Source organism: Rhinatrema bivittatum, chromosome 3, assembly GCF_901001135.1.
Source record: "Rhinatrema bivittatum chromosome 3, aRhiBiv1.1, whole genome shotgun sequence".
NCBI classification, from domain to species: Eukaryota; Metazoa; Chordata; class Amphibia; order Gymnophiona; family Rhinatrematidae; genus Rhinatrema; species Rhinatrema bivittatum.
Window position 1 is genome coordinate 289796776 of NC_042617.1, and position 144179 is coordinate 289940954.

Sequence of the window (144179 nt, forward strand, 5' to 3'; positions counted from 1 at the left end):
GCGTTGCACAGGCCGAAGGGCATTACTAAGTACTCGAAATGACCATCTCGAGTGTTGAAGGCTGTTTTCCATTCATCGCCACTGCGAATGCGAACTAAGTTGTAGGCCCCCTTCAGGTCAAGTTTCGAGAATATTTTGGCACCTTGAAGCCGGTCGAACAGCTCTGAGATTAAAGGCAGGGGATATCGGTCTTTGATCGTGATCTCATTCAGATCTCAATAGTCGATACAAGGACGCAAGGTCTTTTTTCCCCACGAAGAAGAAACCTGCGCCGGCTGGAGACTTTGATGGTCTAATGAATCCCTTCTGTAAATTCTCCTCGATGTACTCAGACATAGCCTTGTTCTCTATGGCAGAGAGAGGATAGACACATCCTGTAGGAGGTTCAGTGTTAGGTTTCAGCCTTATGGCACAGTTGTACGATCTGTGTGGAGGAAGGATGTCAGCATCTTCTTTAGAGAACACATCACTTAATGATGCCTATTGAGGCGGCAGTCCTGGCATCACTGGAGTTGTAGGTATGCAGAGGACAGGAGAAACCTCCTTAAGGCACTTGCCATGACAACCTGGGCCCCAGCGGGAGAGTTCCAAGGTGGCCCAGTCGAATTGAGGCTGGTGCAACTGCAACCAGGGTAACCCTAGAACGATAGGGTGCAGAGCCTTCTCCAGCACAAAGAAGGAAATTGATTCTCTATGGAGGGCTCCGGTGCGAAGGGTTACCGGTCCAGTACACCAGGTCACGTCACCCAGCAAAGGCTCTCCATGGATGGAGGATAAGAGCAGTGGAACTTCCAGAGTGATGAGGGGAATCCTCAAGTGTTCCACTAGGTGTTGAAGTATAAAGTTGCCTCCTGCCCCTGAATCCACCAGGGCAAGAGTTTGAACTTCGGACGGTCCGAGATCAGGGAGACTGGGAGAGAGAACGGAGGAGTGGTCATGGTAAGGCCTAAGAACAGTCCTCCCCCACGACTTAGGCCCATCCGTTTCCCAGATGAATTGGGCATGTTGGGACATTGTGACCAGTCTGTCCACAGAACATACACAGGCCATGTCTCTTCCGAAGTCTTCTCTCTTTTGAAGTCAAGTGACTGCGACCAAGTTGCATTGGTTCTTCTCCACTGGCAACAGATATTGATGGGACTGTCTGGAGTGCAGGTTTAGCACGAACCTCCTTCTGAACCGGTCTAGTGGTAGGCTTGAGTTCTTTCACCTTATCATGGAGCCGGTGGTCAATTCTAGTAGCCAAAGCCAGTAGTTCATCCAGTGAATCAGGTGTCTCACAAGCGGCCAGCTCGTCTTTCAAGCGAGTATCCAGACCTCTGAAGAAGAGGGTTTTCAGGCAATTGGAATCCCAGTATAGTTCCATAGCAAGAGTCTTAAACTCTATTGCAAAATCAGCCAGTGGTTGGTTGCCTTGCTTCAGGTCCACCAGGGTAGAACCAGCAACAGTCACTCGAGCAGGATCATCAAAGACGGACTTAAACAAATCCAAAACTTCGTCAGTATCCTGCAAAATTGGATCCTTACGTTCCCACAGCATTGAGGCCCAAGACAAGGCCCAACCATCAAGATAAGATAGAATGTATATGGTCTTGGCGTAGGCTGTGGGGAAGTGAGAAGGCTGTAATGCAAAATGCATGCAGCACTGATTTAGGAAACCTCTAGTCCTTTGAATCTCTCCAGAGAAACGAACGGGAGCAGCCAGAGGTACAGTTGTCTTTATAGTTCTTCAGGTAACTGATCTTCACTACTGGAAGTAACGCCTTGATTCTTCTGTGCATGAAGCTGGTGAAACGCAAAAGTGAGTTTCTCCAATGCGTCTTGTTGTTCAGCAATGCGCAAGGCCAGGCCCAGAATGGCCTGCAGAGCATTGAGCTGTGCCGGATCCATGGAGTTAGCAATCTGTTATGTTTTGTAAGGTTTGGGTGGACCCTTGGACACTGTGGCAGCTGACTATGCCCACGGGGGGGGGGGGGGGGGGGGGGAAGTCCCGTGAGGGGCCACAGGTCAAGCTCAGCTCTGGACAAACAAAGATTATATCTTTTATTAGACAGTTTGTGAAGCCACCAGAAGTGGCGGTAGTGAGTAGAAGATGGAGCCCGGCTGGGCTAGTATTCCTCAGGGCGCTGGAACAGCGGCTTCTCCGGTAGCAGTGCTGTAGGAAGAAGAACTGAGAAAATGAGTACACTGAGACATTCACAGAGTCCCCAGTGTGGAGAAGCCCCAAGATAGGGAGAGCTGGCCCTCGAGGAGCAAGTACCAGATCCCTGGGTGCAGAGACTCATTGGCAAGTACTCACACAGCAGTTCTCCATAGAAGATGGCACTGAAACTGGAACAGAGGCAGGCCCTCGAGGAGCGAGTACCTGGTTCCAGGGGAACAGCTCTGAGGAGTAGATGGTAGTAGTACTCACAGATGGTGACTGTAGCGAATTCTTCCAAGTAGAAGAGGAGATGGACACAGGCAGCGAGTCAGGGAACATGGGCCCTCGAGGAGCGAGTACCGGTTCCTGATAGTGACCTGAAAAAAGCAGAGAGGCCCCCAAGGAGCGGGTACCCCGTTAATAGCAAAGAGTCCAAATAGAAGTTGGAGGCAGAGTAGCTGGGTACGGAGAACGAATCCCATCCGTAGGAAATCCTTTGCTAACTCAAAGGCTAGCAATAAACAACAGGCTTAAATATCTGGGCAGCGTGACGTCATCACAGGGGGACTCCCCTGAGGTTCGTGCCATAGAGGAAATAAGAATGAGGGCCGTGTGGCGCGTGAGCCCTAAGGTACCTGAGGAGCATGGCGGGAGGCAGCGCCCAAGCCGGTCCGGGGACGCAGGAGAGGACGGCAGGCAGACGCCGTGGCAGCCAGTCGTCCACAAGGAGCAGGAGGTGTCGCGGAAAAAGATAGGTAGGCGGAGTGAAGCTGTTAGGCAGCGACGGTTGCAACACTCTGGAAGAATGGCATCATCTCTTAGAAGGAGCTACCCACCCTTTCACCATTTTCATTGATCACAAGAATCTTCTATACCTACAGACTGCCAAATGGCTCATTCTCCGCCAGACTAGGTGGTCCTTGCTTGATTTGACTTTTGTCTCACCTATCAACCAGTGAGAAGAATACTAGAGCTGATGCTCTCTCTAGGCCTTTTGTCCTGACCGACACAGTGGGGGGACTCCGATACATCATTGATCCAGCTAAAGTGGTCGCCACCATGGTCTCGTCCTCAGTCATGGTCCCTCCAGGAAAAATAGTGGCCCTAAAACATCTCTGAGGGAGAGCTTTTAAGTGGGCCCATGACTCAAAATTAGCTGTCCACTAAGACATGAGCAAGACCATGGAGATCAAACGCCACTACTGTTGACCCAACTTGAGCATAGCCATATGACAGTGCATAGCTTCCTGCAATAACTGTGCCCAAAATAAGACCTCCCATCAATGAACCTGAGGCCTCTTTAGCCACTGCCCATAGTAGGGAAACTCTGGATGCATGTTGCCATGGATTTTATCAACAATCTACCTTCCTCTACTGGATAGACTGTGGTCTGGGAGGTTGTGGCTTACTTTGTACCTCTCAAGGCGCTGCCCACTGCCCTGTCCCTTCCTCATCACTTCTTCCACCATCCATGGATCTTCCAAAAAGCATTCACGACATCATAAGAACAATCACCACTCAACTCACCTACACCCTCTCCTCCCCTTCCCCCTTCCTCACCCACCTGCCCTCCATTCCACTCACCAACCCATCTCCCCCATAATATGCCCAATCTCCCACCCTCCCCTTTCCATCCCACACTCTCCTACACTGATCCTATGTAACTCAATTAATGCAGAATGCCAATCCTCCACATACCTAAATGGACATAAGAGAATCCCTCCTCCCAGTGTTATTCTTTATCTACTTTATTTGCCGGTTACATTTTCTTTATATACCTTATCTGCCTGTTAAATTTCTCTCCCCCTGTTTTCCCCTCCCAGCTGTGCTCGAGTAACCTCTTAAAATAAGGAGCCTATTTACACACGCTTGGTGCATTTTAAAACATATGCACATAAGTTTACTCACTATTAAAATTCTAGCATATCCTTGCTCGCGTGTCGAGTGGTAAATCACCTGGACCAGATGGTATACACCCCAGGGTTCTGAAGGAACTAAAAAATGAAATTTCAGATCTATTAGTAAAACTTGATGGATGGCCCCTTATTTCCCCTCCCAGTTACCAGACCCTGTTATAATGTATCCTTCTCAACTCATTCTATGTAAACCAATGTGATAACATGCGTTGAATGTCGGTATATAAAAACAAATAAATAGGTGAGGTGGCGTGAGGGAGTGAGGAGAAGGTCCGCTTCTTCTATGGATGCTGTGCCGGTGAGAGAGACCTGAGTGGGGAGCCTATGGAGGCGAAAGGCTGTGGTTGCCCTGCAGTGACGTCAGCTGGACGTCTCCAACCCTCTGACTACAAAAGCGGCGGAGGAGCGGCGCAGAACCGTGAGGTGACATGAGGGAGTGAAGAGAAGGTCCGCTTCTTCTGTGGATACTGTGCCAGTGAGAGAGACCTGAGTGGGGAGTCTACGGAGGCAAAAGGCTGTGGTCGCCCTGCAGTGACGTCAGCTGGACGTCTCCAACCCTCTGACTACAAAAGCGACAGAGGAGTGGCGCCCTGCTGCCGCTGGGGCCACACCTAAGCCGCACACGCCGAAGGGGCACGCGGCTTGGACCTGCTTAGACCGGTGTAGCCGGGAGCTGGCAAGTCCCCTTACATGACTGGATCATGACCTCCTCCCCGATTCAACATTTGAGTATAGGACCTATGAACCACCATGTGGTTAGGATGGTGGTCCCGCCAAAAGAGGACAGTTTGGGAGCAGTTTCTTATGCCTCCCTAAGTCCTGGCGAAGGCCCAAAGTCTCCCCTCCAGCCAGCCGGAACATCGCTTTTGGAAACATCTGGAAACCCGGTAGGACAGATCCAAGAGGACATCAGCCTGATTAATCACGCTGAAGCCCTTAGGACTCATAGTACTATCACTTCAGTAATTGAAGAGTTTAAACCTCCGGGCAATGTGGGTAGTTCTTCTCCTGGAGTTGTTCAGGGGAATTTTACCCTAGAAGATTTAGGGAGAATGATAATGAAGTTGGATGGGAATATTATTAAGATGAATGACTCTTTATTATCTTTAATTAAGGAAAATAAGATGTCTATTGAAATACAAGAAAATAAATTAGAGAAATGTGAAAAAGATCTGTTGGGGGTCACTAATAAATTGCAGTTAATTTAAAATTCTGAAAATGCTTTTATTAGGGACAGTTTGACCATCCATAAGGATTTAGAGAATATGGAAAATTTAATTAGAGTTAAAAATCTAAGAATTATAAATTTTCCAGTAATACGGCTTCTCTCACCCTAGGAATTATTTAAGAAATTTCTAAAGGAAAACCTGTTATATGAGGAGGATGAAATCCCTAAACTTTCCAAAATTTATTACCTACCTAAGAAAGCCTCTAGTAATACTAGTGGTCAAGTGGTTAGGGAAGAGCCTTCCTCACCAGGTATATCGACTTTCTTAGAAGAGTCGGTAGACCTAATAAATAACAGAGCAACCTTAATAATATCCTGTATTGCAGAACAGGATAAAGAGAAGCTGTTTAAAAAATATTTTGCAGTTAAAGACATATTATTTTGTGGACATCGAGTCCAAATCTTTCCTGATGTGGCTAGATCCACTCAGGCAAGGAGGAGGACTTTTTTGACCTTAAAATCAAGAGTGTTAGCACTAGGTGCTACATTTTTTCTGAAATTTCCTTGTTTGTGTCTATTAAATTATAAAGGAAAGAAATATGTTTTTTTAGATCCATTACAGTTGGAAACTTTCTTGTTAGACAAAAGTCAAACTTCACTATCAGAGACGGTCGCCCGTATGACATAGTGAGGGCAAAGGTAGCGCTGGCGCCATTTTGAAGATTGGCAATACGGCCCGCGTGCAGGAGGTCGCTCCCGGACCCCCCCTGGACTTTTGGCAAGTCTTGTGGGGGTCAGGAGGCCCCCCCAAGCTGGCCAAAAGTACCTGGGGGTCCAGCGGGGGTCCGGGGGCGATCTCCTGGACGCGTGACATCGGGAACCAGGAACCAAAATGGCGCCGGCGCTACCTTTGCCCTGTCACATGATAAGGGCAAAGGGCCACCGGCGCCATTTCTCTCAACGCAGTCGTGGCCAGAGAGAGGGAGATCGCGTCAGGATCCCCCCCCCACTGGACCCCAGGTATTTTAAAACATTTTGGGGGGGTTCGGGAGGGTGGGGGATTTGTTTTAAAGGTTCGGGGTGGGTTTTAGGGGTTTTTTGGTGTGCCGGTTTTCCCACGCCCTATTTAACGATACAATACAAATGCCCCTGACGATAAATCGGGGGCATTTGTATTGTATCGTGAACTCTAACGATTTTGGACGATTTTAAAATTATCTGACGATAATTTAATTGTTCAAAAACGATTCACATCCCTATGTTTCTATGGCTTATCATTATTGGTGGATGGAAAGTGTTCCACTCGATATTGACTGGAATTCCTTGAAACATTGTAACAGGTTGATTTTAAAAGCATTGCTCATGCAAAAATGCCAACATATACATGTATGTGGGCTGCCTGTGAGCAACGTCGATTTTAAAAAGCTGCAAAATACACATGTAAAACATAAGAGGACAGAAAAGGGGCGGGGAATGGGTATTCTGAGGCAGGGCGGGGCCAAGACTTATGCGCATAACTCCGAATTTTAAAAATGAAATCCGCAACGCATGTATGCTAGATATCTGAATAACTTCACTGCCTGGAACACTTTCCATCCACCAATAATGATAAGCCATAGAAAATTTGGGAAATTTGGTGTTAGACATTTGTATAAGGGAGGCTAGCCAGTGACTCAGTTTGGCAGTGATAAGAATTACCTAAAGGATAGTATAACGTCCCAATGTGTTTTAGAAATCAGGTCTGAGGTTTGAGATTGAACTAAACATATGTATTAACATATGTACACTTGTATGTGTGAAGCCTGAATACCTCTGAACCCTGGCAGCTTTGTAGTGCCATCTCCAAAAACCTGACAACAAATATCAAAGATCACAACTGACTGTTGTATAGTATGTTAATCTACACATAGTTGTAAAAATCATACACACAGGAAACTGTCGTCAGTTTAATTAATTAAGTTTCCTGTGTGTATGGTTTTTCAACTATCTGTAGATCTCCAAAGACCTGGCATGCAAGACAAATAGAACTTAAATAGCATAAAACACAAAAAAAAAAATCCTGACAACTGAAATCACAGTAGTGGATAAACAACTGAAATCACAGTAGTGGATAAATAAAATATTTAGTCCTGAAATCAAAGGATAGTACAACGTGTCTTCTCAGGCTACATCTGTTGATCTTCAGCTTTGGCAGTAGGGAGGTTTAGTCCTGGCGCTTCACTAGGAATGGAAGGTCTTGGCTCACATGGTTTTGATGCTGAAAATGGTGTTGTTAGTTCAGTTTGTTTTCATCCTGGAGGAGGCAAAATTGGTGGAGCTGTTACCTGGATGTTTTCAGGTTCTTTCACAAGGTGGTCCATGGAATGTTGGTATCCACAATGTCATCATCAGTGGATGTATGCCTGGGCACAGAATGAGGTCCACATTGTACAGGGAACCACAAACTATGGTCTGCAGAACTCTTTTATCCAACTCACCATACTTTTCCTTCTGGCAGCAAAATCCAGCCTGCGGGAGCGTTTTTTTCTACATGTGACCACAGAAATGCTGGCAGAGTTTCCCAGGCTCCAGAAGCAGAAGAAGACGCATGACAATGGTGCCTGAAAATCTGGCCAACCAGACTTGTGAAGATCAAGAGAGAAGCTGGAAGAAAGGTCAGGACCCACCATCAGTAGAGGAATAAGCCAAATCCACGGAGATCAAGAAAGCTGCTGGCAGGGAAGCTAGGGCCCATCAGGTGTAGAAGATCCAACCAAGCCTGTGGAGATCAAGAAAGCTGCTGGCAGGGATACTAGTCAAGCAGCCAGCTGAACCCAGAGAGATGGAGAAAGTGTTATGGCTAACGTCAGTCTCGAGCAAGCACTCGAGGCTTGACATACTAAGGCTCTCTAGGTGGAAGAGTAGTGAGGTGTGCCCTTACAGTGGTGAAGACGGTCCAGGTCCTGGCCACTCCGCTGACCTACATGCCCTGGGAGACCACATTATTATGGTGGTTTCTGAACAGTCCTCCGACTGTTCCCAGCCCTTTTGGACCTGCCACAGGGAGCAGAGGAGGCGGCAGGCTGGACGGAGGTCAGGTTGGCACAGGACTGAAGCAGAGAAAGCAAGGCCTTGGAACTTGGAGCACAGAGGAGTTCAGGACGAAGACAGGAACAAGAGGTATGAGCAGGACCCTCAGGCGCCCTACCAATCCATTACCAATGGGCGGCCCCAATGGACAGTTGCGGACCACACTGTCTCCTTCGCGCCCTACACAGCCAAGAGGCTGGTCGCGGACCATGAGAAAAGCGGGAGAAGCTCGGGAAGTCACTCAGCACAGGGTAGTAAAAACCCCTTGGGTCCTCCAGAGTTGGAACTAGGAATCAGAAGCAAGAGTCTAGGAACTCGGAACAGAAGCAGGAACTCTCGGAGGCATGGGTCCCACATCCTGGAGCATCAGGACTGGAACATCAGGAACAAGCAGGAACATCAGGACTGGAACATCAGGAACAAGCAGGAATATCAGGGCTGGAACATCAGGAGCAAGCAGGAACATCAGGACTGGAACAAGCAGGAACATCAGGAAGTCCAAGGGAGACACAGCCTAGGTAGACTAGCGCCATTGCCGAAGCCAGGACTGAGTGAAAAGGAAGTCCTTTTATAGGACAGGAACAAGCAACTCCCTGGGAGGAGTTCAGATGGGCCACACCTGGCTGGCCCTATAACTGGAGAGAAGAGCTGCAGGCCGACCCCTAGGGAGAAGGGCATGGCCCAAACCAGGAAGTCCAGGCGAAGACTGAAGCAGGCCTCAGGCAGGCCCCAAGGACATCGAAGGCCTCCCAGGCCATGGAGCAAAAGCTGGGCAACCAGATCAGACGAGACCCCGGCTTCGGAGGGGCCTCCAGAGAAAGGTGAGAGGCCTCCCGTAGCTCCAACTACGGGAGGAATCGTAACAGAAAGCCACTGGTGGGGAGAGAATAGGGGCAGAGTTAGGTTGGAAATAAACACCTAAATGCATTCATGGGAGGGTTCCCACTATCGCTGGGAGGGGTGTTGCGTGATAGTGGGCCTCTTCCCTGAAAAAACATCATAGCTGTATGTGTTACAAAATCAGAAGGTGGACCCCTGTTCCGAGGTAGAGTTGGTGCTACCCAAACGGCAGAGAACCAATTAGGTCTCTACCATCGAAGGGCAAGGCTCAATGAGATGAGTGTTGAAGGAAGACTTCACCCTGGAAGCTCGTGATCCCCCCAGGAGGAGCCTGTAGGGATCCGGCCGCTGTGACTTAAGGAACTCCCTAAAGACTAATGGACGTCTGGACGCAGGCGCCTCCTGCAGGTTGTGGATTCCAGACGGCTGGCGCCTCCAGCTGGTCATAGGTAGTCTGGGAGTAGAAGTCGAAGGAGAATCCAAAGATGGTCCAAGGGTTGAAGTCCAGAGAGCGGACCAAAGCCAGTCCAGGAGCAGACGGGAGAGAGGTCCGAAGCCAGTCCAGGAGCAACACAGGAGAAGGGTCCGAAGCCAATCCGAAGTCAACGCCAGGAACTCACCACAGCCAGTCCGAAGGTCAGGAGCCAAAGAGTCAATCCAACGAGGAAGGAGGAGCAGAAGTGGGACGAAGAACCAAGCGAGACCAGGAACATGGGAACCGGAAACCAGGCACGAGCCTCAATACCAAGGCAAGGTCTGAGGAGCCCCTTTAAATCCTATCTTCAGCCGCGCGTGCAGCTCTAAGGCAGCCAGGAAGGGGGAGGAGTCACAGCAGCCAATGGGGCCCTGCGGCCGGCCTAGCAGCGGTCATGGCCGCGAGGAGGTCCCCTGCTCCTGCAGGAGCCTCCACTGCAACCTGACGCCACGGGTGAGTATTTGGTCCTGGCCGCGGACTGCTGCGGCCAGTGGCCATGACAATTGGCCCTGGTTGCGGCTTGCCGCGGCCAGCGGCCATAAAAGTATGGCATGGTGTTTTATCTTGTGGCAAAACACTGCCACAACCTTAAGGAACCGCCATCACCTTAAAGGGCCAAATCCTTAAACAAAATTGTGGTCAAAAATAGAAAAAGTGTAGCAGGGGTCAAGGATGACCCCTGTTCACCCCGGGGCTGCCACTTGAAGCTGCCCAATACCCAAAAGTAAAAAAAGAAAGTAGCTTGCATGATGATAGTTCCCCCCCCCAAACCTGTCTTCAACAAATAAAGTCCCTCCCCACCCTCTTTCCTTTGACATCATAGTAGCCAAAGTGTTGCGTCGGAGGTGGACCCTTGGGCTGAGGTGGGGTTGACGCAGCCCATAGGTAAGGACCTACGGGTCCCCACCATCAGCAGGTGGAGTGGGCTGAAGCTAGAGGTCGCTGGAGCTTCACCTATACCAGCCCTCGTTCCCCTCAGGTTGAGCCTTTGGGTGCCGGGGCTGGCAGGACTTAGATGGGCCTTGAGGTTAGTTAGAGATGAGAAGTGATTCAGCCCAGAGACAGTAGCCGGTAGATGGCATCGTCCTACCCTGGACTGGATTTGGTACTGGAACTCAGGTGCCAAAGGAACAGCGAGTAACTGGAGGCGCTCAAGCAAAGAAAGGCCTAAGCCTTGTAAGTCCACGTCCAGAGGATAGGCGAGAGGAGGCGTCACTGACAGGCTAGGATCAGAGCCGGCGGCAAGTGGAAGTCGTGGCAAGCAACATAGAACTCTGGACACAGGAAGGTCTGTAGCGTAGTCGTTCAAGGCAATGGTCAGGGCACGGAGAAGGCAGGCGTAGTCAATCAAGGCAATGGTCAGGGCAAGGAGAAGGCAGGCGTAGTCAGACGTGGCAGAGGTCAGGGCACGGAGAAGTAGAAGAGTGGTCAGGCGTAGCGGAGGTCCGGGGCTGGAGAGAAGCTGAAGAGTAGTCGGGTGTAGCGGAGATCTGGAGCTGAGAGAAGCTGAAGAGTGGTCGGGTGTAGCAGAAGTCAAATCCAAAGGGTCAGTCCATCACATACACGAAACAGAACAAGGAAGACAGGAACCGGGAACCACAGGAATCAGGAACACAACGAAAAGACGATTCTAGGATCAGCAACGAGTACTGGAAGTACGAGGAGACCTGTTGCAAAGGCAACGCTATGGAGGGAGGCCTGAGCTTTTACACGCTGAAGAGTCTGACATTAGCATCCGGGTCTGCGGCCAGGTTCCCACCGTGGGCCCTTTAAAGGAACAAATGATGCACGCGCCTAGGAAGGGGCACGGCGGCGTCTCTCCTCAGGCCACGCGGAGAGGCCCAACGAACAGGAACATCTTTTTTTATATATGTATACATTTTCAATTACATATCAAGCCAATACACTTGATTTGAAATTCTGTGGTACAAGAAAATAATTTCTGTATATCAATATACTTTATAAGGTAAATTTAAATCTAAATTACTACATCCAAGTCCTCAAATACGGCAAACATCAAGATCAAACTTACAGGAAATAGTAAACTAGATACAAATATTAGGTAATACTGACTATATAAAGGACATATTTGTATAATGGGTGGCCCTTCATATTGCCTTAGATGGTATATCAAGCAATGGGGTAGAAGCGACTTTATTCATCAGGAAAGTGGACAGTTGGTAAGACCGAAAAAAAACATACGTAGCATTATGGAGCTTTACTATACATTTACAGGGGAACTTCAGTATAAAGAAACCTCCCAGTTCCAAAACGTTTGGTTTCAAAAGCAAAAATTGTTTCCTCCTCTTTTGGGTTTGCTTTGAAAAATCTGGGAACACAGAAACTCTCTTATTCAGGAATTGCTCAGATCTATGGCAAAAAAACATCCTCAATATCCAATCCTTGTCAGACTCTAATAAAAAGTAAACTGGTAATGTAGCTGATTTTAACACATCCTTCTAAGTTGTTTCTAGTAATGCTGTTAAATCCAATGGAGAACTAACAATAAGGGATATTACATCAACATCATTCATTTCACCGGATTCCTTTTTCGTAAACACAGGAATAGAATATATCCGAGAAACAGGTGGTATTGTTTTCTCCAGAATCTTCAAACTTTCCATTAGGTATTTTCTCCACATTTCTAATGGGGATACAGTTGGATCCTTAGGGAAATGAATGAAATGCAAGTTTTTCGCTCTGTGTTGATTTTCTAAGTTTCTAATTTATATGCCAGTACTTGATTTTCCTTCATAAGGTTCTGTTGTAAGTTCATCAGTTTTCCTGTTTCAGCTTGATTGAGATCACATAATTCCCTTGTTTTTACTATTTCTCCTTGCACACTTTTAATCCGAGTATCTGCCATGGAAAAGGAATTTGATACAGATTTAAATTGGGTAATCAAGTTTGAATTCATGACTTGAATAGCGTCCCAAAATGCGTCCATAGTGATAGAAGCAGGTCTTACCATTTCCTTCGGCTGACCGACATCACTAGGAAACAGTGGCTCTTCCTCTTGCTTTCTTTCACCATCGGCAAAAGAGACCTCCTCTTTTCCTGGTTCCAGGTCTGAGGCTCCAAACAGAGACACCAAGACTGGCGGCACCGCAGCGTCTCCATGTTCTTTCTCTGCCAACTCTCCCTCGGGCTGGTTAAGACGTGTGGGGGGACGTGTGGGGGGACGCTGCTCCACCGGGGATAATGTGATGGACAGCTCAGGGAGCGAATCGGCTTCCTCTGCCTGCCGGTTCAGCGAGCCTTCTCCCAGTTGCAGTCCTTCGCGACGAACATGAAAGTCCATAGGACTCCGAGTCTCAGACGATGGTGATTATGAAGGTAAAGCCCTTTTCTTCCTACCAGAGTGGGGCATATTGAGGCAAAAAATGGCTGGAGTCCAAACAGTCGTCTCACGCTCGGCGAGTCAGTTCGGCCATCTTGGTTTCCCGAATCCGGCGAACAGGGACATCTTGGCTGGCAATACTGGGTGGCGTGGCAGGATCAGAGGCACTGGAGGGGACCCGAGGTCAGAGCTGGCGGCCCACTGCCACCAGAAAAGAGGAGCCAGGAGCTGGAGTCTGTGTGAAAAAGTGAGAGGGTCGTGCTGCGGGGCTGCCGCGGGCGGCACATGTAACACATAGTCCCCACCACCGCCCCTCCCCAATGTTCAAAACCAATCATTGGGGGTATAGTGCCCTCCATACCTTCACCTTCCCCATCCCCTAAATGTAGGAAATATTGGTTTACAGTGGGACCCTCTCCGTGGGCCCCTACCGGATCTTCTCAGCTGTGGTCTCACTCTGGGTAATTCCCATTGCTTAGGACTGTACTACTACATCTCCAATTCTGTGGACATTAATTTATCCTTCTTTCACAATAAAGTCTCTACTTCTAGCTGTGTCCCACGCCACTGAGACTGCGCCTGCCGACGGTGAGGCTCACAGGGCTCCTCCCTGTGGGTGGAGACACCTCTCATCTCAGCCCAGGGTTCACATTCTAACATAAACATAACAGAAATATTCAACCTCACCATCTGCCTGAGGCCGATGCAGAGTGATTATCTGGTGCTTGAAACCCAGGTACTCAGTAAACTTCAAGACCTGCATAATCTAAAAGGGGAGACCATTATTTGATTTCACAACATTTGGGATCTTGTAGGAGGAGAAGATTTTGTCTAACTGGGGTGTTACAGCATTAGCTGCTGTGGCGGTGACAAATTTCACTTTGGGAAAACATGAGTTGTTATGCTGATCCATAACAAGGAACTACTGCCCTGAAGGACACACTGACCTCTGACCATGGGTGGAATGGCAGAGAAGAGACGTGAGCTGGAGCAACGGGGTTTGCAGGTATTGCCACTGGACAGTAACGGGAGCACTTTGAAGCAGAGCTCTGTTTGGCAATCCATTCCTGGGAACCAGGCCTTTTCCCTGAGCAACTGTTTTGTTTTCACGATACCTTCATGGGCTAATCAGTTATCTGAATCCAATGGGAATGAATTTTGAGCCTCATGACAGGATCTGAGCCTTGCAGAACCAGGCTATCCTCTATGGCAGTGAGTTCTTCATGGATTCATGAGAAAGGAAGAAGAGTTTCACATGCTTCCAGCATTCAACCTTGTGCCTGAGCATGGATATATTTACCCTCTTTTATTGTCTCGAGAATTATTTGTGAGCAGGTGGGGCTTTGGCAGAAGGAAAATGACATGGGCTTCTGCTTCAGCACTTTCAGACAGCGTGACAAATTGTTGCTGCTAGTTGGTGCCTGGAGAAGTAATCAATAGGATTCTTGCTGCCAGGAAGATGACAGATGACTTGCTAGTTGTAGGTTTTCAATTTAGTGGTGGTGTGTTTGTGGGAAGGCGGGAGGGATTGTGTTGGGGCCTTTGTCCTCCCCTCACAAAAATACCACCACTATTAATGATGGTGGTGTCTTTGCTGTGGGGAAGGGGGAGAGGTGTCGCATTGGGGCCTCATAATGCAAACTGTGGGGCATTATTGAAGGAATATGCATTGTGAAAAATGATCGCTTTATTCTTGTTTGGAGTAGGTTGGGTGGCAATAAAGGCAGTGTGGGGGGCTTCATCCTTGACATTTGCCCAGGACCCCAGGACCACTAAGACCACCCCTGCACACACACTATAATGCATGAATGCACAGATAGTCACTATTGTCTGAAAAAGTAGTGCTGACTATTGACTAACTCTGCTGCTGTGTGCCACAGAGTCAGTACAACACAGTCACACAGCACACCGCCACAGTGCACGCACTGAAAGCTCATGGTCACTGTGGAAATGAATGGAAATATTCTTTAGCAGGTTTATTTCATTTAATTACCCAATGAAACAGCTTGTTTCACTGCACTTTTTTCATTTCAAAATGCATCCATAGATCCCACTGGCTATCCTCCAGAACCTCCCTTCTGTACCTTCTTGGCATTGCAAACCACATGTACAACAACAGCCATTTTTCCCCAGCACTCTCTAAAATACCATCTATGGGACACATGAGATCCATTACCTATGCACCACACAGGCACGTTACCAAGCAGTCCTCATGGCCACCAATAACAATGGCAGTCCTATTCCTCCCTCCTGGGCATGCACCGCTACAGACGTATCCTTGATGTAAGAGGATAATGCATTGCCTAGGAGACTGGTCCCAGCTACAGAATCACTTCTTATCATTCTTGAAGATTTTAGTATCATTGCCAAAAAGACAAACCCTTTCCGATAATCATTCTACAATGTTGCTCATGAAAATGTTGAAAAGAACCAGTCCAAGGTCTGAACCCTGAGGCACACCACTAGTAACGCCCTCTTCCTCCCAATCAGTCACTTTAGGATCCATATTAAGCACACTCAATTTATTTATAAATCACCTATGCAGAACCATGTCAAAGTGGCCCATTTTGAAAGACTTTTGTATTTACAATTCCCCTTTTTCTGGCTTTTTTTGTCACATGGTTGCGATATATTGATTACTTTTTCATGGTGTGGTCTGGCACAAATATTCAATTTTACATGTGTTTAGATTTATTGAATTCTCATGACCTAACCTTCGTTTTCAAGCTCAAATGCATCCTTCCACTATTCCTTTTTTAGTCATTTTTATTACCTTACACTCTGTCTTCTCTGTCTCTTTGTTTCGAAAACCAATTGATCAAAACACGCTTCTTCACTTCACCAGTCATCATCCCAAGACCCTTCGGGAGAATATGCCGGTAGGGTAGTTTTATCGCCTCAGGAGACTTTGTTCCTCATAGGCCAATTTTTTGATTCAAGTTCGCTCCATGCTAGCACGTTTCCAATTGCAGGGTTATCCATATAAACTTCTTAAACAGGCCCTGGCACGGGCTCTCTACAGTAACCGTGATCTCCTCTTTTTACCACAACGTCGTCCCCCGTCTGCTGAATTGACGTGCATCCTGCTCTTTTCCCCTAGGGTAGGCCATGTTTGTACAATCATTTGGCAGTATTGGCTTATCCTCTCACCTCATTTGCTGTTTCATGACCCCACCCCATTTTGTATTTACTCGTGGCCGCAAACTCAAAGATATACTTGTTTCCTCCGAGCTACTATCTACACAATCTGTAGTTGCCAATTTTTCAGGTCATGTCCCGTGTGGGTCTTGTGCTGCTTGCCCTTTTTTCTCTGAATATCCAGCATTTTATCCATCCGTTCTCTGGCCTGCCCCTTCCGTTTTGGCGCTCTTCTAACTGCAACACTACTGCAACACTACTAATTTATGTTATATCATGTCCTTGCCCATTACTATACGTCAGAAAGACTACGCTAGCCTTGAAGACTTGCATCTTCGAGCATGTGAACTGTATTCGCAATTTTCACGAGGAAGCTCCATTGGTCTCACAGTGGTCTGACTTTTATCATCAGCTTCAGGACCTGCGTTTCTTTGCAATTGAGGTCCCCACCCCTCACACTTGGGGAGGCGACTTCAACACATGATTATTGAAACGTGAACAGTGCTGGATTTTTTACCTCAATACATCTCATCCCGCTGGTCTCAACTGTGACATTCAGTGGTCTGTGTTCTTTTAGGCTTTTATTCTAGGTTGCTTTAGGTCCCCTTTCCATCCCTCTTTTCCTCCCTTTTTTTCTCCCCTCTTCCCCTCCCCATTTCCTCTTTGCTCTCCCTTTTTTCTCGCTTCTTCCTGTTTCCTTTCGTCCTCAGGGTTTTCCTTCATTCTCTTTGTCCTCTTTCTTCTCTCTTTCTTCCTTCCCCTCCTCTCTTTCTCGGGTCTTTCCCCCTTTTCTTTCTAGTTCTTTCCCTTCTCTCTGTTTCTTTTCTTTCCTTCCCTGTTCTCTATTCTCTTTTTTTCCTTCCCCTCCCCCTCTTCTCCCTCCCATCTCCTTCCTTTCCCTCCCTCCTCCTCCTCCCTCTTTCCCCCCCCTCCTTCCCCCTCCTTTGCCTTCTAACTTTTCTTTCTGAATTTATCTCGTTGTGTCTTTTACTTCCTTGATATTAGGCAGTTAATAGTCCTTACTGTGTTCATTTATTATCATTCATTTTGTCAAATTACATCATGAGTCCTGGACTCCAGACTTTCGCGCGGGCTGACATTCCCCGCCCCTTATTTAAATGTGGGCTCGCCGCCGCTGGGACGGCCCAGCGGAGACACCATCGTTCCAGCGTTTCAGGCAAGTCCTCTGTCATTCTACTGCCTTCTTCCTGAGAGTTCCCGCACCATATATAAATTCTCTCTACCTGCTTTTTTGCTTCCAAATTTTGGAGTTCCTTCCTGTGAATGTTTTTGATCAGTAAGCTGTTTAAACTTAGAAACCGGGTGGGAACCTGTGTAAGCATTATTTTGTTGCACCTGGAAGGTGTGTTTCCATATATTCAGGTCCTGCCCTGCGGGACCCTTCTCTATTTTCACTTAGTTTACCCTGCCTGTGTGTTTTCTTTTAGAATATCCGGATATGACTATAGACTTGAGTGTTAAGCATCCTTGACACACACAGCAGGTTTCTCTCATGGCAAGCCTTGTCTGGTATGGTTGCTCCCTTTTTCTTTCCCTTTCTTCCTTCCCCTGCCCATATAGCATTGCAAAGAAACCCTTACATACAAGAGATGAGAGTCCTGATCCAAACAGACCATCTAGTGGTGTTGCTCTATGTCAACAAGCAAGGAGGTACGGAATCATGGGCGCTTTGTCCTTTTCTCACTTACATCATCACATCCTCCCTCTTATAAAAATGGGTTTCTCCTATTTCTCTCTCTCTCTCTCCCTCTCTTTTAGCTTTTACCCTTTGGATAACCCTCCGCAAGGCGTCCTTTTCTCAACTTTGGTGTTTTCCTCTGATAGGTATCGTTCCCCATTACGTGGCTTTTACCTTGTCCCCTCCCCCCTTCCCCCTTTTTTCACTGAGGGCCGGATTTTAAAAGCCCTGCGCGCGTAAATCTGGCCGGATTTACGCGCGCAGGGCACTCGCGCGCCGGCGCGCCTATTTTGCATAGGCCGCCGGCGCGTGCACAGCCCCAGGACGTGCGTAAGTCCAGGGGCTTCGTAAAAGGGGTGGGGAGGGGGCGTGTCTGGGGGCGTGCCTGGGGTCAGGGGGCAGTTTGGGGCGGGTCCGGGTGCGTGGCGCCAGCCCGGGGGCGTGGCCGAGGCCTCCGGACCAGCCCCCGGGTTGGGTGATGGCGCGCCAGCAGCTCGCTGGCACGTGCAGATTTACACCTGCTTCCGGCAGGCGTAAATCTGCCAACAAAGGTAGGGGGGTTTAGATAGGGCCGGGGGAGTGGGTTAGGTAGGGGAAGGGAGGGGAAGGGGAGGGGAGGCGGAGGGAACAGGCAGCGCGCGCCGGGCTCGGCAGGTGCAGGTTGCACAAATGTGCACCCCCTTGCGTGCGCCGACCCCGGATTTTATAAGATACGCGTGGCTACGCATGTATCTTATAAAATCCAGCGTACTTTTGTTCGCGCGCGCGTAATTTTATAAAATCTACCCCTTAGTTTACCTTGCCTGTGTGTTTTCTTTTAGAATGATGAATCCCGCGAAAAAGGGGGCAGGGGGGCCAGCCTGCGAAAGGCCACAGCCGTTCGCACCATGGTGGTGCGATTTCGCCGGCTGCAGTGGGGCCAGCTGCAGCCTTTCACAGCGAATAGCGACATCATAAAAGGTATAGCTATTCGCCGCACTACTGCCGGCGATAATGTTCCTCACATTATCGCCGGCAGGGGTGCCACAGCCAACTCCTCCCCTTCCCCGCCCCAACTCCTCCCCTCCTCCTAATTTGCATTATATCGCATGCGAAAAGGCCCTTTTCGCATGCGATATGGCCTTATCACGTGCATTAGGGCCTTATTGCGTGCGGTAAGGCCCTAACGCATGTGATAATGCTTTGAAAAATAACCCCCTTAGTTAGCTCCTCTCAAGCACACTTTTCTGAAAATTGATTGAAGTTTTCATCACTTCCAGTCTTATTTCTGTTCATTTTATGTAGTCCTGCTCCTGGCCCATCCACAGTAAACACCAAACAGAATATTTTGCTTTTTCCTTATCAATCTCTACCTATTCCTCTCTTTCACGTCAGAGCCTCACAATGCCACTTTTGTACTTCCATCTATTACTAACATATCTATTAAAAAGTCTTGTCCCCTATTTTACTATGGAATCTTCCATGTTTTCTTCCGTTTGAATTTTTACATTCCTGACAACTTTCCCAGTTTCTCTTAGCTTTTCCAGATATTGTCGCCCGTCTTCCTCTTTCTATGATGTCTTATAGCTTATGAATGCTAACCTTTTCTCCCTTTCCTTTTCAGCTACTTCTTTAGGAAACCATAGTGGTCTCTTTTTCCTCTTTCCTTATTTACTTTCCTAACAAAAATATTAGTTGCCCTTATAATAACTCCTTTTAGTTTTGCTCACTGCTCTTCTGCTTTCCTTAGATTTTCCCATCCAGCGGAACTGGATTTTCCCATCCAGTGGAACTTAATTGACATTCAGTGGCATGCAACTCCAGAGTGTTTGCTAAGGAACAAGGTGCATTTAAATTCAATAATTCGTGAATCAAAAAACTGTTTTCTAAATCAGCTTCTAAGCCCGATTGGTAGCCAATGTAGACTGCATATAACTGCGTAATAAGCTTTGTACAAGTTACTCCTGACAACATGCAGGCAGCAGCATGCTGGGTCATTTGCAAGGCCTTTAAGGTTTTTTTTGAGACAGACCCACATACAGACTATTACAATCATCTAACTGCCCATACAACAAGGCCTGTAACAAATCACCAGGCAACAGACTTTTTATTGGCTTCAACAGTTTCAGTTTAAAATAATCTACCTTGATTACTTGTTTTATATGATCATTTAAAGAGAGAGCTGAATCCAATAAGACCCTCAAGTTTTGGACTACACACAGTATCGGAAATTGCAAAGCTCCATAATCTATAGTAGGCACATAACCAGCTCTTTTCTTTTCTAGCCACATAATAGAGGTTTTAGAAACATTAAGCATAAGCATATGTTCTCTCAACCATGTCTCTAGTGATTGCAAACAGGTTTCAAATAAAACTTTATAGTCATGTTACCCCAATGGGTGGGAATAGAAAATTGTAAATCATCAGCGTAGTTAAGGAAAAAAACACCTAACTTGCACAAAACTTCGTACAATGGATGCAAATATATGTTAAACCGGACAGACGCTAATATTGAGCCCTGTGGGACACCAGATCTAATTTGAATCCAGCCTGATGAGTCAGAACCCATTCGGACCCTCTGTTGTCTGAGTTAGATATGACTGAAACCATGATATAAGTGTCCCGTCCGTGCCTAATTGAGAGAGCCTAGACAGTGATATCCTGTGATCTACAGTGTCAAAGACTGCACTGAGATCTAGTTGAACCAAGACCCCAGTGCAGCCCTTATCCATTTCATGCAAAAGAAAATCTGTCAAAAAAAATGAGCAGACTCAGTTCCAGGTTTCTTCGGAAACCATATTATGAGCTGTCCAACACTGAATAATCATCCATGAATTCCACAAGCTGATTAAAAACACATTTTTCCACTACTTTACTCACAGTTGCCAAATTTGATACTGGACAAAAATTAAACACAACATCAGATGATACAGTCATGTCTTTAGGGACCGGTCTAACAATTGCTTGTTTAAGAGATAGTGGCACGGTTCCCTCATTAAGAGATTGATTGACATTTGCATGAAGAAAAGAAAATGAGATCTCCTTTATTGATCTAATTAAACCAAAAGGGCATGGGTCTAAGGGGGAACTGACCAACTTCAGTCCCCTTATTACTGTCGTGATTTCTTTAAGCAAGACATGATTAAACCCCTGCCATCTTATGCTACTCACAGTTTCATCTTGCTGGAAAGTAATATCGACCTTTATTTTCAACTGTGTATGAATCACATCAATCTTATTCTTAAAGAACTCAGCTAGAGAAGTACATGAAGGGAAAGAAGAAATTTGAGACTTAGGCTTGGTTACTAATCTCTCGACTGTGGCAAACAATTCCCTTGCACAGTTCAGCAATGTAATAAATTCTACTTGAGAATAATATATTCCTGATGAGCCTCTTGACATCGCAGTGTGCCTGATATTGTTGCTTTACATCTTCACGGCCGGTGGCTCACCACCATCTTTCAAGCTTACGCACCTCCTGCCGCGGTATGCCGAGCTCCTGCAAGAACCAACTAGTTTGACGACAATTGCATCGTCTTTTAAGGTCTCTCCATGGAGCCAACTGATCATATACTGTAGTAAGCGGGGGGGTTCCACATCAGTAGATGAACTAGTCTCCAAATCAGTTTCACCAAATCCATTTCACCAATCCAAGGTGGTCACCAATTCACCCCTTACAATTGAACGGAAGAAGAAACCATCTTTACCTGCTCTCTCCAGACTCCAGCAGTTCTCCTCCTCTCCATCCCTCTCTCCCTTGCCAGCAATGGTGCAAACAGTTGGCAGGAAGGATGACACTTGCTGAAGCTCCCGGTGTCTCATCACTGCCACAGAGACTACTGGCCCATTCTCCTCCATGTCCTTGACAGAGATTGAGTGCCAGAATGACCCGCACTGTCCTCCTTGGGGGCGATGGGATCATCCTTGCACCCTGCTCTGTTCCAGCAGAAGGAACCTACTGCACTTCCTACTCTCCTCTCTTCTGTGTGGGAGTGAAACCCCGGGTCAGCCTGTGCACCCTGCTCTTCTCCGGCAGAAGAAATCTAGTACACCAGCTGCTCTTCTCCTGGGGGGGGGGGGGGAGCGGTAGAGGAAGGTGGCTGCACAGAACAGGTTGACCTGTGCTACCTGCTTTCTGAGCATAGCTTCCTCCTTGTTGGGCTTTTGCACTGGGGCAGATGAGTCCTGGCACCAGCACTCCTTCAAGGCTTTGCACTCTGGGCAGCTGCCTTGCTTTAGTTACAGCCCTAGCTAGTACACACATATATGACCCCTCCCCAACAGGCAGATTATTGTATATGACACAGTGCAAAAGACTGGATAGTCCCACTACTGGACTGATCTTTTTTATATATTATATATTGCTATTAAAAGGAGTGGAAAATGTGTAATGTTTTAACTTCCTTAAAATGCAAACCCGTGAAGCCTTAGGACTGATAGGAATTAATGTAACTTGGCTCGCCAAAGGTTTGATACTGTTGGGGTTTAATAGTTTAGTGCAGGGCTGGCCAATCTCAGTCCTCAAAAGCCACAAATTGTATGTACTGCCTCCATTGTATGTACATATATCTTATGCACACTCAATGTGGATATCCTGAAAACCAGGTCTGTTTGTGGCTCTTGAGAACTAGAGTTGGCCAACCCTGGTTTAGTACTTAGGTCTGCGCCTCCTTCTCTTGTAGCCTCTCCTCATGTTGGCTTCTCTCAGCAGCTCATTACACTAGAGCTGAGATCCTGAACCCGGTCTGTGGGGATCCCCCGTTCAGTCTGGTTTTTAGGACAGCCGTAATGACTAAGCCTGAAAATATACTGAAACGTATTTGTATTAACTCTTCGAGGCTGGAATGTTCCCAGGCTAGCTTTACACTATCTCTTTTTTTTTTTCAGGGCCTGGATCCTTTGTCCAGTGTGTGTGTGTGTGTGTGTGTGTGGGGGGGGGTGAGATTACTCCCATGGCCCCGAGTGCTAAGGGTGACCTTTTGTGTCCTATGTTCTTTGTCCCCAAGGAGAGGCATTTGTATGCCCCAGAGTGTGCTGAAGGTGCCAAATAAAGTCATTGTCGCCACTGTATTAGTGTCCAAATAAATCTTTATTGTGGCAAATCTGTGAAAAATGGCACAACAACTGATCCACAGCACCACAGTCTCCTCCTAAATCTGTGCAGGAATGTCTAATGTTAGGGCCAAGGCAACTGCTACTCTCCAAGGCTTGGAAAAATAGAGTTCCCAGGTGGGTAGGGGTCCTTTAGATGGGCAGACCCCTACCCCCTCCAGCTGACAAGCATACAAAGTTACTGTCTCTGCACAGAGAGAGAAACTCTCTCTCCCCAGGGGTTGTGGAAGCACCGAATGGCTGTCTTCAATAGTGTTAGGCTTTGCTTTTACTCACAGTTAGTTGATTTCTCAAGCTTCTTTATTTAGGATGCAGTCATTTTATCTTTTCAGCTGTTGATTCTCGATGGGAAGATCCCCTAAAGCAGGGCTCTGTGTCAAGACAGGTAGGAAGGGCAGTCAGATCTTTCTCCTGGATCTTGAAAACCAAATCTTCCCAAAAACTGAAGATAACCCCAGAGTTTATCCTTTCAGCAAGTTTCTGGCACCCCCTTCCTCGAGGAGAGCACGGAGGGCAGCTCTTCCCTAACCTGCACAGCCCCCAGATCCAGAGTTCCCCGTTCCCTGGACCCAGGAAGCGAACAGGCTCCAGTAAGGCTCCTGCACGTAAAAGGTTAAATCCAAAAAATGTACCCAGAGCAGACATTCCAGACCAGCCAGTGAGTGGACTGGAAAGGGGAAAAAACCCTCCCAACCCTGGTCAGGACCACCAAACAGGGCTTGCTTGGCTCTTCTGACTGCGCCTGAAAAAAAACAAAACAAAAGCTAAGCTCCTATCTGCCTCCTTAATTTGTGCAGACCTAAAGGGAACCGCTTCACCGCTAGCTTTACCTTGGGACTGCTGCTATATATCCTACCCAGGGGGAGGGCCATTCCAGACTCCGCAGAAGGAGGAGGCTGCATATGAATGGAACCTCCCCACCAAACCATCCTACACTGAGTAGCTAAACTTATTAACACCCAGGGCTTACTAGTAGCGTGACCGTAGGGTCTGATACATATATATGCATACAACGGAGGCAGTACATGCAAATATATCTCCTGGATGTCCATTGAGGATATCCTTAAAACTAGACTGATCATTGGATGCCCAAGAACTGGGTTGAGTACCCACTGATGTATATGATCATACACTGAAAGTAAGCCAGAACGGCCCAGTGACTTTGTTCCTGAAGGAAGGCTTTAATGGGGATCCTAGTTTTATCCATGCACTCCGCCTTTCGGTATCTATAGTGCTAATTTAAAAATTATGGGATAGATATTCAAAAGCCCTTTAGGAAAGTAACTGGAAAGTTATCCGTCTAAATCGCTTAGCAATTTAGTAATATTTGGTGACCTATGTAGATAAATTCTAGCCGGATAACTCTTTATCCGGCTAGAATTTAGCCAGATATTTCGGGGGCATTCCTGGGGTGGGCAGTAGGCATTCCGGGAGGAACGGAGTTAGCCGGTCAGATAGTTAGCCAGTACACCTAACTGGCTAACTCTGGCCGCACTGTAGGAAGGTCTAAAGTTAGCTCCGGTGGAGCGCACTGTTACCCTGCATTTGGACACGCTAGCTTTACCCCTTATTCAGTAAGGGGTAATAGCGCGTCGAAAACGAGCGTCCAGCCCCCCCCGAGACTAATAGCGCCCGCAACGTGCAAATGCATATTGATGGCCTTATTAGTCATTCCCACGCAATACAGTAAGTAAAATGTACAGCCAAGCCGCACATTTTACTTTAAGAAATTAGGCCTACCCAAAGGTAGGCGTTAATTTCTGCCGGCGCTAGGAAAGTGCACAGAAAAGCTGCTTTTCTGGGCCGGTATGGCTTACTTTTCTGTGCACCCTCCAACTTAATATCATGGCGATATTAAGTCGGAGGTCACAAAAGTTAAAAAAAAATAAAAAATAAAAAAATAATAATTTAAAATCAGCCCGCGGCTCGCGGGTTGAAAACCAGACGCTCAATTTTGCCGGCGTCCGGTTTCCGAACCCGTGGCTGTCAACGAGTTTGAGAACCGAAGCCGGCAAAATTGAGCGTCGGCTGTCAAACTCGCTGACAGCCACCGCTTCCATCAAAAAAGAGGCGCTAGGGTCGCGCTAGTGTCCCTAGCGCCTCTTTTTACCGCGGGCCCTAATTTAAATATTTTGTTTTACTGTATCGCGCACACAGGCCATTGGCCTGTGCGCGCGCCGGTAGAGCGGGTGCTCGCCTGCTCTCCCACGAACTTTACTATAGCGGCCTGTTTGTTAGCTGGATAGGTGTATCTGGCCAACTTAACTAGCCACTCAGCGGCTGAATATGGACCCCCAATATTTTCAATTTTTAGTCCTTCTTTCAAAATGGTACTGAAGGCAGCTTACAGAATTAGTAGTATTCAGGTACAAAAAGTCCCTTCCTCAAAAAGCTTAAAATCTAAGGGGTTACTTTTTAACTGCCTTCCTAAATTAGACGATAACAACTGCATGCACAATGCCTTGCAAAAATCTTCATACCCTGGTACATTTTTCACATTCTTCTAAAAAATACACATCAAATGCATTAAAACGGGAATTTATTTCAGTGATCTAAACAACATACTTTACACTTTTATCATGAAAGAACAATTATAGAAATCAGAGGCGTAACCATGGGAGGGGGCCTGTGCCCCTCACTTTTGTCTCAGGCCCACACCCCTAACAGCAGGGTCATGTCCCATCTGAGTCAGCCTCTTAAAGGGGATGGAGTTAGAGGTTCTGGAAGCTTTGGAATCTCTATCAGTGGATGATCTCCTGGGCCTTGAATGGGAAACACCACTGCCCTTAGTCTAGTCATGTAAAAGCCTGAGGCCATCAAAGTCTTTGTTTATTTTTGGCAGGTAATTATTTATTCCCCCCCTTCTCCGCCCTTTCAAACGGGCCAATACAGTAAAAACGCGCACAGGCCACTCTCCTGTGCGAGCGATTCAGTATCTTAATTTATTTAAATTAGGCCCGGCGGTAAAAAGATGCACTAGGGACACTAGCGCGTCCCTAGCGCCTCTTTTTTTACGGAAGCGGCGGCTGTCAGCGGGTTTGACAGCCGGCGCTCAATTTTGCGGGCGTCGGTTCTCGAGCCCGCTGACAGCCACGGGCTCGGAAACCGGACATCGGCAAAATTGAGCGTCCGGTTTTCTACCCGACAGCCGCGGGCCCATTTTAAATTTTTTTTTTTCAAATTTCTTACTTTTTTAAACTTTTGGGACCTCCGACTTAATATTGCCATGATATTAAGTCGGAGGGTGCACAGAAAAGCAGTTTTTACTGCTTTTCTGTGCACTTTCCCGGTGCCGGCAGAAACTAGCGCCTACCTTTGGGTAGGCGCTAGTTTCTGAAAGCAAAATGTGCGGCTTAGCTGCACATTTTGCTTACTGAATCGCGCGGGAATACCTAAAAGGGCCATCAACATGCATTTGCATGTTGCGGGCGCTATTAGGTTTGGGGGGGTTGGACGTGTGTTTTGAACGCGCTATTTCCCCTTACTGAACCCCCCGAACCTAATAGCGCCCGCAACATTTAAAGGAACTTAGACACATTCCTACTCCCATAGCAACCTAAAACTTAACTAGGAACTGATCAAAATTGAGATGAAGGCAGCAGTCCAGCAGCAAGAGGGGGGCTTCCCAGTCTTTTGCATCGAGTATCACATGTATGATTTTTTACCCACCGGTGAGAAGTTGTACATGTGCATGCGATGCAAAGAGCTCCTGGCTCTCAGAGAACGAGTCCGATCTCTGGAGGCTAGAGTGGCAGACCTGGAGGAGCTGAGGGAGACAGAGAGGTATATAGATGAGACCTTCAGGGACATAGTAGTCCAGTCCCAACTTCAGACTGGCAGCCCTGGTGCTGCCTTGGAGGAAGAAGGTCTCATAATGGGAGAGCACCAACCAGGTGTAGCAGGAAAGGATCCTGTAGCAAGGACCTGCTCTCTAGGTGATGCATTGTCCTTTCGCACTGAGGATATCTCCCCAAGGCCTACTGCCCAGGAGGGAAGGGTTAGGTCGGCCGTCATAGTTGGTGATTCGATTATTAGGAATGTAGATAGCTGGGTGGCGGGTGGGCGTGAGGATCGCCTGGTAACATGCCTACCTGGTGCGAAGGTGGCGGACCTCACGCGTCACCTAGATAGGATTTTAGACAGTGCTGGGGAGGAGCCGGCTGTCGTGGTACACGTGGGCACCAACGAATTAGGAAAATGTGGGAGGGAGGTTCTGGAAGCCAAATTTAGGCTCTTAGGTAGAAAGATTAAATCCAGAACCTCCAGGGTAGCATTCTCTGAAATGCTCCCTGTTCCACGCGCAGGTCACCAGAGGCAGGCAGAGCTCCGGAGTCTCAATGCGTGGATGAGACGATGGTGCAAGGAAGAGGGATTCAGTTTTCTTAGGAACTGGGGAACCTTTTGGGGAAGGGGGAGTCTCTTCCGAAGGGATGGGCTCCACCTTAACCATGGTGGAACCAGACTGCTGGCGCTAACCTTTAAAAAGGAGATAGAGCAGCTTTTAAACTAGAACAAAGGGGAAAGCCGACAGTCGCTCAGCAGCGCATGGTTCGGAGAGATGTATCTTTAAAGGATACTAATGATGCATTAGAATTAGGGCATCCCGACAGTGAGGTTCCAATAATTAGAAAAGTAGTCCAAGTGCCTGTAACTAAAAACTCACCTGAGCTAAAAAATTCTAACTTATCCCTATCAATTAAAAAGCAGAATGAAAATACAAACAAAAAACAAACTTTGAAATGTTTGTATGCTAATGCCAGAAGTCTAAGAAGTAAGATGGGAGAATTAGAATGTATAGCAGTGAATGATGACATAGACTTAATTGGCATCTCAGAGACATGGTGGAAAGAGGATAACCAATGGACAGTGCTATACCGGGGTACAAATTATATCGCAATGACAGAGAGGAGCAGTCGGGAGGAGGTGTGGCGCTTTATGTCCGGGATGGCATAGAGTCCAACAGGATAAACATCCTGCATGAGACTAAATACAAAATTGAATCTTTATGGGTAGAAATCCCTTGTGTACCAGGGAAGACTACAGTGATAGGAGTATACTACCGTCCACCTGGTCAAGATGGTGAGATGGACAGTGAAATGCTAAGAGAAATTAGGGAAGCTAACCAAATTGGTAGTGCAGTAATAATGGGAGAGTTCAATTACCCCAATATAGACTGGGTAAATGTATCATCGGGTCACGCTAGAGAGATAACGTTCCTGGATGGAATAAATGATAGCTTTATGGAGCAATTGGTTCAGGAACAGACGAGAGAGGGAGCAATTTTAGATCTAATTCTCAGTGGAGCACAGGACTTGGTGAGAGAGGTAACGGTGGTGGGGCCGCTTGGCAATAGTGATCATAATATGAGCAAATTTGATTTAATGACTGGAAAAGGAACAGTGTGCAAATCCAAGGCTCTCGTGCTAAACTTTCAAAAGGGAAACTTTGATAAAATGAGAAAAATTGTTAGAAAAAAACTGAAAGGAGCAGCTACAAAAGTAAAAAATGTCCAAGAGGCGTGGTCATTGTTAAAAAATACCATTCTAGAAGCACAGTCCAGATGTATTCCACACATTAAGAAAGGTGGAAAGAAGGCAAAACGAATACCGGCATGGTTAAAAGGGGAGGTGAAAGAAGCTATTTTAGCCAAAAGATCTTCATTCAAAAATTGGAAGAAGGATCCAACAGAAGAAAATAGGATAAAGCATAAACATTGGCAAGTTAAATGTAAGACATTGATAAGACAGGCTAAGAGAGAATTTGAAAAGAAGTTGGCTGTAGAGGCAAAAACTCACAGTAAAAACTTTTTAAAATATATCCGAAGCAGAAAGCCTGTGAGGGAGTCAGTTGGACCGTTAGTTGATCGAGGGGTTAAAGGGGCACTTAGAGAAGATAAGGCCATCGTGGAAAGATTAAATGATTTCTTTGCTTCAGTGTTTACTGAAGAGGATGTTGGGGAGGTACCCGTAATGGAGAAGGTTTTCATGGGTAATGATTCAGATGGACTGAATCAAATCACGGTGAACCTAGAAGATGTGGTAGGCCTGATTGACAAACTGAAGAGTAGTAAATCACCTGGACCGGATGGTATACACCCCCAGAGTTCTGAAGGAACTAAAAAATGAAATTTCAGACCTATTAGTAAAAATTTGTAACTTATCATTAAAATCATCCATTGTACCTGAAGACTGGAGGATAGCAAATGTAACCCCAATATTTAAAAAGGGCTCCAGGGGCGATCCGGGAAACTACAGACCGGTTAGCCTGACTTCAGTGCCAGGAAAAATAGTGGAAAGTGTTCTAAACATCAAAATCACAGAACACATAGAAAGACATGGTTTAATGGAACAAAGTCAGAATGGCTTTACCCAGGGCAAGTCTTGCCTCACAAATCTGCTTCACTTTTTTGAAGGAGTTAATAAACATGTGGATAAAGGTGAACCGGTAGATATAGTATACTTGGATTTTCAGAAGGCGTTTGACAAAGTTCCTCATGAGAGGCTTCTAGGAAAAGTAAAAAGTCATGGGATAGGTGGGCGATGTCCTTTCGTGGATTGCAAACTGGCTAAAAGACAGGAAACAGAGAGTAGGATTAAATGGGCAATTTTCTCAGTGGAAGGGAGTGGACAGTGGAGTGCCTCAGGGATCTGTATTGGGACCCTTACTGTTCAATATATTTATAAATGATCTGGAAAGAAATACGACGAGTGAGATAATCAATTTGCAGATGACACAAAATTGTTCAGAGTAGTTAAATCACAAGCAGATTGTGATAAATTGCAGGAAGACCTTGTGAGACTGGAAAATTGGGCATCCAAATGGCAGATGAAATTTAATATGGATAAGTGCAAGGTGATGCATATAGGGAAAAATAACCCATGCTATAATTACACGATGTTGGGTTCCATATTAGGTGCTACAACCCAAGAAAGAGATCTAGGTGTCATAGTGGATAACACATTGAAATCGTCGGTTCAGTGTGCTGCGGCAGTCAAAAAAGCAAACAGAATGTTGGGAATTATTAGAAAAGGAATGATGAATAAAACGGAAAATGTCATAATGCCTCTGTATCGCTCCATGGTGAGACCGCACCTTGAATACTGTGTACAATTCTGGTCGCCGCATCTCAAAAAAGATATAATTGCGATGGAGAAGGTACAGAGAAGGGCTACCAAAATGATAAGGGGAATGGAACAACTCCCCTATGAGGAAAGACTAAAGAGGTTAGGACTTTTCAGCTTGGAGAAGAGACGACTGAGGGGGGATATGATAGAGGTGTTTAAAATCATGAGAGGTCTAGAACGGGTAGATGTGAATCGGTTATTTACTCTTTCGGATAGTAGAAAGACTAGGGGACACTCCATGAAGTTAGCATGGGGCACATTTAAAACTAATCGGAGAAAGTTCTTTTTTACTCAACGCACAATTAAACTCTGGAATTTGTTGCCAGAGAATGTGGTTCGTGCAGTTAGTATAGCTGTGTTTAAAAAAGGATTGGATAAGTTCTTGGAGGAGAAGTCCATTACCTGCTATTAAGTTCACTTAGAGAATAGCCACTGCCATTAGCAATGGTTACATGGAATAGACTTAGTTTTTGGGTACTTGCCAGGTTCTTATGGCCTGGATTGGCCACTGTTGGAAACAGGATGCTGGGCTTGATGGACCCTTGGTCTGACCCAGTATGGCATTTTCTTATGTTCTTAACATGCAACATGGACGTGCTATTTCCCCTTACTGAATAAGGGGTAAAGCTAGCGAGACCAAAACGCGCGTCCAAATACCGGCTAACAGTGCGCTCTGTCGGAGCGCACTGTACTGTATCGGCCCGAGAGTTCAGAAATGCTTGGGCTGGGAGGAAGCCTATTTATAGGAAGCAGATGGTTGTGAAACAAGGGCCGCTTGCTGGGGACAAACCACAGTAACAACATGATGTATTACCCGGAAGGGAAGAAAGGAGTTTAAATACAACAGTAACACGAAGTGTTGCCTAGAAGTGAAGAGGCATAGTCTGCCATATGAAGAAACATTTAAGTGGTTTAAATCATTACATAGTCATGCTTCAGTATTTCAGTTTTGTATTGATAGTTTGAAAAAATGGGCGAAAGCCGGGTATAGAGTTGTAAGTGGTTATATAAAAGCCCCATGGGTACTGACACATGACGTTGTATTTGGTTAATGAAAAATATTGATGTACAGGCCTCATGGTCTTATGGCTTACTATCTTTCTGTATTGTGCGTGGTATTTTTAGAGTATGGATGTGTGTGTGTGAGTGTATGTGTATTTTAGGACACATTTCCGAAAATTGTTTAAAAACGTTGTGATAATAAAACTGTGCACTTTTCTCATATATATAATATACAGTTTACCATTCTGTCTGAGCAACTTGAAATTACAGCTACAACCTTTAAAATATTGGTATATCTTTATAAGAAGTATAGAGGGTCACTCATTGCTAATATTTTACAAATTATTACATGCTCATTCTACTTACTCTTTATTGTCAGTGTTAGCTGCTATATGAAGTAAGGATCTGGGGCTGTCCTTAGAAGATCATGAGTTCTAGTATTTGCTGTGTAGCATGTTTATGGAAAATGTGGTTTTTGCTGGAGTTACAATTTTGTACATTGCATGAGTTCGTATCTCTCCTTTTCAGGTTTTCCTACTGGGGAAAACTACTTCTAGTAATTGTTTGAACTATGCCCAACCTGATGCCACATTGTTTCATTGTTTATGGATTGCCCATTGGTGGAGTAATTTTAGCCTGACATTTCTGGGATTAAAATGTGAATGATTAGATAGGAGGTATCTTACTTTTTGCCTTTTGGGTTATCTGTCCGATTACATTTTCATGAATCACTTTCATAGACTATGGGCTGGATTTTAAATCACTTACAGGTGCCGGGCTAATTTTCAAAGGGCCCGGCCACGCACGTAAACCCCCGGGATGCGTGTAAGTTCCGGGGTTAGTGAAAGGGGCAGTCCAGGGGGCGGGGCTAGAGGCACCTGGCACAGTGGCCATTTGCTGCTGTGCCGGCGCGCACAACTTTCTCCTTCTCAGAAGCAGGAGCAAAAGGTAGGATAAAGATTTGGGGGGGGGATTTAGGATAGGGATGGGGGGGGAGGGCATGATAGGGGAAGGGGAAGAGAGGTTAGGCTGGGGGTTGGGAAGTTCCCTCCCAGTCCGCTCCTTAATTGGAACGGACTAGGAAGGAACTGGGGAAGGCTCCGATGTGTTGCCGCTCGAATCTGCAAAATTACTCCTCCCCCTTTCGCGCCGGGTAGCATGCGCACGCGCAATTTAAAAAATCTACCCCTATTTTTGTTGAGCACTTGTCTTATAGGCAAAAGGTGTATTTTAGTTAAATGGTTGGATGTTTCACCTCCTGAGGTTCCTATGTGGAGGGGCAAGCTGTTGGACATGCTATATATGAAATTTCCTACTACGCAGTTGTCCTCATTGAAGAAAAAGACTTTCCTGACTATTTGGGAGCCTTCGATGAAGACTTTACCAATGACTAAAGAATGGAAAATGCGATTGACTGATCATTCTACTTCAACTTCAATTGATTCCCTCAGTTTGATAATACAGTGGTACATATTCAAAAGCATTTAGCTGGCTTTGAATTTGGCCAGCTAAATGAATATTTGGGTACATATCTGGCTAAATTCTAGCTGGCTAATAAGTTAGGAAGTTAGAATTTAGCCAGATAAGTTAGGGGCATTCCAGGGGTGTAACTGGGAGTTGAGTTTGTCGGCTAACTTAACTGCCTAACTCTAATATTCAGAGTTGGCTGGATGACTTAGCTGGCTAAGTTTGGTCAGTCCAAATAGCTGTCCTAAAGTCAATCAGTTAACTTTATAATAACCGGCTATATTCAATATTGCGGCTGGATTATTGAATATTCCTCCAAACCGAATAAGTTTATCTTGCTGATTTGATGCTGTAGATGATCGTTGCTATTTTGAACCTCAAGCATAGTCCTCATATACATTGTTTGTAGTGGGAATTGGGAATTTAGGGGTTGAAAATCTTGTTTTGTTTTAGTTGATAGCTATTTCTGATTCTATTATTAATAAATATATTTACATATTAAAAAAAAAAGCTGAGAGCAGAAAAAAATCAAAGGGGGAAACCAACAATTCCTGGGATCCAGAACTTTAGAACCAACTTTGTATTATTTTTTATACCTGGACAATTTAACACGTATATTACCAATGTCCTAACATTTAGGCTTGACAACCACTTCTGCTGTTCAAGGGTGTTAGAACCTTTCTATAAGTGGAAGGCCATGTTTTCAGCTGGTGTTACACCTCTGACATCACTGTGTTCTCTCAAAACTCCTAGCACCCAGTTCTTTCCCTAAACCCCTACCTTAGTCTTCCCAGCTCCCAAAATATGAGAAAACTGTTGTGTCCGGTCCCAAGTCTAGTGGAGGTAACAGCAGGCAGCAAGCACAGGGACTGACTCTCAGATGCTACATGGAAGCCTAGAGGGGCAAGGCTTGTGAGCACACGACTCAGTTTCCACACTGATTGACTACTTCTACTTTTGCTGGACCCTACAACTTTCCTACACTTCAAGAGCCTAGAGGTTTGCAGGATGGGTCAGTGGAAGGGAGTGACATTCCAGGGTGACCCTAGCCTTGTTGACACAGGTAGGGTTTCTTGATAAAAAGTGTGTGTATGGCAGCTGGGTCTGTGCTCTGCCCCACCCGCACTCCTTGTTCTAGTTCCATTGCCGCCATTTTACCTAGAATCAAGATGGCAGGGTAGATAGTCTAACTGTATGAGACATCTCTTTGGAAATAAGTATATGATCTTTGCACAGAAACCAGCTTTGAATTGTTGGAAGTTTTCTGTTCTATCTACAGTGTACATACGTGTTCACACACACACACACATATTAGGGACAAACCAATACTATACATAAAGAGACTCTGAGGCCCATATTTAGAAGCTATATTTTAGCCAGCTAAATTAGGGGCATTCCAGGGGTGTAACTGGGAGGAGTAGAGTTAGCCAGCTAAGGTCTATAGTCATCATTTTGCTAAATTGGCATGAATACTGTCCACGATAAAAAAAAAAAAAAAAAAAAGGGGGTGTGGTTAGGGTAATTTTTTAATTACTGCAATGTGTGGTATTTTACCATAACACGCATTAAATTTATTGTACCTGCATGTTTCGGGAGAAAGAGACTCTTTATAAGGCTCTCATATTAGGAGACAGAGAGAGAAAATCTCTTTAGAAGGCTCTCATATTAGTCATCTATTTATACCACTCGAGGTGAGGTTTTGGGGGTGGGCTAGGTTTTAGGGGGCAGTTTTACATGCACAGTCAGATGTACAAACAGCTAGGGATGTGAATCGTTTTTTGACGATTTAAAAAAATCGTCCAATATTTTTTAAATCGTCAAAAATTGGTACAGTGCGCGATACAATAGAAATTTTCACGATTTAGCGTGAAAAATCGTTACTCCCGTTAGTGTCCACTAACGGGAGTTATTTGGGGGGAGGGCAGGAAAACCGGCACACCAAAACAACCCCTAAACCCACCCCAACCCTATAAAACTAATCCCTTACCTTCCCCCACCCCACATGGCCGGCGCCATCTTTAAAGATGGCGCCGGCCATCCAGTGCTCCTACCATGTGACAGGGGCCGGCCAATGGCACGGATACCCTGTCACATGGTAAGGGCAAAGGGCCATCGGCACCATCTTTATGAGTGGCAGCCGACGGCCCGAGAATGGGAGATCACTCCCGGGACCACCACTAGATCACCAGGTAATTTAAAAATGTTTTGGGGGGATCGGGAGGGTGGGAGAAGCTAAGGGGTCATCTTTAAAGGGTCGGGTGGGTTTTTTTTAATCGGGCCATCGGCACCATTTTTGAGTGGCAGTCAAAATGGCACCGATGGCCTGAGAGCGGGAGATCGGTCCCCGCGCCCCCACTGGACCACCAGGTACTCGTAAAAAGTTTTGGGGGGGTTCGGGGTCAATTTTAAAGGGTCGAGCCTCATTAAAAAAAAATTAACGATGTGGATCGGAACCGATTCCGATTCACATCTCCAGCGATCAGATTTTTTTCTCCCTCCAGCCGAACCCGATCGTTAAGACGATCGGGCACACGATTCACAACTCTACAAACAGCACAGTACACATCAGTGATCATTTGATGTGATTTGGAATGAGGAAAGTTACACAAAGATGAGATTTCTACAACGTACTCTCGCCCTAGCTTGATACACTCTCTCCACCAAAACCTCACCTTGAGTTACTAGTTGACCCTCCCATAGTGGTATAAATAGATGACAAATGTGTGTGCCACCCCAGAGGCTCTCCCTCTCCTGCCCAGCTCAGGCATATCGCAAAGCCTAACGCCAGGAAAAAAGGTGTAGTTGTTTCTGGCATTAAAATGTGATAAAAACTGCATTACGCTATTGCACGCAATGTTAAACACCCCTCATTTTCATAAACCCCGCCCAAACCCCTCCCCTTTGAATACATTTTCAAAATTTGCAAACACATCTCGCAATATAAAAAATAATGCATGTGTTATGGCGTTATGGTGGGTGTTAGGACCCCAAACGCTCTCCATAATGCCCTAAATTGAAATGATAAATGACCCTGTTGCGTTAGCCGGTTAAGCTGGGTAACCAAAGAGCTGTCCTAAAGTTAGCAGGCTATATTCAACAGTGTGCCTGCCCTATTGAATATACCTCCAAAGTTAGCAGGATAAGTTTAATTAGCTATCTTTTCTATCAGATAGTGACTGAATATGGACCTCTATATAGTTTAGATACAATTTTTTTTTTTTAATCATCGCACCCCCTTTTATAGCAACTGAACTTGTTTCCTAGTTGTAAAATCCTACAATGCAGACAGAAAAGCATTCATAGCGCCAACTGTAATAATCTCCCTCCGCACTTCCTTCCTCTTAAAACAAACAAACAAATAAATAAAGGAGCCATCAAGCACAACTTCAGGAACTTGTAGGTGGATTTTATTTCCTCAGCACTTGCTTGAACCAGACTGAAATTCCAGGCAGCATGGTGGAGGGTGCCAAGCAGGCATTCTTGGCACGGCTCAAACATCTTGGTCTCTTCTTTTCTGAACCATTTGTTCCTTAATTTACACAAACCAGTGCCCCTTTGTTGATTCCCATACCTCCTGCTTGAGATTGGAAGGGCATCCAGGAGTCTCTCTCCACCACAGGGAGGGACACAAGCAAAAAGAAAATGGCAGGAGCCACAACCCTGGCTGAAATTACACTTCTGCTACCAACAACCCTTGCACTAATGGGCAAAGCCACTCTCCCCTCTTACTTTAAGTTTCAGATTTCAACACTGGAAAGAAGACATGCATCTTAAGTTTCTGAACCTACGTGGAAAGGCTACACACACACATACACACAATCGGATACCTTCGATGCGTAACAGCATCTCCCCCTTGAGGTACCAATACAATTGAATCCAGCACAAAATAAATTATTGACCAAACATAAAAAACCTCTATAATCTTCCAGTCCATAGTTTCTGGACCCAGTCCAAAAGGCACACTTGATAGCGTTTTCAGGGTATCTTAAATGAATATGCATCAGATAGATTTGCAAAATTGAGGACTCAAGTGTATTCAAACCTATCTCATACAAATTCATGGCAGATATCCTAAAATCCAGACTGGTCCGGTGCTTGTCCAGAACTGGGTTGGGAAATACTGTTGCTATTCCATAGCTTACATAATAAACAGTAAGTGGTATGATGACAGCATGGTTTTTCCACCCCAGAAAAGTAACATAAAGCAAAATTCATACACCACTGAAAACATACAGGAATGAATAGTGATGCCCATTATCCTTAAACTTTGACTTCAAGCACTGGAATCCTATGTTCTTGGGCTGCTTGCCTGATATGCTGATGCAGCTCTGATTTTGTCCTCATTGCATCTATGGCCTAGATCAAAAGCAGGACTGGAGCAGCCCAGCAGGGTTGACCCGAGACAGGTGGCAGTCCTACCTGTAAGCTTATCATGCTTTCGGTGCAGCCAACACTCTTCCACTGGCTGAGGGCAACGGGGCACCTCAAAGTCCCAGTGCCACCAGAACAAAAAATGTTATCTAAACATATTTTGCAAGAAAAGGAAGTTTGATGATGTCAACTGCTGCCTTCCTTTTATTGTCTGGTCACATGATCTCTTTTCAACCAACAGAAAGGGCAGTAAAAAATTCAAGTTACTTGCTTGTATTACATGCAAAGTGTAAATGTGTGTGGGTATATGAATGTATACATCTGCACACGCGCACACGCACACACATACAACTTTAGTCAAAGGATGCATATACTTAAAAAAATACTTAAAAAAAACAACTTCCATCTCTTATACCATCAGAACCATGATATTTATCTTTCTCACTAACCTCACAACAAAATAGCTCATATCTTGTTCCCAAAAAATATAATCACCCACTAATTAGAACAGAACAAATCTAATTAGCCATTGAAATGGTGACACACGAAGTTGGGATAACACTTTGTTTCACTAATGCACAATTACAAGAAATTTTCTCCTCCTTTTGGTCAATCAAATGATAATATTAATAGGGGATAAGGTGGTACAACTTAACCAACGTTTGATCCGGACTGATTTACGTGCAGGGACATTAAAAGAATATTACAGTGACCAAAGAATACTACAAGGTTTGAGAATTCAAAAAGAACCTAGTCTTTATAGTGAAGACCCCAAATCCATACAAAATTTGAATAAGATTTTGAATAAATGTGCTTTAGACTCGATGCTTTTAATTATATAAAAAGCAAAATCTATGTCTACACAAATTAAAACAGAATTAGAGTAAACATTATTAAATACACAATCAGGGCTTTCTACAGAGGCCTTTGATAAGATCAAACATTCAAAATTTTTACGGGATGAAAATGATTACAAAAGGGGTAAGGTTTATCAATGGATGGGTATTAGCACTATACGCACTAGACAACAAAAAAAAAAGCAACCTTTCTAGGATCGTCTGATGATTCCTCAGGTGATGATAATAAGGCCGGTCTTCACTGTGAACCAGTGCTGCATTTTTAAGAAGCCAATGTTTTTCAACATTGAGACAAACTGACCCAGGGGCACAATATCAGAGCCTGAGATTCACAACAACCGTGTCATGGGTATCAGAATTACAGTCCAAGGACCAGATCTAAATGTGCAGGAATTCCTCAGTGATTAATTTGTCACATAAGACAATGACTATTGATCAGCTTTAAATAAAAGATTTGTCTTTTTCTCCTACTAATCATTTTGATAGATTTGAGATGAAGGTTGCTTTACAAAGATTTATCCAGAAGTTGCATTTAAAGTTTTTTGTTTGGTTTTTTTTTTCAGATAAACCAATAGACACCAATAATAGATCTATCGTTAGAAAGCCTTCTTCTTGGGCGCCTCCTGGTTCTATAGAACCAGCCATCTCCACTTTTTTAGAAATGTTTAAAAAATATTTAATGCAGATTGAGAACTAGGCTCAGCATAACCATCCCTTTCAAAATTTTTCGAAGCGTGAACGTCTGGCCATAGAACAGCTGAGCAGAGATATATTATTATATTGCATTGATATTAAACACCGAAGATTATGCTCAAGAAATAGTCACAGCTAGCAGATACAGCTTTTTATTTACCCTTGGGAGATGATTCGACTTCATATTAAAGAGAGGGTTGACAAAATGTGTCATTAGGCATTAAAACATAGATGGATTACTAAAGAGCATGAATTTTTGAAAGTGGATTTCCTGGTGTGCCCTTCCTTTTACATTTTACCCAAAATCCACAAATGACTGATAAAGCCACCAGGATGCCCAATAGTTACCTCTAGGGCTTCTTTATTGGAACCACTTTCCATTTATTTTGCCAACACATTTTTATGCGATTTTGTTTTTGCTTCTTACATTAAAAGGTTCTGCACACAATTATGATTCTAGAACAAATAACTGAGCCCTTTACAGAGTTTGGGAAAGTCACATGTGACATCTCTTCCCTATGCACTAATATACCTCAAGACAGGGCTATAGAAACAGCTAAAGAATTTTTGGACACTAGGGAACATCCTATTTGAGTGCCCACAAATTTTCTTTCCAATCTTATCACTATAGCAATGAAAGAAATTTCCTTTTGCTTTGATAGTTGTCTTTTTTTCAACAAGGGAGTTGCTATGGGGACCTTGATTGCCCCTGATGCAGCTAATCTCTATGTTGGGAATTTTGCCATCATGTCCATTTAAAGAAAACATTAAACCTTTTGGAAATGTTATATAGATGATATGATCATGTAATGGACAGGTGGAATTCAGGAGCTGCAATAATTCTTTACATGGCTGAATATACAAGATAGCAATTTGCAATTTACTTATTATGCTAGTACTCTGAGGGTCAGTATTTTAGATATCTCAATCAGTTATTCTTTTGGTGTCTTTCAATTTTTCAAAAGAAGACTGATCATAACACGATGTTTCATTACCTAAGTTGTCATCCAAGAAAGTTGCATCAGAATTAATAGCTGGACAATTTCTAAGACTTAGGAAATTTTGTCATCAACTACTGAGTTCAATGCACGAGCATTAGAGATGAGGGAACAGTTTAGAGAACACATTTATCCCTCACATATTATACAGCAGTACTATAAGAGAGTACATTAGGCTAACTGCGATTTATTACTTCACAATCATATACATCAGGAAGAATCCAAATTGGTCTGTGTTTTACCATACACTCTGGAGGCTTGCAAAAGTACAATCCAGTATCAGGGCACATTAGGACATTTTGAGGTTACATTCAATTTTTTCTGATCTACCAATTTTTGCTTTGACTAGAGCAAAAAATCTGAAGGATAGACTGGTACAATCCAATTTTCTCCATTGCTCACCATTAGAAAATACTCAGGGAACAGCAGGGCCACTCTCCATGTGGTCGATACAATGTGTGTCCAAGATCTTTCTGTGGAGACACATTATTATTTCAAAAAGCCATCCTTTTATTTTGAATGGGGTTACATGTAAATTGGTAGGAATCAAAAAGTTAAGACTCGAATTCAAGAACATCAATAGAACAAAACCCGAAACTCCCCTGGTCACACACTGGTTAGAAAAGGGCCACACAATTGCCAATTTAACTTTTGCAGCGTTAACTCAACTAGCTTGTCAGGCGAGGGGAGATGATTTTGCTAAGTTTCTTCTAAAAAAGGAACAGTTGTAGATTTATAAATGTGATACTTTTGCACCGAAAGGCCTCAACAAAGAAGTGGATTGGTCCATTTTTTTACTAATATGAAAACGGGGAATCATCATGCTATGAACAGCAATGAAACACGTTAAACCTCAGTTAATAAGCTGATTGGTCAGTTTTCTATAAAGGGTGGGTCTGTTATGTTTGCATCAGTGAAGATAAGGTTTGATTGGTCAATAAGCATTTAAATCACAAGCAAGTCTGATTACATTTTTAGAACCGCCATCATTTGAAATGTAGGAGTGTTATTCGCCAGTTCCAAGTAAGTCTTTGTACAATCTGTGCTATTGATAGTTTAAGTTGAATTAAACTGAATTGTAATATACGTTTCCCCATTCTTCAAAGGAGATGAAGATGATTTGCCTCTGATGAAGGCAAGCAACTGCCCAAATGCCGCAGTGCTGGGCGAGGGTGAAACAATGGTGGGATGGAAGTAAATATGGTTTAAAGATGGTTTTGTATACTTGTGAAACGAAGTTTGGACAAAAGAAGTTGATACTCAATTGTCTGCCTTTTATGAACAAGTGCTACATTAGGGTGGAGTTGATATTTAATCATTGGTCTTGGTGAGCAAGAAAAAGAAGAATCTGTGACTGAATTGTTTACTCTTGGTGAAGAGAATCTGGAAACGCATTCAATGCAGACCTTTTGTGGGAGTTACTTTCTAGATTTATGGATACCTAAAAATAAGCCGACATATTATACTTAAATACACTGAAGATTGGGAGTTTACAGCTTTGATATTTTTCCTAAGCTCTCTTGTGAGAGACAACATTTTGTCGTCCATTTTTACTCTGGACTTTGGAATCATTCTAAAAAGACTAGTTAGTCCATGATTTTATAAGAGTGGAAATATATAGAGATTTGATTCTTATGAGATAATGTTGTATTGGTTATTTGTATTTAAAAGAATGCTTTAGGCAGTTTTAATAACATATTTATAAAATACAAATTAAATGGTACGGCAAAATATATTTTTTGTATAATTAGTTTTGTACTGTTCTAATTAGTGGGTGATTTTATCTTTCTCACCCAACATATTTAGATGTGAAGTCTGAGTTTTAACTGCAAAAAAATAACTTCTTTTGTTCAACTGACACAGAACGCATTTTAAACATATTTGAAACTGGCTCCAGACCTGACAAGAGAGTTAAATTAAAATGAGCACCGGCCTTCCTTTACATGCAATGTACAGGACATAACAGAAAAATGTTGCAACAGGAGGGGCAGTATATGGGATCCTTGTTCTGCCCCTTCCGAAAGGCAGATGTTCATAACTAGGGTTAGCAGGTGGCTCCAGGTCATCAGGAACAGGCTGCACTAATCCTCCCACTGGCATCTCTGAACTTTCAATTCCTGCTTTTCTTACAGAAACTACTACTACTACTACTTAGCATTTTTATAGCACTACATGACATATGCAGCGCTGAACAAACATACAAAAAAGACAATCCCTGCTCAACAGAGCTTACATTCTAATAAGACAAACATACAGGACAAGAGACTTAGGGTATTTCATAAACAAAGACAATTGTTAAAAAAAAAAAAAAGAAAGTTAGTTAACAGGACTAAAAACAGACAATCAGGTATAAGATTTAAAAGCGGTTTCAGCAAGTTGGGTCTTTAGATGGGATTTAAACATGGCAAGAGAGGAAGCATGATGCACTAGTTCAGGAAGACTCTTCCAAGCACACGGCGCAGCCAGGTGGAAAGCATGGAGTCTGGAATTAGCAGTAGAGGAGAAGGGCACAGATAGGAGTTGCTTATCTGATGAGCAGAGTGCACGAGGAGGGGTGTAGAGAGAAATAAGAGAGAGGTAATGAGGTGCTGCAGAGTGAAGGAATTTGTAGATGAGAAAGAGGAGCTTGAACTGTATGCGGGAGCTGATAGGGGCCAGTGCAGTAACTTCAGAAGAGGGGTTATGTGAGCACAGCGACTTTGGCGAAAGATAAGTTGTACTGCTGAATTTAGGACAGACTGCAGTGAAGAGAGATGGTTTGCCAGGAGACCTATGAGGAGCAGCTTGCAGTAGTCTAAGTGGAAGGAGATGAGAGAGTGAATAGTGTGTTCAGAAAGGAATGAGAAATTACTACTTTCCTGATAATTTCCTTTTCCTTAATACAGACAGAAGGATTCAGAACCAGTGGGTTATGCACCTCTACCAGCAGATGGAGACAGAGCAAACTGATGTCACAGTATATATACTCCTGCAGTGACATCAGCCTGCCAGTATTCTCTTCAAAAGCCAACTGTGGACAAGACTTAGCAAAAACTTGATTAAAAACAGATAACCATTTCTGTATTCAACCAACAGGAAACAATGAACTCAGGCAAAAAATGTATGAACACTAATCTAGGGACTGGATGAACACTTACCAGTAATCCCCTGAAACACGTAGGACTATAACAATCATTCAGCAGCCAAGGGTGGTATTGAGTTCCACGGCTGTGGCAGGCCACGACCGTGGTCCCCTACCTTGCCCACGGCGGTTCCCCGCCGCGGGAGCCCCGGGGGAAGGTCCTGACTCTCGGCCCATCGCTCCGGCATGGGCCTCAGTGCTACTCGCTGCAGGAGGAGTTGTCCCTGCTCCCCCCTCGCGGCGTCCAGCAGCGTTTCTCCTCCGCGGGGGAAATCAAAGATGGCCGCTGCCATCTTTAGGCACGAGGCCGCACCTCCTTCACAGATTTAAAGGGACCTGATCCCTTTAACCAGCTTCACCTGTTCCTGATCAGCCTGAGCAGGGGAAGTATAAAGGGAGGCTTCCTCTGCTCATTCCCTGACTTGGCAACGTTCTCCAGCGCTGTCTAGTCTGCTTGCTTCAGTGAGTTCCTTGTGCTTTGGATCCTTGTTCCTGTTACGTCTTGGTGTTCCCGGTTCCTGACTTCGGATTGGCTTACGGTGATTCTCTGGTGTGTGACTTCGGATTGGCAAGTGGTGTGGTGATCCTTGGTGCGTGACTTCGGACTGGTAAGCGACGACCCTCTGGCACTTGACCTTGGACTTCTTCTGGACTACCGTCTCCAAGGGCCCGCCTAAGTCCCAGCGGTCCAGGTCCCTACGGGCTCCTCCCGGGGGGACCGCGGGCTTCCAGGGCGAAGCTCCAGTCAGCCCTTGCATCGATACCTTGACCTCTCAAAAGTCCACCTAAGTCTCAGCGGTCTGGGTCCCTACGGGCTCCTCCTGGGGGGATCGCAGACTTCCAGTGGCGAAGACACAGGTCCTCTTCTCGTCTCTTCATCTGCCCCCACAGTCGCCTCAGTCTCCAGTGCCGAGGGTCAGATGGTCTCGTCTTCTGCTCTGCCTCGCCACCCGATGAGAGAACCTATGGATTTTCCGCAAGGTATACCATCCTCCTGTTGGCCCAAGGGTTCACAAGCCTGAGCTTAACAGGTGGAAAGCTGAATTCATGTGTCTATATTAAGGAAAAGGAAATTATCAGGTAAGTAGTAATTTCTCATTTCCCAGCATCTAGACAGATGAATTCAGGACTAGTGGCATGAACCCAAGCTATTCCTGAAACCTGCTGCCGTTGAGAGTTCTGCCAATTCCTGAACCCGGTTCCAGAGGTTCCAGGAATTTAGGGCCATACACACTTGGGTAGGAGGTGATATGGGCTATTAACATTGCCCCCTGGAACATCTTCCTACCCAGTGCGTCCCATTCCCTTTGTTCCCGCCCCGGAGGCACGGAAGAATGGGTCCAGGACCGTTTGGCCTTTTTGAGGGTAGATTCCACTACCACCAACTGGTGGGGGACCCGACGCCACTCAAACCCAGGGACTTCTGTACAAGGTAGACAGCGTCAGCTATCCTGTTTACCATTAACACGGAGACAGTGTGTTCCCAGATGTATAGCAGCAACTACTTGAAGATCTCATGCACGGGAACAGCCACCACCTCTTTTAACGCATCAACAAACTGGAGCACCTCCAGCATGTGGTGTCTGGCTTCCTCTTCCGTGAGAAATTGGAAGGGAATAGACTCCGCCATGATGCGGACAAAACTGGCAAAGGTTAAGTCCTCTGGTGGAGACCAGTGCTGCTCCACCGGAGGGGAGGGGGGGGGGGTAACTGTTCCGAGAGGACATCAGAGGAGGACTCAGAAGTATTGTCTGCCCATGGGTCATACAGAGCTTCCTCCTCACTGAAATCCCCAGGTGAGGTCAGTGGGGGACCTGTGCTCACTGCCTTTGGACTTAGCCCCGGAGGCACCGACTGCACTGAGGCCCCCAAAGGACCCAGCACCAGACCCGGGAGCAGCAGCCAGAGGCCCTGGAAGGGCCGAGCCTTCCTCCTCAGAACAACTGGCTATGGGTACTGCCCTGGAGGGGGGAAGCAATGATGGCTGCCGGGGGACTGAAGAACCCCCGGGCACCAGCTGCGAAGGGAGGATGCCCAGAAAGACATCGAGGCATGCTAGGATCAAGGAAGCAGGCTCTGGCATCGGTGGTGGCACAGAGGAGGCTGGCGATTTGATACCCCCGAGGGCTCAGTGCACCACCCAACTGAACCCTGCAATTCAGCTCCTCCTCGAAGGTCGCAGTGGGTAAGTCAGGTGGAGGAGGAGCAGGGGCCACCGGATCTCCCTTGAAATGAGGGGGGATCGGTGCTTGGCACCATCATGGACATCGGTAGGGAGCACTTCAAACTCCCGGGCTCGATTTGAGTGAGAAGCCTCGTCACCGCAGGGCCACTTCAGGGGGAACACAGCCGATACTGGTGCCTTCCTGGAACTGGCACCATGAGCCGATGGCAGCCGGTGATGGTGCTTCCTCGATCTCCCATGATGCTCGGCCCGGTTTTTCCCAGGCGACAAAGAGGGCGAGGAATCAGACGACACTGACAGCGGTCGAACTCCGTCGCCCCTCTCCGGTGGGGAACCAAGAGAGGGAGTGGACAACGATGGCTCAGTATCCATGGGTTCCCCCCGACCCTGTGGTGCTGACGCACCAGACGCCAGCGTGGATGGCCTTGATTTCCTGGAACCAAAAAAGCTTTTCCATTTTATCCAAACGTGCCCGATGACCTTTAGGGGTCATCTGGTCGCAGAACCTGCAATCCCAGACATCATGCTATGCCTCCAGGAAAAGAATACAAACTTCATGCGGATCAGTCAAATACATGGGCCACAGGCACTGGGGACATCAACGAAGCCTGGAGGAAGCCATGCTTCAGGCCAGCAAACAGTCGGTGCAGGGCAGACACTGACTCCCAAAATCCTTGGAACCGACTGCAAAGGAGGATAAAAACTTACTGTGCCGCCCTACTGACTAGAGGGACTGGAGAAGAGGGACCCTGGTGCGGAAGCGATGTGAAAAAAAAATAAATCGCAAAACTGAGAGAACTCTGGAAAAACAGAGCAGAGCTCCACAACCGCACGGCAACAATATCACGGAAAGAAAGAGACTGAAGGGAGACCCCGCATGGCCACACAGATAGTGGCATGCAGGGCATGCTCAGTGTGACAGTCAAAGTTCTAGAAACTTTGACAGACGTTTTCTGCGCCGGGCACCATATGATGATTTTACCCATGTGTGAGGACTACCAATCCTGCTTGTCCTAGGAGAAAACAAAAAAGTGGATGCCACAAAGAAGTCTCTTTCAATTCTTTAATGGTGGAGACGTATAAAACTTGTTACTCTAGAGTGGAGACGATCTGTGCTGCACGCAGTTAAGACGTATATGGCACCGTTGATGCATGGAACCGGTAGAATTTTAAGCACAATTGACGCTAATTGAGCCCCTGAGGCAGCCACTATATGTGGTGAAACTCGGCCAGAGTCGGGCAGTTTTAACAAGTTTTATACGTCTCCACCATTAAAGAATTGAAAGAGACTTCTTTGTGGCATCCACTTTTTTGTTGTTTCCTTACGGCTCTACTGGATCGCCTACCTTGCTGTTTTTTGGGCCTGTCCTAGGAGAAAGCCAGGAATCAAAATCAGTGAGAAAGGAGGAGGGAGATTCATCAGGTGGTCGATAGATGACAGCTACTCGGAGACGTAGTGGAGTGAATAGGCAGATGGAATGGACTTCAAAGGAAGAAAAAGAGTGGAACTGAGGTGGGAGGGTTGAAATCCGCAGTAGAGGGAGAGCAGCAGTCCAACACCACCACCACGGCCTACCAGGCAAGGTGTGTGGGAGAAAAGATAACCTCCATGATGGAGAGCAGCTACTTTAGCAGTGTCCTCAGGGGAAAGCCAGGTCTCTGATAAGGCAAGGAGATGAAGAGAACGAGAGAGAAAAATGTCATGAATAAAGGCAAGCTTCTTGGAGATAGAGTTTGCATTCCACAGGAAGCACGAGAAAGGGAAAGGAGGGAGAAGGGGAACAGTGATAAGATTGGAGGGGTTATGGCTTGATATGGGACGATGGAGTGAAAATTGCCTTGAAGGACCAGAATTGGGAGTGATATTCTCAGCTGAAAGCTAAAGGAGCAGGAGAAGACAGAGAAGACAGGCAGAGGTGTGTCGATAGTGACAATGATCAGATGGTGTCAGGGATAGTAGAAATGGGAAGTTGAAAGGGAGAAAACTTTGAAGTTCAAGAGCAGTGGACAGTGCAGATGACAGAATGGCATGGGAGATAGAGAATGCAGGGATAGGGGAGAGTGAACTTGATAGCAGTTGTGGTTTGCAACAGGGAATAAGATTATGGAGGATTAGTATCAGGAATAGAAAATATATTGGAGACATGGGGAATGAGAAGAGGTCTGCAATCACTTCAGAACCTGAGGGTGATGCTCTAAATGGAAAATCTCAATTATACTTGATGAATTTAATTTACGTTAATTATATTATTAAGATAGCCATTAAAGAAAGCTAGACCAAGGGGTGGGTAGGAAGGACCAAAAGGCCCAGAGATAGCAGGAGTAAAAGATTAACACAAGGGCTGGATTGCCTCTTTTTCTTTGCTGTTAAAAGACAGAGCACACAGCAGCACTCCCACTCCCACAGAGACTCACCCAGTTCAGCTGCCTTTCAGCCAGACAGTAATACTGAGCACTGTTACAAGTCTGCTTATTTTCAAATATTGGTCCTGCCCTAGCAGCGAAAGGCCAACGAACAGCTCACCCCGACACAAGTCCAGAGACACAATGGGGGTTAGACCAGGACTGCCTCCTGATGCAGCGTTTCCTAACCGGTGTGCCGCAACACACCGTAGTATGCCGTGGCTGCAGTCTCATTTCCTGCCTCCCTCCTGGCCTGCAGAACGTTCTCCTGCCAGCAGGGGACATGGGAGAGCAGCATTTATCAGCCGCTGTTCCTGCTTTCCCCCTCTGCAAAAGAAACTGCAGGGGGCTCCTTAGGCTTGCGAGACCTGCTGGACCTGTGCAGTTCAGATTGCGGAGGGAGGCTGGCAAAGGAAGAAGAAGCAGCACTTGGTAAGCTGGGGGTGGTGTGGGGGAAAGGGACGGATGGATGTGCCACAGTGTGTGGGGGGGGGGGGGGGGGGAAGGGAAGAGAAGGTGATGATGCCAGGAGATGGGGGGGGGGGGGGAGGACAGGGACGTGGATGACTCCAGGCGTTGGGGGAGAAGGGTGGAGGGAGAGGGAGAGGGGAGGAAAGATGGAAGGTGATAATGATGCCAGGGAGTGAGGCTGAGGGAAGATGATGATGCCAGGAAGTGAGAGGGCAAATGATGCCAGAGTTGAAGGATTGGAGGAAGAGGGAAGAGAAAGCGATGATGACAGGGGATGGAGAGGGAAATTGATGATGCCAGGGGGTGAGGGGTGGAAGAAGAGGGAAAAAGAGGATGCCAGGGGATGGAGGGAGAGGGGTGGAGGCAGATGGAAGGTGATGATGATGCCAAAGGGTAAACGAGGGTGTGAAGGCAGAGGGAAGGAGATGATGTCAGGAGGAGAGGAAAGGTGATGAAGGGAGAAGGAAGATGATGATGCAAAGAGGTGGTAGAGGTGATGGAAGATGATATGATGCCTGGGGATGAGAGAGAGGGATGAAGGCAGAGGGAAGGAGATGAGGAGAAGAGGGAGAGTGAAGGTGATGATGATGAAGGGAGAAGGAAAGCGATGATGATGATGATGTGAGGGGGTAGGGAAGAGATGATGATGATGCCTGGGAGTGGGGGAAAGGGATGGAGGGAGAGGGAAGGTGATTATGATGCCAAGGGGTGGAGGAGAGGGAAAGTGATAATGATGATGCCAGAGGTGAGGCAGAGGGAGGGAGAGAGATGATGATGATGATGCCAGGGGGTGTGAGGGAGAGGAGTAGAAGGAAAGGGAAAGTAGTGGTGGTGATGATGATGTCAGGGGTGAGGTGATGGAGAGAGAAAGTGATGATGGGGAAGTGGGTGGTGTGCCACAACGAAGTGACCCCTGAGCCAGGTGTACCACAAAACAAAAAGGGTTGAGAACCACTGTCCTAATAATCTGGAGCCATCCAGGAGCCCTAGTTTGACATGCGCACTGCAGGAATGTGGCACCGAAGATTTTTTTGGAAGGAAGCCTCCTTATGGCTCTCTAAAAACAACATAGAAATTGCTTTTTCCTATTAAAAAAAAATAATAATGGTTTACATATGTGGTAAAAGGGTTTTGGCCTCATCTATGAAACCTGGAGGTGGAGGTGTGCAAAAAATTATACACATGAAGTACATTTTCACAGGACAGAGGCGAATACTTCTCTCAAGCTGGCCCACGCATCTTTTCTTTGCAGTGCGAGAAAATACAATTGCAGGAAGTTGAATATGCGCCAAGTATTTGTCCACTCAGGCAGCTTAGGGGATTCTGTCTTTCTAAATGTTTAACATCCATTTTGTAATGCAAAAAACCGCCAGGAGGCCATAGTATTAAAGGCTTTGGTATCCACCGATTACCATTTTCACTTCAAAAAGCAAATATTGTGTCGCCAAGTTCTCTGCTTCTCTCTGGTAATGAGGCCTCCTACCTCCCCTGCCCCATCTCGCAGGCAAGAACCACACCAAGTCACTCGGGGCATCCTACTCTGCCATTAATACTGTACGTCATACATATATGTAGAAAACTGCGCTCGCCTTGGCATGGCGATAGGCGATGAGAAAAGAATGAACCAATTTACATTTGGACAAAATGCAACAGAATCGCACAAGGACCTATTTGACCCCCCCCTCGAGCATTCGTCTGGAAGCGAACACGTCTCATCTCTTTAATCCTCTGTGATCCCTTTTGCTCGCAGCTCCTCTTGCACTCTTGCTAGGTACGTGGGATCAGGATAGCCAAACCTAAAGGCAAAAAGAGAGAGAGAGTTCTTTCTTAGCTCAGCAAACTCTTCCTTGAGTTCTCCAGTTTGATTTTTATTCCTCAAGAGGGAGAGGGGGAAAAAAATCATGGGGTTGTTTTTTGGAGGAACTAGCACTAGCAATTTGTTGTCACATTTTCGCCAAGGACTGTTTGATTGTGCGGTATTTTAAACGGCCACAGCCATTACACCATGCCATTAATTATTCTATTCTTGCTTTTTGCCTTCCTATTCATGCAGCTGTAATGATGCCATTACTTTTTTTTTTTTAATTTATAGATATTTGATATTCCACCTTTTACCCAAATTGCTGGAGAGTTTGTGATAAGGGACAGATCTACATTAGAGGACGGGTCATCGTCACTTTATCTCAGTCTATCCAGACACTGCAGGGTACTTATACAAACGTGCTGTCAGGCAATCTACCCCAGAGGTGGCTGCATGCATAATTTGGCAGCATTAAAAATGCACAGTGACTTGGGCTGGATTTAAAATAAGTCTATAAATTCTCCTTACCGGTATAAATCCCATGCATGCACATCTGTGCTCCTGAACCTCGCTGTTCGAAGGGCAGTCATTATATTTGAAGTATTTTTTGCCTGTTCTGCAGCAGAACTGGCTATTACCGGGGCCCTGCCTTGCTTACTGTTAAAGACTCTTTATTGTCTACTCAGGTGAAAGTACTCCACGACCTCGACATTCCAGTGCTCAAACTGGAAATCCGTAACTATCAGAACAGTTTCCTGTGACTTCTCCCCTCCCACCACCATCACCACAGCTCTTCCCCTGCATAACTTTGTTTTTCCTTTACCTAGTTATTTTTTACCCCTGTTCGATGTAAACCGACCTGATATGGTATTTAACCATGAAGATTGGTATAGAAAAAATGTTAAATAGATAATAAATAAATATTCCTCCCCCATGCTTCCTTTGTACCCTTCCTCGCACCCCTAGCCATTCATATTCCCCTCCTACTAAGGCTCCAGCCCAATAGCAAGCCCATCTTTCTCTTCCTCCCACCTCGCTGTCTCCATTGCGGGGCTGCCAACTGATTAAAAAATGGTTTCCTGACAACCTGCCAGATTTTTTTTTTACTGAGAACGTTTTTATGGACCCACATTATATTGTCACCATTTTGTGTGTTATTGGACTTATTATGTGGAGGTTTACCCCTCTGTGCGTTGCAAGGTTGCTTCTGTCTGCATCAGGAGTGGTTCGGTCAAAGGACCGAACCACATGTTTCATTGTAAAGCCCTGTTGGCCGGTTTATGTTACATGGAAACCGATGTGATGTTTGCTTAACGAATGTCGGCCATACAAAAATTTTAAATAAATAAATTAAATAAAAGGACGGCCACACCTTGTTTCATCTGGCGATGCATGGAGTCCTGTCATGGTTGGGCAGACATATTTGCTGCTTGCCCTAGGTTGACTGAGCTCTGCTTTCAGTCTGGGCTGGGATCAACCGGACCAGATGGCTGGAAGCTCAGCAGAAGCAGGGGGGGGGGGGTGAGACCATGTTTCAGCCCACTGAGTGCTGCTGCAGGATTTGCCCTTGCTTCCCAAGGCCCTGCACCTGGCGGTGATCACATGCCTCCTTGCCCAGAAGGACCGAGAGGTGCAGGTGGGTGGAGTGCCAGAAGTGTGCGCACGCGAGGTGGAGACAGGGCTCCCCCCCCCCACACCCGAGCGCTGCCGGCCCTTCCAGATCTTCAGCCCACACAACACGGACATGAAGTTGGCCCCCACTCTCTGGAGACCCAGGCCCCATCACTTGTAACATTTTTTTGTACTGACATGAAATCATTTTTATGGAGATAAACATGTGCTTATTACTGTCAGTAACTGTCATGATGATTGGCAGGAGAAGCAGCCTGCAAAGCAGGGTTCAAATCCCACTGCCACTCCTTGGGCAAATCACTTAACCCCATCCATTGCCTCCCGTACAAACTTAAAAGGTGAATTTTCAAAACATTACATGCATAGAAAATTAGCTTGTATGTGCATAAGTGGCTTCTACTTGTGCATTCCATTAAATGATCTTAAAAAAAGCGTTTATTGTGACGTGTGGGGGGAGTTCAGGCTGAAGAACCCAGAAGGTCTCGAAGACTGGACAGATGGTAGACTGAGTGGTTAAACTGGTAATTTCACTACCTCTTAAGGTCTTAAAATACACCAACTTACATGTAAATCCCAACTTACACCCGCCCTACTTTACATTTGCACATAAAACACACGCGAGTATACTTTTTAAAGAGGTGGCTAAAGTGCAAGGGTTCAAGGCACTGGCCAACATGGTTTCCATGCGTGCGTGCATTCACGTTGGCCCTCACACGCGTGTATGTTGTGAGGTGAGCATATACATTTTATAATCTTAGGAAATACTATGGCCATACGACATGCGGCCACGCACGCACACACATGAATGTCGGCGCGTGCAGTTGTTGTTTGAAAGTTAAGACTGTATGCCCTCTGGGACGAAGGAAACACCTACAGTACCTAAATGTAATCCAGTTTGAAGAGCCTGAAAGGCGGAACACAAACCAACTAAATTCTGCCCCTTTTCCTCCTCCCCCTGTGGTTAAGGCCAGTCCAGCGGTTTCTGCCTCCTCTGTGTGGGTGCAGGCCGGGCTGCCTTCTCCTCCTGCCTGAGGCCTCCATCTAGCTCTCTCTGCCCTGCCTCCTCCTTACTCTCACCCGGCACCTCATCTCCCCCCAACTTTCCTACTCCCTCACTCCTGTAAGTTTTGCTCTGCCCTGCCTTCCTCTTAAGTCTTCTTCTCCCTCCTTCTCATCCCCCTCAATACTGTGCCGCACCCTTCCTTCTGCCTGCTGTTTATGGTCTACACCTGTTTTAAATGTTATCTTCTTTTCCATTCCCCATTTTGTCTGTCCTCTTCCCCCCTTCTGTTGTGCTTTCTTGCCCTTGCTTATCCATGCTAGGTGATCCTCACCCATCTCGGAAGCGGCAGCGAAAGCAGCCTGGAGTGTGGGGAGGGATTTCCCCCGAGGGATGTGAATTCATTTCAAATAAATGGGTAAAATGTGACGAGAGAGTCCAGTTTTGATTTGGTGCATTCTTTCCGACACTAATGGATAGTGCCTCCAGCATGTTTATTTGTCTTTGTATACAGTGTGGTCTATAGGACGAGAAAAAAAAATGAAGGGTTTTTCTACTCTTCAAACCAGATAGACCCAGGGAAGGAAGGAAGGAGGACCAGTCAAGGTAAAGCTCTTTTTCGACCAGCCTACTATCCCAGTAAAACTTACTCTACTTAACCTGAATGGGAAAGAAAAACTTAACTTTCAGCAGTCACCATTCGGTTTAATTTTTTTCTCCGTTGCGTTTCAGAAAGAGGTTCTGATTCTGAGGCTCCTTCTCAAGAGTGAAAGGAAAAGGCAGAAGAGATGTATAAAGGGAAGGGGAAAGTAAGGTGGGCTTTTGCCTATTGTCATAGGGTCAGAGGAGACAACTGACCATTACAGGGTTACTGACCGGGATTAAGAGTGTATCGCTATCTGTCCGCATTCTGCAGCACGGGAGAGAAATATCTGCGTTTTACAGTAGCAGTGACCGACAGGCCACCAGGTACAACACAGCCTTTGCTCGCTGACTTTTGGTATGGAACCGAGTCAGTGTACCGTGTATGTGATTCTTCCACAAACTGCGTCACTTAGTTACTATTGTTAAGTCTAGAGTCAGGAAGCATATAGCAATGTCTGGCACACTTTGCTTCTAACAAAAGTGACTGTGGCTGGGCTGCTGATTTGTGTGTCCCACCCTAGTATTGCCAATTCAGTACACTACACTATAACACTAAAAGCCCCTAATCCACTACTAGTGATCTGAATGTTTTAAATTCCGTCATGCCACTGGCATCAACAGCAATGGAAGAGGAAGGAGAAAGGTTTTTCCATCCACAGGGACTTTGAAAGACCAGCTCTATTGGTGATAGCAGTTGGGATAGGAGCAGGAGTCCAACCAACCAAGATAAGGAGAGATTTTTTTTTTTTTCTTTCAGGAAGTGGAAACCAGCTTCAGCACCAGGGTCCGAATCTAGAGAGAGGAGAGAGCATCCTACAAGACATCAGAGGTGTGGAGGTACTTTACAGTTCTGGAAAAAATCAGCATACTGCAGAAGGATTTCATTGTTGAAAAGCCATCAGTAGACGTAAGGTACTTGATCATCTTTCAAACAGTGGTATGCAGCAGTAATTGCAAATGCACCACCCATTAGTGGTAGTTTCAAGGGTGGCTGCTGGTCCAAGCCTGGGAAACCCTCCTCTTCCATTCAAAGCAAAAGCAGGCAGTAGCAGAAAAGTTACAGAAAAAGGGGGAAGTCCATTCCAAAGCTCAGCATCCAGCCCCTTCTCCCAGCAAGGTGGCAGGCAAGCCACAATGGAGCAGCTGGGGTAGTGCTGCATATCACTGTCCCGGGGTAAAAGGGAGGCAGTATCAAAGGTGTTGAAATGGTGCATCTGGAAAATGAATGGCCTGGTTGAGAATATGGGATGAAGCAGCTGCTGTATCTGTTTGCCCCAATTACAAAATATCCTCCTGTAGGGTGAATTCAGACCAAAGGTTTCTGAGAATTCTGAAAAGGGCTCATTCTGAACCAAAGAAAATGGAAGACTGACAGCGATGCATTATGGGCATTCTTCTATTTTTGCTCAAACTGAGATATGCAGGCCTTGCAGGAGAAATGCATAGGTTGTGAAACCTAGCCTGGCATGGGCGCCAGTTTGTCTACTGTTAGCTTTGCTGAAACAAAGGGCTTTGATACTGATTGGAGGACACTTATCTCTAATGACATCTTGAGACTATGCAGGTCTCTATGCTAACATGAACTCCCTCAGAGCTGTGCTTAGAGCCCTCCATATGCACTGACTGGGTATCCATTCTGCAGATGGAGTGCTATAAAGTAAGTGAAACATCTCTGAGAGAGCATGCCATCAAGAGCTCGCCCCAGGGGACCTGAAGAAGCCTGTTTGTACCTCTGCCTGATCGTTGAGGCAGAGATGCTTACCCAGATGCTTGTGCCCAGCTGAGACACCTCACCTGTACACAAATGCACACAGATGCTGATGCCTTCACAGAAGGAAGCTACCCATCTTTTAACTGCTGTTTACCAGCACGGGGAGAAAACAAACTTTTAACTTTTAATTAAGGGGCTGAAGTTACCTTTTGTTCATGGGTAGCTGCAGTGCTACTTTAGAAATTGGTAAACTGTCTCTTACTTTCTAAATCACCTAAACAAAGTTATATCAATCAATTACATTTTAATTGATAAAACATCTCAATAAAATCTCTTATGTTAGACAAACTGAATGAATCCTTGTTCTGATTAAAATGAACGGAATACTTCATTCATCAATACTGGGCATTGTACAGCTGGCTGTTCCAATGTCTATATTTGTGGTGCTACCATCTTCCTTACACTCCAAGCCAACATTCATTAGGAAGCAAATCCCCATCCTGTACACTCAATTCCATAACTGGATGTTGGCGCAGCTGGCCAAGGTGGAAGGGAATACAGTCTGGTTTATCAGCAACATCTAGACTAACCAGAACACTATGCACACCTCTTTCTCCCTGATGGCACACTGGTGGCAGCTGGACAAGACAGGCAGGCAGCAACTCTAGCAGAGGCAGATCAGTAGCATACAAATGGGCTATGCTACATCCCCAAGTGATGGATGAAAACCGTACCGTGCCCATATCTTAATGGCAATAATGGGGATGATAGAGAGTTGTTGGCTAGAGTGGAAACATATGACTGTGCTAGGATTTTTGGTTTTGTTTTTTTAATTACAGACGGTGGCAAGAACATGACTAGGGCAGAGGAAGATGGGGACTATTAGGGAATCCAATGATTTGCACACTTGCTACACATTACGGTAAGGAACCCCCGGGGCTGGGTGGACAAGGAATATGGAAGCTTAACCCTGAATGAACTGATAGAAAAATGCAGGAAAATAGTGGGACATTTTCACCACAGCATGAAGGGGAAGCAGCAGCTCTGCATTGGCAGCAAACTGAATCCAGCCATGTGAAGGAAAAGCTGGACAAACGAGCTCTCTGGGCTGAGTCTAGTCCACAGGAAGTAGTTTGAGGACCCCTGCCACAAAGTTCAAGAAGAATCATTCTAGGCAAGGTTATCACAGTGAATACCACAAAGAGAAGTTAGAGGGTCTCCAGCAAGAGATCCTCAGGAGGTGCTGCTGCTCATGGGCTCCTTGCAGCTGCAACAGGAAAACAGGCTGAAACCCCTCATTCAGCTGGAGCCTTACATGCTAGCCACATTGTGTGATTCACAGAATAAAAGGCGTATATAGCCTTTCAGTCCAAAAGTCTAGTTCACTGAAAGAAGATGTTGGTGGCTAGAGTGCAGGAATGGAAGCGCCAGAGGCAGAGGGTATGTGGGGGCTGCAGTGAAGAAAGAGTCAGCATCTCACACAGTACTGTCAGTATGCGCAGCACCCTGTCAGCTACCACTTCCTGCCCCCACCTTTATCTGCCACACCCGCATGATCACTACAGAACAGGCTCTCCTGATAAAGACCATAGCTACAGCGTTTGGCAGCATAGATCTGTACCCCCTTGCACAAAATTCAGTCATGTGCTCTCTCGCCAAGCCCACTGAGGACATGGCTACAGACTCGGTATAGTGGGCACACAAGGCTGCAGTTTGGCCAGACCTGGCCAAGGTGGTCCAGCATTTCTTTTCGTGCTCCCAACCAGCATGATCTAGTTAAAGGGTATTTTCATTGGCCAGGGAGATATCACGGCTGGCCCCAGAGTTAGTGGAAAAGCTGGTCTTCATAAAAATAAAAGATCAAAAACTAAAAAGTGAAGAGCAAAATATCTACCATTATTTACTGTGAACTCCAAAAGTAATTATATAATTTAAAAGGATTCAATGTCCCATTGATAAATATATTAGCATCAAAATGTGGCTCCCCCATTATTAAAGCAAGTACGGAAAACCACAAATCATTTGCCAGTCCTTGCATTCAAACTCTCTTCTTTTTTTCTATATATATTATTTCATATTTGAATCTTGTGCAACAACTGCAATCCCATACTTCAAAGGATGCCAAACGCTAGTTGTGAAATATGATACTTAGCTTTTCATAATAAATTTCCCCTTCACTGCTTGGTTTCTCTGAATTTCCACATAAATGGCAGGAGGATTGAATGCATAGCTAAAATGAACCAATGCCCACACTTTTTGCTCTCAGTGCCTTGCTCTGTTGTACCCAGTTGCCATTGCTGCCTCACATGCTCCTCCTGCCCCACCTCTCTCTTGGCTATACTGGTGCTTTTTGGGCACAATAACAAAAAAAAAAAGAATCCTTCTCTTCCCAACATGCCTCTCTCCTGCATCAGCACCTTGCTGTGCTATTCTGCCACTGTAACTGCCTGGCCTGCTCCTCTCACAGTACCTTGGTGTGCTCATGCCACTCTTATTGGTGCCCTTCACCCATCTCTTGGTACCTGGGGGGTGTTCCTGTGTCACATTTGCCTCTTTTTGAGTGCCTTGGAGTCTTACTGCCACTGTTGTTGGTACCCTTTCCCCCTTGGTGACTCGGATGTCCATGCCAGCTGTTGATGATGCCCTTTGCCTCTGTTTTGGAGCCTTGGGGGTGCCATTGTTAGTGCTGCTGTGCTCCCTCACAGTGACTTGTGTTTGTGTTTCTGTTAGGGCCGGTCTGCCCCACCACAGTTCCTTCGACTAAGCTTTTCATGCCACTCTTGGTGCCACTTTGCTCCACTCCGTGTTTTGGAGAGCTACTCCTTCCGCCGCTGCTTACCTGCCTGCAAGTTTCATTAAACCTGGATAGAAAACCCCAATTTTACAACCCAAATAGGATGCACTGCTTCCTCCATTGACTTTAACGGAAAACAAACGGCCAAATGAATGAAATAAACCAATAAAATTTTAGGATCTGAACCAAACACCATAAGCCAAAACAATAATTCTTTCCACTTGCATCCCTGGTCTCCCCCAGCAGCAGTAGTTATGGTCCAACAGGTATTGAAAAGCAGGATCTCTCATCTCCTGCAGAAATGGTTATTACAGGAGGCCAAGGTAGACAGGTGACCCCTGTCTGCTGCTTCTTTCATTCCTGCAGTGCCAGGGAGCTGCTACTGCCTCCACCCCCCCCCCCCCCCGGAGACTTTAACTGGCTGGAACCTCTTCACTCTTTTCCAGGGTGCCAGGAGTCAGCGCAATGCCCTCCTCCTGCTTCTTTTCTCCTGCCTTTTGGGCGCACCAGCAGCTCATGCTCTCTCTCTCTCCCTATGTGAGGCTGGAAGCAACACCTCTTCCCTCTTTTTTGCTAGGGTCTCCTCCTGCCTTGCAGAACACGCACTGCTTCCTGCTTTCTCTCCTGAGAGGAAGACTAGCCACTGCTGTTTCCTGCTCACCGCATGGGCTAGCACTTACTGCTGCCTCCTGCTTCCCAAATGCTTGAGACCACTATAGCTGCCAGAACTCTATTCCAGCCCATTTTGCGTCCTGGGCTGGCCCTTGAGTTTTAGGCTGAGCTAATTTAGGACTAGCAACTCCATTTTCTCTAAGAAAATCAGAAATTACATGTCCAGGGACTCTATCGTGCTAAAACCAGGCATGGCTCATCTTGTCCCTGATAACCTATAGGCAAGTGACACTCGTGTCTTAAAGAACTCCCTGACGCCGCTGCAGTACCAAAGCAGTGATATCAGCATGCCCCACTGCCTTGTGGGAAGAGGGTGGGGCATGTGACATCACAGGAAGTTCTGGGGACACTCTGTGTAAGCCCCCAGCAGCATTGAGCTTACTCACAGACCAGGTGAGTACATCTGCATCTGCCTGGACATTGTACTGTTTGCAGTACTGCTTAGGAAAGTACCCCCTTAAAGTTAAGTGGTACATACAGCTGGGGTCCTCCTGAGCAATTGGTTTTATGGTGGATGTCATTCCAAGTAATGACGTTTGGCCTTCCAGTTGTCATCGAAGTCCCAATGGTGAAGGTCAATCGCTGGTCAAAAGCCTTTCGGAACAGAGCCAAGACCTTATTTCCCTCTGGACAGTCAGGTAAGTACGCGACACGGGTAGTGCCGGGGTATCGCACTCCAGGGTTGGGGTGTTCGGCCTGCAAGATGAGGACAGAAGGCATAGATTGTCATAACAAGCTCACTATCACCAGGTTGAGCCCTCCCCACTACTACAGACTCGTGGGTCCTGCACTCAGTGAACTGGATGATTCCTGGTCCAAAATCAAGGTCTCTTAACATATTGGGCAAAGATGCAGCTGTAGTGGCTGGCACAATTATTTATATCACCACTGCTAAAGTTAGTATAGAGGAATTAGTGGGAATTCAGTGACGGATTTAGGATTTCACTGCCATTAGGCACTGTTTTAAAGGTATACTTGTAAGGTACTCTTAGCGAGATATACTCTATGGGGTAGATTTTCAGACGAGCGCAAACAGCCTACTTTTGTTTGCGCTCCAGGCGCAAACAAAAGTACGCTGGATTTTAGTAGATACGCGCGTAGTCGCGCGTATCGGCTAAAATCCTGGATCGGCGCGCGCAAGGCTATCGATTTCGTATAGCCTGCGCGCGCCGAGCTGCGCTGCCTACCCCCGTTCCCTCCTAGGCCGCTCCGAAATCGGAGCGGCCTAGAAGGGAACTTTCCTTTGCCCTCCCCTCACCTTCCCCTCCCTTCCCCTACCTAACCCACCCGCCCGGCCCTGTCTAAACCCCCATCCTACCTTTGTCGGGGGATTTACGCCTCCCGGAGGGAGGCGTAAATCCCCGCGCGCCAGCGGGCCTCCTGCGCGCCGGGCCGCGACCTGGGGGCGGGTACGGAGGGCGCGGCCACGCCCCCGGGCCGTAGCCACGCCCCCGTACCCGCCCCCAAAACGCTGCCGACACGCCCCCGCAACGCCGCGCGCTCCGGCCACGCCCCCGACACGCCTCCCGACACGCCCACTCCGAAAACCCCGGGACTTACGCGAGTCCCGGGGTTCTGCGCGCGCTGGTGAGCCTATGTAAAATAGGCTCACCGGCGCGCAGGGCCCTGCTCGCGTAAATCCGCCCGGTTTTGGGCGGATTTACGCGAGCAGGGCTCTGAAAATCCGCCCCTATATATAAAATAGAAATTAAAAAAAAAAAAAAATAGGCTATATATATATATATATATATAGCCTTTCTAATCTTAAAGAGTGAATCTCTCTCACAGTCTCGGGCCGATACAGTAAAGTCTGCGGGAGAGCAGACAAACGCCCGCTCTCCCGGTGTGCGCATCGGCCCTTCGCCGGTGCGCGCGATTCTGTATTTAAATTAGGTGACGCAGTAAAAACGGGGAAAAGGAGGCGTTAGGGACACTAGTGCGTCCCTAGCGCCTCCTTTTTGACAGGAGCAGTGGCTGTCAGCGGGTTTGACAGCCGATGCTCAATTTTGCCGGCGTCGGTTCTCGAGCCCGCTGACAGCCATGGGCTCGGAAACCGGACGCCGGCAAAATTGAGTGTCCGGGCAAAAATTGAGCGTCCGGGCGAAAATTGAGCCGTGGGCGAAATTCAAAATTTATTTTTTTTTACCTTTTTTACTTTTCGGGACCTCAGACTTAATATCGCTATGATATTAAGTCGGCGGGTGCACAGAAAAGCAGTTTTTACTGCTTTTCTGTGCACTTTCCCGGCGCCGGAAGAAATTAGTGCCGACCTTTGGGTCGGCGCTAATTTCTGAAAGTAAAATGTGCGGCTTGGCTGCACATTTTACTTTCTGTATCCCGCGCGCGTACCTAATAGGGTCAGCAACATGCATTTGCATGTTGAGGGCGCTATTAGGTGCCGCGGGTTGGACACGCGTTTTCCTCCCCTTACTGAATAAGGGGTAAGGGAAAACGTGCGTCCCAGAGCAGGCTAACAGTGCGCTCCATCGGAGCGCACTGTACTGTATCGGCCTGTTAGGCAGGCAGGATATAAATAAAGTAGAAATAAAGGAAGTCTATATTTCGCTACGAGCAACTTACAGGTATACCTTTACACTGTCATCTCTATTGCACAGCCCCACAGTTTCCTGCGGCAGCTCACAAGTAAATTCTGTGGCAAAAACTTGAAAGCACAATGACAAACCTTTCCAACGTTTATTTTACATTATAAAAGTAATGAGGTTTTCCCACCTTGATTGTGTCCATACAATTTATTTTCTTCTTATGAGGTAAGGAAAAGGAATGTCAAGCATCAGTACAGGGAGAATATCTCAGGGATGGGGAGGAAGGAGAAGAGAAGATGAGAGGACTAGGGGAGGGTTAGAAGAAGAGAGGAAAACCAGAAATGAGCGGAGAATGTGAAAAGACTAGGGGTGGGGGGAGGGGAGTATGAAAAGGTAAAAGGAACTGGGGATAGGGAACTTAGACACATTCCTACTCCCATAGCAACCTAAAACTTAACTAGGAACTGATCAAAATTGAGATGAAGGCAGCAGTCCAGCAGCAAGAGGGGGGCTTCCCAGTCTTTTGCATCGAGTGTCACATGTATGATTTTTTACCCACCGGTGAGAAGTTGTACATGTGCATGCGATGCAAAGAGCTCCTGGCTCTCAGAGAACGAGTCCGATCTCTGGAGGCTAGAGTGGCAGACCTGGAGGAGCTGAGGGAGACAGAGAGGTATATAGATGAGACCTTCAGGGACATAGTAGTCCAGTCCCAACTTCAGACTGGCAGCCCTGGTGCTGCCTTGGAGGAAGAAGGTCTCATAATGGGAGAGCACCAACCAGGTGTAGCAGGAAAGGATCCTGTAGCAAGGACCTGCTCTCTAGGTGATGCATTGTCCTTTCGCACTGAGGATATCTCCCCAAGGCCTACTGCCCAGGAGGGAAGGGTTAGGTCGGCCGTCATAGTTGGTGATTCGATTATTAGGAATGTAGATAGCTGGGTGGCGGGTGGGCGTGAGGATCGCCTGGTAACATGCCTACCTGGTGCGAAGGTGGCGGACCTCACGCGTCACCTAGATAGAATTTTAGACAGTGCTGGGGAGGAGCCGGCTGTCGTGGTACACGTGGGCACCAACGACATAGGAAAATGTGGGAGGGAGGTTCTGGAAGCCAAATTTAGGCTCTTAGGTAGAAAGATTAAATCCAGAACCTCCAGGGTAGCATTCTCTGAAATGCTCCCTGTTCCACGCGCAGGTCACCAGAGGCAGGCAGAGCTCCGGAGTCTCAATGCGTGGATGAGACGATGGTGCAAGGAAGAGGGATTCAGTTTTGTTAGGAACTGGGGAACCTTTTGGGGAAGGGGGAGTCTCTTCCGAAGGGATGGGCTCCACCTTAACCAGGGTGGAACCAGACTGCTGGCGCTAACCTTTAAAAAGGAGATAGAGCAGCTTTTAAACTAGAACAAAGGGGAAAGCCGACAGTCGCTCAGCAGCGCATGGTTCGGAGAGATGTATCTTTAAAGGATACTAATGATGCATTAGAATTAGGGCATCCCGACAGTGAGGTTCCAATAATTAGAAAAGTAGTCCAAGTGCCTGTAACTAAAAACTCACCTGAACTAAAAAATTCTAACTTATCCCTATCAATTAAAAAGCAGAATAAAAATACAAACAAAAAACAAACTTTGAAATGTTTGTATGCTAATGCCAGAAGTCTAAGAAGTAAGATGGGAGAATTAGAATGTATAGCAGTAAATGATGACATAGATTTAATTGGCATCTCAGAGACATGGTGGAAAGAGGATAACCAATGGGATGGTACAAATTATATCGCAATGACAGAGAGGAGCAGTCGGGAGGAGGTGTAGCGCTTTATGCCCGGGATGGCATAGAGTCCAACAGGATAAACATCCTGCATGAGACTAAATACAAAATTGAATCTTTATGGGTAGAAATCCCTTGTGTATCAGGGAAGACTACAGTGATAGGGGTATACTACCGTCCACCTGGTCAAGATGGTGAGATGGACAGTGAAATGCTAAGAGAAATTAGGGAAGCTAACCAAATTGGTAGTGCAGTAATAATGGGAGACTTCAATTACCCCAATATAGACTGGGTAAATGTATCATCGGGTCACGCTAGAGAGATAACGTTCCTGGATGGAATAAATGATAGCTTTATGGAGCAATTGGTTCAGGAACCGACGAGAGAGGGAGCAATTTTAGATCTAATTCTCAGTGGAGCACAGGACTTGGTGAGAGAGGTAACGGTGGTGGGGCCGCTTGGCAATAGTGATCATAATATGATCAAATTTGATTTAATGACTGGAAAAGGAACAGTGTGCAAATCCAAGGCTCTCGTGCTAAACTTTCAAAAGGGAAACTTTGATAAAATGAGAAAAATTGTTAGAAAAAAACTGAAAGGAGCAGCTACAAAAGTAAAAAATGTCCAAGAGGCGTGGTCATTGTTAAAAAATACCATTCTAGAAGCACAGTCCAGATGTATTCCACACATTAAGAAAGGTGGAAAGAAGGCAAAACGATTACCGGCATGGTTAAAAGGGGAGTTGAAAGAAGCTATTTTAGCCAAAAGATCTTCATTCAAAAATTGGAAGAAGGATCCAACAGAAGAAAATAGGATAAAGCATAAACATTGGCAAGTTAAATGTAAGACATTGATAAGACAGGCTAAGAGAGAATTTGAAAAGAAGTTGGCTGTAGAGGCAAAAACTCACAGTAAAAACTTTTTTAAATATATCCGAAGCAGAAAGCCTGTGAGGGAGTCAGTTGGACCTTTAGATGATCGAGGGGTTAAAGGGGCACTTAGAGAAGATAAGGCCATCGCGGAAAGATTAAATGATTTCTTTGCTTCGGTGTTTACTGAAGAGGATGTTGGGGAGGTACCCGAAATGGAGAAGGTTTTCATGGGTAATGATTCAGATGGACTGAATCAAATCACGGTGAACCTAGAAGATGTGCTAGGCCTGATTGACAAACTGAAGAGTAGTAAATCACCTGGACCGGATGGTATACACCCCAGAGTTCTGAAGGAACTAAAAAATGAAATTTCAGACCTATTAGTAAAAATTTGTAACTTATCATTAAAATCATCCATTGTACCTGAAGACTGGAGGATAGCAAATGTAACCCCAATATTTAAAAAGGGCTCCAGGGGCGATCCGGGAAACTACAGATCGGTTAGCCTGACTTCAGTGCCAGGAAAAATAGTGGAAAGTGTTCTAAACATCAAAATCACAGAACATATAGAAAGACATGGTTTAATGGAACAAAGTCAGCATGGCTTTACCCAGGGCAAGTCTTGCCTCACAAATCTGCTTCACTTTTTTGAAGGAGTTAATAAACATGTGGATAAAGGTGAACCGGTAGATATAGTATACTTGGATTTTCAGAAGGCGTTTGACAAAGTTCCTCATGAGAGGCTTCTAGGAAAAGTAAAAAGTCATGGGATAGGTGGCGATGTCCTTTCGTGGATTTCAAACTGGCTAAAAGACAGGAAACAGAGAGTAGGATTAAATGGGCAATTTTCTCAGTGGAAGGGAATGGACAGTGGAGTGCCTCAGGGATCTGTATTGGGACCCTTACTGTTCAATATATTTATAAATGATCTGGAAAGAAATACGACGAGTGAGATAATCAAATTTGCAGATGACACAAAATTGTTCAGAGTAGTTAAATCACAAGCAGATTGTGATAAATTGCAGGAAGACCTTGTGAGACTGGAAAATTGGGCATCCAAATGGCAGATGAAATTTAATGTGGATAAGTGCAAGGTGATGCATATAGGGAAAAATAACCCATGCTATAATTACACGATGTTGGGTTCCATATTAGGTGCTACAACCCAAGAAAGAGATCTAGGTGTCATAGTGGATAACACATTGAAATCGTCGGTTCAGTGTGCTGCGGCAGTCAAAAAAGCAAACAGAATGTTGGGAATTATTAGAAAAGGAATGGTGAATAAAACGGAAAATGTCATAATGCCTCTGTATCGCTCCATGGTGAGACCGCACCTTGAATACTGTGTACAATTCTGGTCGCCGCATCTCAAAAAAGATATAATTGCGATGGAGAAGGTACAGAGAAGGGCTACCAAAATGATAAGGGGAATGGAACAACTCCCCTATGAGGAAAGACTAAAGAGGTTAGGACTTTTCAGCTTGGAGAAGAGACGACTGAGGGGGGATATGATAGAGGTGTTTAAAATCATGAGAGGTCTAGAACAGGTAGATGTGAATCGGTTATTTACTCTTTCGGATAGTAGAAAGACTAGGGGACACTCCATGAAGTTAGCATGGGGCACATTTAAAACTAATCGGAGAAAGTTCTTTTTTACTCAACGCACAATTAAACTCTGGAATTTGTTGCCAGAGAATGTGGTTCGTGCAGTAAGTATAGCTGTGTTTAAAAAAGGATTGGATAAATTATTGGAGGAGAAGTCCATTACCTGCTATTAAGTTCACTTAGAGAATAGCCACTGCCATTAGCAATGGTTACATGGAATAGACTTAGTTTTTGGGTACTTGCCAGGTTCTTATGGCCTGGATTGGCCACTGTTGGAAACAGGATGCTGGGCTTGATGGACCCTTGGTCTGACCCAGTATGGCATTTTCTTATGTTCTTATGTTCTTAAGGAGAGGGAGAGGGAAAGATTGGCAATCTGGAATGGAGGAAGAGGAAGAAGGGGAGGAGGGAGTAGGTTCCAGGATCTGAGGAGAAGGGACAAGGGAGGTTCTTGGATCTGGGGGACAGAATCAGAGATCGAGAGAGAGAGAAAGAATCTGAATTGTGATGGCAATGGTGGGGGAAGAGCTCTGGGAAGAGGCAGGTGTCCCTATCATTCTCTATTCCTGCTGCCCCTCTCAACCTCTAGTATCTTCCCACCCCCTGAATGATCCCCCACTCCCAATCTACCCAAAATGATTGTCTGCTCCAGTCTCACACCCTCCTCTCCTGTTCTTGAATGACAGGAGAGGAGGGGCTGCACTCGGGAGCACAGTAGCTCTTCTTTGCTCTGTCTGCTCCAGGCTCGCCTCCCGTTCCCTGCACAATGCCTGGGAGGTCAGGAAGCAGAGGGCTGTTCTCTGCTGAGCCAGATTCAGCACAGCCGAAAGGCAGCAAATCCTCTGCCCCCTCCTCAGATATTTGCCATTCTCAGTAAAGGCCTAGTGTGCCTATCGACAAAGGCCTGGTCCTGCTAATTTACTTTAGTAGTAGTTGATTTTTTTTTTGTCCTGCATAGTGTTCAGTTATGTTTTTGGACCCAGTAGTTTGTTCTTTCTTTATTCCTTCCAGCTCAGTCAGAACCAATGCCGGGATTCTGGCCTCAGCAGCCTTCATTCACGACTACCCGAGGAGTTTTCTCCTGGTTTAACAGATCCCCCCTCCTTCCAGCTGTTCCTAGTCTGATCACCGCAGTAACAGTTCTGAGGCCGCAAACCTTGCCTCAAGGCTCCTTCCAGAACCCTGCATCATGGACTCTAACTCCAGCCACCAGGGGTCACCCTTAACAACCACCATGACTCCCTCAACAGTATCCCCAGCCAGCCCAGAGTGCAGAAAGCTGGAGCCGAGGACCTTTCAGTGGCAGTACACAGGCCAGGCCCTGGGTAGTTATTTTAAGGGTTTCACTATTAGAATTCTTTGAAGGCATACAATATTCACGTGGGTAAGGGTGAGCTGGCTGATACAGTGTGTCTGGATTTTCAGAAAATCATTTCATAAAGTCCCTCATGCGAGACTTTTCAGTAAATTAAAAAGTCACGAGGCAGAAAGCAATGACTTACTTCGGACTGTTAACTGGTTAAAAGATAGGAAACGGAGTAAGACTATATGGTCAGCTTACCCAGTGGTGACAGGTGAACGATAGAATGCCCCCGGGATTTGTATTGGGACCAGTGCTGTTTAAAGGCGGGGGAGGGGGAGGGATGTCCTGAAAACCCAACTGGCTGGGTGTGTCCCAAGGTCTGGTTTAAAGTAGTCATTAATGATTTGGAAAAGGGAGAAAAGAATGACGTGATCAGATCTGTAGAATCCACAAAATTCTTCAAAGTCGTTACAACACAAGCAGATTGTGGGACTGCAAGAGGCCCTTGCGAGGATGGGAAACCAGGAATCTACTGTAAATAGCTGATGAAAGTTTAAAGTTAATGCACGTAGGGAAAAATAATCCCGACTGTAGGTACAGGATGCTGGGTTCTGTATTAGGCGTCACCACCCAGGAAAAAGACCTTGGAGTCTGTACGGACGATACGCTGAAATCCTCAGCCCTGTGTGCGGCAGCGGTGGTCAAAAACCAAAGAGAATGTTAGGAATGATTTGAAAAGCAATGGAGAATAAAACAGAAAATATCGCATTGCCTTTCTATACATCCATGGCGAGACTGCACCTCGAGCACTCTGCGCAGCTCTGGTTGCCTCATCTCAAAAAAACACGTAGCAGAACTATAAAAAGCACAGAGAGAAAGGCAACAAAAACGATAAAGGGGATGGAATGATTTCCCTATGAAGAACGGTCTAACAGGTTAGGGCTCTTCAGCCTGGAGAGAGGATCTGATAAAGGTTTTTAAAATCATGAGTGGTATGGAACAAGTGACAGGAGCGGTTACTTATGTTTTCAAACTTTAAGGCTTGGGAACATTCCAAGACGTAAAACAAATTTAAGAAAGCGATTTTTTTTTTCAGTAAGTGCACGTCTAAGCTGTGGAACTTGTTGCCAGAAGAGGAGGTGAAGGTGATAATATAGCGGGGTTTTCAAAAGCGTTTGGACAAATTTCTAGGAGCAATGGTTCCCAGCTATTGATGTCATGGCACACCTGGCCCAGGGTTCATGTCATCGTGGCACACCACCACCATCACCTTCTCTTCCCTCCTACCCCTTGGCATCATCATCCCCTTCACTTTCCTCTCCTCCAGCAGCATCCCTTCTCTTCCCTTCCTCCATCCTTGGCATTATCATCACCTTCACCTCCCTTCCCCTCTCCCCAGTAGCATCATCATCTTCTCTTACTCCTCCCCTGGCATCACCACCATCTTCCATTCCCTCTCCCCCAGCAGCCTCACATTCTTCCCTTCCCTCTCCCCTCCCCCTGGCATCATCATTTTCCATCTTTCTCCACCCCCCTAGCATCACCTTCACCCACCCGCTGGCATCGCCACCCTCCCTTTCTTCCCTGCTGCCCCCCCCCCCCATGGCATCACTTTCCCTTAGCTTGCCTCTTCCTTCATCCCCTGGCATCATCAACTTCTCCCTTCCCTCTCCCCCAGCATTACCACGTCACCTCCCCCACCCCCTGGCATTATTACTCTCCCTTTTCTCTCCCCCAACACCTGGCTCCATCATCTTCACGTCCCTTCACTCTTTCTCCACCTCTCCTTCTCTTCCCTCTCACTTGGCATCATCACCTTATCTTAAGAACATAAGAAAATGCCATACTGGGTCAGACCAAGGGTCCATCAAGCCCAGCATCCTGTTTCCAACAGTGGCCAATCCAGGCCATAAGAACCTGGCAAGTACCCAAAATCTAAGTCTATTCCATGTTACCATTGCTAGTAATAGCAGTGGTTATTATCTAAGTCAACTTAATTAATAGCAGTTTATGGACTTCTCCTCTAGGAACCTTTGCAAACCTTTTTTAAACCAAGTTACATTAACTGTCCTAACCATATCCTTCGGCAACAAATTACAGAGCTTAATTGTGCATTGAGTGAAAAAGAATTTGGGCCGATTTGTTTTAAATGTGCTACTTGCTAACTTCATGGCATGCCACCTAGTCCATTCTCGCTTCTTTCCCACCGCTTGGCAACAACACCTTCCCCCTCTCTCTCCAGCTGGCATCATCTTCCCTCTCCTTCCAACCCCCAGGCATCATCACCTTCTCTCTCCCTCCAATTCCCCCCCCCCGGCACATTCATCTCTCCCTCCTTCTCTACCCCTATGTTTTGGAACAGGAAGAGGTCTGAGCAGTGCTTACCTGGTGCTGCTGGTTTGTCCTCTGCCAGCTTGCCTCTGCAATCAGAACTGCACAAGGCCAGCAGATCTTGCAATACTACAGGGCCCTGTGCAGCTTCAGCTGCAGAGAAGAGACAGCAAAAGGGGGAAAGCAGCGGCAGATAAGCACTGGTCTCCACCCTTGCCACCACAGATGGGATGACATCTCGCAGGCCAGGAGGAAAAGAGAAAAACAAAAAGACTGCGCCCGCACCTCAATTCTTATCTGGGTCTTTTCAAGGCACACCTGCACTGCAGCTGCGGCACAGTAGTTGGGAAATGCTGTTCTAAAGGACAGGTTCATTAACAACTATTAGCCAGGTAGGTTTAGGGATCACCATCTCTCCTGGCTAGGATCTGGGAGTGAACAACAGGAAATGGATTTCCCCATTAGAATCTGTAAGAAACTTCTTCCAAGAAGTTACCCAGATTGGCCGCTGTTGGAGATGGGATGCTGAGCTCTATCAGGGCCGGCTTTAGAGATAATAGTGCCCTGTACATGAGCCAGAAGTGGTGCACTTCAGGAAACTGTGGAGCAGCGGAAAAGCTAAATGTAACCAGTTTGCATTAACTAACAACTAAAATTTAGCATTCATGTTATTTGTAAACCATTTTAAACAGAGTGGCTTACTGGCTAAAGCAATGGGCTGAGAACTAGGGTTCAAATTCCACTTCTCCTGACAGTCCTTGTGACCTTGGACAAGTCACTTTATCTCTTTGGGGAATGGATTTATTGTATCTGAATTCTAAAAAATAAAATGCTGTAAGCCACCCTGAGTATTATTTTGAAAGGTGAAAACCAAAAGTAAAAAATGAAATGGAATTATGGTAAAGCTTTTAAAAAGTCAGGTTGTTTGACATATGTTTAATGTGATCCTGATCTTCCAATCTGGCTCAAAAAATGAAGTGCTGCCCCATGTCAGGTTTGTTCTTCTGTCACATTTTCCTGCTTTCTCTTCTTAAGTTCTCTCTCTCACTAGCCACCCCAGCTCCCTTTGCTTACTCCCACTCTCCCAAGATTGCTCACTCCTCCATCTCCTCTGCTCACGCTCTCTCCATCCGTTTTTTGTACACCCTCCCCCATTCTCACTCTCTCCCCATTCACATTTTGCTCCCCTCCCCATTTGGTTTCTCTCTCCTGCATGATCTGCCCTCCTGCCGATAGGAGAAAAGAAAGCAACAGAACTCGTTTCGGCCCAGATATAAACTTCCTAGGGAATAATTTTTCTCTTATTTGCAAGTACAGCATTTCCTGAAAAGTAAGGATATTGCGAATCATCTATTCTCGGGGAAGACTTTGGTAGAGGGTATTTGCGAGGAAGCTGACAAAATAAAAGGGATGATATCCAAACTATAGATAGTTTTGAATGCAGTCTTGAATAACACCCCAGATCATAAAAGGGCTTGGTAAAAAGATCTGGGTCAGGTTTTTTCTGATGAAGAATGGAACCTGTCTTTTGCAAGGGTCCATAAATCCTCTCTCTCTGCATACCTGACTGAAAATAGTTATAAACTCCTCTTTAGATGGTATCTTACGCCGGAAAAATTGTATAGAATGTATTCAAGAGTGAGCGATAAATGTAGGCAAGGATGTTCTCAGGTGGGAACTCTTTTTCACAAATGGTGGACGCAGGGCCGGCGGAACCACTAGGCGAGCTAGGCCTGTGCCTAGGGCACCGAGACTTAGGGGGGGCCGCGGCAGGCAGCAGAATTTTGAAAGGGCAAAAAGTGCCCTTTCAAAATTCTGCCAGCCTTCGACTCGCCTAGATGGAGACCAAGCGTTGAGATTTAGGGGGCGCTGCGGCAGGCAGCCAGCTCCCGACTCGCCCTGCCGCCCCGCCAGTGTCACCCTCCCGACACCCCCCTAGTGGTCCAGCGGGGGTCCCGGGAGCGATCTGCCGCTCCCGGGACCCCCGCTGCCACTAAGCAAAATGGCGCCGGTGATCTGTAGCCCCTACCATGTGACAGGGGTTGAAGGCCACCGGCGCCATTTTGCTTAGTGGCAGCGGAGGGCCCGGGAGCGGCAGATCGCTCCCGGGCCCTCCGCTGGACCACCAGGGGGGGCGTCGGGAGGGTGGCACGGGGGGGGGGGGGGGAGGCAGGGAGAGTCAGGGGCTGGCTGCCTGCCGCGGCCCCCCTTAAGTCTCGGCGGCTGGTTTCCGGCTGCACCGATCTTCCTTTCTTCGGCCACGTGATCAGCTAGACCGGCTGCGCCGATCTTCTTTCTGTGTGTGTGTATGTGTATGTGATGTGATGTATATGTAAGAAAGGAATGGAGCTTCTGAGTGTGAGTGTATGTGAGAAAGGAATCTGCCAGTTTAAAAAAATGAAGTGTGATAATACATATACCTCAACTTTTGTGCTGATTTTGTTGAAAAATTGGATGAAAGATGAAATTACTAAATTTTAAGAGGAGAACTGCTGGAAAATAAAATTTAACAAAGTGGGTAGAGACAAATACTAAAGTAAAAAAAAAAATTAAAGTATTTAAAATGTTCATCTCAGCAAAATCACAAATTTAAGATACTGATGCCAGGTGGGTTTGTTTGTTTTTTTGAAGCATAATTTAAGCATGAAGACTAGAATAGTTCCAATCTGAAACAGTTTTGCTTTTTTTTTTTTTTTTTTTTTAAGCCTTTAGAAAATGTATATTTTTAAATGACTAAGACTGGAGTCTTCCCATTTAAAAGGGAAGCTGACTAAGGATGTCTTTCTGTTCCATATCTCCCACATGAATAATCATACGACTGATAGTTTGAAGAAACACACTTGCTTTATTGCCTGAAAGCATAAAACAAGAGAAGGTGTAGGTGGCTGTCCCTTGGGAGGACAGAACCTGAAGGAAGGATGTCATTTCGCCTTCTGATAGGAATGTGGTTTTCTTATTTAATGGTTGGGAGCATCACTTTCACTTTTAGTAAAAGTGAAAAATGCTGTAAGTCTGAAAGCAAGGTGCTTCTGTAAGTGTAATGTGTATGTGAGACAGGGAGAGTGCTTCTGTATGTGTGTGGTGTATATGTGAGTCAGGGAGGGTGCTTGTGTGTCAGTGTGTGTGTGCGCGAGAGAGATGGAGCATGTTTTTGGCTGGCTTGTGGCTGTGAGAGGGAATGTGTGTGATTGAGCCTGTTTGTAAGTGAGATAGAACGTGTGTGATTGAGAGCTTGTGTGTAAGTGAAATAGAGAGAGCATGTGTGTGATTGAAAGCCTGTGTGTTAGTAAGAGAGAGCGAGAGCATTGTGTGATTGAGAGAGACTGGCCAGAGAGGTGACTGGTATGTGTGTGTGTGTGAGAGAGAGAGACTGGTTGGGGAGATGAGTGATGTGTGAGAGACAGAAACTGGTCCTGAGGGTGTGACTTGTGTGTGTGAGAGAGAGAGAGAGAGAAGAGACTGGTTGTGGTCCCTAAGGAAGAGGACTGTGAGGACAGCTTCAGCAGCTACTGCTGCTTCTGGTATGGCCTGCAAGGGAAAGGAGTAGGAGAACTGCTGGAGAGGGTAAGTAAAGGTGGCTTTTTAAGTTCATTTTTCTTGATTGACTACCATTTTAATTATTGGGTAGTATGTGATGTGTCTGCTGTTTGAAATATTTTATTGGTGTTTGGTAAAGCTTTCAAAATTTGCATTAATCTTTAATTATTGGATATTCTATTCATCAGCTGTTTTGAAATTATCTTATTTGTATGGTTTTATAATTATGATTAATGATTTATATATCTTTATATTATTGATTTGTTTCACAAGGAATGGTGAAATTTTTGTTTTTCCATTGTTACACTGTATAGAGTCTGGCGTGATGCGTTTTACAGTTCAGTTTTTGTCTGCACATTTCTGTTTATACTTTATGTGGCTTTATTCTGTATTTGATGAGAGGTCTGTCTCTGCTCTGTATGTGTGACTATGATGAGAGATTCTGCTTGCATATAGTGTCTGTATAGGGATCATTAGCAATCGGGTTTGTTTTGTTTCCTCAGTAGGTGGTGTATTGGTATTCTAGGACCCAGTGTAATATTTACCCTTGCTTTTTCAAAGGTAGGGTTATTGTTGTTTGAGTCCTTGGTGTTATTACTGTTATGTTACGATGGGATTGCAGTATAGATTTTGAGTGTCTTTTTTGCGGCAATGTGCCTGGCAGTGGAAGGTGTTTGTGTTGCTGTTACTGTGAGGTGACACCAGAATTTGAAAATACCTTTTAGTATCATGAGCTGTAAGGGAAACATTCAAGCTCCATTGTTTAGGGGAATTTCAGTGGATGCACAGAGTTAGAGAACTGAAGATGCAGGATTTGTATTGACATTCTGTCCCTTCCTATATATTCCAGACTTCACTCTCATAGCCATGTAGAATTAGTTGAATGAGGCTATCAAATAATTATATAGTGTGAAACTGGCCAGCTTTTTAAAATTATCCAGAAGAGCCTTTGGACTTTTTTATTAACACTTTTTTTTAATAACCAATTTGAAAGCAGGATCCATGCTACAGAGGTGGGTGTGATGAAGAAATGTCATTTTGGTTCCCCCCCCCCAAATTCTTCTGTCTAGAGACGCCACTGATTTTCTGTGACCTTAAGCATTAGTACAAGAAGGAATAAGGGGGGATGCTGGAGAGGCACACAAATGCATTGGCCCCTGGGTGCCGGAGACCCTTGGTGCGCCACTGGGTGCGAGTCATATGGGGCCGCAAGCGGTGGCAAAGAGGAGTGGAGATTTGGCGGGCCGCAAGCAGTGCCCAACCTACTTGTGACCGGAAAACCACACAGTCAACGGGCGTGATCGAGAATGAGGTAGGAATCGGGGCCGAGACCGAGGGGTGGCAGCGCAATGGGGGGGCGCAAGGGAGAAGGCTCGCCTAGGGCGCCAAATCCCCTTGCACCGGCCCTGGGTGGACGTGTGGGATCATTAAAAAAACAAATTCTGAAACAATGTGGTTATATTGATTACCAATATTACAAAAGAATCGATTACGCTAAATCCAAGATACACTTTGCTAAATATGCCCAATGAAAATCTTAAGCCCTTCAATTGCTACAGCAACAAAACTTTCCTAGATGAAAGCGGTTGTTTTACGTGTGGAAACTGTGCACAGAATGAGTAAGCTAAGAGCTCTTAGGCATTACAACATGCAGCAGTTTGAGTCAATATAAGAAAATTGGTCCTTACCTGCTAATTTTCGTTCCTGTAGTATCACGGATCAGTCCAGTCAACTGGGTTTTGCCTCCCTTCCAGCAGATGGAGACAGAGAAAAACTTCGAGAAAGCCCTATCTCAACCTGGTGTGCCACCTGCTGCTCCTCAGTATTTGTTCATACCCAAGTAGAATCATCTTATAGAATAACCATTTCTTATGCCTTAACCTAATTCCATCCCCCCCCCCCCCCCCCGAGCAGAGGATGAAGAATAAAACTGACAACAGGAAAAAAGTCTTAGAAAAACCTTTATATTTCTTCAGAAAAGGCAATAATCAACAGTAAAATACAGAGTGAGCGGGATCTCCACCCACAACCTGGAAACCCCTCAATGGGCGGGCGTCTGGACTGATCCGTGGTACTACAGGTACGAAAATTAGCAGATAAGGACCAATTTTCCTTTCCCAGTACATACCCGGATCAGTCCAGACAGCTGGGATGTACCCAAGCTCTCCTAATTAGGGTGGGACTGCGAGAGCCCCACGAGGATGACACTGGCCCCAAAACTGCTGGGGTCCAAATCCTAGACGTCCAGCCTGTAGAGTCTGGCAAAGGTGTGTAAAGTCCACCAGGTAGCCGCCCTGCAGATTTCCTGCAGGGAAACCAGTTGACACTCTGCCTAAGAAGCCGCCTGTGCTTGAGTAGAATGAGCCTTCAAGCCGTCCAGGACTGGGCGACCAGACCCAATACAAGCAGATGCTATGGACTCCTTAACCAACGAGCGATAGTTGCTTTGGACACCAACTGTCCTTTCTTCGCCCCATGCCACACAATGAAAAGGTGATCCATTGGTAACCTCTAGATAAAGCAACAAAGCATGTCTGACATCTAGCTAAGTTGTCTCACATGAGGACCTGTCAGCTCCGCCGATTGATTCATGTGAAAGGCAGAAACCACTTTTGGCAAAAAAGATGGAACAGTTTATTTGTATTTAAGATTTTTATATCGCTATTCAGTCGAGCCGTCATAGCGCCTCTCAAAATCCAGGCCGCAAGACAAAAGCGATCTGCCTGATCGAAAAATATAGGTTCCTGTCAAGGGGAGATTCGGAATATGACAGAGTTGGAGAGGGCCCTCCAAAGCCAAATTCACAACACCTGCAAACCAAGGCCTCTGCGGCCACTCTGGTGCTATGAGAATCACTCGTCCCGGGTGAAGTTCTATCCTCCGGAGAATTTTTCCCACCAGCCGCCAAGGGGGGAACACGTAAAGGAGGACATCTTGTGGCCAAGGGACTACTAGTGCATCGACTCCCTCTGCGCCGTAATCTCTTCTGCGATTAAAAAAGCATGCCACCTTGGCATTTATGCAAGTCGCCATCAGATCCACGTGAGGTTCGCCCCACTTGCAACAGATCAGGCGCATTGCAGCATCGGACAGCTCCCACTCCCCTGGGTCCAGCTGTTGGCGACTGAGGAAGTCCGCCTGCACGTTGGTCGATCCCACTTCTCTGCTTCGAATGCTACAGGACAACTCCTGATTCCTCCCTGCTGGTTGATGTAGGCTACGGTCGTCGCACTGTCGGACAGGACTCTGACTACCTGACTGCGCAGGAGGAGGAGGAAGCTCTGCAGAGCCAGTTGGACAGCCCTTGTCTTGAGACGAATGATCGACCAAGATGCTTCCACCGGAGACTGCCAGCCCCAAACCAACCGAGTCTGGCATACCGCTCCCCAGCTGGAGAGACTGTCATCTGTTGTCACCACCATCCACTGGGGTATCTTCAGATGCACCCCACACTCCAAGTTGTCCTGGGTGAGCCACCATGAAAGACTGGATCTGGCAATGCCGGTAAGCAGTAGGTTGAATTTTTCTGACAGCGGGTTCCAGCGGGACAGCAAAGCAGCTTGAAGTGGCCTCATATGCGCAAAGGCCCATGGGACCAGTTCCAAGGTCGATGCCATGGAACCAAGAACCTGCTGGTAATCCCAGATCCTGGGCATTGAGGTTTGTAAGAGACGTTGGACTTGGCTGCACAATTTGAGGATTCTGTCCTCTGAGAGGAACACCTTGCCCACTCGGATATCGAAATGTGCTCCCAAAAAATTCAGGACCTGGGATGGGGTTAGATGGCTCTTGGCGAGCCAGCCCAAAGACCTCAGGCGGTGGAGGACCACATCCACTGCCTTCGAGCACTGGTCTGCCTACTTGGATGAGCCAATCATCCAGACAGGGATGCACCAGAACCCCTTATTTCCTTAGGGCTGCCACCACCACCACCATAACTTTGGTGAAGCTCCATGGAGCTGTGGCAAGGCCAAACGGTAGAATGCAAAATTGAAAATGTTGTCCGAGAACCATAGACCTGAGGTCTTTCTGATGGTCCCTGCAAATCCCGATGTGAAGACAGGCTTCTGTCTGATCCAGTGACGCCAGGAATTTGCCCTTCTGTACAACTGCGATGACTGAGTGGAGCGTCTCCATCCAGAAATGCGGTACCTTGAGAGCCACGTTCACCTTAAGTCTAAGATAGGCCGAAAGGTCCCCTCCTTCTTTGGAACTACGAAGTAAATGGAGTAATGTCCCGCTCCGTGTTCTGATGGGGGAGCTGGCAAGATGGCCCCCAGACTTTGGAGACGATCCAGGGACTGATGGACGAACACTTTTTCTGGAGACCCACAAGGGGACACCAGAAACAGGTTGCGTAGCGGGCGAGCAAACTCTAATGTGTAGCCGTGTTCTATCATGCTGAGAACCCACTGGTCCGACATGATTTTGACCCACTCCTCGTAAAAGAGAGTCAGCAGTCCCCCTATAACCGGGTCCGAGGAGTGAGCTGGCCAGAACTCAATGGGCAGCTTTGCCCTGCTGGGCCCCTGCCCGGAACCATCTTGGGCTGATCGACGTCCGCGGTAGGCCTGTGACCATGACTGGAACCTCCACAAGGCCTGCTTTTGGCCCATGCCCTGTGCTCTGCCGAAAACACGTTTGGCCCCGAAAACGAGAGCAAGCGGTGGGGAAAGCCTTCTGTCCCTTAGGCCTATATTCTGGGAGCTTATGCACTTTATTATCACCCAGCTGCTTTATTAGCTGCTCCAAATCCTCTCCGAAGAGCAGCCTGCCCTTAAAAGGAAGGGCACTGAGCTAGGCCTTTGAGGATACGTCTGAAGCCCAGTTACGGAGCCACAAGAGTCTCCTAGCAGAGACTGCCGACACCATTGTCCGCATCAAGGTGCGAAGAAGGTCATACAAAGCATCCATGCCATAAGTGACGGCAGCTTCCAGACTTTCCGCCTGCTTTGCCTCTTGGGGCTCCAAATCCTTGGCACTGAACAACTGCTGCACCCAGCGGAGGTCCGGCCTGAGCATGTAGCTACTGCAGACCACAGCACGAATACCTAGGGCAGAGACTTTGAAAATCCTCGAGGTGACCTTCCAGCTTGCGATCCTGGAGATCTTTCAATGCTGCCGCTATGTCCACCGGGGTGGTAGTCCGCTTCGTGACCAAGGAAACAGATGCATCCACTTTCAGAACCCATACTAGTTCCTAAATGTCTTCCAGGAGAGGGTAGAATTTGTCAATGGCTCTGCGAACCTTGAGGCCAGTCTCTGGAGTATCCCACTCCCGAGCCATCATTTGCTGCAACGTGGAGTGGAGAGGAAAGGTTTGAGCAGGGCCCCACATCCCCGCTAAGACTGGATCCACTTTGTCCAGACTCGGGTCGACAGGAGCCGCCACAATCCCCAACTCCTGCAGGACATGTGGGATTAGGGGGGGCCAGCTCCTCCTGACGGAATAGGCGGACCACCGGAGGGTGGAGGGGGATCCCTCTGACCCCCCTCCTGATCGGACTCATCCGTCTCTACATCCCAGAAAACTCCACGCCCTGTGGGATTATAAATCGTTTGGATTTGCGTCGCCGCCGGTGGATCCTCCTTCCTGGCCATCTTCCTAGGTGGGCCCTCAGGAACCAAATCTACCGGATGTCCCCTTTTCTGAGCACCACTTGCCAAGAAGGCCTGGTGCATTAAAAAGATGAACTCAGGGGAAAAAACAGACTGGCCCCCCTAGAGACCCTCCCAGGGTACTGGGGCCCCCCTCAGAGTGCCCCCCTGCAGCCCCCAGGCCTCTTTGGGGCAAAAATCAGGAGAGAGTGTCAAGAGGAAAATCCTCTCCCCCTAATGCAGGGGGAGACAATCTGAATTCAAACAATGGGCCCTAAGTGGGAGATTTGGGTTCTACACCTCAAACAGGTTCCGAAGGACAGACTGGCTGAACCTACTGTCGCATCAGCCATCCCTATGCAGACAATAAGATGTTAACGTCTGGAGAGAACGCCACGTCGCAGCCTTGCAGATATCCTCCATGAGAACTGCTCGCAAGTGGGCCACAGATACTGCCATGGCTCTGACAAAATGAGCCTTGACATGACCCCAAGAGTCAGTCCCACCTGGCATAACAGAAGGAGATAAAATCTGCTAGCCAACTGGATAGTGTCTGTTTGGAAACGGCAACGCCCAACCTATTCTTATCAAAAGAAACAAAAAGTTGGGTGGACTGTCTATGGGCGTCTGTCCACTCCAGATAGAAGGCTAAGGCTTGCTTGCAGTCCAATCTGTGCAGTGCTCATTCGCTTTGATGCAAATGGAGCCTGGGAAAGAATATTGGCAGGACGTTTGACTGGCTAAGATGGAAATCAGTCACCACATTAGACAGAAACTTAGAGTGCGTGTGCAAGACCACCCTGTTGAGATAAAACTTTGTATAAGTGGATAAGTCCTGGTGCTGCTGACCCTGTGCGCTGAAGTGACCGCCACCAAAAATATAACCTTTCAGGTCATGTACTTCAGGTCACAGGCGAACAGCGGCTCAAAAGGAACTTTCATCAGCTGAGATAATACCATGTTGAGATCCCAAGACACAGCGAGAGGCGTTAGGGGAGGCTTCAACTGAAGCAAGCCCTGCATGAAATGTACAACTACAGGCTGTACAGAGATGGATGTACCATCTACATCTTGGTGGTATGTGCCAGCTGCACTAAGATGAACTCTAATGGATTTGGTTTTTAAGCCAGCTTCCGACAGGTGTAGAAAATAGTGAAGCAGTTTTTGTGTGAGGCAGGAGAATGGATCTAGGGCCATCTGCTCACACCACATGGAAAACCTCCTCCACTTCAGTCCATAGGACTTTCTAGTGGAAGACTTTCTAGAAGCCACCAGAACCCGAGACACATCCTCTGAAAGATCAAGTGGCTGCAGAATTAATCTTTCATTATCCAGGCTGTGAATGACAGGGCCTAGAGGTTGGGATGCCACAGCCTCATAGCCCCTTTGTCCTCATGTAGCTTCAAGAGTCTTCGCACCACTAAGGGAATCGAAGGATATGCATACAGAAGAAACTTGCCCCAATGGCGGGAAAGGGTGTCCACAACTGGCTTGCCGCCTGAACTGTACAGGGAGCAGAACAGAGGCACCTTCCTGTTGCAGGGTGACGTGAACAGATCTACGTCCGGGTTCCCCCAAAGGCGGAATATCTGATTCGCTACCTCCTTGTCCAGGGACCACTCGTGGGGTCTGAAGGCTCGACTCATCCTGTCCACTACCACATTCTCCGTCTCTGCTAGGTACATGGCCTTGAGCATCATCCCATGGGCACAGGGCCCACAACCAGATCAGGACTGCTTCCTGACACAGGAAGTCGATCCCATGCCTCCCTGCTTGCTGACATACCACATGGCTACCTGGTTGTCGGTCTGGATCAGGACACCATTGTTGGACAGCTGATCTTTGAAAGCCCATAGCGTGTACCTGATCACCCGAAGCTCCAGGAATTTGATTTGACAAGAATGTTCCTGAGCGAACCAAAGACCTAGCCCATCTACATGAGCTCCCCACCCCAGCATAGATGCAACCGTGGTTAGGACAATTTGAGTAGGGAGGCTCCAAAATGAGGTCCCCTGTTCTAGGCTGGAAAGTACCCGCCACCAGGACAATGAGTCCCAGAGAGACGGGGTGACTCAGATTAAATCTTGGAGGCTCTGAGTGGCCTGGCACCACTGCGATCTCAGGGTCCACTCGGCTCTGTGCATGTGTAAACGTACCAAGGGAGCCATATGGCCCAACAGCCTCCTCACGTTCTGGGCTGACACTTGCTGGCTCTGTTGAAACTCTGCCGCAATGGTCGCCAATGCAACAGCCCTCTGGAAAGGCAGAAAAGTCTTGGCTTGAGCCAAGTCTAGCAAGGCTCCTATGAAGTCCAATTGAGGTGACAGGCTGAGATGGGACTTTGGGTAGATGAGAATGAATCCTATTGACTCCAACATCCGAATGGTCAAGCGCATGGACCTGACGGCCCCAGCCTGAGACGTGCTCTTGACCAGCCAGGTCGAGGGAACATAGCCAGTCTCCTTTTAGCAAAAGGGGATCGAGGTGCCCAGGGAAACCATCTTGAACTTTTCTCTTTTTAGGAACTTGTTCAGGTTCCTTAGGCTTAGGATGGGATGGAGTCCTCCTGTTCTCTTTGAAATCAGAAGTACCTGGATTAGAATCCCTGCCCTCTTTGTCCTGGTGATAAGGGCTCGACCGATCTGGCCATTAAGAGGGAGGAGAGCTTCACTAGTAGTACCTCCTGATGTCCTACCTGTCCCTAATATGAGCTTGGAGGGCAATTTGGTGGGACAACCAACAGATTCAATTGATACCCTTGGTGGATGATTGACAGAACTTACTGGTCCGAGATTACACTGGACCACTGGTTCGCAAAGAACCACAGCCTGTCTCCGACCGGAGGTTCCATCGTCGCGGGTATGGGCAACTGGCTTATGCTCCCTACAGCCCAGTCAAAACTCCATCCCCAAAGATGACTGAGGAGCCAGCTGGGGCTTGGCGGCTCTCTGCTGTCTGGGACCCCTGATAGTGTTGCGGGAGTGAGGAGGCAGAGGATAGTACTTTCTTTGGCAAAAGAAAGTCTTCCTTGGCCCCAGTCTCGATGGCCTCCTGGATGAGGACGACTGGTCTGGAGTACTGGCAGAGATTTTCTGGAGGGTCTCATGGTGGTCCCAAAGTTGGGCCACAGCATCCCTCATCCTATCTCTGAAGAGATTTTCCCCAGTACACAGCACATCAGCGAGCCATTCCTGTACATCCAGTCGGAGGTCCGCAACCATGCCATTCTGCAGGCGCCGATTCATGCTGCTGTCTTGAAAACAGGAGCTCGCATGGCCCTCGTGTTTTCTGCACTCCAGGGCCTTATGCACCAGCGACATGAGGGTGTGCTGTGGAGGCAGCTGCTCAGCCACCTCCTGCACCTGCTTCCAGATGTCCGTGAGTACTGGCTCATGGAGAGCTGGTAGGCAGCGATGTGGGCAATAAGCATGGTGCTTTGGAACACCTTCATCCCAAGAGCGTCCATCACTCTGTGGTCTTTCCCTGTGGACGCCGAGGAATGGGTCCGAGAGCACTTGGCCCTCTTGAGAACGAATTTGAATACCACAGACTGGTGAGGCAGCTGATGCTTATCAAATCCAGCAGCCTTCTGGATGAGGTAGACCCCGTCCGCCTTCTTACTAACGGGAGGCACACTGAGGGGTTGTTCCCATATCCTCAGCAGCAACTCCTTAATGATTTCATGTAACAGAACCACCATGATCTACTTAGAAGGCTCCTTGAACTGGAGGATCTCAAGCATTTTGTGCCTGGCATCCTCCTCTGTTAAAAGTTGAAATGGGATGGCCTCTGCCATCAACTTCTCAAACCCTGCGAAGGTCAGGTCCTCAGGTGGGGGACTTTCTTCACTCATCTGGAGGAGAAGGGTCTGATGGGAGATCATCAGAGCCCTCGGAGGACTCAGTCGGAACATTCCTCCAGGAGTCATAGGAATCCACATCATCACTGTATGCTACAGGGGATGGGGCCCTAGGTGCTTGGCCGTCATCCAGAGGTGCAGGCACCAATAGAATTGGACAAGGGACTACAGGCCTCACTGGCATCTCACTGGAGCTTCCTCGGAGAAACTGGCAACGACCACAGTATTGGTAAGGGGAGGCCTCAGTGCCTCGCCAGGATCGGTGCCGTCCCAGGAACAGACACCAGCTGGGTTGATTTCGTACTGATAAGCACGATGAGCTTCTCCAGGAACAGTGGGATGATGGGCAACCCCAGCTCCGGTGCCACAGGCCCAATTCCCTGCAGTGCCCAATCCACTGGCAGCTGGACTCAATGCTCTAGTTCCTCCTCAAATGTTGTTGAGGTCAACACAGACTGGGAGGAAGGAGGGGTGCTAGATCTTCTTTGAACTCGTGAGGTGGATCGGTGAGTGGCACCAGGACCGGCGGAGACCAGCACAGACCCCTGGCACCGATAAGAGGATGGGCCCGCCTCACCGCAGGGTCGTTTTGGGGGCATTGTGGCAAAATCCGGTGCATCCCCGCGCCCGGCACAATGCATCAACGGGGACCAGTGCCGATGCTTCTAAGGCTTCCCTCAGTGCTGGGTCCGATCTTTCCCCAATGCTGAGGCCAAAGACGATGAACCTGGCGTCCTTGGTTCGGAGATCGACAATATTCGGTCTCCAGTGCCCTTATCTGCTGACAGCACCATCTGTTCCGCTGATGTCGACTGCATGGTGTCCATTGGTGTGGGTCTAAGGTCCATTGATGATGGCCCGGATTTCCTCAACCCGAAGAGCTAATCCATTTTGTTGAGTCGAAGCCGATGACCCTTCGGAGTCATTTGGGCGCACAAGCAACCCTGGACGTCAGGCAATGCCCCAAGGCAAATGACACATATCTCATGAGGATCCGTAATGGACATGGTCCTCGGGCACTGGCGGCATCAATGAAAACTGGACATGGCCTTGATAGAATGAAAGAAAAAGGGCTGTAGACAGTAAACCATGATGACAGCTGTTGATGGCCGGCAGGCACCGGACCACTGCTGCCGCTGGGGGATAAACCACAAAAGGAAACTTACCAGAAATGCCAAAAACCCCTACTAGGACACTACAGGAAGGCACCAAGAGAGACCCGGCGATGGAACTATACCGAAAACCATGAAAAACCGTGATGTAAAAAGGTTTTCCACTAGGCCAGAAACAGCCAAAATGAGTTCAATCAGACCACGAGGCTTACAGTTCCGCGGAAAAGAAGAGATTGAAGAGGGACCCTGGGTGGACGTGTGGTATAGGGCATGCTGGGCATACTCAGTGTGCCTAGTCAAAGTTCTAGAAACTTTGACATAAGTTTTCCACATCGGGGCTCCATTTGATAATATCACCCATGTGTGAGGACTACCATCCTGCTTGTCCTCGGAGGATTGTACCAAGTGAATGTAACTGAAGAAGCTGCCAGAGGCAGTGTATTACCACCCACGGACCCGAAACACTTCAAGGAGTAAGAGAGGCCAGAGCACGTATTTGGAGGAGTCTGGGGGTAGTCTGGGTATGAGTACAGAAGTGTTCCAGAGGAGGCTGGGGTCTGCAAATCCCCAGCCAAGGAGTGCCATTACAATGAGTGGGTTAAGTAAATTGGGAGAGGAATATAAAATAGGAGAAATCCCCTCCAGATAATTGTGAATGAAAGCTGCAGGCACTATAACTCAATAGAAACTGGTGCCAATGCAGTCAGAGGCCCAAAAAATGTATTAAGTTAATCCATTGAAAAATATTCTACCTGGAGCTTGTTTGGTGACCTTTATTTCAGCCTTGCTTAGAGAAATTAAAATTATCAGTCCATAGAAGCTCTGGCAGTCAGGGCTGATCTTAGGAAGGCGCAGCAGGACCCAGGAAAGTTGATGTGCACAGCTCCACCTCCAAGCTGACAGTGTTTGAGATGGGGCCTCCATGGTAGTGCAGTGACCGAGGCACTTGCCCCCATTTGCACCCCCCTCCCCTGCCATGGTTATGCTGGCTGTAAAACCCAGCACTGGTTCAGCCTGTCCCTGAGCTAGTGGACAACCCTAGACTTAAGCAAGGACCAGATGGGAAAAAAACCTTTCAGCACATCTAGCCCACGCAGACTAACTGAAGCACTGCACCTCCTCCAATTTGATTGGCACATACTCATGCCTCCAGCTCACTAACCCAGCAAGACTCTATTGCTCCCATCTTTCTAAGAGCTAGGACAAAAGGCATTTCAAGAAGAATCCAGTTAGGCGAGCTTCGGCTCTCCAGACATGGGTAGTGGAACCTGATCTGTTATTTCTAAAGGAACTTGTATACTGGAGTTTTTATTTTTATCTTTTAAACTTTGTATAAAATATAATTTTGGTTTTGTACTGTGTGGGGTATGGCTGGAATGTTTTTAGATTGTTGTATTGCGATGTTTACTTTTTGACTGTTGGTGTAATTTATTTTTGCTTTATTTGTCTAGGAATGTTAATAGAAATAGCACGGGCATAGCATAAAACTATTGGATTGTGTTGTACTATTACTGTAAATTGCTACGAGCTTGTGCCAGCATTTCAGATTTTTCTTGTATTGTAGCCATGCTTCTGCATCATTCACAGTAAACCAGCACTGGTGGGGCAGCAAGACTAGGTGAAGTGGCACCACTATATTGAAATTTAATTTTTTAAAATGAACTGCCCTCTACATTTAAAGTTATCCAATGGCTTCGGGTCACCAGGGGGGCAGGCTGAGCCGGACCTGCATCTGCAGGCTTGCGGCTCCCATTTTTCTAAGACAGGCAGGCACAGGCAGTACCAAGTCCCGTAGGATGCGACGGCAGTAAATCCAGGACTGGCTCATCTCCGCCTGGTGTCCTGGGGAGCCATGTGCTAACCCTGCTCATGCCCCCCGCCCCCCCCCCCCCCCCCCCGGCACGTGGCAAGCCGTTACGCGAGGGAAGCACAAAGAGAGATGACCTTACCCCTTGGATGCCCGGCAGAAAGACGTACTGGATGATAATGGTGCCGTACTTCTCGTAGCCAGGAAGCAGCAGGCTGGAGTCCTTGGAGACCAGCATCTTGCCGTTCTCCGGCTGGTTGCCCACCAGCTGCCCATAGAAACGGCCGCACATCGGGCAGGCTTTCTTCACCTGCAGGGCCCGGGTGATACAGTCCTCGCAGAAGGAGTGCTTGCACTTCTCCAGTGTCTTTATGTTCTGGATCTCCCCCAAGCAGATGGGGCACTGGTTTTCCTGATCGTCCTCCCCAGAGGGGTCCTCCCTCCGCGGCTCCCTGGAGCCGCCGCCGACAGCTCCGCCAGAGCCACCGGGGGCTCCCCTGGCCTGCTGGGCCCTGGCGGCGGCAGCGGCACTCGAGCCTCTGTAGAGGAGCTCTGCAGCCCGCTCGGCATTCTTGTCAGAGAGCGCCATGCAGTTAACACCGGCCAGTTCATACTGCCGCTGGGCCTTCTTCAGTTCCTTCTCCGTTTCCTTCAGAAGAGCCTTTAGAGCCTTTCGGCCCAGGTAAAGGCCGTTGGGTGGGGCATGGCCTTCAGTGGACAGCCGCAGCACGTAGAAATCGGACGTCTCCCCATCTATGCTGACCTTCACCTTATTCTCCTCCTTCAGCTTCAGGAGCTTGGCCGGACTCTCTCTGGTGAGAAAGTCCCACACGTGTCTCGCCACAGTCACCTTGTTTTTGGAGCTCCCTCCACAGGCTGCCATCCTGGACAAGACAAAGGACACTAAAGGAAACAAAATAAAAGAACCATGAAAAGCACTGCCGGGGCGTTCTCTGTTGCCTTCAAATCTTAAGTTTGCCTGCCACTTACAGGTTATCGAGGATACGTTGGGTCAAGTCTTGGGTTTGCCCCATTGCACGATGGGACGTGAAGTTTTTCATTTTCTTAGAGAAGCTGGAGCTGCAAGTCCTTGCATGCACTGGGTTAAAACCAAAACTGGCTCAAGCCATCAAGGATAACCTGGAGTCTTGTCGGCAATCCTAGGTATTAGATCAGCGATTCCCAAACTTGTCTTCAGAAACCCTCGGCTGGCTGAGTTTCCAGGATGGCCATAATGAATATGCAGGAGGTATAGCTGCATGCAAATGTGGTCTCATGCACATCCACTGTATATATCCTGAGCACCTGACTGGCTGGGTGCCCCCGAAGACAGGTTTGGGAACCTCTGGTCCAGACCAGCCTGCTGGGGGCCTTTACCTGGTTCTCCCTTTTTTTGGTCTAACATTTTTAGGACGTACATTTTTACACCTTTTTTAAATAAAAGCTATGTACCCTTTCCTATAAACACACCCTCATCTTTAAGCGTCTCCTTCCTGTTAGCTCTGGTCATATTTTACACCTATTTGTATATAATTCAATAGACACTCTCCATCATTATGGTCTCCTTTTTTTTCATTTCTGCTTCTTAGTTTATTCCTGAAGAGATTTATTAATTAATTAATTTATTTATTTAGAGGCTTTTCTATACCGATATTAGTGGGTACATCATATTGGTTTACATCCAAACTGAAGACAGAAATTACATAAAACAGGGAAGGGGGGTGGGATAACAGTGGCTAAAAACTAAGTAGAGGATAGCGGATGGATTGGAGAAAAAACTGCAGAGAAAATAACATGATTACATCCTTACATGGTAATATTATGAATAAGGTTATTGGTAGTTTAGAGAGATATTAGCATTTAAAAGATTGTGAAAGTTCCTCAGGCTTGGCTGCCCCTCTCATTATAAATCCATGTAAATCAGAGAGAGAGGGGGGAAGCACTGTTGTGCAGACAGTCATCAGAATCTTCCCTCCTTCCCCCATCCAGGTGTGACAGTGACACACAGGGTGGAAAAAAAATCTGCCACATGCTTATGTTTTTTTCTTCATCCTACTCCCAACCTGCTCCTTACCATCTTCCTCACTCCCTCATCATGATTTATCACATCCACCCAGCTTTCACTCCCTCCTCAGCACCCTCATACCATTCATCCCTATATATATATATATATATAGCACTACTGGAATGATGTAACACTATATAAGGGTGGCAAAGACCCTGCACAAAGCAGCTTACAATCTAAGTGGGATCCTGCGGCAATGGGAGAAAACGTGACTTGCCGGGGGTCACAAGGAGTAAGAGGAACTGAATTTGAACCCTGGCTTCCCTGGTTCTCAGCCCATTGCTCTAACCACTAGGTCACACCTCATATCTCCCTCAACCACCCCGCCCCTATCTTTCATCCCCTTCTCGTGATGTTTTTGCCACATCAGGCACAATTGGTGCTGTCGTGCCCCACCCGCATAAGGTTGAGCAACAGGGAGAAGAAGGTCTAAGGTACAGCCCCCACAGATTCTGCAGCTGGAATGAATAAATTCGGAAGAATACTGATAAATATAGCCATCTTTTATTTTATATTACAAAAACAAAGTAGTTTCCAAACTTGCTTGCATCTCAAGTATTATTACAGAGAGATCTCAAGGATAAAGGGGAGAGGAGAACAAGGAATTTGGTAAGAGGACTGAGGATGGGGGATGAGAGGGAGAGGGAGAGGATGGGGGGTGGGGCAGATTGAAGAAGAGTAAAGATGAGAGGGAAAGGATCAGTAATCTGGGAAGAGGAGTGAGAAGAAGGAAGGAGCTTGAATCTGGACTGAGGAGATTCCAGGATCTATGGAAAAAAAAAGAGATAGAAAGGGAGGTTCTAGGATCTGGTGGGGCAGAATCCAAGATTCGGGGAGGGAGAATCTAAATTACAGAGGGGAGGGAGTGCAGAGACAAGAGAGGGCTGTCCTGACCGTGCTTCAGTCCTGCTCCCATTTGCATCCTCCCTCTAATTTCCTCCCCAATCATCCAATCTGGTATAGATACACACACCCACATCCCAACACTAACCCTTTCCTTTCATGCACAAACACTGCCTCCCTTCCCCCGTTCCCCTCTCTCAACCAATCCCCTCTTATTCCTCACTCCTCACCACCAATCCCACCCCCCCCCCCCCCCCCCCCCCAAAGATCCCCTACTCATCCCTTCCTAATCTCCTCTGGCCGGACTCTCCAGTCCGCCACTAAATATCCCTAATTCCATTTCCTTTGCCTAAACAACTTTAGAACTATTCATCCGCTTCACCTTCCTCCCACTGAGGAGAGCTGGGATTGATTACTCAGGCCCTTTATAACCAGCCATTTTGTGATTAAGGTTGTGGCTAGTTTCATTTTAGGGCAGACACCAGAAAAGCAAGATGTAGAATTTTTTTCCTCCCTGCTATCTCCTGCCTCATCAGGTTTCCCGTTTTTTGTAGGGGATTGGTCTCTGTATACAACCAGCCAGAGGATCCCTAAGTATGTAGTTCAGTAAGATAGATTTTTTTGCCAGATTTCCCTTTGGTATTCACTAACCAACAACCAACCTCGTTCCCTTGTTATAAGAGATCTTTAACAACCGGTCATCAAGGGAACCCCCTGATGCGCGGTGATGTGCAGTCGCTATATCCAGGGCAACCACTCTGTGATTGTCCCACTCAATAGCTCCCGTATTTTATTCTTTAATCTTAATTCATTTTTGTCTGTTTTTGTTATTTTTTAATATTAGTGTGCTTTCAGGTCCGCCGACAGAAAAAAGGCACCCAAGGGTGCCTTGAGCCTCGGTTCGAACTGGACATCAGTGATTGGCCCGGAATAGGTTTAAAAACAGGCGGAATAGAGAGAAACGCCGGATCAACAGATGAAGGCACCGCTCACGTAAGAAGTTTTTTACAACGAATAGTAAGTATGATATATGACCTCATTACCTCATTGCGATGGTAGAATTAACATGGATTTTAATTAATTGACTGTGTTTTTTAAAGAAAAAAAGAAAAATTGAAGTGCTTTTGAAAGGGTGTACCCGTACAGTGGACACAGGAGCGAACACTCCCGAGATCCCTGAAGCAGGCAGAACTCTGCCGAAACACGGCCAATGTCAGGCAGGTGGGTCCGAACCCGTAAGAGCGGTAACAATTGAGTTACAATACAAGGAACTGATAAGTACCTTTGAAGTGAAGTGGGAACGTCCCGGGAGGGTCGGACAAACAGCCGGGGAATAAGAGAAAGCACACTAATATTAAAAATTAAAAAATAACAAAAACAGACAAAAATGAACTGAATTAAGATTAAAGGATAAAATACGGGCGCTATTGAGTGGAACAATCAGAGTGGTTGCCCTGGATATAGCGACTGCACATCACCGCGCATCAGGGGGTTCCCTTGATGACCGGTTGTTAAAGATTTCCCTTTGGGCAAATGGGCTCTGAAGAATATGCCTGATCAGACAATTAATATTGAGAAGGAAAATACCCAGACGCCTCTGCTGTACTGTGGCCTGTCAGAGCTGAATGAACTCTGAGTGCCTTTCTGAGCATGACTTGCAGAATGTCTCTGAGCAGATAGACAAGCTGGCACCAAAGGAGGTGAGCCTATTCAATGGGTCACACAGAAGAAATCAACAGCGGGAGCTTCAAGCACTATCTCACTGGACAAGATCATTTACAGGACAAAAGGATTATTTGGAGAGTGGGAGCAAATGAGCTACACCTGGGGAAACCTGTCAGGGCAGTTCAGAGGATAGGTTGTCATGACTACAGCATGATGTGTCTCTGTAAATGAGTCTTTGGGCAGTCACGTAATTCTAGAAGTTTCGGCAATACTGTATGTTTAACTATAAAAGAAGGGTCACTTCCTGTATTCAATGAGATGCTGGTCATTTTGAAAGATAAAGGGCACCCAGTATCCAGCATCTCCCAGGAACACTTTTAATGCCAAATAAAATTTACTTTATACCGTTTACTGAGTCTAAGTGTTCTTGTGTGCCTGGCCCTAAGTACAGAAAATTATGTACAGCTCTCAATCCAGAGGACTGAAGACCCGTGAGCACCACTCTACTCCCTAGGTGGGCAAAACCGGTGACAGATCTTTCTGAGTGAGATTTTTGATGGCTGAAATGTATCCTGTTTTTTCAAGAAGGAAAATACACTTTTTTATTAAGAGGTTTTAAGTCACTCCTCTTCACATGGAGCCTGGCTGGATCAGCAGGCTCCCATGCAAAGACTTTTCAACCCGAAGAGTCACCCTTTCAGAGCAGCTTAATAAGAGTCAAGAAAGAACGAGGAGACCCCATCCATATCCCCACTAATTTGGGACCAGGAATCAGGGCTGTGTGTTCAGGAAGACGCTGGACTATAAAGGAAAACTGGTTCGTATCTGCTAATTTTCGTTCCTATAATACCACTGATGAGTCCAGACTCCTGGGTTTTGCCTCCCTTCCAGCAGATGGAGACAAGAGAAAGTTTAGCAGGCACAGCCTCTTAAGCCGGTGTGCTACCTGCATCTCCTCGGTATTAATCAGTATCTAAGCAGAAAAATATTCAACCAAAAAACGTAACCAATTAACCTTACTGTAACCCCTTGAACGAGCAGGGGACAAGGAAATTTGTAATTAAGAACTATCATCAATTTTAGTATCCTTCTTAAAGGACTAATGAGAAACCTGATCCATTCTTCAGAAATAATCAGAATCATTACAGTATACAGATCAAGCGGATTCTTCCACAAACTCCTGCCTCCCACCGGGTGGGCATCTGAACTGATCTGTGGTACTACAGGAACGAAAATTAGCAGGCAAGAACCAATTTTCTTTTCCCAGTATGTACCCAGATCAATCCAGACTCCTGGGATGTACCAAAGCTTCCCTAAACAGGGTGGGATTGTGAGAGTCCTGCTCAAAGAACATATTTGCCAAAATTGTCGACATCCGGGGCCTGAACGTCCATCCGGTAGTGTCTGGCAAAGGTATGCAAAGATTTCCAAATAGCCGCCCTGCAAATCTCCTGCGGCGAAACTAGTTGGCACTCTGCCCAAAAAGCCGCCTGCGAATGGGTCGAATGAGCCCTCAATCCTTCCACTGCCGGACGACTGCAACAGATATACACGGAACCAATAGCCTCCTTCGGCCAAAGTGTTATCGTGGCCTTTGACGCCCTTTGGCCCTTTTTTGCACCACTCCAAAGCACAAAAAGGTGATCCGACAGGTGGAAACTGTTAGTGACCTCCAGATATCACAACAAAGCCCTTCTAACATCCAGATGTCTCAATTCTTTCACATGAGGCATATCAATCTCCAGATCTGGAAAGGCTGGAAGCTCCACTGTCTGACCCAAATGGTATGCCGAAACCACCTTTGGCAGGAACGACGGGACCGTCCTCAGAGAAACTCTGGAATCCGAAATCCGCAAAAAGAGTCCTCTGCATGACAGCGCTTGCAGTTCAGATGCCCTTCTGGCTGAACAGATCGCATCCAAGAAAACCACCTTCAAAATCAAATCCTTTCTGGTGGCCCTCTTAAGAGGCTCAAATGACCCTTCACACAAACCACAGAGTACCAAGTTAAGGCTCCAAAAATGACACAACTTACGAACAGGAGGATGCACCTGTTTCACCCAGTGAAGGAAACATATCACATCCGGATGCGCAACCTGAGTTGCTTCATGAACCTTGCCTCTCAAACAGACTAAGGCACCTGCACTCTCAGGGAGCTAAAGGACAACCCTTGTTAGTCTTTTCTGTAAAAAGCTCAGAATCTGCACCACGGACCTTGTCGAGGGACAATCCTCTGTTCCATACACCAAGATTTGAAGATCTTCCAAACTCGAACATACGCCAAGGAAGTAGAGGTCGTGCATGCTCTTAGTAGAGTCAAAATGACATCCTCCACCTTTCCACCTTAATTGCTTCCTCTCAAAAGCCAAGCCGCTAGACAAAAGTAATCTGCCTGATTCAAAAATATAGGGCCCTGCCGGAGAAGGTTCGCAGGTGACCCAGCCTCAAGGAGCCGTCCACTGCTAGATTGATCAAATCCGCAAACCAAGGCCTTCTCAGCCACTCTGGAGCCATGAGAATCATCCTTCCTGGGTGGACCTCATCCTTCCTGGGTGGACCTCATCCTTCCTGGGTGGACCTCTATCTTCCTGTCAACCTGTCACTGAAGAAAACTCCAAGGAAAGATGCGAAGATCTTGCCAAATACTTTCAACATAAAATCTCCAATATACTCCTACGCCTCCCCCACAACCCTACAACCATCTCCCCCCTTCCAAATCACAACAGCACCTGTATCAGATCCTTCGACCCCACCTCTACCCTAGAAATTGAGACCATCCTCAAAAAAATGAAACCGGCCACACACTTCTCAGACGAAATCCCCTCCAAAACCCTCCTCTCCATACCATCCACCATCGCCAAACCCTTAGCCAACATCATTAACTGCTCCCTCGCTTTCAGCAAAGTTCCAGACCCCCTGAAACTTGCCGTTGTGAAACCCCTCCTAAAAAAACCCTCCCTTGACCCCTCCGACCCTTCAAGCTATCGGTCCATCTCCAACCTTCCCTTCCTTGCAAAAGTCCTCGAGAAAGTAGTCAATACTCAGCTCACAGACTACCTCGAGGACCACAATCTCCTGCACCCATCACAATTTGGATTCCGGAAAGGCCGAAACACCGAGAATCTCCTCATAGCCATCACTGACACCATACTTATTGGACTAGACCAAGGAAAATCTTTCCTACTGGTCTTACTGGATATATCAGCGGCCTTTGACACCATCAATCATCAAATCTTGATTGCCCGCTTGACAGAGATAGGTGTCACTCACACAGCTCTAGACTGGCTCACTTCTTACCTCACCAACAGAGAATACCTCATAAAACTTGATAACTCTGAATCCAGTCACATTCCCCTCAGACAAGGCGTCCCCCAGGGATCTTCCCTATCCTCCACCCTCTTCAATATCTACCTCCTCCCCCTCTGCAACCTACTCTCAGACCTAGGCCTGGACTACTTCTTATATGCTGACGACGTACAAATTCTCATCCCCATTCAGAAAACACTCAATGAAACCATCCTATTCTGGGAATCTTGCCTAGACACCATCAACTCCCTACTAACCAACCTGCACCTTGCCCTGAACACAACTAAAACCGAATTACTCTTTATATCCAAGCAACCTGAACACGACTCCCCCCCCTACATCACCACCCCCCACCCTCTCCCCCACCCTCTCCCCCACACTACCCTATTCCGTAAGAGACCTGGGAGTCACACTTGACCAACACCTGAATTTCAAGCCACACATCAAGTCACTACTCAAAGCAGGCTTCTACAAACTGCAGATCCTAAAGAAGCTTAGGCCCCTACTCCATACCCAAGACTTCAGGTTAGTCCTACAGTCCACAATCTTCTCCAAAGTGGACTACTGTAACGCGCTATTACTAGGCCTCCCATACTCCTCCACCAAACCACTACAAACCTTACAGAACGCTATGGCAAGAATCCTAACCAACACACGCAAAAGAGAGCATATTACCCCAATCCTTGCAGACCTACATTGGCTCCCCATTCAGTTCCGCTCCCAATATAAAACCTTAACCATTCTTCACAACATCCTCTACAAAAACTCCCCCTGGCTTAAGGAAATGCCCCACTTTCACACTTCACACCGCCCCACAAGATCCACTTCTGCAGGCACCCTACACATTCCCCCCCTCAAAACAGCCCGCCTCTCCACCACCAGAGAAAGAACATTCACTATCGCAGGCCCTGCCCTCTGGAACTCTCTCCCCACACACCTCCGTCTTGAACCCTCATTACCCAACTTCAAAAAAGGTGTTAAGACCTGGCTCTTCAGACAGGCCTACCCAGAAACCAACCCCTCGTAGCCCACCACCTGAAACCCACCTAGTCCCCCCCACACCCCCCCCCCGCAACCCTCTATCCTCCTCCCTCCCTACCCTCCCACGTAACTCACCCTGACACCCCAATCCTCTGTAAGTCCAAGATAAAATGCACAACATACTATAAATGCTGTAACTAAGTTAACTTATAACCTGTATTAACCACTGTAAATAAGTTATCTCTATAACCTGTATTAACTACTGTAAATAAGTTATCTTATATGACCTTTCTTCATATGCTGCAAACTAGCAACTAGATCTAACCTACGTTAATTAAGTCACGTTATTTATCCCTCTGCATTTACGGTTACTCTACTTTACTTTCTCAGCTGCTACTCTTTCCTCCTAGAACCCTCCTCCCTCTCCCCCTCTCCTTTTTCGCACCTGCTCCATTACCCGCTCCCTGTTTTATGTAATTTCCTCCTTTCTCGAGTTGTATTGTAAACCGGCGTGATGTGCTTGCACGAACACCGGTATATTAAAAGCTGTTAAATAAATAAATAAAATAAATAAACCTTGCTCACCAGAGTCCATGGAGGGAACATGTACAGCTGAACGTCATGTGGCCAAGAAAGCACCAGGGCATTGACCTCTTCCACTCCGTGCTCTCTGCAATTGAAGAAGCGTGACACTTTGGCATTCCTTTGAGTTGCCATCAGATCCATGTAAGGCATGCCCCAGCAGTGAAAAATGAGGGATATTGCTTTCTCTGATAGTTCCCATTCCCTGAGATCCAACTATTGCCAACTGAGAAAATCCGCTTGCACATTGTTGAACTATGTGCGACGCGTTATCAAGGCTAGATGCTGTTCTGCCCAGGACATCAGCATCTCCACTTCCAAAGCTATCGGTTGACGCTTGGTTCCTCCCTGATGGTTGATGTAAGCCACCATCATCGTATTGTCCGATAAGATCCTGACTGCGCAGTTGTGCAGAAGGGGAAGAAACATCTCCAGTGCCAACCGCACCGCTCATCTCTAGGCGACTGATGGATCAGGTTGCTTCCTCCAGTGACCATAGGCCCTGCACCAATTGGGACTGACATACATCCCCCCAACCAGTGAGACTGGTGTCAGTAATTACTACCATCCATTGAGGTACATCGAGGTTCACCCCGCACCACAAATGGTCTGGACCAAGCCACCACCAAAGACTGGTCCTGGCAACTTCTGTAAGTGGCAGCGGAAGATAAAATTACTTGGACATTGGATCCCACTGGGACAGCAAAGCTTTCTGCAGTGGTCTCATATGAGCAAATACCCACGGGACCAGCTCCAAGGTTGAGGCCATGGAACCAAGGACCTGCAGGTAATCCCAGTCCCTGGGTACTCAGGTATCAACTGGCTCCGAATTTGCACCTTAGCTTGACAATCCAGTCCTCCAAGAGAAATACCTTGCCCACTTGGGTATCGAAGCATGCGCCCAAGAACTCCAGAACCTGAGAAGAAGAAAGGTGGCTTTTAGCCTGGTTCATAACCCAGCCCAGAGATCTCAGGCAGTGCAAGACCACATCCACCGCCTGTTTGCAAAGGGCCTCTGACTTCACTCAGATGAGCCAGTCCTCCAAATATGGATGAACAAACACACCCTCCTTAAGAACATAAGAACATGCCATACGGGTCAGAACAAGGGTCCATCAAGCCCAGCATCCTGTTTCCAACAGTGGCCAATCCAGGCTAGTACCCAAAAACTAAGTCTATCCCATGCTACTGATGCTATTAATAGCAGTTGCTATTTTCTAAGTCAACTTGATTAACAGCAGGTAATGGACTTCTCCAAAAACGTATCCAATCCTTTTTTAAACCCAGTTACACTAACTGCACTAACCACATCCCCTGGCAACAAATTCCAGAGTTTAATTGTGCGCTGAGTAAAAAAGAACTTTCGCAGATTAGTTTAAAATGTGCCACATGCTAACTTCATGGAGTGCCCACTAGTCTTTCTATTATCCGAAAGAGTAAATAACAGATTCACATTTACCCATTCTAGACCTCTCATGATTTTAAACACTTCTATCATATCCCCCCATAGCCATTTCTTTTCCAAGCTGAACAGTCCTAACCTCTTTAGTCTTTCCTCTTAGGGGAGCTGTTCCATCCCCTTTATCATTTTGGTCGCCCATTGCAACTATATCTTTTTTGAGATGCGGCAACCAGAATTGTAAACTGTATTCAAGGTATGGTCTCACCATGGAGCAATACAGAGGCATTATGACATTTTCCGTTTTATTCACCATTCCCTTTCTAATAATTCCCAACATTCTGTTTGCTTTTTTGACTGCTGCAGCACACTGAACCGACAATCTCAATGTGTTATCCACTATGACGCCTAGATCTCCTTCTTGGGTGGTAGCTCCTAATATGGAACCTAACATTGTGTAACTATAGCATGGGTTATATTTCTTATATGTATCACCTTGCACTTATCCACATTAAATTTCATCTGCCATTTGGATGACCAATTTTCCAGTCTCGCAAGGTCTTCCTGCAATTTATCACAATCCGCTTGTGATTTTACTACTCTGAACAATTTTGTATCATCTGCAAATTTGAATACCTCACTTGTCGTATTTCTTTCCAGATCATTTATAAATATATTGAAAAGTACGGGTCCCAGTACAGATTCCTGAGGCACTCCACTGTCCACTCCCTTCCACTGAGAAAATTGTCCATTTAATCATAATCTGTTTCCTATCTTTTAGCCAGTTTGTAATCCATGAATGGACATCGCCTCCTATCCCATGACTTTTTACTTTTCCTAGAAGCCTCCCATGAGGAACTTTGTCAAACGCCTTCTGAAAATCCAAATACACTACATCTACCGGTTCACCTTTATCCACATTTTATTAACTCCTCAAAAAAGTGAAGCAGATTTGTGAGGCAAGACTTGCCTTGGGTAAAGTCATGCTGACTTTGTTCCATTAAACTATGTCTTTCTATATGTTCTGTGATTTTGATATTTAGAACACTTTCCACTATTTTTCCTGGCACTGAAGTCAGGCTAACTGGTCTGTAGTTTCCCGGATAGCCCCTGGAGCCCTTTTTAAATATCGGGGTTACATTAGCCACCCTCCAATTTTCAGGTACAATGGATGATTTTAGTGATAGGTTACAAATTTTTACTAATAGATCTGAACTTTCACTTTTGAGTTCCTTCAGAACCCTAGGGTGTATACCAACCGGTCCAGGTGATTTGCTACTCTTCAGTTTGTCAATCAGGTCTACCGCATCTTCTAGGTTCACCATGATTTGGTTCAGTCCATCTGAATCATTACCCATGAAAACCTTCTCCGGAATGGGTATCTCCCCAACATCTTCTTCAGTAAACACTGAAGCAAAGAAATTGTTTAATCTTTCCACGATGGCCTGATCTTCCTTAAGTGCCCCTTTAACCCCTCGATCATCTAACGGTCCAACTGACTCCCTCACAGGCTTTCTACTTCGGATATATTTTTTAAAGTTTTTACTGTGAGTTTTTGCCTCTACGGCCAACTTCTTTTCAAATTCTCTCTTAGCCTGTCTCATCAATGTCTTACATTTAACTTGCCAACGCTTATGCATTATCCTATTTTCTTCTGTTGGATCCTTCTTCCAATTTTTGAATGAAGATCTTTTGGCTAAAATAGAATCTTTCACCTCCCCTTTTAACCATACTGGTAATAGTTTTGCCTTCCTTCCACCTTTCTTACAGGCCGATACAGTAAAAGTCGCAGGAGAGAGGGCAAGCGCACAGGCCACTCAGCTGTGCGTGCGATTCAGTAAAAAAAATATATATATATATATTCAAATTAGGGCCCGCGGTAAAAAGAGGCGCTAGGGACACTAGCATGTCCCTAGCGCCTCTTTTTTGACAGGAGCGGTGGCTGTCAGCGAGTTTGACAGCAGACGCTCAATTTTACCAGTGTCGTTTATCTGAACCTGTCGCTGACAGCCACGGGTTCGGAAACTGGATGCCGGCAAAATTGAGCATCCAGTTTTCAACCCACGAGCCGATTTTACATTTTTTTTTAAATTATTTTTAACTTTTCTGTGCACTTTCCTGGTGCCAGCAGAAATTAACCCCTACCTTTCGGTAGGCGCTAATTTCTGAAAGTAAAATGTGCAGCTTGGCTGCACATTTTACTTACTGAATAGCGCGGGAATAAGTAATAGGGCCATCAACATGCATTTGCATGTTGCGGGCACTATTAGTTTCGGGGTGGGGGGGGGGTGGATGCGGGTTTTCGATGCGCTATTACTCCTTACTGAATAAGGGGAAAAGCTAGCGCGTCGAAAACGCGCATCCAAACGTGGGTTAACAGTGTGCTCCGCCGGAGCGCACTGTACTGTATCGGCCAGCAAATGTGTGGAATACATCTGGACTGTGCTTCTAGGATGGTATTTTTTTAACAATGTCCCCGCCTCTTGCATACTTTTTAATTTTGTAGCTGCTCCTTTCAGTTTTTTTCTATTTTTCTCATTTATCAAAGTTTCCCTTTTGAAAGTTTAGCACGAGAGCCATGCATTTGCTTTCCCCCTTCCAATCATTAATTCAAATTTGATCATATTATGATCATTATTGCCAAGCGGCCCCACCACCGTTACCTCTTTCACCAAATCCTGTGCTCCACTGAGAATTACTGTATTTTCTGGCGTATAAGATGACTGGGCATATAACTGCCTAGGATAAATCTATGTTTATGTATCTTATAGTTTTTGTTGATTATATATTTATCTCTCTCTAATTGTTTCTTAGTTTAAATTCTGTACTGTCTTCCATTGCCCAGGTTTTACGCTCCCTGTTTAATGTAACTTTACTTTCTACCTTGATGTTAATTGGTTTCCCCTCAGTTACATTGTAAACCGGTACGATAAGACCTAGTCTTGAGCATCGGTATAGTAAAAGAAATTAAATAAATAAATAAATAAATAAATAAATAAATAAATATAAGACGACCCCCAACTTTTCCAGTTAAAATATAGAGTTTGGGATATACTCGCCGTATAAGACTACCCCTCTTCCAATGCACATATGGTAAAAATTAAAAAAAAAACATCAGATTTGATTTCAATATGGTAATTTTAATTCAAATGCTTATGACATACAAGTACGGTACTTAGCAGGAAAACCGTCACTTATAAACATAAGGCTTTTTGTCAAATATGTAAACATAAAACAGTGCAAGTGGATTAAACTTTTCCTAATTCACTCTGAAGCTGAAAGGAAGGATAAGACAATAAACCCATGGGAGCTGCCATGCTGTTTGTTTTCTAAGCTGTCAACCAAACTGGAACTGATGATGATAGCAGAAAGATAACAAATAACAGAGAGAGAGCAAGTGCTGGGCAAGTCCCTGGTGAGTTAGCAACGCCCATCACAACTGCAAGCTACAGTAGTTTTACAGGTTTTGCTGGTGTGACAATTTCCCTTTAAAAGCCTTCAAAATCCTCCTGTTCGTCATCTGATATCATAAGTACATCAATGACATCTTGTGATACATTTGTAAGGCAGTCATCGTATGGATCGAATTCCGTATCAGATGGTGTGGTCTCAGCTTCGGCTTCCTCTTCATCTTGCCACGCTTCCTCTTCATCTTGCCACAAGTAGTCGTCCTCCATACCATCTAATGAATTTGATATGCCACACTTCTTGAAAGACTTGATTACTGTTTTTGCATCAATATCATTCCAGGCTTTTATGACAAACTTGCACAAAACATCCAACTGTGGAGCACGCATGTTTCCTCCTTTTGTGAATGACTTTTCGCCGCTAACCATCCATTCATTCCACTGTTCTCGAATGCGATCTTTAAATGGTTTGTTTAGGCACACATCCAGTGGCTGTACCAACGATGTCAATCCTGCAGGAATAAATGCCGCATGTGTGTTTAATCTTGCAAGCCTTTGCTTGGTGCTGGGAGTTAAATGAGCCCTGAACATATCCCACACCAGTAGACTACATTTTTTAATAAGTCCACCTGGTCCCCTGCTCCATACATTATCAAGCCATAGCTTTACCCCTTCTTCATCCATCCAGACTTTTTCATTCACATGTACAAAACAACCAACAGGGAACTTGAGTTTCGCATTGTTTTTCTTTTAAAAATAATCATTGGTCTCAGTTTGGTGCCATCAGCTGTGCATTCTAATACCACTGTAAAACTGGACTTCTCATGCCCTGTTTTAATTAAAATTGTTTTTTCACCTTTTTGATGGACAGTTTTATTTCCAACCATATCAAAATTCATTGGAGTTTCATCCATATTTCCAATACTACTTAACGGATAGCCATGTTTAGTGCGCTGTTGTATTTCGTATCGATGGAAACTATTTACTTTGCTATCAAGATCTGCAGGTAATTTTTGGGCAATTTTCGTCTTTTGTCTCAGTACCATATTATGCCTTGCCATGAATCTAGTACACCAGGATACAGTGGCCTTAAATCTGTTGCTGTGATCTGGGTTAGATTTAGCCCACTGAAGTGCCAACAAACGTATTTTATTTCGTGTCGCTACATAACCATTTTGGCAATGCTCATTCACCATATCTGCTACATATTTTTCGAGTTCTGGCCAATGTGGGGTGCCTCTTCTTAATGCATACTTACCCCTTGGCATACTCTTTAATGCTTTTTTATTTGCTTTCCAGTCTCGAACCATCTTTTCTGTTACTCCATATTGTCTTGCAGCAGCGCAGTTATTATGTTCCATAGCAAAGTTTACAACTTTAAGTTTGAACCTGGCTTCATATTTCTTTCTTCTTGCTGGTGGAGCCATGATGGAGTTTTGACTGTTGGACATTTGTATACTGTACTGTATGTACTGGCGATATACTGTATGTGGTACCCAGTATACAACAACCAGCCAATCACGGCAAGCGATGTACCTTACCGGCGATTGGCTGGTTGTTGTATACAAATCCTGCTTGGATTGGTCAGCTCTCCCTGCCTGCCCAGCCCTCCCTGTCTCCAAGACTATCAGAGCGGTAGTGCATCCCTCTGGCCCGCCCTTGTATCCTATTACCGGTACCTCCGTCTCTGCCTCTCAGATCTCGCTCCTGAGGACTGCAGTGAAGTGGCGCAGACGCCCCCTCCCCCCTTTTTTATACACATTTTTAAGAAAAACATACCGTAATTTTCTATATTTTTTGATGAAATCAACATTTACAGCAGGAGGGAGTGACTCGAGGAGTGAGGGCGCGCTGCCCGATTGGCCGGTGGATTGGCCAATCCAATGGCCTGATTCGCCGGTGGTTCATTCTCCGCTCCCCGGCCAATTGGGGAGTGAGGGTGCGGAGAATGAACATTTTTACAGCATCCGGTGGGGGGCGAGGGAGTGACTCGAGGAGTGAAGGCACGCTGCCTGATTGGTCGGTGCTGGGCAATTGGGGAGCGAGGGAGCGGAGAATGAACATTTTTACAGCATCCGGTGGGGGGGGAGGCAGTGACTCGAGCGAAGGCATGCTGCCCGATTGGTCGGCCAATCGGGGAGCGGAGAATGAACATTTTACAGCATCCAGAGGGAGTGACTCGAGGAGCGAGGGCGCGGAGAATCAATTTCTACGGCGTCCGGAGGTGAGGGTGAATGACTTGGGGAGCAAGAGCGCATCGGCCAATCGGGGAGCGAGGAATCCACCAGACGCTGTAAATTTGGATTACTGGCGCATAGGACGCACTCCTTATTTTTCACCTATTTTCAGGGGAAAAAAGTGCGTCGTATACGCCGGCAAATACATGCCCTATAAGACAACACCCGACTTTTGAGAAGATTTTCAGGGGCTAAAAACTCGTCTTATACGCCGGAAAATATGGTAGATCTAAAACTGCTCCCTCTCTCATCGGTTCCTGAACCAATTGCTCCATAAAACTGTCATTTATTCCATCCAGGAATTTTATCTCTGTAGCATGAACAGATGATACATTTAACCAGTCAATATTGGGGTAATTGAAATCTAGTAATCAAACAAAGGGAACACAACTATCAATATTATAAATAGCCTCCATGAAGGTGTCAGCAAGCCAGTCGCTGTGTTTATAATCAAAACCAGTTGATCTTCTCTATCATCCACCTTCACACAAATTTATTTCAAAAATACCTTTTTCTGAGTTTTTTTTGTATATTTTTTGCATTTTATATTAAAAAAAATCCCAATCCAGGAATTTTCAGCGCCCTGGATTGGGATTTTTTATATAAAAAACAAAAAACCTCAGAAAAAAATTATTTTTGAAATAAAAGCGCCTTCCTTCTTTGGCACCACAAAGTAAATGGAATAATGTCCCAACCCCCCGCTGTTCTGGGGGGGGATGGGAACAATGGCCCCCAGCCTGCTTAGTCTCTGGATGGTCTGTCACACGATCAGCTTCCTTGCTGGCGAAACACAGGGAGATACCATGAATAGGGTCATTGGTGGTCGAGCAAATTCTAGAGCGTAGCCTCGTCCTATCACGCTTAGAACCCACTGGTCCGACGTGATCTTAACCAATTCTTCGTAAAAAAGAGTCAACAGACGCACAATGGCTGGAACTGAGGAGTAGGCTGGCCTCACCTCATTGCAAGGATTTGGCTCCTCCAGACCCCTGGCTGCAGCCTTCTTGGTTTGCTCTGCGTCCGCGAAAGGACTGTTGCCAGGACTGATATACCGCCCCGAGGTTTGTCTTTGGCCTGCACCTGGAGCCCTGCTCTGACAGAAACACCTTTGGCCTTGAAAACGAGAGCGAACCAGCAAAAAGCCTTTGGTCCCCTTAGGTTTGTTTTCCGGTAGTCTGTACACTTTATTATCTCCCAGTTGCTTTATCAGCTGCTCCAAATCTTCCCCAAAAAGGAGCTTGCCCTGAAAGGGGAGCGCACCAAGCTGAGCCTTTGATGAAATATCCACTGACCAGTTGCGCAGCCACAGGAGCCTCCTGGCTGAGACGGAAGACACCATTGTCCTGGAAGAGTTGTGAATAACATCATATAAGGCATCAGCCCCATAAGCCATCGCTGCCTCTAAGCGTTCCGCTTGCTCAAATTCCTGGGATGAGAGATCTCTAGCACTCTGTAACTGCTGCATGTTACGCACGACATCAGCGGCAGCCCAGCAGCGCAGTCCCCTCACCTTTTGAAACAAATTCCAACGTCCAGCTCCCCGTCGCTGGTGGCAATGGGCCGCCAGCCCCGCGACCTCAGACTCCCGCCGGTGCCTCCGGCCCTGCCGCGTTGCCTGGGACTTCCAGCCGGGATGCCTCCATCTGTCAGGCCTCTCCGCATGGGCGGTGGAGAGACGTCATCAGCGGTGCCACGCCTCTCCCTAGCCATGCACGCGCCACCAAGATTCTTTTAAAGGACCCGCGGCGGGAACCTGGCCACGGACCCGGATGCTGACGTTAGATCCCTCAGCATATAAAAGCTCAGGCCTCGCTCCATAGCGTTGCCTTTGTAACAGGTCTCCTCGTACTCTGAGTACTCGTTGCTACCCTCGTCTGCCTTGCTCTGTGTTCCTGATCCTCGTCAAGTTCCTGGTTCCTGTGTTCATCTCGTCTCTGTGTTGGACTGCCTTCTCCGAGCCTGACCATTGCTACACCTGACCACGCCTGCCTTCTCAGAGTCTGACCATTTACTTCGCCTGACTTATTCGTGCCCTATTGCTTCGTCTGACCACGCCTGCTATCTCCGTGCCTTGACTATTGCTACGAATGACTATCCTATAGACTGTTCCAAGTCAAGAGTTCTTCGTTGCTTGCTACAACTTCCACTTGTCGCTAGCCTTGACTCTTGCTCGCCAGCAACGCCTTTCAACTCTATCCTTGGACATGGACTGCTAAGACTCAGGCCTTTCTTTGCTCGAGCACCTTCAGTCACTCTCTGTTCCCTGGTGCCCGAGTTCCTGTTCCAATTCCTGTCCAGGATAGAATTACGCCATCTACCAACTGCTGTCTCTGGCCTGAACTATCCTTACCTCCAGCAAACCTAGAGGGCCGCTTAAGTCCTGCTGGCCCCGGCACCCAAAGGCTCAATCCGAGGGGAACGTGGGCTGGTATAGGTGAAGCTCCAGTGGCCTCTAGCTTCAGTCCACTCCACCTGCTGACGGTGGGGACCTGTAGGCCCTTGCCTGTGGGTAGCGTCAACCCCACCTCAGCCCAAGGGTCCACCTCCAGTGCAACACTGCACCCATCTCAAGCTCATTCGAAGCATAAAACTGCTGCACACCACAGCCCGGATGCCTAGAGAGAAAACTTCAAAAATCTTCTTGAGGTATATCTTGTGCTTCCTATCCTGGAGATCCTTCAGAGATGCTGCTGCGCCAGCAACAGGGATGGTGGTTCTCTTTGTGACCGCCGACATGAAGCATCCACCTTTGGCACCCTCAAACGTTCCAGAGTTTCCTCAGGCAAGGGATAAAGCTTGTCCATAGCTCTACTAACCTTAAGACCTGTCTCAGGAGTATCCCACTCCCTGACCATCAGTTGCTTAACCATCCTATGGAAAGGAAACGTTCTGGCCGGGCCCCGTAAGCCCGCCATAACGGGATCTACTGTGTCCTCGTCCAGCTCCTCCTGCGGAACTGCTATTCCCAATTTTGCCAGAACATGAGGGATACTAGGGTCCAGCTCTTTTGTCTGAAATTGGTGAACGACCTTGGGATCATCCCCTTCCATGAAAGGAATCTTCCCAGCATCCTCTTCTTGATCCTGACCACTGTTGGGAGCGGGGACTCCATGAAGACCCTTACCCTGAGGGTACCTCCTGATTGGACTCTTCTGAAGAAAAGTCCTCTGTGGTACCCCGAATCATGGGACCTCTGACTGTTCGGATCCTTGTGGCCCCCAGTGGCTCTGACCGCTTGGGCACCTTTTTAGGCGGTCCCTAGAAGGCGTGCGACTGGGAGAGCAACTCCGTTTGGATTTGCTGGCCAGAAAAGCCTTATGTAACAAAAGCACAAACTCTGGAGAAAAATGAGCAGGACCACACAAATTCCCCTCCAAGGGACCAGGATCCTCATCCAACTGCCCCTCTAGGTCCTCCCGGGCCTACTCAAGGCTCAAATCGGCCAGCGACAGCACTGGCAGAAGATCCCCTCCCCCTGCCGCTCTCTCCTCAGCCACATGAAGTTTTCAAGATGGCCACCATTCCTGCACTCAGCAGGAATGGATCGGCCTTGTCCTCCGAAGCAGCCGGCAGTCTTCCAGGGCCATGCTGGTTCAACAGTGCCGCCACAGTTCCCCGCAATGAGCCCTCCCCGCCGGAGAGGCAGCAGGAGCATTGGCCGGCCTTGGAGAGCCGCGAAAAACGCTCTCCACATGTGGTGCATTTGCTCACTTGCAGCATGGCTCGGCGCCATCCTGACTGCTCATCAAGCGCCTACAAAAATCAGCGGGATCGGGAGCCCAGAGCCGTACCACAAGAAGGCCCAAATGCTTTACCTCCGGCCGCCGCCAGCAATGGGAAAAGAAGCCAAGAAATCACCACTGCCACAGAAAAAGATTCCTGATGTTTCCTTTTTTTTAAAACTTTATAAACAAGAAAATAAAAGTTCACTTACCTGATGAAGGGTGGCACAGGCTTATCAAGATCCTCGCTGAAGAGGAGGGAGCCGGACCACCAGCTGTCACCCCCAGCGTGTCAAGCAGAGCAAGTTGGGGGTCCCAACCCCTGCTCGTTGAACACCTACTACCCAGGGGGGATGGTCCCACCAGGACCTGCCAATCCCCTGGGAGGTAAGACTTTTTTTAAACTAGCACTTTTTTTTTTTACTCATGTACAGAACGCAGGTTTTGCACCACCTCCATCTGCTGGAGGCAGAGACATACTAAGGAGATGCAGGTGTCACACCGGGTTAAGATGCAGTGCCTGCAAAACTTTCTGTCTCCATCTGCTGGAAGGGAGGCAAAACCCTGGAGTCTGGACTGATCTGGGTACATAGGGGGAAGGTAGGATTTTTACTAACCTAGCAGGGGACCCCTGACCTAGGAATCCCATGGGAAGCTCCACCAGTGTGCTGAAAGAAAAGGACACCTACCCACAGTGAAACACTTTCTGTAAATATATCATCTGTAACTGCACAAGTATTTAAAGATGGACTTTTATTTGTCTTAAACCAATCAGTAAATTATTATTTAACACCCAGCACCTGGTCCTGTTTGTTTATTCACAGCATCTCCCTCCAAGGGATGCCACAGCTACAAATACATACAAGGGACACACTAAAGTTTCTTTCATTGTCTGGGCCATAGACAAGTGTCTCCCCACCCCCATAGAAAGAATCTCCCCCAGGGATCAAGAGATGAGCTGGAAAGAAATCAGCAAGCTGGAGCAGCCCCAGAAGTTATAAATGTGATTGTGTGCCCTTGGGACTAAACACTGGGTAAGGGTTACACTCTAAAATGATCCCTTTTTGCTCTGTCCCATGCCCACCACTTCCCCTCCTAGCTCTGAATTACAGGGCAGGAGAGACTTACTAGGGAGCAGAGCAGCTCTTATTTACTCCAGATTCACCCCCCCCCCCTCCCCTCCTGATTTTCTGTATGCAGCCTGGAAGGCCAGGGGTTGGCTCAGGAAGCAGGCAGCTATAGTCTGCTGCCTGATATTCAACACTGCTGAAAAGCAGCAAATCTTCAGCCATCCTCTGCCCCCCTTCCAAATTTTTGCTGCCCTTGGCAAAGGCCTAGTGTGCCTATTGACAAATTCATGCCTGCCCTTCTCATGACTTGTCAAAACCAACCAAAATGTACCTATTCTCCAGCACTCCCACCTCATTTCCGCCAACAATCGCCCCATCTCCTACACTCACTTCTCCTTTGTCGCCCTCTTTTTTTCCCCACATTATTCACCCTGTTCACCAGACTGATGGCTCGCTCTCCTCCGCTATCTGCAGCTCGAATCCAGGAAACAGAGCGAGCTGCGCCGAGCCTACTCCCCTCCCCCTCTTGCCCAGGAAACAAACAGCACGTGGCGTGGCGAACAGCGAGGGGGGGAGGAGCTGCTGAGGAGCTGCACAGAGCAGGCAGCTCCTCTGCCTTCCTCCTGCTCCAATCGGAGCTGCTATGGTTCTGCTGCCCACACGGCTACCTGCTCTTTAACATAGCTAGGGAACAGCAAAGGGTAGTTCAAAACCAATTTTTGTATTGCTGGTTCACAGCCTTCCTGACATATGCAGAATAAGGAACTCGGAAATAGAAGAAATGCAATACAGTAAGGCAGAGCGAAAACAGCCATAACATTGGACCCCAACTATCAAGAAACAAGCAAGCTGATTATTTTAAGCAATCCAGGGATTTGCAGGAGTGCGATCATATAAATAAGATTTCCTGGTTCTGTGCAGGAGCGGTGGCGCTTGAAAGGAGTTAGGAAGAGAATGCATGAAGTCACCTATGCTGCGACACTGAAATCCTTGTCAGCGCTTGGGTTACAGTGGAACAAAAAGTCAGTTCTTTACCTGGAGATCCCATGGACAGTTTATTTAGAAGTGGAAGTCAGGCGGTTCTCCAGCTTCAACTCAGCTTAAAACCAGAAACTAAAATGTTTTGAAAGAAAAAACAAGAAAAAAAAAAGCTGTCAGAAAGGTTTTTGATAATTGAATCGTTAAGTGTGTCCCTAGGTTTCATTAAGAGGATTTGCTCATCCCTGCCCTGCAGCTTTTCTGCTTAGTTTTATTTTGGGGAGTTTAATAATTTGCGTTCAGTTTCTTACTTCTCTGGGACATTGAGGCGGAAGACAAATGATGATGAAGCAGGCACTGCCTGGGATCAGGAGGGAAAGGGGACTAGCAGTCTAGCGCCAAGATTTCTTGCATAAACAGAAAAGGCTGTTGTTAGCCATCTCCCCCAACATGATCAGAGATCCCTGGATCAGTTTCACCTGAACAGGGTGATCCATGCAGTTCTAATCTTGCACCCATTGCAGGCACGGAGTTATAGTCCCTGCTTTTCTTAAATAACTTCTCCATGCCCGCAATAGGGAAAACTAAGACCGGGCTAAGGTGGCACTGGCAACCCTACTTCACTGCCACAGAGATAAAGATAATCCCATCTTACTAATACCTTCTGCACCTAAGGTTGCCGTCTGGTTTTTTGACCAGAACCTCCAGTTCGAAGCGAACTCGCACACTACCTGAACACACACTAGAAGTCGGGGCACCTCTCCCCAGCCGGCTTTCTGGGGCGGGCAAAGCACGGAGGCTCTGCGCGGGATACCGTAGCTATGTTGGAGGTCCCGCCCCTCTCTCCATGGCTTTCAGTCACAGCAAGAGGAGGAGTTGGGGGAGGGGACTCTCGCTGAGATTGAAAGCCATGGGGAGAGGGGGGCGGGGCCTGCAGCACAGTTCTCAGCAGCTCGGCCTTGGGATCTCAAACAGCTATGAAAGATCTCCGGACAGGGCTGGTGCAAAGGTATTAGGCACCCTAGGTGAAACTTTCAGCCTGCCACCGCTCCGCCCCTGTCGCACCCTCCCCTCCCCCAATTAAAAGTTATGCATTTATAATATTTTAATTATTTATTTATTTATTTATTTATTTATTTATTTAGCATTTTTCTATACCGACTTTCCAATAACAGAATTATTGATCAATTCGGTTTACATTCTCAACAATAACAATGACAAGTAAATGTCTTACAATGAACAGGTCGAATTAACTTGGGTTAAGATATATGGGGTTAATAACATAATTAAAAGGTACGGTGCCTATATAAAGTATGGTGCTGTGATATTTTTACCTCAGACCATGCAAATTACATTTACATACAGTGTTGTAAAACCCTGCAAAAAAAGTAAAACAAATACACTTGGAACTGGCATTATTTCTATTGTAATGTGTATTGGGTACAGGCTTGGCCCTCAGAAAGCCACAAATACAATAAATTACAATTTCAATATAGTAAATCTCCCATACCAAACCATAACATTGCAATTATTACATCATGATGTTCAGCACACAGCAGAGAATGGCAATTAGCTTAAATTCTATAGATACAAATCTGTGAGGGAAGAAAAACCGGAAAAAAGCAGATAAAGAAAGCTTTTAAAATACCCCAGTTTGGTACAGAGGGAAGCTAGATGCTCAACATGTCAGACCCCAGCGCGGAGTCCCCAGAGACACTAATACAGTATAAAGATTGGATTGAATGGGACTGATTCAGGGAATTCACAGATTCAGACCTAAACAGTAAATTATATACTGTATTTGCTTATACCTGATTTATTATTGCCTATTATACTCATGATCATTATTACTACAGTATTCTGTCTTATGCATTATAATAATACATTCTAAAGTGTGTTATGTGTATGTGCTTTGCAAAGAGTAAGAGCTCCACCTAGTGGTCTTTAACACTCACCCATTACTAGTCTGAACCAGCATGGCATCCCTTATCTGACATCTGGCCTCAACTGTCAACTACTGCAATGGGGAGGGAAAAACCTATAATAGAACTGAATCCACCTATTCATCCCTCAGCTGTGAGGTAAAAATACATGATCTGCAAACAACCAGGAGAAAATCAGATGTAGGCTAAGTCACCACCCTCTCTAACATCTATATTAGTGATCTCCATACCTGGGAACTTCTAATTTCCAGTCACCCCGAGATTACAGTGAATGGGGGGGGGGGCGTGGAGGGGGCAAAGGACTGGATGTGTACAAATATTCTCAAACACACACACACACATATATTAACACACTCACATGCTCATTCTTCCATGCTCTCATTCCTCATTCTTTGACACATTCTCACACACTCACACCTTTACTCCTCATTTTCCCACATACATGCACTCATGCTCACTCACTCACTTCTCTCCCTCTTCCACACACATGCATGCCCCTTCTCCCTCACACACATGCTCATTCACACTTTCACTTCTCTTCCTCATACACAAATAAGAACATAAGAACATACACTCTCACATATATAGAACACACACTCTCACATATATAGAAACATAGAAATGACTGCAGAAAAAGACCAATCGGCCCATCCAGTCTGCCCAGCAAGTTCCCACACTTATTTTCCCATACTTATCTGTTTCACCAACCACTAAGTTCAGGGCCCTTGTTAGTAACTGTTTGATTCAAATTTTCTGCCACCCCCTGCCATTGATGCAGAGAGTAATGTTGGAGTTGCATCAAAGGTGAGCATAAGGCTTAATGGTTACAGGTAGTAACCGCCGCATCAAGCAAGTTACCCTGATGCTTATTTACCCAGACTGTACAGATCCATGCCTTGTTGAATGTTGTCTGAATGTAAATCCTCTTTTCCACATTTCTCCCTGTCATAGCAAAGAGCAACACTGTATATGCATTCAAAGTGAAGTATCAGGCTTAATTGGTTTAGGGTAGTAACCGCCGTAATAAGCAAGCTACCCCCACGCTTATTTGTTTACCCAAACTGTGTAGTTCGGTCCTTGTTGGTTGTTGTCTGAATGCAAATCCTCTTTTCCACATTTCCCCTTGCCGTTGACACAGAGAGCAATGTTGGAGTTGCATTAACCATGTGAAGGCTTATTGAGTAAGGATAGTAATCACCAGGTAGTAGCCTCCATTCCAGCAAGCCACCCCCATGGCTCTTCTCTTCATTCCCATCTTCTAGCTTTTAAGGATCCACAGTGTTTATCCCATGACCCTTTGAAATCCTTCACAGTTTTAATCTTCATCACTTCCTCTGGTAGGGCATTCCAGGCATCCACCACCCTCTCCGTGAAGAAATACTTCCTGACATTGGTTCTGAGTCTTCCTCCCTGGACTTTCAAATCGTGACCCCTAGTTCTACTGATTTTTTTCCAACGGAAAAGGTTTGTTGTTGACCATCTGAAAGTCTGTATCATATCACCCCTGCTCCTTCTCTCCTCCAGGGTGTACATATTTAGGTTCTTCAATCTCTCCTCGTAAGTCATTTTATGAAGACCATCCACATTTTTGGTCGCCTTTCTCTGGACCGCCTCCATCCTGTCTCTGTCCCTTTGGAATACGGTCTCCAGAACTGAACACAGTACTCCAGGTGAGGCCTCACCAAGGCCCTGTACAAGAGGATCATCACTTCCTTTCTCTTACTAGATATTCCTCTCTCTATGCAGCCCAGCATTTTTCTGGCTTTAGCTATTGCCTTATCACATTGTTTCGCTGACTTCAGATTAGAAGACACTATCACCCCGAGGTCTCTCTCCTGATCCGTGAACATCAGCCCTTCACCCCCCATCAAATACAGTTCTTTTGGATTTCCACTCCCCATATGCATGACTCTGCACTTCTTGGCAATGAATCGCAGCTGCCATATCTTTGACCACTCTTCCAGCTTCCTTAAATCCCATCTCATTCTCTCCACTCCTTCTGGTATGTCCACTCTGTTTCAGATCTTAGTATCATCCGCAAAAAGACAAATATTACCTTCCATCCCGACCGCAATGTCGCTCACAAAGATACTGAACAGAACCGGTCCCAACACCAATCCTTGCGGCACTCTGCTTAACACCGTTCTCTCTTCAGAGTAGGTTCCATTTACCATCACACATTGACTTCTGTCCGTCAACCAGTTTGCAATCCAGGCCACCACCGTGGCACTCACTCCTAAGCTTCTCATTTTATTCACCAATCTCCTGTGCGGGACCGTATCAAAAGCTTTGCTGAAATCCAAGTAGATGACATCAAGCGCTCTTCCTCGATCCAATTCCCTAGTCGCCCAATCAAAAAAGTCAATCAGATTTGTCTGACAGGACCTTCCCTTGGTGAAACCATGCTGCCTCTGGTCCAGCAAGTCTCCCGACTGTAGATAGTTCACTATTCTTTCTTTCAGCAGCGACTCCATTACTTTTCCCACCATCGAGGTAAGGCTAACCGGTCTGTAGTTTCCAGTCTCCTCTCTGCTCCCACTCTTGTGAAGCGGGACATCCACCGCTCTTCTCCAATCACTCGGCACCACTCCTGCTTTCAGGGATCTATTGAACAGGTCATGCAGCGGACCCGCCAGCACATCTCTGAGCTCCCTCAGTATCCTGGGATGAACCTCATCAGGCCCCATGGCTTTGTCCACTTTCAGTTTTCCTAGCTCTTCCCATACATTCTCTTCTGTAAACGGAGTTTCATCTACTCCACTCCTCTCCAGTTTCTTGTTAACTAGCGACAGTGCTTCTCCAGGGTCCTTTTTTTTTTTTTTAATTATTTATTTATGATTTTCATTTTACATTATTAGAATCCTTCCATATAAGATTGCATTACATAATATCACATATTAATTACTTATTCAATCTTTAATACTAAAGAAATATTTAACTTTTGTGTACAATCTACAATGCCATAATCCCCAATAGCAAATCTTATAATAAGGATATTCAAATTTCCATTTAAAGATATAACTCTTGAGTGGCAAACATTATATATGCACAGGAGCCCTAACGAAAAATTAAAAGAAATGGGCTTCACATAGAACCAACAGTGATAAATTCAAATAAACCTTCTATCTCTAGACATTTGGAGAAGAAGTTACTGGCCTATGGGCATCGATAAACTGCTTTAACTGATCAACTTGAAAGAACACAAATGTTTCCTCACCTTTCTTTAAAATACATTTACAGGGATACCGCAATGAAAAAACAAAATCTAAAGAGATAACATCTTGTCTGAGTGATAGGAACTCTTTCCTGTGATATTGGGTAATCGGGGCCATATCAGGATATAGCCTGATTTCCTGATCACAAAAATTCACAGGAAATTTCCTGAAATAGTTTCGCATTACATTCATAACATCTTGAGTTGTAATAAATGACACTAAAAGAACTTTCCTCTCAATTATTTCCAAATTAGATGATTCTAGAAACCCAGTCAAATTTGATGGCACTTCAATATTATTCTCATTTCTAACAGTTGCCCTGTTTGTTAGAAACCTGCAAAAATTAATAGAGGGAATATTTTGTTCAGAGAAACCCAGGCAAACTGTTAAAAAAATTTTTAAGGTAGTATATGGCATTTCCCCCATAATATGGGGGAAATTTAAAATTCTCACATTTAACTTTCTCAGTCCATTTTCTAATGATTCTAGACGTCTCGAAGATGTTAACTGTTCTTTTATAATTGCAGAGTTAACTTTAGCGTTTGTTTGAACCTTTTTTTCAATCTCAGTTATTTTATTTGTCAAAGTAGCTCCCTGTTCTTGAATTCCCAGTATGTTCTCCTGTATATTATGATTAAGGGAGTCAACTTTCCTCTCCAATCTGGTTAACGAAAGTCCCTGGCTTGCAACAAGGTCCCAAATGGCTTCGAGTGTCACAGCACCCAGCCTCGATGACCCCAACGCCAACTCACCCGCAGAATCCGGGAGAATGATGTTCTCTCCAGCCATTAGAGCCTCCCCTTCCTCTACCGGAGACTCTTTTGATGTAACTGGCCCCTCTCCAACTGTTTCTGGGTCCGTTTGCACCCGGCCCAGCCTTTCTCCCTCCGCTGCCTCAGGGTTCACCCCCTCCAGCTCTGGCGCTTCGGACGCGTCATCCGACTGCGACTGAGCAGGAGCCCTGACGGGGTCGCGTTGCGCCGGGGGTGCGCGAAGGTCAGGACTGAGGGACATCTCTCCCAGCGACGCACTCCGCTCTCGTGCCGCGGGGCTAGCAATGGCTTCCTCGACTCCCTCCAAGCTCACTGTCTGGGTCAGGAAACGCACGATGTCGAGCTGACTGGGTCCAGGTAAGGGCTCTGGAGGGAAAACCCTCACCTTTCCCTTCCTCTTAGAAGGCATTATCAGACAAAGAAAAACTTTCTGAAGAAAACAGAGGTAGCTGGCGTTTCACTGCTCCGCTATGCCGCCATCTCCAGGGTCCTTTTTAGTGAACACCGGACTGAAGTATTCGTTTAATATTTCTGCCATTTCTTCGTCTCTCTCCACACATTGATCCTTTTCACCTTTCAATTTCACTCTACCACTTTGGACTTTTCTCCTTTCTCTGATGTATCTGAAAAATGTTTTGTCACCTCGCTTTACCTCTTTGGCAATCCTTTCTTCCGCTTGACTTTTTGCTGTCTTGATTACTTTCGTCTCCCTCAGTTCCATGCTCTATTCCCTCCCTCCCCCATGCACACACCCATTCTCATATATACATACACATACATGCCCCTTCATATATATACACACATACCCCCCCCCCTCACTCACTACCTCTCCCCACCTCAAACTCATCAATAGCAGAAACCTTTTCCTAGAGTTTTGTTTTGTTTTTCAACAATGTGCATGAAGCAAGATGGGGTAGTGCTGCTGTGGTCAGTGTGGCTGGGGGATAAGGTACCACACCCTCCTTTCCAGAGATACCTGTTATTTTTAATCGTTTGTTGCTATTTATATTCAATTCTAAGGTAAAACATTACTGGTCACACTGACAGAATGCAAGTTCCCACATACTTTGTCCTTGTCCCGACACAGCCATGGATAGGGAAACAATCAGTGTCTATCTCAGCAACTGCAGATAAGGTTACCTTGCTCCCAGTGTCTCCACTCTAGGAAAAAGTATTTAGGGAGAAACTCTTGCCATCTGCTGTAATCTTGCCTTTCAAATTACGAGGACGCAGTTCTGTGCATGCAGTGGGGAAAAAACCCAAAGACACAGGAGTAATGACACAGTTGACTAAGCCAGAAGATTCTGATATCTGCACATCAGGAACAGGCTCAGTCTCCATTTCATACTGATATCTGCACCTCTTAATTAGAGGTGCCTGGGTTTTAGAAGACATATTGGGAGGTCTTCTGCAGTTCAGGATTTCTCTCTCTCTGCGCCTGGACATCACACTTTTGCTTTTGCATGGTAAGATGGGTACAACCTCAGTACAGCCTATGACTCTCACAACTCTCATGGCCGCTGTCTCCATTAGCCTCTCCTTTCTTCCTCACAGGCCAATCGGAGGCCTCCTCCCTTCTTTCTGCCAGCACAGTCAGGAAAAAGGGAGGAGGCACACCATTGGTCTGCAGGGGCAGGAAGAAGAAAGGAGGCATTCCATTGGACAGTGTAGTCCAATCAGTCGCCTTCTAGTCTAGCTGCTTCACTTGCGCAGAGGAAGGGCACTTGGATATTACAGGTGTTGGACCAGTGACCCGGCAATTCAATTAGAATCTCGGAGTCTCCGGGTCAAATCCAGAGCGTTCCCAAGTATGGTGATCTCTCCATACTACTGGGGAAATTTTCAAACTAAATAACTTGGAGACAGTGCAAGGGGATTGGGTGCCCTAGGCACCTTCTGCCTTGCACCAACCCCCAGTCGCACCAACACCCCCTTGCCTCGCCTCTGGTCGCAGCCCCGACTCCTATCTCCAGGGTGGGGACCCCATGCCGCTGCTTCTCCAACCCCTGCGCCACCCCTCCAAATTTAAATAAAATAACCCCTCCACCCTCCCGACTCCCCCCCCCCCCCCCCCCAAGACTCATGAAAACCCCTGGTGGCCCAGCGGGGGGCCCGGGAGCAATCTGGCACCATGGCCTTTAGTCCCTATCATGTGACAGGGGCTACCGGTGCCATTGGCCGGTTCGTGTCACATGGTAGGGACAATGGATGATCGGCCAATGGTACCGGTAGCCCCTGTCACATGGTAGGGGCTAAAGGCCACGGCGCCATTTTGGTTCGTGGCAGTCAATGGCCCAGGAGCGGCAGATCGCTCCCGAATCCTCCGCTGGTATTGGGGGGGGGGGGGGGGGTTGGGAGGAGGCAGGGACTAGGAAGAATTTTGAAGGGGCACTTTTAGCCGCTTCAAAATTCTATCGCCTGAAATGGCTGCCTCACCCTGCCTCGTTGGCCTGCGAGTGGTGATGCCCCCTAATGGTCGGCACCCTAGGCCCAAGCCTAGCTCGCCTAGTGCTTCCGCCTGCCCTGCTTGGAGATCAAATGCCTGATGTATAGAGTTGCTAACTTTTCCATGGAGCAGGACCGGACATTTGGAGGCCGGGCGCAGCTGCCCCACCCCCTTTTTCACCTTTCAAATCGAGCATTGATTTTCTACTAGGCAGATTCTACCTGCCTGGTTTTGGGGCTCGGTTGGACTCTCCTCTTCATCTGCGACTCCCAGGAAGATGGCACAAAGTAGCTACAAGTGCAGCACAGCTATGGGAGAGGCAGAGGAGGAAGAAAGTGAAAGCGAGCCCCGAAAACAGGCAGGTGATTGGAGCGCTGCCAGGCTGCCACCACTGATTGACCCCTGACCGGATTTTACAGTGTCTGGTTACCCTTGGAACCAGACACTGTACAACAGGCTGCAAAACTGGGCTGTCTGGTCAAAAACCAAGCAGCTGGTCACCCTACTGATGTATGCAGATGATTTGGCCATTTTATATTCTACCCCAGAAGGTCTGCAAAAGAACCTAACTTGATAGAGACCTGCAAATCATGGGCCTTAAAGGTAAATTTGGAAAAGATAAAAATTATGATTGTCCAGAAAACAAAAATATCTCCAACATAAATTCAAAATTTCTCCTAAATAACCAAGTAGCTGAGCATACCCTAGACTATACATGCCTTGACCTGACATGAAATGCATCTGGGTGTTTTAACTTGACAATAAAGATGCTGCAAGAAAAAGCTCTAAGAACCCTATAAACATGCCAAAGTTAATTGAGTTGCACTGATTGCCAAGTCAGCAAAGGGTTTTATGAAAAGTGTATGTAATAATTCAAAAGATAATTTGATATTCATTGTCTGAATAAACTGGTTAAGGAATATGTGCCATCTTGAGTATTCTGACCAGCTGATAACCTTGGCTAGTAATTCACACAGAAAAGGAGACCAGGCTATTTCTGTTGTCACCCCTTTACTGTGGAATATGTTAACCTGAGAAATTATGCATGGAGTCTAATCTCTTGGTATTTAGAAAGTCAGTCAAGAAGCTGTTATTTAGGCAAGCTTTCCCCACATTTTTTATTTAATTAAATTAAGGGTTCTTATGAAGGAAGGATTACATTGTAATGTTTAATCATTCGCTTTTTGAATTTTTTAAAATCTTATGTGTGTTGAATTGTAATTCGCATTGGACATAATTTATGGAATTTGTGAAATAGAAGTAAAATAAATAAATGAGGCGGTCATGTGATGTGGTGAGTCAGGGAAGACGCTGAATCCGTGGCTCCAAGTGCCTACAACCCATCCAACCGCATCCTTAACCGCATAGCAGTACACTGCTGCGAAAAAAGATAGGGAGCGACTCAGCTTATGTCCATAGTTCGATATATGCAGCGCTCTTCGCCGATAATGGCTACTAAAGGAACCAAATAGGATAAAGATAAGACCCAGGGACCTGATCCTAAAATGGCGACCGGCCAAGATACCAACCCGGAACAGGCCGCAGGAGCAGCGGGGCTCACACTCACCGCGATCGAGGATATTATCCGGGCAGCACTCGACAACAAACTAGCCGATATCGCCAGCCAGCTGATGGAGGTTAGAACAGCCCTCAATGATTTAACACCATGGCTAGACCACGCGGAAGGGAGGCTGAGCGCAGTCGAAGATGATATCGCCGGCCATTCACGGACCCTGGATATATATGGTAAGGGCATAAAAGAACTTACTGAGAAACTTGATGACCTGGAGAACCGGGCACAAAGATCAAATTTAAGATTCTTGGGGTTTCCAGAGACTGTGGGGGAGCAAGAGCTAGCTTCTCTACTCGAAACATGGCTGCAGGAGGTGCTGGAACTCCCGGGTCTGCAGGGGAAGCTCACTATCGAAAGAGCACATAGGCTGGGAGCCAAATGGGATATAGAGACCAGGCCCCGTTTAGTAATCGCAAAGCTCCTTAACTATGCGCAGAAAATTGACTTCTGGAGGGCGTACCGGGCAAAACAGGATATCAGATACCAGACTCATAAAATCAGGATCTTTCAAGATTACTCGGTGCGGGTCTCAGAGCAGCGCAAAGGATTTGCTCAGATCTGCACCCGCCTTTATACCAAACAGATAAAATTTGCCCTACAATATCCGGCCACCTTAAAAATCTGGCATCAGAACGGCCAGCGCACCTTTACAGTGCCAGATTCCGCAAAAGCTTACTTGGACGCCCTGACAGACTGAGGGGAAAATTCCCAGTACATTGGATATGGCACAAATCCCTGGAGAGGGGCATGCAAGATTCCATAGCCCCCTTTACAGGCTGACTTTATTTCCTTAGCCGTTCTCATATCCATTCACCGTTTGCTTTGGACCCAGAGGATAGACTGAGGACTTGGCGTTAAAAGTTTGCCCTAACTGGAAGTAAAAGACATGCTCCCCATAGGGGGAACCCAGGACGCCATGACAGTGTGAACACACATCATATGCTTCATACCATCGAGCGGAAGGAGAGCAGGAGGAGGCCTACAAAAGGACATCTGACCACAGAGACAAACGGGATGGAATGACCCTAGTGAGGGTGGTAAGCCAGTGGTACAATCGAGCTCCTGCTGTCCTATTAACCCGCACTACCGCACCCTCTCTCTGCAACAATGACGGAAATGGCGTACCTTGGATTCTGGGGGAGTATGGCACTCGGGCACAGGAAAAGTGACCTAGTTACCTCCTAATGGGGGTCTTGTTACACAATTGGGGGGGGGAGGGGAGGCTGGGGAGGGGGGATGGGAGGGTGGACAGTGGAGGGAAGAGGGGAGGGGGGAAGAGCTATTATGTAATGGGACTGTGTGATCTCAGATGTCTGATTGCAATATTTCTGATAATGTGATTCCAAGTGGTGATACCTTTAATGCAATGTTTTCTTATAAAGTTGGGTACTAAGCCCATCAGGGGAGTTGCCAGGCTGGGGGCATCTCTCCTTAAAATTGTACATTCTTGCTCCCTTGATACCTTATTAATTACCCGATATGTCTAAGCTTATATCGTGGAATGTAAATGGTATGGGAACCCCGATAAAGAGGAAGAAGGTGCTGTCCCACCTTAAACACTTACAGACCGAGGTGGCTTGCCTACAAGAAACCCATCTCACAGACACAGAGAGCCAAAACCTACATAGAGAGTGGGTAGGCACCTGTATTTATGCTGCAGCGGTACATCGGAAAGCAGGGGTAGCAATTCTCATTAGTAAGACCGCGAATTTCCAGGTCATCCAAAGTATATCAGACCCGGCGGGTCGCTATATCATATTGGTGGGAACGTGGAACAATACACTAACGACCATTTGTAACCTTTACGCACCAAACGATTATTCACATGAGCCTTTCGTTCAATTGAGCAATTTAGTGAATACACATGGGCAAGGAAGGGTATATGTCGCAGGGGACTTTAACTGTGTCCTGGATCCATTTTTTGACAAATCCCCCCCACAATTCATGAAAACAGGGAAGAAGAAGAAAGGTGTAGCATATCTCTGCCATCAATTGGGTTTAATTGATGTATGGCGTACACTTCACCCTAGTGAACATGACTTCACACATGTTTCGAGATCCCACGGCACACTGTCACGTATAGACTACATTCTCATCTCTCAAACCTAATTTTTTGGAATAGCCGAGGCATCCATTGAACCCCAAGTGGTATCAGATCACGCCCCAATATCCATCACCATCACTTCAAACATACACACTTCGAAGGCATGCCTCTGGCGATTCCCTAGTTTTCTCAAAGATGATGTTCCATTTCAGACTATGCTCCGCGAAAAATGGAAAGATTTTGCGAAGAATAACCAACAACATGTAGATAATCCCATACTCTTTTGGGAGATGGGGGAAGGCTGTGCTTCGCGGGGAGATTATAGCATATGTTCACTTCTGCAATAAACAACTCAATAAGAATATAATACACTTAGAGGGTTTGCTCCGTCAGGCGAAGAGCAGCTGACTCAACATAACACGGATAAACACAGAACAGAGTACAATGGGGTACTGTGATGTTTAAACACTCTCTTAGACACTCGTGCACACCAGTACTTGCAAAAAGGGGAGCAATGCCTGTTTAGATTTGGAAATAAACCCAGCAGACTAATGGCAAATCTCACGAAGATCAGAAGGCAGAGGTCTTTCATAACTACTTAAAAAACCCAAACTGGGGGGCACACAACCAAAGAAAAGGAAATATGTGAAATTTTCCGACAATTTTATAACACTTTGTATACTTCGGACCCGCTAAGGGCCAATACAGATGAGGAGTCCTTTTTCCAAGACCTCCAAATACCAAATCTGACGGCCTCCCAGCTTGAATTTCTGAACAGACCAATACAGACCTACGAGGTTTTGCAGACTATTATGGCCACCCAAGCAGGGAAGTCCCCAGGCCCAGATGGGTTTTCTTACGATTTCTATAAGCTACTCCACATCCACGTTAGCATGCCCTTGACTAACTACTATTCAGCTGGGTTGAAACAAGAGCAATTCCCGGCTCCATTCAACGAGGCCCATATCACAATTCTTCCAAAACCTGGAAAGGACCCACAACAACCCTCCTCATATCGACCAATCTCCTTGCTCAACTGTGATTTAAACATTTTAACAAAAATTCTGGCAGAGCGTTTGAATGTATTCCTTCCCACTTTGATATCTCATCAAATGGGCTTCGTTAGGGGGAGAAAACCGACAGCTAACATAATTAAACTTCTAACAGCCCAACATATCTGCCAACATCAAGACATTCCAGCCATGGCCATTGGATTTGATTCCGAAAAGGTGCTTGATCGAGTGGCCTGGCCTTATTTATACTCAGTTCTACAATGGTTTGGCATTAAGGGTGATTTCCTTAATTACATTTCCCTCCTATACCAACAACCATCGGCCCGTATACTGGCAAATAGTTGTCTCTCCGAGGCTTTTAAGATCCAAAAAGGGGTCCAACAAGGATGTCCGCTCTCACCCCTTCTATATATACTCTATATAGACCCACTTTTGCAGAAGATAGATGCCTGCCGAGCAGTGAAGGGGTTTGGCGGCCCCACACAGATATTTAAAATATCCGCTTTTGCGGACGATCTTTTGGTTTTGTTACACAGCCATTACGATCACTCCCGGTGGTGCTGGAATTACTGGATGATATTGGTAGATTCGCGGGCCTCAAGATCAATTACGACAAGTCCGAAGCAATAGATATCACAGGGTATATACATACAGCATGGCCAGGTGTTTTTCCCCTTCACTGGGTAACGGGAAGTCTCAAATACTTAGGTGTCCGGGTCCCTATCAACATAGGACATTTGTATAGGGTTAACATACAACCCCTGCTCACCCATACTTTATCCACACTGCAAAGATGGACAACATTACCATTGTCACTGACAGGACGTATACAACTATTTAAAATGATCTTGCTCCCTAAGTGGTTGTACGTCTTACAAATGGCACCTCTTTGGATCACAAAACATGATCATAACCAGATACGCCAGGCCTTGAGATCCTTTCTGTGGAAGGGAAAGAGGGCCCGGCTAACCTTGGAAATTCTTTCCTGCCCTAGGGAACTAGATTGTCCAGACTTAGCTGCTTACAATCTGGCATGCAGCCTTCGACACATTTGAGACTGGCTGTTCTCCACGTTAATGTTTACCCCATATAACTACCTTCTCGAATGGTATGGAGTAACCTCATTAAATTCCTTGTTACAACTAGACGTCTCGCTGGTTCCCCACTACCTTAAAGCACAGGAGCCTCTACACACATGTAGAAAAGCCTAGTAAACTTGGGAAAGTTCCGACCCAGCTGACTCCACTTCTCACCATCACTAGGCATGACCTTTTTCTACCTGGCAAACAAAGGGGAATTTTCCATTGGTGGGACGCACAAGGTTTGACCCTTATATCTGATCTGTATGATAGAGCGACGAGAGCACTACTCTCTTTTCCTATACTCCAACAACGTTACGCCCTGCCGAACACAGACCATTATGCATACTTTCAAGTCCACCACTTTATAAGGGCTTTACAGCCTAAACTATTGGAGACTATAGAAACTCAAAGGCTTAAGGATTTAGTACAAATGGGGAAAAACAAAAGGCCTACCACATCTCATTATTACAAAGAGATTGCACGTTTGCAGGATATAAATATATTAGATCCCCTCCACAAAAGATGGGCGGTATGGCCTCTTTTCTCACTCACGATTACTGAATTTCAGAACTGCTTTACAGATTTGTTGTTGGTGTCTGACAATGTGTAATTACGCGAAACCGGTTATAGATTTCTTTGGCAGAGTTACATCACCCCCTTACAGGCGCAACACATGCGGATTTCAAAATCCAAACAATGTCCAAAGTGTTCGGCTGAGGACAGTAATTTTTATCACTGTTTCTGGGACTGTGGTGTCATAGCCCAATTTTGGGGTCAGATACGCAAGTTCTGCGCTAAAATTCTAAAAAGGGGACTACCCTTAGACCCTACATTATGGTTCTTTGGACTGGACTCCACAGCCCAATTACATTTAACAACTCCAGAATGGTTGTTTCTCACTAAAGCGGGCCTGATGGGCAAAAAAGTCATTCTGATCAATTGGATAAGTGCTGGAAGCCCTAGTTATGAACACTGGTTCCAGCAAATGCTGCGCCTCTGCTCCATGGAGCATGTCATTCTGACTACTGCCATGCCAAAGAAGTCTATAAATACAGTACTAATTTGGTCAGCTTTAAAAAAAAAAATTTAGCTCTTCACACAGGCATCAACCGAGACCCATGGAACGCAGATTGGGACATCATTGAGGATACAGCCACGCAAGAAACACCACCAGGAACTTGAACATTTGCTGTAATGGAGATCTTTATTTTGGACTTATAGGGAAGGGCGGGGGAGGGGGAGTGAAGGGTAAGGGAAGATAGGGAAACAGTTGAAAATTATTGTTGATGTTCTTATTTGTTCTAATGTACACTTTAAAATCAATAAAAAACAGTTAAAAAAAAATAAATGAAAGAAACCAACCCCCCAAATAAAACTACTATTATAATTATTTGCTAGCATCATTCAGTCAACCCTCATATGGGAGTGAGCTCTGGCCAGGACCAGTGCAAGGATATTAGGCACCCTAGGCAAACCTTACAGCCTTGGTCCCTGACCCCCAGACCTTCCACACATAATAAAAAATAATTCACGTACAAAAACAGATTTTAATGAAAAGGACATTCTGAGGTAAAAATAGCTCTTATGTCATATATATTATATTTGCATGCACTACTCTGGTACAGAAAGGACACTTGGAACCAGTGAGGTATTAGGCCTATTTTAACATATGTTGAGTGTGGGCTTGGCGCTCAGAAACCATGAATTACAATTATAATATAATAAACCTCCCATACTAAAATAACACTAGTTGCCATCACTCAAACAGTAACAGCCCTACCTAACAAAAGGCAATACTGCAAATATTATACAAGGCCGTAAAAAACCAATATTTATTTATTTATTAATGAGTTTTATATACTCATTCGGAAACGTCAAAATAACGCCATCATAACGGTTTACAAAATAAGGTTATAGTGATAAAGGGGTTAACAAGAGGTCTAAAAACATAACATATTTTTAGGCTTAGTATTAAATAAATTCATGCTTAAAATCAAAACAAGTTCATTCTTATTTTAGAAAAGTATAGTTGTGCTGATATTCATTTAATCATGAGGTTGTAATGGAGGGCGGTGATGATTAGTTGATTCTTTGGGTGGTTTGATATGCTTTGTTGAACAACCAAGTTTTTAATTCTTTTTAAAATGTTTTTAGGTTTTCTTGAATTCTGAGTTTAGTTGGGAGGGAGTTCCAAAGTTTTGGGCTACCAAGGAAAATATTACCTATTAGGAAAATATACCTATTATATTATTTTATATTATATGATATGATATGATATTATATTATATATTATATTAGGAAAATATACCTATTAGGAATATATTATATTATATTAGGAAAATATACCTATTAGGAAAATAGAACAAGCCAGGCTGCAGTAGATCCCTACTCAGAAAGTATGTGCTAGCAGAATATTTCATCTCTGTCACACACGCAAAACACAGACCCTCACCAAATACAGAATAAAGAGATCATAAAGTATAAACAAAAATGTGCAAACACTAAACTAGGAACCACAATGGAAAACAGAACTATTACCATTCCTCATGAAATATCAAACAAAAATATCAAGAAATGTAAAACATCAATCATAATAGTGAAACCATACTAATAACAATAAATATTTCAAAATTGATGAGTAGAACATCCAATAATTAAAAGCTCATATTCAAATATTTTAAACTTTTCCAAACAGCAATAAAATGCTTTAAAAAGCAGATACATCAAATAAAACCCAACAATTAAAACTAATAAAGATGCTGCAGGTTTTCCTTTCAGCAAGCTTACCCGAGCTCACTGACCCTTCCGGGTCTTTTTTCTATTTTGACTATTACTGCTATTATTTCAACCGGGTAGGCTGCACAGCTGACGGCGATTGTGGGATCCCTTCCGGATTCTGATGTCATCGGGAGGCGCCCAGACAAACGCCCATAAAATCGGCGTTTGTCTAGAGGGACTTTGCTGCAGGTTTTCCTTTCAGCAAGCTTACCCGAGCTCACTGACCCTTCCGGGTCTTTTTTCTACTTGGACTATTGCTGCCATTACTTCAACCAGGTAGGCTGCACAGCTGACGGCGATTGTGGGATCCCTTCCGGATTCTGACGTCATCGGGAGGCGCCCAGACAAACGCCCATAAAATCGGCGTTTAGATGGCGCGCCGCCATCGGCGCGTTGTCGGGCTTCGTCGGAGCTTGTTGGAGTTTGCTGGAAAATGTGAAGGAATCCCCATTGCTGGAATTTCCAGAAGTATATTTTGGGTTTTTGGACTGCAGCCTTTACGGAATTTGACTTGAAATACATTGTGTCTCCAAGGAGCCTAATATTTAGAGGTACGATTTTCTTTATTTACTGTGGATACCATTCCTCTTGGTGATGCCCCATACTAAGAGGAAGGGGAAAGTAGCAACCTCAACACCGGTTGTGAGTAACAACCAACCACAAATTCAGGATATCTTTGGCAGAACCGTCACTTTAACACCAGGAGCAGAAGTCGCTGGAGTTGTAGTCCAGGAGCAGGGTCTCAACTCCCTGACTTGTGAAACATCTTTAAGTCCTGGTGCTCCCTTAACCCCAGATCCACCAACGGGAAAAGGAGGAGGAGAATTTCTATTTATGGACTCTAACCTGAACTTGGCTCTTTCAACATCTCCTTGAGCAACGGATCCAATATAAAACATTATGTATTCTTCACAATGCAGCCCACGGAGAACAGGTTGAATGGCTCAATGCATCCATTAGACTTCATACACCACAGTGAAATTTAAGATCAGCTAATAAAGGGTTACTATCCATATCTTCACTGTCCTCGGCAAGACTGACATCCGTCAGAGATAGAGCAATATCTCTCGCAGCCCCCAAGATATGGAACATACTACCAGCAGAACTCAGGCTAGAAACCAATTTTTCAGAGTTTAAAAAAACGCTTAAAACATGGCTATTCAAACAAGCCTTTAAAGAGAGCATTGGCTGGGCATACTTGACATCACTATGCATGCATTTTACAATTTGAAGTGGGCGCCAACAAACTGAACGTTATTGTCTGTAATTCATTTTATTTATTATAATTGTATATGTTTATTTTAAAATTGTAATAGGACGAATAGCTAAAATTAAAATACCAAGTTTTTATGTCTATTTTATTTTATTCGTATCAGCTGTAATTTTATGTTTTTGTGAAGATTGTAAACCGATGTGACAATCCTTTCCAAACACCGGTATAGAAAATTTGAAATAAATAAAATAAAATAAGAGAAGCAAGATCATGAGCAATGCAATCATCTTGAATTTTTCTTTGTGAAGAAACTTGTTTAGGGCTCTGAGATCCAAGATGGGAATGAAGTCCCCCTGTTTTCTTTGGGATTAGAAGGTCTTTGGAATAAAACTTGCTTTTTCCATTCATGGAGTGGAACATACGCGATAGCTCTTGCTTTAAGTGGGAAAGATTTCCTTGTTCAATAAATCTTGATCTTGGACTTGAAGAGAAGATTTCCTTGGGGGACAATTTGGAGGAATCCTGAAGAATTTTAGTTTATATCCTAAATTGATAATGTAAAGGACCCAAAAATCTATTTGAGGACACTGATTTTCAAAAATCCTCATTACAGTACAGTACTAATCTTTCAAAATCATTTGTTCACAAGCAGAAAGAATTCTATTTCACAGATTTTTTTCTCGTTCTTAAAACGATGGAGGAATTGAAAGAATTTCATTTTAAGAACGAGAAAAAAATCTGTGAAATAGAATTCTTTCTGCTTGTGAACAAATTGATTTTGAAAGATTAGTACTGTACTGTAATGAGGATTTTCATTTGCATGTAAACAATTTGTTTGGAAAAATGGAGAAATTTTAATGTTGGGAGGTAATATGAAGAATGTATCTGAGTAAGTAGTATGAATGGTGTGTGATTATTTGTGTGATTATGGGTTGGGATTTTTAGATGGATATTCCTTGGGGTGATGTTGTGAAGATTTGAGTATAAAGTCTTTTGGACATTTCTTGTTTGAAATTAATAAAGATTGCAATATTATATATGTCACTATATGTTGTTTGATATTGCCATTTACTCAGCACACCCCGGGTCCTGGGGTTGAGGGAAAGAGATGAAGAAGGATCCTGGGGCTAGGGAAGTGGTGGGAGATAGGAGGAGAGAAAGAGGAATGCTCCTGGTTCTGGGCTCGGAAAGGTGAAGAAAGGAAGAAGAATGCTCCTAGGGCTTGGTACACAGGGCTAGAGGTGCATGCCTGCAAGTTTATTTATTTATTTTTAGTTTTTATATACCGATCTTCCTGCATTAGCTACAAATCAAACCAGTTTACATGGAACAAAAAACTGCCTGTAAGGCGATACATGGAACCAAGAACATACAGTATAATAAACTGGTCAACTAATTTATAAATTTAACTAATCCATGAAAACAGTTTGAATTACATAGTAATGTAATATATGATAACACATAAATATATATATACATACATATATATATATATATATATATATATATATACATACGTAAACGGACATACATATATATATATATACACACACACACATAAAATAAAAATATATACCCATATACTCATGCATGACACATATTAAACATATTTCTAGTTATGGAGTGATTAAAGGAGAAAAAGACTGAAAGATGTCTGAAGGTCTTTTAAAGTTCACCTAGGTTGTCTAATATCCTTACACCAGCCATTGTATTTGGTATTGTATATCTATATTTTTATCCACTGGAGGGATAGTAAGTGAAGACTCTCAGATCTTCATCTGAAGATCTTTCAGGAATTGGTGGACTGGGACTGCTACAGTGTCTATGTACATGAAGATATTTCAGAATCTGTAGCATGGGAACACTCAAATATTTCCTCTATACTTCAAAAGAAATCACTTGTAACATCCTCATGATGAAGACTGGAAAGGAGAAGTCTTGTGGAAGGTGAAGTGCCCTAGCAGGAGGTGATAAAAAGTCAGATGGTATACCTGGTGAATCATCCTTACCTGAATCAAAATCCAGAGAGTCATAGTCAGTCTCCCATGATCATTCCAGAATCAGCTTCATGTGGAGGAGGAAACAAATGAACTGGAGAGTAGATCCATGTATGCTTCCTTTTAGAAGCAACAGCATGAGGAATTATAGGACATAATTTTCTTTTAGAAGTTAAATGCCTTCTAAGAGTGATATCCAGTGCTGTGGCTGACCAAGGCAATTATTGGCACCAAAGAGTGATGATCATCATGAAGAGATTTTAATGAAAGGATCTACTTGATCTGAGGTAGAAAAAGAAGGTATTGGTACTTTCAATATCAAGCTTGTTTGAAGGCTAGCTAAATACTGAGCAAGAAGATCATGCACCAATCTATCCAAATCCATTTTGTATACTACTCCAGATAACAGCTCTGAAGCAGTTGTGGGTGATAGTATATCCTCCTATGGAGTTACCAATGGGCACATCGGTCTTCTATAACTAGGGGATGAGATGGGTAGGTTAGGAGGTAAAAGACATTGTTTATGCCAACAGTATTAACATTGATGCAGCTGGCATCAAAGAAATCTCTTAGGATGACAGACTGCCACAACAAAATTGTCATTGTTGTAGCCTGAACCAATGAACTAGATCAATGCTGAAGTACTGTTGTCAGAGCCCAGTGCTTGGCATTAGTAGGCCTCACTCTCACACTCAACCCTGCTTCCTTTTGCAGAAGAGTAAGTGATGAGTGGCTGTTCTTAGATGTAAGTTTAATAGAGTCTCATGCTCAACTCTAAAGAGAAGGATGCTACCTTCAATGTTGAAGACTCCATTGGGTGAAGTATTTGGCTTCAAGGTCAATTGCTTGAAAGGCTTGGATGTCAATATTTATATTGATAACAGGTTTAGAATAGGCTAGAAGATGTCCTGAAGTCCAAGTCTTCATAGTTCTTTGGCTGTAGGGGATATATTTGAACATATTAAACATGCAATGTTGTATACTTGTGGATTTCAAAAAAGATTGCTCATAAATTTCAGTTTGTCCAGAATTCAGCCACATAGCTACTGACTCGGAGAAAAAGGATTACTCATGTCCTTGAGAACCTCCATTTCTGCATTTCATGTCCATTCATGGGCTGAGTCCAAAGTGTCTATAAAAAAAAAATCCCCCCCTGGTTTGTCAGGTGTTTTTTCAGCTCCTTCTTAATGGCTGTATTGTAGTTGCCCTATTGGAAGAAATCTGTACTATGTGGTTGTATGTAAGGCTGGTCTTATTTATTTTATCTGGTATACTTTGTTTTATTGTACATTTGCTTATCTTGGTTGTCTTGGGGTTTTTTTTGTTGTGTCATTTATGTTTTGTCAACTCTTTTTATGCTTTGGTATTTATTATATATGATTAGTAGCCATTTGCTTAATATGTACGGTTTATAATGTTTTTATGACAGTGGATTTCCATTTAACTATATTTGTTACCTATTTTATTTTACATTTATGTTAATCATCCCTTTAACTGTACTTCACCTAGAGCTACAACTGTAAAAGTGGAAAAGAAATACAAACAAGTAAATATATCATGCTGAATACTTAGTCAATGAATACATTCAGGAAGGTGGTCATTGTTGGATATTTGCCAGTTGCAGGTTTGACACAATTTAAACCCCATAGCTTTCTTGTTGGTCAGTGTGTGTAAAATGGAATCTGCCAAGATGAAAGAAAAAAATTCTTTAAAAAGAAGAAAGGATCCTAAATCTCTTTGTGCAAGGCTGGGGTACCTGGAAGATATTGGAGGCAAAAAAGATGAACGCTGATGGAACTTCACAACTTTATTCTGAAAATTAACTTCCCAATGTGATAGTATGTCCTATTCTTTCCGTGGGAAGCCATGCACTCTTGCAGTGCATGGCTTGGCAGAGATGGCTGCGCATGAGCAGAAAAGTTTTCTAGCATACATTCCATCCTCATTATATCACCTAAAAGTGGGACTGATTTAGTCCTGTTTGTCCTTGATGAAAGAAAAGTTTCTCACCTATAGACAACAGAACAGTCAGTCACACTTGGAGGAATGATGTCATCTGACAGCATCAACATGGACATGCTGTCTCAGAACTCAGAAAGATTTGTCTTTCTGAGCATGTGAGGGAGTTCTTATACAATCACACCGCATGAGTCTCCTCAGTCTTTTTACTAGCTGAACTGCAACTCTAAGAGGAGGAGGTTGGGATTGTGTGGCTCATTTGTTCTGCTGTCTGCAGAGATCACCTGTGAAAGGTAAGCAATTGCTTTCTCTGTGGACAAACAGGAACAATATCAGCCACACAAGTGGGGGCCTCCCAAGCTGAGAATTGTTTGAATAGGATTTTTATTTTTATTTTTTTAGAATTATGCAACCCTGTTTGATAGTGTATGGTGGGAAAGTTGAAGCTATTTATTGAGATTTTTCAGCACTCCTTGACAAAAAGCACTATTTCTTCAATAATCTTCTTCTAGACAATGCTTGACAAAAATGTGAATGAATGACAGGTAGCTGCTGTGATGTAGCACAGCCCGGCCGCGGGCAGGAGCTGACAAGCTACCATAAGAACAACCGTGATACCAGAGCCCGACAGCAGGGGGCACAGGGGAAGAGGAAAAAAACTACAAATCCCAGGTTCCCTGAAACCCCACCAGACCTGGGAGGAGAGCCTGAAGGCGAACAGGTGGCAGACATAGAGACTAATGAGCTAGACAGCGGTGAGCCCATGGAATTGGAGGAAGAGGGCGTGCCACCGTGATGGAGCTGGCCACAAAAGCCCGGCTCATCAGAGTCAGAGGAGGAGGAGATGGAGGTAGGTTCAGGGGGAGAGGGATCCTCCAGATCATATATGGAAACTGAGTAATCTGGGAAGGGTGGAATATAACCTTTGTCTTAGGGGAAGCCCTGAAGAAGGGCTCTAGAGGTGCCTGTTATGTTTGATGTGCTAATAGCGCTGATTAGAGGATGTACAAGCTTAATCTGTAATAGCACCGCTTGTAAGAGGACTGGAGGGCTAGGCTGGGGGAGGGTCATTTGCAGCAAGCCTTGATTCATTAGGTCAGTGATTTTCAACCTTTTTTGAGCCGCCGCACACTTTTTACACTTAAAAAATCCCGGGGCACACCACCAACCAAAATGGCACAAAATGACACTAAAACAGTACATATTATACATATGTTTAAAAATATAGATTCTAAATGTATCTATACTCATTCAGTGTGAAACCTGGGCCTGTTTCGATGAACACAAAAGGGATATCCTGGCAGGAATGGTGGAAAGACACACATGAAGCTCTTCCTCAACAGTTCTCAGTCTCTCCCTGTTTTTAGTTTTTATGGCAGTCAAGCTTGAGAAGCCCAGCTCACATAGATATGTGGTTGAAAATGGGAGCAATGTCAAAATAGCTTTGTTGGCCAGAATGGGGAACTCCTTGGCAACAGATAACCAAAAACTGTCTAAAGGAAGATCAGCAAAGTTTAGCTTTAAAACCGCGATCTTGCTTCAGTTCAATGAGTTCCTCTTGCTCCTTTAAAGTCATGTCCTTTCCAGCAACGGATAATGAACTGTATGGGTCCCTAACCCAGTCAAGGCATTCTGTGAAGGCTGAAGAGAAATAAAACGACAATTTCTCCTCAAGAGTTTTCAAATGTCTGCCAATCACCTCGCACGTTGCAGCAGTGTTGCCATCATGCAGTTTCTCGGTGAGCGGGAACATCTGAAGGTTGCCACCCTGAACATGTTGTTGCCAGAGCTGCACCTTTAAACGGAATCCGTTCATTTTATCAGTGCTTGTAAGCAGGTTTTCATTTCGGCCTTGCATCCGTGTGTTCAGTTCATTCAGATATTGAAATATATCAGCCAGGTATGCCAGCTTTGTACACCACTCATCACTTGCAAGCAGCTTTGAAAAATCGGACCTCTCGTTTGTCAGAAATATTTTAAGTTCCTCTCGCAACTCATACACACGGGCCAGCACTTTGCCGCGTGACAGCCACCGGACCTCCGTGTGGAGCAATAAGATTTTATGTTCCGCTTCCATTTCTGTACACAAAGACGCAAATAAGCGACATCGCAAAGGTCGCATCTTCACAAAGTTCACTATGCGCACAACATCATCCAACACAGGAACTAGATTCTGCTGGTAAGGTCTTTGCAACGAGGGCCTCATGGTGCAAGAAACAGTGGGGTAACAAGAACATCTGGGTTTCTTTCTTTAACCCTACTTACAAAGCCTTTGATGCGCCCGACCATGGCTGCGGCTCCATCAGTGCAGACACCTGTGCAGTTTTCCCATGTAAGCCCACTTTTATCAAGATATTCCGATGTGACCTGGAATATTACCTCTCCTGTTGATTTTTCTGGCAGTGCCTTGCAAAATAGGAAGTTTTCTCTAATGGCTTCTCCATCCACAAAACGCACATTGGCCAACAGCTGACAATGTCCACTGATATCCGTCGACTCATCAAGTTTGCAAGGCAAATTTCTTACTGATGCGCACCTTTTCCAAACAACTGTTTCAATGTCAGCAGACATGTCATCAATCCGTCTGGAAATTGTGTTATCAGAGAGAGGCACTTTAGCTATCTCTTTGGCTGCGTCAGGGCCAAGCATCTCATTTACAATAGCTTTACAAGCTGGTAGTATTAATGTTTCTGCCACAGTGTGAGACTTTTTTGATTTAGCTATGAGTTCAGCAACAAGGTAGCTAGCTTTGAGGGCTCTCTCATTTACCTGTGTGCTTTTTCTCAAAAAAGTTGCTTCTTTCTCATTGTTTGTACGTAAGCGTACAAAATACTCCATCGGCTTGTTTTGAACAGAAGAGTGTTTCGTTTGGAGATGGCGTTTAAGCTTGCTTGGCACCATGGCGCTATTGGATAGCTTCTCACCACACACCAAGCACAGTGGTGTTGGTGCTGTCGCATCCCCAGTGAAAGTAAATCCAAATGAAAGATAGCTTTCACTGTATTGCCTTGAGCTCACCGTCTTGTCTTTTTTCTTTTGTCGACCTCTCATACTAGGGCCTTCATCTAGGTCAGAATTGTGTCCAGGGTCCTGTTCGGCATTTGCCTTTTCCATTCTCAAATACTTCTCCATCACTGCTGAGATAGTGTGCGCAGCCACACACTAAAATAGAAGAGTATTACATTATCTGCCACACTTAAAGGACCTCTGCCAAGCAAATACTGCAATATAAAGGGGTACAATGAGAAATACTATGGTCATGAGGCCAGAGTACAAGTACCAGCTCGGTGATGTCATTAAGTCGCGCGAGCGTTCAAAGCTCGCGCATGTGTTATTGTACACGGCTCCTACACTGTAGGAAGCGTGACTGCGCATCGTAGGGGAACAAAACACAGGGGCAGGGCCGGTGCAAGGGTATTAGGCGCCCTAGGCGAAACGTCAGCTATGCCGCCCCCGCCTCCACACACAATTAACTTACATTGTGCATTAATGAAAATAACGAAGTCTGTATTTATAACAGAACACTTATTTGACATTTTTATGCCATGTAAACCATTGAGATGATTTGTCTTATCGACGGTATAGAAACTCTTTTATAAATAAATAAATAAAAATATATAAAATAAACATAAACCAAAGCTATACTTGTTGCTCAAACAAAAAAAGCAGACACATCACATAATATTAAATAATTAAAATGGCAGTCAATCAAGAAAAATGAACTTAAAAAGCCATCTTTACTTACCCCCTCCAGCAGCTCTCTTACTCTTCTTCCATGCAGGCTGTAGTACACACCAGAAGCAGCAGTAGTGGCTAAGCTCTATACCAGGGGTCAGGAACCTTTTTGGCTGAGAGAGCCATAAACGCCACATATTTTAAAATGTAATTCCATGAGAGCCATACAATATGTTTAAAACTAAATACAAGTAAATGTGTGCATTTTATGTAAGATCACACTTTTAAAGTACAATAAGTCTCTGAAAATATTACACCAGGCCTTAAGACACCAATACATCTCCTATTAGGAAAAACGGACCAAGTCAGGCTGCTATAGAGTCCTACACAGAAACAACACGCCAGCAGAAAACCTCACCTGAAATCACGTGCTGTCCCTCACCTAACATAGAATAAAGAGACCAAAACGCATAACAAGAAGCATGCAGAAAAAACTGAATTGGAAACTGCAACAAGCCAGAGTCTCTGTATGCAGTGTAACAAAGGAAAAAAGAAACATCACCCATCCTTATAAAAACAAATCAAGAAATATAAAATCATCAGCAGTAAAACTGTACTAACAAAAAGAACATATTTCGAAACAGCTGATGAGTGGAATATCCAATAATTAAAAACTTATATAAAACATTTCCAGATACCAACAAAATATTTAAAAATAGCAGACACAAAGACCCAGTAATGAAAAATAATAAGGATACAAAAATTTTTTTGCTCTGCATACCTGGGAACATTTGATATCCAGGTGTCCTGAGATTGTTCTGAATTAGCAGGAGGTGGGGTGGTTTGCTTGGAACTTTCTCCTCTCTCAGTCACATACCAGCGCTCTCTCTCACACTGGCTCTCAATGACACACCTATACACACATGCTCTCAGTACTCACATATATACATGTTTTTTCTCTCTCATATAGGCTCTTAATTACACATTTACACACATGCTGTCTATCTTTTCACGCTTACACACACACACACACAGGCTTTCAATCACATAAATACATGCTGTCTTTTTCTCTCACACACAGACTCTCATTCACATGCTTACAAACATGTCCTCTCTTTCTCTCATTTACACACAGGCTCTCAATCACATACTCACATGCTCCATCACCTAAACCAGCTGTCAATCAGACACAGACACACATGATCTCTCTCTTACTTATACACACAGGCTCTTAATCATACATACACATGATTTCTCTCACACACAAAGGATCTCAATCATACACACATACTCTTTCACACAAACTTACACATACAGGTTCCCAATGGTAAACTTACATTCATGCTCTCTCTCTCACAGGCAGGCTCTCAATCACAGACATACTCTCTTTCACATACACAGGCTCTCAATCATTCACATACATGCAATCTCTCACTCACACACACAGGATCTCAAACACACATGCTTGCTCGTTCATTCACTATCTCTCTCCCCCACCCCGGGAACTAGCAGCAGCAGCAGCCTCCTCCCAACGCTAACCTCTTCATTTTCAGCCCTCGCGGAGGCGGAGTCCCATCGGCCGCGGTTGAAACTCCATTTTCCTCCGAGCCGCGCTGCAGTCTTCTTCCCGTCGGACACTAGCGTGGCCTCTTCTTCCCGCGCAGGCACCGGCGTGCTCTCTTCTTCCCGCGGCCCGGAAGAGGAAGTGGAGAGCATCGGGTGCCTGCGCGGGAAGACTCCCGCGCAGGCACCCGATGACTCCCGCGCAGGCACCCGGCTGACTCCAGTCGTGCCCGGCGTGCTCTCTTCTCCTCCCCCCCCGGAAGAGGAAGTGGAGAGCATCGGGTGCCTGCGCGGAAGAAGAGACCACACTAGCGTGGTCTCTTCTTCCCGCGCAGGCACCCGATGCTCTCCACTTCCTCTTCCGGACCGCGGGGGGGGGGGGGGGCGGGAAGAAGAGAGCACGCCCGGTGCCGCTGACTCCAGCTGTCCTGCCGCGTTCCGCCCGGGCTGACAGCAAAGGACTCACATGCTTGAAAGCGCGGCTCTCTTAATTTTACCGGGGCAGTGCCGCCCCCGGGAAGCTGGCGCCCTAGCCTAGGCGACCGCCTAGTTCGCCTAGTGCTTCCGCCGGCCCTGCACAGGGGGCACTATAGTTTGGGGAACTTTCCCCGCGGCACACCCAACCATGTGTCGCGGCACACTAGTGTACCGCGGCACACTGGTTGAAAATCACTGCATTAGGTAGAGACAAGGCTAGAGGGTGCAGACCCCATGTAATACAACCCGCTGTTACTTTATAAACTACTTTGAAGGAACTAGCTCTCTCTCTGTGTTGTTTTTTGGGGATTGGGGGGGCGCTGCTTAACCCCAACCCTGCATGAAAAGAACCTAGAAGCCCAGCAAAACCAGGGCCAGCAGAGGCACCGAACCAGGGAGTTACGTGAGCCTGGCGAACTCCAGAGACCAAGGCGACTCGGAGAGGGTCAGAACCGGAGCCAGAGGACCGGCACCTGAGGCCTCACGGACGGTGAGCCTTCACACTGTGTTGCAGATTTCTTGAATAGAAGCTGAACACAGAAGTGCTACTGAAGTTGCGATTGCTTGAATTTGATAAGCCTTGACTTTATTTGGAAGGTTTACCTTCTTGTAGATAGCCATGCTGAAATGTTTTTTTAAAACTAGAAAACCCAAACTTGTCTTGATATACCACCTTCTGGACACCTACCCTGAATCCTGTCTCACGCTCCTAGAATTTCTCTGTGAAATGGCCACTTTGCCTCACAAACTCTTAGTTCTTGAACACTTCAACTATCACGCAGAAAATCCACCAGTGGCATCACTGCTATCTTCTGACAACATGAAGGATCTTGGACTCACTTAGTTAAACAAAGTCCCCACTCACAAACATGTTCATTCCCTTGACCTAATCTTTCACTCAGCTAACTTCAATTTTGCCCCAGTATGATAACAGTGAACCCTATCTCTTGGTCAGACCAGTACCTGGTCCGAGCCACCATGCTTTTCCCAATACAAATCCATCTTGCCCCCCCGACCAAATCTCCATCCAGGAACTTTTCCTCAGTCACAGATGAAAGTATTACAACAACTTCTCAATATACCTGAAAGTCTAATACCCACAGACCCACCAGAAGTCCTAACCCAACAAAGGAACAACAAATTTAGTGCAATACTGCACTAAACTCCATGTCAATGAAGCACCCTAGGAATTCTCCATGGTTTCAGAAGGGTAATTGTCTTCTGAAACAGCAATCTTACCAAATGGAAAGAATCTGGTGGATATATACAACAGATATGAACTTCTGTATCTGTAAAGAACATGCAAAGGAATATAGAGCAGCCATTTGCCAGGCAAAAAAGGTCTACATCTACAAACAGCTAGAATTCGATATGAATCACCCAAATAAACTGAACCAGTTCAGAAGCTATCCAAACCCGTTTCTCACATTACTGTCACTTCCACAGGGGCAACACAGCAGAGGACTTTGCCAAATTCTTCATCGATAAGATCCTAGCGATACATTCCTTCTTTGACAACTCTCCTCCTTCATACCTCCCATAATAGCCATATGCTCTCTATCCGCAGGAACATCTCAACTTTTTCCAGACAACACCACGCTAGCTGTCTTCAGAACCATCACTCCTAAAGAGATGGAAAATATCCTCCAGAAAATTAACCAGTCCCTCAGTCCACTAGGCCTAATTCCCACAGGGTTTATTTGCAGCCTTAAGCATAAACTAGATCCATGGCTCTCCAATATAATCAATAGCATTCTATTCTAAGGCTTCCTTCCTGACATGCTTAAGGAAGCAGTATTCAAGCCAATCCTGAATAAAAGACATTCTGACCCCAAAATAATCGATAATTACCGCTCAGTATCCAGCTTCCCATTCTTATCCAAACTAGTTGTAGTCTACTTCCAACTACTCAGTTTTCTCGAAGACAGAAACATCTTGCATGCCTATCAATTCTGATTTAAGAAAGGCTAGGTTCAGTGCCATGACCTACCAAACTTAACCAATGGAATCAATTTAAGCGCAGATCAAGGTGGTGACGCCATCCTAGTATTACTGGAACTTTCTGCAGTCTTTGACACGATTTATCACTGCCTCTTGATTCAGTGCCTAGAGAATATTGGCATTGAAGGTACTGCCCTCAGGTGGATCCAACCTTTTCTGTCCAACAGAACTCAATCTATCATATGGGCCAACAAACAGTCCACTCCTAAAAACCTCATTTGTGGAGTTCCTCAGGGCACTGTTCTTTCCCCAAATCTCATCTACCTGCTTCTATCCTTCGACACTGCATGTCACCTGTATGCAGATTACATCCAACTTTGTGTTAATCTCAGATCTGACCAAGCCTCTCTCATCGGTAATCTCAACAAATGCCTGGCACCCATAGCCCAATGGTTCAACAACCATAAACTCAAACTTACCCTCTCCAAATCTGAATTCCTCTGATTAAACCAGCAAGGTCACTCTCAACCAACTCAAAGAGTCTCTACGAATCTTAGGGAGGTCCAGCTTGATCCGAATCTCACTATGGAAGCTACATCTCTAAAGTAGTGACAGCCTTCTTTATGTACCTTTGCCAGATCTGGCAACTACGCTTCTACTTCAGTCAGCACAACCTTGTAAGGTTATCCATGCACTAATCAGTCATATAGAATACTTTTATTTTATATATGATAGACGTTTGTGAAATTTGTAGTGCTGTTTTAAGTTCTTAGTTTAATGTTATTTATTGTACATCGCTTAGGATTTTTCAGTGCTAAGTGATTAACAAACTTTAATAAATGTAAATGTACTGTATCTCTCTTCTGAATGATATCTTCCAAACCTGCTTAAAATGACTACAACTCATGCAAAACACGGTGACCAGAATCCTGGTAGAGGCCAAACTGTTAGACTATATAACACCAAGCCCCACAGACTATGGGCCGGATTTTAAAACCTACGCGCACGGGGTACATTTGTGCACGCTACCCGGCACGCACAAATGTACACCCGATTTTATAACATGCGCGCGCAGCCGTGCGCATGTTATAAAATCAAGGGTCGACGCGCGCAAGGGGGTGCACACTAGTGCACCTTGCGTGCGCCGAGCCCTCAGGGAGACCAGCTGGTTTCCCCGTTCCCCCCCTCCCCCCACCTTCCCCTCCCTTCCCCTACTTGTCCCGCTCCCCAGCCCGAAAAAAAAAATCCCGGTACCTTTATTTCAGAAGTTACGCCTACTGACCTAGCGGCAGTGGAGAGGCCTCCGGCCCCGCCCCGCGATCGCCCCACCCACGCCCATCTTTTCAAGCCCCGGGAATTACACGCACAGCCGGGCCTTTTGAAAATAGGCCCAGCGCATGTAGGCTTTTAAAACCTGCCCCTATATTAGCTACCAATTGAAATCAGGATTAAATTCAAAACCCTCTTACTTCCATCTTCAGATGTGAGAACAAACAGGCCCCGAAGTATCTCGCCCATTTCCTTGTCTTCTTCACCCCTGCTAAACAGCTACGATCTTCACAAAAAGGCCTTTCTTTCCTCTCCACCCCTTACTTCTGCCAAAATGAACTGCACAAGACTAAGAGCCTTCAGCTGCTATGCTCCCAAGATCTGGAATGAGATTCCTTTACCAATCCACCACGAAAAAAGCCAAGGCACGGCTATTCAACCAGGCCTTTCCCCAGCCAGCTCATTAAGGATGTTAAAGCTTTTCCCACAATTGATCCTTATGCCATACAATGGCACTCAGTATTAACTACATTAACCATGTTATATCTATCTAAGTCATAAATTTCTGTAATCCGCTTTGAGACCAAATCTGGCAAAAAGCAGAATATCAAATGTTCATAAATAAATACAAAAAAATAAACAAACAATTGAGATTTTCTGTTAGGCATAGATCTTCCTAAGTAAAAAAAAAGTATGATGTCTTCTACAATCTAAAGTGTGGAAGGCTTGCTCTGCTTTGCTGGAGGGAGGTATTGGAAAGAATAAAAGCAAGACTATAGATTGAGAAAGAATTGACAGACTACTTTTGGTTGAAACTTAAGAGTGGTTCTAAGAATTCATCCTATGTTTAAAAGTTTGCATGTATGCAGGGTCGATTATCAAAGCCTGGAGTTTACTTTGCAAGCTGAGATTATTGCTATCAAAAAGAGATTTTTCCAAGTCAAAAACTTGACATCAATAGAAATTATAGGTTCAAAAGAGGGATTCATCAATTCGGAAAGTACTAAATTTTGGTCGTATTGCGAGGAAGGATCCTTTATGGAAGGGTAAAGACGAAAAAGGCCTTTAATGAATCTAGATACTAGGATAAAATGAGATACTAGAATGCCTCAGAAAGTTGATAATATGGTGAAATAGCAGATAAATGTATTCTAAGATTGTAATCCTAAATTGAAGCAGGTAGTGAATCAGCATGGAAGTTTCTTTTTTTTTTTTTTTTTTTTTAAATTATATATTTATTGATTTTCCATATTTAAAACAGAAACAACAAAAGAAAAAAGGAAATACAATACGTTTGGTACAGTTACAACCCTCCAAACTTAATCCTTCAACAATTATGAGAAATCATACATTTTGTTTTTTATAGCATAATCAATGAAAATAAGTACTTTTGTCAACCTTTAAACAGAGGCTTGGAAATTATTGGGAGATACTATATAACATAACAATAGATTCATCCAGAAGTTCACAGTTCTGTACAACTATTTTATTCTAATTCACTGGTAAGTGGGGAAGAGGTGGTTATTCTTCTCTGTTCGATAAAATTTTTTAACTGATCTGGTAGAAAAAATATGAAAACATCCTGTTCTTTCCTTATTAAGCATTTACAGGGAAATCTCAGGATAAATGAGTATCCCATGGATTGAACTTCCTGACGATAAACCAAAAACTGTTTTCTCCTTAACTGCGTAGCAAAAGAGAGATCAGGAAATATCTTTACCACATTCTCATGAAAAGAGATAGGATATTTAGAAAAATATCTCTTCATGACCTTATTTAGGTCAGCAAAATTTGTAAAGGAAACCAATAATATTCCCCTATCAATTATTTGATTATTTGAACTTTTGAGAAAGTTGGTTAAATTACCTTGAAAAGGCAACTCCGAAACATTTAAATTAGCATTTTTCTTTGGTAAAAAATAGCAGTAACTAGCTATAGGCAATTCTTGTTCAGAAAAAAGCAAAACTTCCATTAGAAATTTTTTTAATGTCTCCATCACAATTTCCCCGGCTACCCTCGGGAAATTGAGTAGACGCATATTTAAGCGTTTGGAGTTGTTTTCAAAAATCTCAATTCATCTAGATAATCTCTATCTTTCACTACTGCTGTTTGAAACTCCAAATTCCTTTCACCAATTTCTTCTAAGTTTTTAATTCTATCCTCTGACTTTTTAACCACATTTTGTATAAGTAATATATCCTGCTGATTTTTCCCTGCAATGAAATCTATCTTTTTCTCTAACCCTTTTATATTATTAGACATTGTAACCATCAAGTCCCACACCAAGTCCAGAGTTACCACTGTAGGGTGGGTCAAAGTCTCCAAGACCCCTCCACCAGCTGCTGGAGTTTCCCCTCTACTCGCGGCCTCGGGGATAGCATTTCCCTCTTGCTGTTCTTCATTCTGGCCCACGATAACTCCCCCCTCAGCTGGGTCTCCCGCACCTAGGCACTCCAAGGATACCTCGGATCCTAGGAAACTTGATTGGGGTAAGATATTCCCAGAAGAAGTCTCAATCGCCCTCTGCAAAGGTGGTAAACCAAGATTGGGACTCAGCGATGCCTCCTCTATGGATCCAGATCTTCCTCCCAAATGATCTGGATCAGCAGATTCCTTAACAGCTGGCTTTTTTTGTACAGAAGCTGACATATAACAATCTCCTGTTGAATTGGAGATGGAAGGGGTGTCGAGGGATACACCCTAACTTTCCCCTTTCGTTTTGGAGGCATCTTATTAAAGGAAAATCTATAATCTCTTCTACAACAGGGTACTCATATATGACCAGCAAAACTGTGAAGTTTTCTCACCTCTGTGGCAGTTGTACTGGATCAGAGATTCTTCTCCGCTACTCCATCCTACTCCGGACTAAGCCGGACCAAGCCACGTGCGCGGCTTTGGCGGCGCGCCGCTTTAGCGCCGATTATATGTGCGCGTGGGCCCCTCCCGATGACGTCAGGGCTGGCGGAGAAAAAGTTCAGCTGTTGTCTCTGGGCTCACCAGGTAAGATGTCTCTGCGTCCGGATGCAGCTGCAATCAAGGGCCGCTATAGCGCCAATTATATGGGCGCGAGGGCCCCTCTCGATGACGTCAGGGCCAGCGGAGAAAAAGTTCAGCTGTTGTCTCTGGGCTCACCAGGTAAGATGTCTCTGCGTCTGGATACAGCTGCAATCAAGGGCTGCTATAGCGCCGATTATATGGGCGCGTGGGCCCCTCTCGATGACGTCAGGGCCGGCGGAGAAAAAGTTCAGCTGTTGTCTCTGGGCTCACCAGGTATGATGTCTCTGCGTCCGGATACAGCTGCCAGCATGGAAGTTTCTCATTGGAAAGGGTTTGGGGATTTATATCTGTGGGATAGCAGAGTAACTAAGGCTGGAGACAGAATCCAAACAAGTTTCCAGCCTTTCTTCTTAAAGATTATAGGGTAGATCTTAAAAAAAAAGTGCGCGCAGGGTACATTTGTGCGCGCATGTTATAAAATACAGGGTCGGCGCACACAAGGGGTTGCACACTTGAGCACCTTGCGCGCACCGAGCCCAAGGGGAGCCCCGATAGGGATGTGCAGAGGGATTGCATACATTACATTCGGTATTCGTATTTGTGTGTGGGGGGGGGGCAGATACATTGCATTCGGCAAGGGGGGACCCCGATCCATTCATGCGTTCCATTTTTATTCATTTCCTGGCTAAAATTTAATTAATTACAACCCCCCACCCTCCTGACCCCCTCCCCAAGACTTGCCAAAACTTCCTGGTGGTCCAGCGGGGGTCCGGGAGCCATCTACTGCACTCACGCCGTTGGCTGCCAGTATTCAAAATGGCACCTATAGCCTTTGACCTTACTATGTTATAGGGGCTACCGGTGCAATTAGTCGGCCCCTGTTACATGGTAGGAGCACAAGATGGTGACAGCCGTCCATTGCTCCTACCATGTGACAGGGGCTGACCAATGGCACCGGTAGCCCCTATGACATAGTAAGGTCAAAGGCTATAGGTGCCATTTTGAATACCGGCAGCCGATGGCCCGAGTGCAGGAGATGGCTCCAGAAACCCCGCTGGACCACCAGGGACTTTTGCCAAGTCTTGAGGGTGGGGGGGACCTTCCTTAACATGTGCAGGATCAGGCTAGATCCTGGACCACTGTCAGTATACCATCGGCTGCCAGTATTCAAAATGGTGCCGATAGCCTTTGCCCTTACTATGTCACAGGAGCCGACCAATGGCACCGGTAGCCCCTGTGACATAGTAAGGTCAAAGGCTATCGGCGCCATTTTGAATACCGGCAGCCGACGGCGTGAGTGCAGTAGATGGCTCCCAGACCCCCGCTGGACCACCAGGGAGTTTTGGCAAGTCTTGGGGGGGTCAGGAGGGTGGGGACTTCCTTAACATATGCAGGACCAGGCTAGATCCTGGCCCACTGCCAGTATACCGTCGGCTGCAGTATTCAAAATGGCGCCGATAGCTTTTGCCCTTACTATGTCACAGGAGCCGACCAATGGCACCGGTAGCCCCTGTGACATAGTAAGGGCAAAGGTTATCAACACCATTTTGAATACTGGCAGCCGACGACCCGAGTGCAAGAGATCGCTCCCGGATCCCTGCTGGACCACCAGGGACTTTTGGCAAGTCTTGGGGGACCCTCCTGACCCCCACAAGTCTTGGGGGACCCTCCTGACCCCCAGAAGACGGCCCGAGTGCAGGAGATCGCTCCCGGATCCCACTGGACCACCAGGGACTTTTGGCAAGGGAAGTCTTGCCTCACCAATCTGCTTCATTTTTTTTGAAGGCATGAACAAACGTGGATAAAGGTGAGCCAGTTGATATAATGTGTAACCTTGCAAGTTGCCTAGAGTTTGTCACCAGGCGACTAATAAATTAAAAAAAAAAAAAAATTATCTGTGCATGTATGTGAGAGACCAGGCATGAGTGTGTAGGTGTGTATTAGAGAGATGGAGTATGAGTGTGCATGAGTGCATGTGTGTGAGAGAGACAGAGAGCATGAATGTGCATGTGAGACAGAGCTTAAGTGTGCATGTGTATTTGAGACAGCATGAATATTTATGTCTGTGTGTGTATGGGAGACAGCGTGTGAGTGTGAGAGACAATGGGCATGTGTGTATGTGGGTGAGAGTGTGTACATGTGAGAGAGACAGCATTTGTGTGTGTGAGACAACATATATGTGTGAATGAGTGACAGCATGTATGTGAAAGAGAGACACTGCAGAGAGACACTGCGCACGTCCAAGGAGAAGGCTGCTGTTGCCTGTATGTTCCGGGAAGAGAGAGAGCATGTGTATGTAAGAAAGCATGTTAAAGCATATGTGTGTGTATTTGACAGCAGATATGGTAGAGAGAGAGCATGTGTGCGTTAGCAAACGAGTGTTTGCATATTTTCATTATTGGGTGTTTATTGTGTGCTGTTTTGAAATATTTTATGAGTGCTTGGGAAATTTTCTAAAAATGTATACAAGTATTTAATTATTGGATATTCTTTTTGTCAACTGTTTTGAAATGTTTATTCTTTTTCCAAGTATGGTTTTATTATTATGATGTTTTATATTTCTTTGATTTATTTTATGTGGAATGATGATCCTTTCTTAAGTTGAAATCATTTTGGCAATCAGAGGAATTGGAGGAAAAGCATACATTAGACTCTTTGTCCAGGAGTTTCAGAAGCATCTGATGCTATGGCATCTTGGGCCATTCTCTTACAACAATATCATGGGAGTTTGTGATTGCAGGAAGCTGTAAAGAGATCTGCTTGAGGTGTTCCCTACTGTTGAAAAAGATAGTGAAGGGCCTCAAGATAAAAACTATTTCTGAGGTTGAAGGTGGCAGCTTAATGAATCCACAATAACATTATGCTTGTCTGAGAGACGTACGAATGTTCCTTTGAAGTGCCAAATTCCATATCCTTGATGCTTCTTCACACAATTTTAATGATTTTGTTCTTCTTTGTTTATGTAAAAGATTGCTTTAGTGTTGTCAGTTTGGATATGAATAACTAGGAGGACTTTGAAAATGGCTTTTAACTTCAATATGTTTATATTGAAGTTCTTGTCTGGACCAAATCTCTTGAAAGCAGACTGTGTCCAAGTGAGTTTCCCATGCTTGATTGGACACATTTGTGGTCTTGAAACTGTAGAGGGTGGGAAAAGTGCCCTGATAGGAGTCTAGATGGTCGAGTCCACAAAGTCAGGGACGGGGAGAAACAGGCGGATAGCAGTATTTTGTAAGATGGTGACTGAATGACTGATTCCAATGGTGTTTTAGGTGCCATTGTGCTGTTCTCATAGTTAGACATGTAAAAGATGTAACATGGACTGAGCCTTTGTTCTGGTTGATACTGATTTCTGGTTGTGAATGGAACAAACTAAGGGGGTCATTTTCAAAAGGGATCACACACGAAAAGGGACTTTGAGTGCGATACCTAGATCGGGGCGGGTTCTGGGCAGCGTCCGCACCGGAAGGGGAGGAGTCAGGGCAGCACCGCGGCGGATGCCTCAAAGACCGTCGCTGACGGCGAAAAGGCTAGGGCCCTTTTCGCCGCGAGTTTCACACCCAATAGCACCACCTTTTACAATGGCGCTATTGGGTGCGAAAGCCGACAGCAATTGCCCACAAAGGTGCGATCGCTACCGGCTTTTGCAGGCCCGCCCCCCACTTCGCCACCCCGCCCCCCGTTATCGCTGGATTTTCTAAGGTCTGCGACCTTAGAAAATCCAGGCCTAAGGGAATTCATCTTTAATTTTCAAAGAGGAAGAAAGGCTTTTCTAGTTAGAGCATCCAGATGCGTTCCTACGAATTTCAA

At 45.8% G+C, this 144179-nt stretch overlaps 1 protein-coding gene across 1 annotated transcript; it reads right to left on the minus strand.

Annotated features, from left to right (window-relative positions):
• Nucleotides 1-48338: 48338 nt before the first annotated feature.
• DTX3 (deltex E3 ubiquitin ligase 3) lies at nucleotides 48339-107187 on the minus strand. Its single transcript, XM_029594927.1, is given in 7 exon segments — nucleotides 48339-49367; nucleotides 58305-58522; nucleotides 84299-84604; nucleotides 84643-84681; nucleotides 84683-85059; nucleotides 106469-106546; nucleotides 107073-107187. Coding segments are annotated over 6 exon segments (1029 nt in total). The 5' UTR covers nucleotides 106482-106546; nucleotides 107073-107187; the 3' UTR covers nucleotides 48339-49291.
• Between the last annotated feature and the right edge of the window lie 36992 nt (nucleotides 107188-144179).